General features: G+C 40.7%; 2 protein-coding genes across 5 annotated transcripts; one reads left to right on the forward strand and one right to left on the reverse strand.

The window, feature by feature from the left end:
* Positions 1 to 4,387: 4,387 nt before the first annotated feature.
* On the reverse strand, positions 4,388 to 63,061 carry wdr3 (WD repeat domain 3). Of its 3 annotated transcripts, none has more exons than XM_072260352.1 (27): positions 62,972 to 63,061; positions 62,120 to 62,328; positions 60,796 to 61,005; positions 60,487 to 60,605; positions 59,746 to 59,824; positions 53,151 to 53,246; positions 48,614 to 48,709; positions 48,082 to 48,183; positions 46,515 to 46,612; positions 34,267 to 34,377; positions 32,647 to 32,880; positions 29,539 to 29,632; positions 27,270 to 27,371; positions 25,970 to 26,055; positions 23,090 to 23,225; positions 18,689 to 18,745; positions 17,724 to 17,824; positions 16,690 to 16,801; positions 15,791 to 15,925; positions 12,510 to 12,560; positions 11,887 to 11,952; positions 11,691 to 11,783; positions 9,567 to 9,614; positions 8,539 to 8,582; positions 7,685 to 7,813; positions 6,857 to 6,950; positions 4,388 to 4,743 (listed from the first exon to the last, which is right to left on the reverse strand). In XM_072260352.1, exons 2-27 carry the CDS (start codon positions 62,288 to 62,290, stop codon positions 4,588 to 4,590), a joined length of 2,820 nt encoding a protein of 939 aa, XP_072116453.1. In that variant the 5' UTR covers positions 62,291 to 62,328; positions 62,972 to 63,061; the 3' UTR covers positions 4,388 to 4,587. The 3 variants fall into 3 exon arrangements, with proteins under 3 accessions (XP_072116453.1, XP_072116452.1, XP_072116454.1); XM_072260351.1 differs by having other exon boundaries at positions 62,966 to 63,032; XM_072260353.1 differs by lacking the exon at positions 62,972 to 63,061 and adding an exon at positions 62,428 to 62,810.
* Positions 63,062 to 64,016: 955 nt separating this feature from the next.
* gdap2 (ganglioside induced differentiation associated protein 2) lies at positions 64,017 to 117,222 on the forward strand. 2 transcript variants are annotated; one of them, XM_072260355.1, is made up of 13 exons: positions 64,017 to 64,768; positions 76,698 to 76,837; positions 77,938 to 78,091; positions 80,107 to 80,195; positions 87,973 to 88,049; positions 89,150 to 89,309; positions 91,312 to 91,462; positions 100,174 to 100,250; positions 101,487 to 101,563; positions 106,201 to 106,340; positions 107,629 to 107,683; positions 111,318 to 111,461; positions 113,256 to 117,222. In XM_072260355.1, the coding sequence occupies exons 1-13, from the start codon at positions 64,599 to 64,601 to the stop codon at positions 113,301 to 113,303; spliced, it is 1,482 nt and encodes a 493-aa protein (XP_072116456.1). In that variant the 5' UTR covers positions 64,017 to 64,598; the 3' UTR covers positions 113,304 to 117,222. The 2 variants fall into 2 exon arrangements, with proteins under 2 accessions (XP_072116456.1, XP_072116457.1); XM_072260356.1 differs by lacking the exon at positions 64,017 to 64,768 and adding an exon at positions 73,002 to 73,840.
* Positions 117,223 to 124,064: the final 6,842 nt, after the last annotated feature.

Below are 124,064 nucleotides of genomic sequence, written 5' to 3' on the forward strand. Positions count from 1 at the left end.
TGAAGGGAAGTAGCTTCATTTCAGTAAGCAATGAAGCTAATTACTTGCATCTTGAAAGGAAACCTAACCACTTGACTCTACAAGATCAGCCCCTAATAAATAATCAATGCTCTGCTTTAATTAGAATGTCTGACACACTACCAATTCCACGAACTGCCATAAACTATCACTGCAATTCGTTAGTGACACAAAACTGCACTCAGTCATAGCTTGCTGAACTTTGTGAAAGTTTTCTCACCATCATGTAGAAGACTTTACCTTCTCCATCTTTAAGTGTCATGTCAGATGTTTACACGAATAAGCATTTAAAGACATTTGAAACCTTCATTTGGAAATATTCTCTTTCTGTGATCTAACTCCCCTAATGTTGCAGCTGACTCCAGGCAATATGTGTTTCCTCAGCACAAGGACCACAATAGATTTGATTGTGTATCCTCACAACTCAAATGGAAAACATGATACACTAACAAACACTGACCAAAACGTGTTGGTCAATACCCAAAGGGCTAATGAATGAAGATGGATACTATAGTGATAGTATAGATACATAGCATATTTTAAAGGAGGTGCAAATGTAAAGGACAAAGATTTTTAAAAATTAGATGCTGAAATCTGAAATAAATGAGAAAAAAGGGCTTTTGGGTTTTCCGGTGACACAATTGGATTGAAAGAGGAGACTTTCACTGTTTTGGGTGAGAGATTTAAAAGGGAGGGGCTTTCTGGTTATTCCAATGGTCCAATCAAATTGTAATTTATTAGCAAGGGCAAATAAAAATAAGGTAGGGAGAACTAGAGTGGCCATAGTTGAAAGTGGACCAGTGTTAGAGTAGGGAGGATTTGGCTCAACAGGGTTGGGTCAAGTAAGTTTTTGGTAAGTTTCTTCTGCATTCTTCGTCAGTTAGTGCAGTGAAAATGGCTCCAGGGACTGTATTGTGTTCTTTCTGTGGGATGTAGGAATTCTGGGAGATCTTCAGCCTCTGGGATAGCCACATCTGCACCAGAATGTGTTACGGAATGGAGCTGCAGTGTAATGACCTTCAGCTCAGACAGGAAAATGAGGTGGTGACAGATAGGCCAAAGTTGATTTCTTATTTTCATTTGATTAAAAAAATGACAATGTGTTTACTTCGAAAATACTTATGTCTGGCAGTATGTGGGCATATTAAAGTTTGCACAAGCTTCAACACAAATCAAGCAGATGAATTAGGAGCTGGAATAGGCTACATGGCTCCTTTAGCCTATCCTTGTCATTGACAAGGATCTTGTTTATTCCTTTTACAACATCAGCTCCACACTGTCCTTGGTAACCCAGCCCCAGGACTAGTACAGTTGCACTGTGTTTAATGCAGTCACCCAGTTTCAATTCCAACCTCTGTTGGTGCTTGTGTAGGATTTGGATGTTTTTCCTGTAGGCTTCATGCAGGAATTGTTTCCTCTCAAAATCAAAAATATACTGGTTGTTAGATTAACCACTATATAAATTATTGAGTGCCAATAGGGAGGAGGGAGAATTTGGGGATGTTAATGGGTACATATGAGAGAATTGGGTACAGGGAATTAAGTGGGAGAATAAGATTCCTCTGACTGATTGCAAAAGCTAACGACGACAAAGGACCTCCTGTATGGTAACGGTCTATTAGGGAGTTGACAAAGAAGCAAAGTGTCACCAGAGGGCCAGGCTTCGTGTGGTCTGGTTTTGGCTCAAGAGGTTTTATGTGAGAAAGAGCGAGGCATCTAAGTAAGCTTCTAGTGAGATTTTTTTTCTTTTTTTATGGAATAATACGTAGCTATACTGGTGAGAATGGGCCCAGGGTCAGTGGTATGAGATGTGGGAAATTTGGGAGATCTCCTGTCTCCCTGTTAGCTACAGCTGCAAGAGGTGCATTGAGATGCAGCTCCTTAGAGGCCGTGTTAAGGAACTGGTGCTGCAGCTCAATTCCTTCAGCTCAAACAGGAAAATGAGGAAGAGATATTGGCAGGTAGCCACCCCTAAATTGCTGGAGGCAGGTGCCTGGGGGGCCTGTCAGGAGAAGGAAAGGGAATAGGCAGCCAGTGCAAGGGACCCCCATGGCCGTTCCCCTAAATAATATGCCCCTTTGGATACTGCCTAATTTCAGTGGTTGGGAACATGTTGTAATCCATTATTAAGGATGAGGTATTGGGGTATTTGGAGGCAATGGAAGTCCAAACAGGCTTGGGGTGCAGACTTTTCAAAAGCCATGGGCTTGTAAAGGCATTAATCACAAAGGCTAATTGAATTTTAGTTTTTACACCCATAGTATATAGGAATAAACTTTATTTCGACCAAGTTTGGTTAACAATAAAGGACGGTGGCCTGGTACAGCCTTAGAAACAAGACCATCCCTTTAGAACAGAGGAATTTCTTTAGCCAGAAGGTGGTAAATCTGTGGAATTCATTGCCAAAGATGACTGTGGAGGCCAAGTCATGGGTATATTTAAAGCTGAGGTTGATAGGCTCGATTAGTAATGGCATCAAAGGTTACAGGTAGAAGGTAGGGATTGGGTTTGAGAGGGATAATAAATCAGTTATGATAGAATGGCAGACTGGACTCAATAGGCTGAATGGCCTAATTCTGCTCCTTTGTCTTATAGTGTAAATATATGCGTTTTTTTCCCCTCTGTAGTTGGGTGAGATTAGAACTAGAGGTCACAGGTTAATGTTGAAAGGTGAAATTGAGATGGAATTTAGTCACTCAGATTGGTGTGAGTGCAGAATGAGCATCAGTGGAACTGATGGAGGCAGATTCATTTGCAACACTTAGAAATCTGGATAGCTATGTGGATGAGAGGGATATAGGGTTACGGTCCAGATGCAGGTCTAATCTGGGATTAGGCAGTAAAATAGGTGAATGGACTAGATGGGCCGAAGGGCCTGTAATCTGCAGTAAATTTCTATGTTCTATGTATGGAAATGCAACTTCTTGCTCCTTGCTTATCAAGATATTAGCTCATTCTGCCATTAAAATATTCATGGACTCTGCTTCCATTGTTATTCTAGCTGTATTTCATTAAGGCTAAGTGTTCAGAATTCTTGGGGCAGATATGGCTGAGCTGCCCTTGACAGGGGTAACAGTGATTATTCAATTTTGCAAGCAGGGTGAACAGTGAACAAATGGACTTTTAAAGATGCATGAAAGCTTCAGAAATACTGTTAACAGGAGGAACTTGCATTTTAGTTAGTATGATCCTTTGTGCTTTTTCCAATTGATTCCATGTCTGAACAACACACTGATCTTGTGTTAGAACCAAGAGGACATTTCAGACCACCAAACTGCCATCATCCATCTCAGCCTGTCATTATTCATTCCATAGCTTTAGTAAGATACGGTTAGATGGAGTTTAACAGCGCTTGCACTTTCACACTAATCACAATTAAACAAGGGCACCCTCTAGTGACAGGTCCAGAGTCAGCTAGTTTCAAGGAGGTCACCAGTTGATCCTAAAGCAGATGTACATATACTTTAGAAAGATGTAATGAGAGTTCTTTCAAATATTTTAATAATTTAAACACAATTACTTTCAGGTAAGTAGGATACGACAAATTTGTCCTTAGATAAGACAAAATCTGAGTCGTCAACAAATGGGTTCATAATACACAAACCAGCAAAATTTTTCTGTTCTTGTACTTCTTGAGTAATCTCGGCCAAGCCTGTTGATATTCAGTATTAACAGAACAAATGACCTCTTTTCTATTGGTGGTTAAAGAACAGGGAAGCTTAAAGCAGACCGACTTCCTGCTGTTTCCACACTTTCTTTTTACTGCTACAGAGTTTTGTGGCAGATGAGACTCTTGTAGGAGGCTGGCAGGAGTCGTACTAATAAGTATTAACTGGCAAAGTAGTTGAGACTGCTTGTAAACCTCACGGAAATCCTTATCTCTGCTGGTGAAGGACTCGTCTCAATCATCACACCTACGTATCCCTCAGCATCCTCTCTGCATTTACTGTATTGTTAGCAGACTTTCCTTGGCCATAGCAGACTGCTACCAGCCTCCCATCACCCTATCACCTATATTCTGCCCAAAATATTGTCTTATATATGGTTAGAAATTGCTGGAAGGGCCTTAGGATGTAGATGTCATGAGCAAAGCTGATACTTACAACAGTTAGTGACACTCAAGTCATTTACACTTAACATGATGCAAGAGTGGAGTCACACACAGAGATCACAGGTGAGACTCTAGCGAGACCAGAACTTAGTTACTAAAATAAGTGATATTTTTAAACAGCAATGGCCTTGTATAAATTATGATGTAATGAAAAGGTTTGGGAAATGTATGCAATATCCATTCTCTTGAATACCGTAATTCTTAGTAAGAGACCCTCAAAGTAGTGGCAGCTGACTATCAGACTTCAGCAAATGCACACAATTTGAAAAAGTAATCCTTTATTAAAGCCCATTTACACAGAGTGGCTGAGGAGCCATTTTCCAAATAAATCTACATTGAACAGACAAGGTGGCTCAGTGTGGGGATAAGCTGGATGAACTGGAATGCACTTTGACTGGGTCAGATACACATTTCTCTCGACTCTGCTTGTGCAATAGGAAATTACACTTGCGTGGATCTTAAGCAGTGGTGAGGACAGCTCTCTCTCTTATGTTTCTTTTCCTTTTCTTCTTGATGAACCTCTCAGTTGCATCAGCAAAAAAGGTCACATCCTCTTTCTCTTCCATCTCACGCTGCAAAAACTGTAGTCCAGCCATATTGAAACCAATGAGATCCTGTAAAAGCAGAACAGAAATAAAAAGTTACCAATGTATTCATACAAAATCCACACTACTCCCAATCGGCTTAACAGGATGCTACAGTGCTAAATTTCTGATTTCTTACTCTGCCTGGAGGCAAACAGCAACTCTAATGCTGTGTTATACAGTATATAGTAGGCCCAATGCAGGATCTACTGTTATGCCACTTAACATTTATTTTTACACTGCACATTACTTACCGATGAAAGAATCAGTTTTTCATATGGCCATGGTAAGGTTTGGATAGCTTAATTGAAGGATCTGATATTTTTAGCAGCTGTTAGGTCTACTCCCTGTGTTACCTATTTTTACAATTACGGTTCTTCCATTTAGTTTTTGCCTTGCTCAGATTTAAAGGGTCGTTAAATTTGTTCAACAAAAATGAATGTTCGCATTAAGTGCTTTTCTCAAAACATGTTGCATTACCAGCTGAGTATTTCCAGCACTAATTTTGTTTTTTAAAACAGTGATTACAATTATTCCATGCATTTCTACACAATTTGATAAATAAAAGCTTTTAAATCAGCTTTGTGCAAAATGTATAATTTATTTCTAACACATTCTAAATGAAGTAAGATTACTTCTCTGAAATAACTTCGAGTCGGGCATAATTACTAAGTGAAACAAAATCTTACCGGAATGCATACGCGATATTCTCTAAAGTAACCAACTACTCACTGTTGCTTATGAATAGAAAATGCTGATGAAACTCAACTGCATTACAATATGTTCTGTATGACTCCTAAATACAGTCTAATTGAAAAAAACTTCTTGACAAACCATCCCTTAATAATTTTGTTCCTGAATGTAGTTAGTATATTCATTCGGAAATGGTTATCTATTGTTAGTAACACACATCAAAGTTGCTGGTGAACGCAGCAGGCCAGGCAGCATCTCTAGGAAGAGGTACAGTCGACGTTTCGGGCCGAGACCCTTCGTCAGGACTAACTGAAAGAAGAGCTAGTAAGAGATTTGAAAGTGGCAGGGGGAGGGGGAGATCCAAAATGATAGGAGAAGACAGGAGGGGGAGGGATGGAGCCAAGAGCTGGACAGTTGATTGGCAAAAGGGATATGACAGGATCATGGGACAGGAGGCCTAGGGAGAAAGAAAAGGGGGAGGGGAGGAAACCCAGAGGATGGGCAAGGGGTATAGAGAGAAGGACAGAGGGAGAAAAAGGAGAGAGAGAAAAAGAATATGTGTATATAAATAAATAACGGATGGGGTACGAGGGGGAGGAGGGGCATTAATGGAAGTTTGAGAAGTCAATGTTCATGCCATCAGGTTGGAGGCTACCCAGATGGAATATAAGGTGTTGTTCCTCCAACTTGAGTGTGGCTTCATCTTTACAGTAGAGGAGGCCGTGGATAGACATATCAGAATGGGAATGGGATGTGGAATTAAAATGGGTGGCCACTGGGAGATCCTGCTTTCTCTGGCGGTCAGAGCATAGGTGTTCAGCAAAACGATCTCCCACTCTGCGTCGGGACTCGCCAGTGTATAGAAGGCCACATCGGGAGCACCGGACGCAGTATATCACCCCAGCTGACTCACAGGTGAAGTGTCACCTCACCTGGAAGGACTGTCTGGGGCCCTGAATGGTGGTAAGGGAGGAAGTGTAAGGGCATGTGTAGCACTTGTTCCGCTTACACGGATAAGTGCCAGGAGGGAGATTGGTGGGGAGGGATGGGGGGGACAAATGGACAAGGGAGTCACGTAGGGAGCAATCCCTGTGGAAAGCAGAGCGGGGGGAGGGAAAGATGTGCTTAGTGGTGGGATCCCATTGGAGGTGGCAGAAGTTACGGAGAATAATATGTTGGACCCGGAGGGTGGTGGGGTGGTAGGTAAGGACAAGGGGAACCCTATTCCTAGTGGGGTGGTGGGAGAATCTGTTGTTAACAATTGTTTGTTGCAACAGTTTTAATGTTTTATATACACTCTTGGTTTTAGTGTTAATGTATTTTAGAGGTATTATAGGTATTTTAGATTTTATTTCCTGCTCAACGCATCAGATGATAGTCTGTTACTCTAATCTTGTCTCTGTTTACGCCTATGATCTATTGGTTTGTTATGAAAGAACTGTGTCCATACCTTCATTTCATTGATCTTTCCTATTGTGTTTTTTCTCAAACTGTCAATAACTGTAAGAAGCATCTGATTACTTGTGATCTGTCCAAAATGAATTCTGATGGGAAAAATATTACATAAGCCATTAGTTAGTTTTATAATCTTGTACCAGAATAAGCAATCAGCTTGATCCCAAATATTGCAGAAACTCAAGAACACTCAACCCTCCTTTACTTCTGGAAAACAACAAAGGCCCCACTTTCAGCTTCTCCTCAATGGCATGGTTGAGATTCTGAATTTCCTGTGGGGAATTGTGGACAACTGCTGAAGTATGCCACTGCAGCCTAACCTAACAGTTCTTTAACCTTGGCCTAACAGTAACAATACAGACCAGTAATAACTTTTCAACATGTATATCACTCATTCATGCACCCCTCTTTGACCACAACAGCAAATTATTCAAATGTTCTGGTTAAGTTTCACACAATCAGCTTTGGGCTGTGATTGGTCAGAACGTACAGACATTAGAGACAAAATTTTCACATCATTGATATTCACTAAATCCAGCTCTAGTTCCACAAACAAGAGTATCTTTATTGGTTATGTGTATTCCTGCTATGCGTGATTTTTTCTGAAATTGCTCAGAGCACAGAAGAATTGGACTGAACAAAGCATATGCAATAGCCATGAGGAAGAAAATTGTAACTGCAACCACGCCTACTCATTGAAAGACAATCCACAAAAACAACAATTTATGCAAATTCATTTCCTTTTCTTTGCAAAAGAACAAAAGGGAACATATTTTGTGTGGAAGGTAAAGAAGAATCAAAATATTTTAGTCTAAGTACTTACTTAAGAAGAAAGAAAAGGCATCGGCAAATGAGTTCGACCTCTGAAGAATGTTGAATGTACTCATTAAATAGAGTTAGCAGATCAGGGCTGTAGGAAAATGGCAGCACAAGCAATGATTCCTCCAGTTCACTAGAAAAAAGCCAAGGTAAATATAAATGATCAAATGGTAAGCACAATTCAAATTGAAAGTGCTCATAACTTTAGATTTGTTTTTCTACATTTTTTTTAATGTTTCAAGACTGATGAATATTTATAAACATTAAAATCAGATTTTTCATTATTATTCTTTTCCACTAACTTCAAATTTTGTCCCACAGGCAAAATGTTATGATACCAGAATGCTTAACTTAGGGATTCAGTGGCACATTTCTTATGATAGTTTACAACAATTTCAATATCTGAAGTAATAGTCCAGATCAACCCTCATTCCTGCTGCATGGTCTCGACCTGAAAAGTTGACCTATACCTTTTGCCAGCACAGATCCTGTTTGAATCACTAAGATTTTCCAGCACTCTGTTTTTGCTCCAGGTTCCAGCATCTGCAGTCCCTTTTCTCTTTCCATGACTCTCTGAAATGGCTAAGTAAGCCACCTAGATCAACAGCATTTTGGGACAGGCAATGAAAGCTTAGCTTACCTGCGGCACCTGCACCTCACAGTTAATGAACAACTCAATGCATTAATTAGGAAAATTACACTACAAAATAAAATCTATATTTTAAACTGCTGTTCCTTTATCACTGTCCTAGAGTGACACTGAAGATTATGTGCTGAAATTGTTGATATGGGACTAGAACACGGAAGTAAAATCTGCAATGAGTTTGACACGAATAAAGGTGTTAAATTGTCACTCACCTTGACTTGACTTTTCGAATAACGTCCAAGACATAACGTGAAGGCTAACAAAAATGTAAAGATTAACATATGTAACAAGATAAAGAAAGATACTAAATTATTAAACATACTGCAAGTTAAAAACATAAATGCATCAAAAAATTTCCATTAGCACAGGTAAACAAATAACAAAATAGTTTGGAACCGGAAAATTTCTTTCATGCCTTTATTAGTACTATCTTAAAGCAAATCTTAAACTAGTACTGCACTCAAAATCAATTAGTTAGCTTTTTTCATAAGAATAGCATTATATTAAATGAGGAATAAATTTTAATCATTTGTAACTAAAACAATGTAGTACTTTCAAAAGAAAATATAAAGATGAATTAATTATGTGAGTTTAAATAAGTTCAAGACATTCACAATTTCACCTCTCTTCAGAGAACACCGCGCTACCTGCTACTGGTATGTCACAAATCGAGACAGGCTAGACTCAGTGTTGGCAAGGAGTGGAGTATATCTCACTTCACCCCTTGCCAACACTTTACCCCAGATTGATCCAAATGACACAAACTATGGTCATTCAAATGGAACATCACATTTGATGACATTTCCCTCACTTTTCCAATTTGACTGCTGGATGGACTACTGCATATTAGTTCCCACTTTGGAGATCTCATAGTTAAGGGGTCTCATGGTTCAAATGTGTATTCACTCTGCAGCATCCTAAAAATCTTAAAGGAAGAAATATCTTCAGCATGCTAGTTCATGCTCTCTGTCATACATCAGGCTCTTGACTCTAACTAAGGCACAGCAAAAGTCACAGAGCATGTTTCCATTAATAATCCTTTACCCTCCATTCCCTCAAACATCGGCCTTCCTAAAGGTGCCTGTCAGCCCAATAATCACAGTGCCTTTTACTGACTATTTCTCGATCCTGCATGAAAACACAGTCTACAACGTAACTCAAATCTAACCGGTAAACTGTCAAATAGAATATTTCATAATAACAAGAATAATAAAAGTACTGGGGAGGATTAACTACTCACAGAAATATTTCCAAATGCAGCCAGTATAGGGTTGGTAGGTAGTGGAAGCTGAGGTGAATAAAGACAATGCAAGTTACCTTCCACAACACGAACACAGTCAACACTGATGTGAAAATGAGACATGCAAGATTGCTAGGCTGGAGTTATTACATTGTTATTTACACAACATGAAAAGGGATTATTCTGTCAAATTCTGTCAAAATTCTGATGAAGGATCTCTGCATTATTATTTTGGGCAATGACATGAAACTAGTGTTGTTCACACTAATTGTTGTGCGATACGGATATCAGCTCACTTTAAAGCAGAATTCTCAGTTACTCTCAGTAATCTTGTTCAATTCTACAGGAAAGTAAAAAGAAAACAGCTGAACTTAAGTACAAGCTACTTACAAATAAACCCCATGACAAAATACCCTGAAATTCAGATCCTTTGTTGCAAAGTACAAGTTATTTTTCAAAGCGACACTAAGGCCTAATTATTGCTGAGCCAAAGCAATAGCATTAAAACCACTGATTGTATTGTGACTCACCAGCACATTTCAAGATAAAGGTTTTTAAATGAATTAAAATAGAACATGTTATATTAGAGTTTCTTGCTCAGCTGCACAATCCTTCTTTAATGTGAATGGCTGCTCAGCTTACTTGTTGACATCACAGCTGCTGTACACTAGGAACAGCTCCGCACTGACGCTTGATCGTGGATGTCAGAGAAGGAGAGTTATTTTGCTGTGATCACTGGATCTTTGTAAGCAGACACTTGGAAGGCAATGGCAAATTCTGACTGATCCTTTATCTTACTCTGCTGGCACTGTCGATCAATGCTTTGAAACAAACTAAGAGGCCAATGATATGCGGATATGGTTCCTTTTGTTAGCTTAAGGGTGACTCGCTTCCACTCCAGTTCTAGGGATTCTGAGGTGAATAATGAGACAAATACAGTAGTTGCAGATTCTGCCAAAAATGTGGCAGGAGACACTTTGCAGAACTGGAGAGTGTGTAACCTGGAGGGGATTACCTGGCTATAACAAAGCTAGGTATATCATGTGTATTTTGGGAGATTGGAATCAAAATCAGGTTTGATATCACTGGCATATGTCATGAAATTTGTTACCTTTGCAGCAGCAGTTCAATGCAATACATAATAATAGAAAGTAATCTTGAATTACATTAAGTATATATATTTTTAAATAGCTGAATTAAATAAGTAGTGCAAAAATAGAATAAAAAAGTAGCGAGGTAGTGCTCATGGGCTCAATGTCCATTCAGAAATCAGACGACAGGGGAGTAGAAGCTGTTCCTGAGTCACTGAGTGCGTACCTTCAGGCTTCTGTAGCTCCCTCCTGATGGGAGCAAAGAGAAGAGGGCATATCCTAGGTGGTGGGGGTCCTTAATGATGGGCGCTACCTTCTTGAGGCATCGCTCCTTGAAGATGTCCTGGATACTGTGGAGGCTAGTGTCCGTGACGGAGCTGACTAATTTTACAGCTGCCTGCAGCTTGCTTCAACCAAGCAAAAGAATGCAGTCATTGGATTCTAATTAGGGTTTTAACGATGAGAGTATTGGCCTAGGAGAAGATACTAGTATAGGTCTGGCTACCTTGCCACTGGATTTGGATGGTACTGTGGAAACAGTTTTGGTGCTGCCTCTTGGGGGCTTATTGTTAAGAGAAGGAGTTCCGATTGGAATAGATGGCATTCAGTTATTGAAACTGGACCTTGCCCAAACTTCCAGGATCAATTTTGGCTGAATCCCTCAAATCTCTCCACCTCGAATTCCATTGATTTCATGGTAAATGACAGCCAAAAATTTAGAATTCAAAGGGGATGAAAAGTTACTTTGAAAAATTACTTTAATTATTTACTTCACTAACTTACACACAATTAGAAACAAGATCTTTTAAACTAATTTTAAAATTAAGGTTGAGATTGAAAGCTGACTTAATCCTGTAAAATCATCACATGATAATAGGAAGAACAAGTGTTTTGAGATGTGACTAGTTGACAACATGTACAAATCTAAAATTTGTTGTTCTGCATTTGTATTGACTTGTCACATAGTTGGCCTCGCTGGCTATAGAATAGCACATTAATAAGGAGCTTTGAAAAAAATATGGAAAAACCTAACCTCTTTGCCTGCCACTATACAGGCTCTTCTGTGTTCCTCCAGTTTCCTGGTCTCTTCCCTATAAAGTTCAATTGCTTCCATGATCCGCTCAGCCTGCCAAGAACATGCAACAAATGAATTCACTGGGGCTCTCAGAGATCATGTACTAATCTATTCTATAAACTTTAGAAAATATTATTTAGTTTGATGTACTTACAGCTTTAACAGTTTCTATAGTCTTCTTCCCAGCTAACCCTGCTTCCCCTTCTTTCTCTCCAGGAATCTATAAAACAAAACTCCATCGTCATTTTCATGACAACTGTATACAAACTTCACAGCCAGGCCTATTGATAATGGACTGGAAATATTATAAATAGCAGGAATTCAGAAGGAGAAAGATTTTAATCTAGTACTTCTGATCAATAATCCTACTTAACATGCACAATATTACAGAAGGATTTCTATTCAACACCTAACACCATCTCAATAGTTATATAGTTCAGGCAGCTATTTTCAAGGATCAAATATTGAGAGAAACCTGGACATCCACTAAAGCTCTTCTGTATTCATGTCAAGAGGGTTAATAAGCTTCAGTGGAATATATAAAGAACCAAAATTTCCCATTTAGAAATAGTGCTACAAAACTAAGTCCTGATTGACCACCCATGATGTCGCATGAAAACAGATTAGAAGCAGGAGACAAAGAGATGGATTTTTTTTATACTCTGCAGATGAGAGAAGCTCAGTTTATCATTTGTAGCCTGACAATGCAATTGACCGATTCCCAAGGGACAATTATAAATAGTGCATTAAGATATACTGGATCAGTGAAAAACTCACCACTGGTTCATCTCCTTTTCCCACACTTTCTTCAAATTCTGCTTCTCTTTGCTGTGGGAAATTAACAATTAATTTGCAAAATGCAAACAATTCAGAAATATAACGACATCCACTTCTATACACAACTGTCAGTTCAATCCTTCTAAATGCTTCCAGTAAGATGCCGGTGCGTTTGGACACAGCGGCTTCTACAGGGCCAACCAAAGGTATTATTGCCTTTGTTTAATGTATTTTTTACGATCGCAACACTCAGCTGGGCATTAAGTCTACTCATCAGCAATTTCTTCATTGGCAGAGAAATTGAAGGAGCTGGACTTGGTGAAGATCGCGCAGCTGCCTGTGACAGAGAGGCATTGGAGGAGTCAGTGCGCAAAGGAGGTGTGCAATCTAACAGCAAGTGATCGTCTTAGTCGTTTTGTGATTGCAAGACCCTGCTGGACATTGTTAATGTGGAATGCTGCATGTCCGATTCACTGGTTTATTGGTGGACGGCGGGGGAGCTGCATGGCTTTAATCATAGTGAGGACCAGGCCTCAAGCTGTAATGTCGCCTGTCTGCAGCCGCCCAGGACAGCCACAAGCATCTCTGCAAGATGTATTGTGTTCAACTGCAGACTGCTGCAACATTCATGAACTCATGAATTTGAACAATATTTTTTTTGTGTGACTGTATTTCACTGCAGTCTTTTATGTGCTATATGTGCCTTGTGCTGTGTATGATCATAGGCAATGTGTTTTACATCTTGATCCTGGGCTCACACTGTGTTGTTTGGCTGTATGCATGCATATTTGTGTATAGTTGAATGAAAATTAAACTTGAAATGCTAGCAGAGAAATCATGAATGATCTGTTTTTAAAATAGTTCTTGTTCAGTAAAGATTTAATTTAAAGATATAGATTCCTCCAATGTCCCTACAAGATTGACTATATTTCTTCTATTTATTTTGACAAGATTTTGCAGCCCATTTCTCTGCTTTTTGTCCAAAACATGAGCCCAAACATTACCGGAAAAAAAAAAGCCAAGTTGACCGAGAAAAACATCTTCAATGGGTTGGGAATAAATGGAAGGAAAGTACAAAACATATTCCCCCTCAATCCAGATACTTAAAGATCTTTCCATCATTACAACATTGGTAATGCTGGTAACAGCTGAAAGCACTGAGCCCATTATATAAATTGTGCATAATTTAACTTTTTACGAAAGTTGAGCAAACACTATGGGTTCTTGAAGCCAATCGAAAAATGTTTTAATTTGTCTAGATTGATACCGTTTCTATCTGGAGACTCACAGACTGCAGATGCTAGAACCTGGAGCAACATACCAAATGCTGGAAGAGTTCCTGCCCGAGTCCTCAGTAACGTACTCTTGGTTTCCACCTATTTCTCAACAACCTGTTTGTCCTGAGCAACATTGTTAAAATGGGTTCCGCATACTATACATGTTGAGAACATCCATCTCTACCTCAATATTATTTCTCTCACCCCAACAAATCAGGGGTAGTGGATAATTTCAGATGGACCTTCGAAGTTAAAGGCAGCAAGGGTGTCCTCAGCATTTCTGTAGAGTCTTCTCAAGGGCAGTTAAAGATCGGCAACAAACAGCTGCACTGCTACTGATACATGATTCTGAAAAATCATTGAATCAAACACACTGCTTGTCCAAAATTCAGTGCTAGATAAACAGGAATTTCCTCCATCTAAATGCTACACAGATCTAGGCTAACCTTAAGTGTATTCTTCTCCTTATCCACTGTTTGTAATGAAGCAAGATCATTCATAAACTCTGCATTATACTTCATCTTTAGATAAATTTCTGATCTCTCTCCCTATCAACAAGGCCACCTGCTTCCATCTTCCTTACACTCCTTCCCTGTGCTCTATCCCAGTACATCTGATGCTGAAATTCTCACCTATCCCAGTTTTTGTCATGCCTAACTACTCTAGTGCTTTTCTGAGCATTTACTTTGCACCCAAGTTATTCTGCTCTATTACAGATTCATTCAAACTTGCACCATATCTCATTCAACTCCCATCTGTGTTAATGATACAAATTAACTCCTCACCATATTTTTCAATTCCTCCAACATTTTACTTCTCCATCATCTTTGTAATGCCAGTTCTCCAATATTTCTGTCCTTCTAATCATCATATCATGATATGCAACCATCTAAGCTCTGGAATTCTCTCCTTAAATCCCTAAGCGTCTCTACCAACCTTGCTCTTTAAATCCCACTCTGATAAAATTTTAGTCATTGTAACTCACTCGTGTCCAGTGCTCCTGCAGCCTCCTCTACTTTAGTGCAACCCATCGTAAATTGGGGACTGCTTCATCCAGACCTCCGCTCCATTCGCCAAAAGCAGAACTTCCCGTTGACCAAACACTTTAATTTCAATTCTCATTCCTGTTGCAACATGTCGGTCCATGGCCTACTTTTGTGCCAAGATGAGGCCACCCTTGGCTGGAGGAGCAACATCTATATTCCATCTGGGTAGCCACCAACCTGATGGCATGAATATTGATATCTCCTTCTGGTATAAAAGATTTCCCTCCCCTCTTCTCCTATATCCCATTCTGGCCTCTTACTCTCCTCACCTGCCTATCACGTCCCTCCTGGGTCTCCTGCTCCTTCCCTTTCTCCTACAGTCCACGCTTCTCTCCTATCAGATTCCTTCATCCCCAGCCCCTTATCTTCCCTCCCACCTGGCTGCACCTCTCACCTTTTAGCCCCACCTTTTATTCTGACATCCTCCCCCTTCCTTCTCAGTTCTGAAGAAGAGTCTCAGCCCGAACCGTCGACTGCTTATTCATTTCCATAGATAATGCTGGACCTGCTGAGTTCCTCCAAAATTTGTATGTGTTCCCTTGGAATTCCAGCATCTGCAGATATTCTCGTGTTTACTTGTTGTGATATTTGTTCAATGTCAAATCTTAGTTGACAATGCTCCCTCCTGCAAGTTGGGGAATTATTTTTACTAAAGTTTAACTATGATTTTCAAAGAAATTTATAAAACCTGAGTGGCCTCAGCACAGTTCCTCAAGAGCAACAGCTGTCAGCAAATAGACAGAGTTTGTTGGTGGAGAACACTGTGCCATGCTATTGTGCTCTACCATGACCTCACTCTGCCCAGTTTGCACACTGCGCCCTCAGCTCTATGCTTGCAGTCCAGATCCTAGCTCATGTTCTGCAGTAACGGCTGAGCCAGATCGCCAAACAATCAGGCCTATTTCATCTAAATCAATATAACTTATTTCCCCTTGAACAACAGAGAATGACACATCACCATTTCTCTCTCTTCCTCCAGAATAATTGGTTCTCTCGTTCGGTCCCACAGTCGTAGAGATTTATCGTGAGAGGACGAAACTATGTGATCTCCATTTGGGCTGATGGCCAGACACCAGACCTCCCCGTGATGTCCCTTTACAGAACGAAAAACAAACAATCATATTGGATCAACGAGGCTTACTGATCTATAGTGAAACTGGAAGTGGCCACATTTCATCAGCAGCTACCAGGAACAGGAACATTTAAAGAACAGGTTGTCTGTGCAACAGAGAAACTAGTTCCTGTGGAATACTAGTCTATAATTCCAATCATGATGCTGTTTTAGACTTAATTAATCATTTATAAAGCAGCCAAATCAAAACTCAAGTGTTCTATCTGCCCGTGGTGATCCATGCTCAACATTCCCAACACCTTTTGCTTCAAACCAGATTTACAAACCCGCTTCCGCTCCACATTGACAAATACAGTACTGTGCAAAGATCTGTGAGGCTTTAAAATACCTTTACTCAGAGTGCTGTGGAAGTGAGTCATGAATACATTCAAAGCTAAAATCAATAGATATTTATGGAGATTGGGTGACAAAGTGGATCTGAGACAGATGTTTAGTGATTATTTTATTGAGTGGTGAATTAGATTTAAGTGCTCACGTGAGTCATTTACTTCCACTTCTCATCATCATTTGTCTTAGTCCAGAGCAACAATTTTGCTACTGCTACTAATCAATACTGAGTACAAACTCAATGCAAGAATTCATTTCCATGTTGTAGTCAGAGCATCGAGTTTTTGTAATTATTACAATAAACAATAATTATAAATTCAAAAGCAGCCAATTAACTCCTTGAGGAACATCTTGAATGTTTAACTAGGTAATGCAACTTCCACTGAAGTTATACTTACTTCCAGAGTTTGAATATGCTCAAATTTGTCGGCATCCCACTGTTTGATTTTCCTGTCTTTCCCAGCAGTGAAGAAGAGATGAGTTTTTGCTACAAACTTCAAGGACATTACACTGCAGGGAAATAGTGAGGAAAAAAATGGCTTTTCTAAGTACTTAATCTTTTCTTCAGTTATATAGAATTTACCATTTTTTGTTGTGTAACCCTAAAATTGCTGGAAGTTGACTGCACAACAAATAATTATCACATGCAGTTGATTTATCTCTCCACAAAAATACATGATTCTGAAAAGCACCGTGTGAAATTTCCCTTTTTAAATCTGCATGGTGCTTTATTTTTAAACGTTTTTATTATCTTCCTCTCCAACCATTCCTGCTCCAATCTCTTGTAATCTTTATATTTTTATTGAATACTTTCAATTCAGATTCTTATTTTTACTCTAAGTGTTTATTTAGGTGCCTTTTATTATACATTTGTCAGTACTCATAAATTTAAAAGATATTCTTTTAAAAATTGCTTCAATTTTTTAAATCTTAAAGCACTTATTTTTCTAAACGTCAATTCCAACTTCTCATCCTCATTCCAACGTACAAAGCAAAAATGGAATGGCATAACTCATGAAGGCTAGCCCGAAGTGATACCTAATAAATGTATGTCTAAGCTCAGATTTCAAAAATCAACATAACAGTTCCCTTACTGTAAATAAACTGTGTATTACCATTCATAATACCCAAACAGCATGCAAAGTATATTCATTCATATGAGCAGTGCAGACCCTTGCCCATTGCTACAATTGTGTCTAATGCTGTAAACTATCATTTAGTTATTGCTGCCTTTATATACCAGTTCAGAGAGACCCTTGTGTGCAATTTCCCAGCACAGTTTAATACAACAACAATGGCTATCATTACTAAAACCATTCTTTGTGTTGAAGCAATGACCGACTGAAGCCTCAGGTGACTGCTCCTCCTGTAATCTTGATAAAGACATAAATCAGGAATAATGCACTCCTCTTTATTGTGAAACTATCCCTACCTGTCATCATGAGCAAACAGTGACCTGTGGCAGTCACCAAATTCCAGTCCCCAAATCTTCACGTTCCTGTCAGCTGAACCAGTTGCTATTAGAGAGCTATCCTAGAAATTATAAATGAAGAACGATACATAAATAAAATAAGGAAGGATATATAAATAGAAAATGCTCATTGGAGGTACCTTACCAATCCTCACAAAGCATTAAGTTAAACAACTACAACCCCTTTGTTCCAAACAGACCACACATGACTCATCACTGTGTGCTATCCTATTTCATTAGATTGTTCTTTATTCTAAGCAGCTCCGTTTATTACATGCCAATCCACTGTTCACTGCTTCGATCTATGCCATCCATTGTTTATCGTCTGCTCAGTCCATCTTTCACCATTCTTCACCTGCTCACTCACTCTAATCTGCGCCACCTACTGCAAAGTTCGCCTCATTTCACTGTCCAATCCAACATTCAGAGTGCTCTCCTCACTGCCGAACATATACTCATTGGTATTATGCAAAATGGAGTGGGAGGTTGCTTAACTTGAAGAAAACACATTGGTCTTACAGGAATAGAAAACCCTACATAAAGAAGATACTTCTTTTAAAATAAAAGTGTTAGTTAGAAAGCACATCATGGGCATGATGTCAATTATACTCTCCAATCTTGCAAATAATTGGATAGCAACGACTTTCAAATTCACAGTAGAAAATCTGATGGGTTAGAATGCAGGCTGGGGGCACAAAAATCTCCAGATTTGTCTAATATTAGTAGACGATAGGTAAATGGAGATGAATCATTGGTCAATTACAACTAAGCCTATTTTACTTTTACTTTATGAGAAATCTCATTTGTTTAGTTAGAGGTAACCAACAGAAAAAAACTATCCCGATATTTTATATCAATTTGCTCTCCTTTTATTCCACAACACACACTAATACTGAATAGAAACAAGCAATGGAGAACACACTTACGTGAGAGATATCCATACAAAGCACAGGTAGCTTGTGTCCATAAAGAGAGAGGAAAAACTGAAGGAATAAACACAAAGAAACATAGAAACTGACATTTTTCCCTTTCTGATCTTATTAATTACGATTTTATTTCTACTTGCAATATTAAAGATGTTAATTCAAAGGGGCTATTGTTAGCTACGTTTAAGATCTTTTGTATCAAGGAAGCATGTTCCAAGACTGCTGGTTTATGCAACACCTCTAGTTATATGCAAAGTACAGTCGTCCCTCAGTATCCGCGGGGGATTGGTTCCAGGACCCCCTACGGATACCAATATTCGCGGATGCTCAAGTCCCTTATATAAAATGGCGTAGTATTTACATATAATCTACACACATCCTCCCGTGTACTTTAAATCATCTCTAGATTACTTATAATACCTAATACAATGTAAATGCTATGTAAATACTTGTTATACTGTATTGTTTAGGGAATAATGACAAGAAAAAATAGTCTGTAGATGTTCAGTACAGACGCAACCATCGTAGCCGATGCCGATTCTCCTGTGATCTTTAAGTTCTTGAGGCTGTAGCGCTTTACATAGCTAGCCAACCATCCTTACTAGCCTTAAACTCCTTCCCCTCACTCACAGCACAAGTAGCGAACAAACAAGACGTGAGGCAAACAATGCTCAAACAACGAGTGCTGGAGAGAGACTGAGGATCTGTGAAATGGCAGGAGGCTACAGCAGGGTATGCCTACACATCATTTCATTTGCGTGGATTCAGCATAGTGCTCGGCGCGCAGCAAATTCAAGTTTTGCTTTTTGGAACTTTCTGGAACTTTTTTTCCCGAATATTTTTGATCTGCGGTTGGTTGAATCCGCGGATGCGGAACCCGCGGATACGGAGGGCCGACTGTAATTCAATGATTTCTCGTCCACCATGAAATCAACATACTCGTACCGTCCATTTACCTTCCTATGTCATGCCACTGTTTACCTTACCTACACTAGGTAGCTGCACAATCTAATTTTCCGACAACCACAGCATTAATGATCACTCATTCTTGGGAGTTTTGAAGAAATTAAGACCTTCTCTAAAGTGCGCATAATACAAAGATTTATATAGAGTACATCTACATTATAAGCCAGCATTGGTGCCAAGTGATCAACGGCTTTGCACAGACACTAAACTTCTAGATGAGTTTCAAAGCCCAAAATTAGTTTGAAGTGATAGGATGCTCTCTCCTCTGGAATCTTCTATTCTGTTGCTGCAGTATCAAGCCAGAACAGACTGTAATCTTCATAATACATTTGTTTGGAGGATGTGGGCATCTCCATTGGTGCCAACATTTATTGGCCAACCACAATTGCACTTGAAATGGTGGTGGTGAACTGCCTCCTTCAACTGGAATGATGGCATTAATAAGTGGTGACTCTGCATGCAGATCCGATGGGAATCATCAAATATTTTGGTTTAGGACTACAACAGCTGAAAACCAGTCACAGCCATATAAGCAACACTATTTTAAGACGTTTAAAAAAATCTATCAATCCTCAGAACCGGCAGACCCTAGATGTACTTCGCCTTTAAGAAAAAGTGGGCCGATCTGCAGATGTAATTGAAATGCAGAGCCCTTAGACACCCACTCCTGACTATCCTGCTAGTGAATGTACATTCTCTGGAAAATAAAACTGAAGACCTCAAAGCAAGATTGCCATACCAGATGGATATCAGGGACTGCTGTGTACTTTGTTTCACGGAAACTCCCTCCTGCCAGTTTGGATGCAGCGCTGCAGCTCGAGGGCTACACTATTCACTGCAATGACAGGACAGTTGAGTCTTTTAAAGGTGGAGTATGCTTCATGATTAACTCATTGTAGTGCAGAGAAATGGTGGTTCTGTCTCAATCCTGCTCACCAGACCTGGAACATCCAGCGGCCAAGCATCATCCATTTTATGTCAAGGGAGTGTTCCACTGAGCACCATGATCAGGAGGGGGAAAAAAAGATCAGCCATGATTGAATGGCTGAGTAGACTCGATGGACGAAATCGCCTAATTCTGCTCCTATGTCTTATGGTCTTATGATCAGCAATCATGAAACAAAGCACCCCGATGCCTTCCCTATCATTGCCAGGTATTCAAACAAGGTCAACTTAAAGAAGTCTCTGAACAACTACCACCAGCGTATCATCTGTGAACCAAAGGAGCCAACACAGTTCACCACTGTCATACCACCATCAAGAATGCTTACCATACAACTGGAAGATCTGATCACCTGGCTGTACTTCTACTTGCTGCGTACAGGCAGAGACTGAAGACCTCAGCATCAGGGGTGAGGACCAAGAAGGTATGGGCAAGGGAGGCGGAGAAACGCTCACAGGACTGCTTCAAGTCGGTGGACTGGACAATATTCAGGGACTCGACTTCAGATTGGAATGAATATGCCACAGAGGTCAATGACTTCATTAACACCTGTGTGGATGAAAGTGTGCCTTTAAGAACATACCGGACATATCCAGAACAAAAGCTGTGGATGAACCAGGAGACTCGTAGCTTGCTAAGAGCTAAGACCTGTGCTATTCAAGACCATGATCCAGAGCTATACAAGAAGTCCAGGTATGACTTACAGAAGGCTATTTAAAAAGAGAATAAACTCCAGTTGAGGTTAGAGACAGAATCAGATGTACATTAGTTCTGGTAGGGTTTGCAGGCTATTACTTCCTACAAGCTGAAACCAAACATCATGAGTGGTTGTGATGCATCACTCCCAGAATAACCCAACACCTTTTAAGCACGCTTTGAAAGAGAGAATAAACCTGCACCTGTGCGAATCCCTGAAGCATAAGCTGACCCTGTGATCTTTGTCTCAGAGGCCGATGACATTACACCTCTCAAGAGTGTGAACCCCTGCACAGTGCCAGGCCCTGATGGTATGTATATCTGGTAGGACACCGAAAGCCTGTGCCAACCAACTGGTGGGAGTGTTTAAGGACATCTTCAATCTCTCATTGCTGCTGTCAGAGGTCCCCACCTGCTTCAAAAGGGCAACAGTCATACCGGTACCCAGAAAGAGCAGGGTGGGCTGCCTCAACCACTAGCAGCCAATTGCAGTCACACCTACTGTGATAAAGTGCTTTGAGAGGTTGGTCGTGGCCAGAATCAACTCCTGCTTAAGCAGGGACCTGGACACACTGCAATTTGCCTATTACCATAATACTGTCGGTCTACAGTGGAGGCGATCTTATTGGTTCTCCACTCTGCCTTGAATCACCTGGACAAGAGCAACGCTACGGTCAGGCTGCAGGGTACTGATCGTAGCTCAGCATTCAACACCATCATCCCCTCAGTTCTAATCAACAAGCTCCAAACCCTGGGCCTCTGAAGCTCCCTCTGCAACTGAATCCTCTACTTTCTCTTCAGGAGACCACAGTTAGAGCACACCAGAAATAACATCGCTTCCTCGCTGACAATCAACACTGGTGCACCTCAAGTGTGTGCTTAGCCCATTGTGCTACTCTCTCACACTCATGACTGTGTGGCAAGGTGTAGCTCAAACACTATCTATAAATTTGCTGATGGCACAACTATTGTTAGCAGAATTTCAGAAGGCAATGTATAGGAGTGAGATACATCATCTGGTTGAGTGGTGTCACAACAACCACCTTGTACTCATCGTCAGCAAGACCAAGGAATTGAGCGTGGACTTCAGGAAGGGAGAAACCCAACAATTCTTACAAATTTCTACAAATGTACTGTGAAGTGCATTCTAACTGGTTGCACCACCGTTTAGAATGGAAAAAAGCTGCAGAAAGTTGCCAACTCAGCGAAGTCTATCATGGGCACTAGCCTCCCCAGCACCAAGGACATCTTCAAAAGGCGATGCCTCAAAAAAGCAGCATCCATCACTAAGGACCACCATCACCAAGGGCATGTCCTCTTCTCATTGCTACCATCAAGGAGGAGGTACAGGACCCTGAAGACACTCAACATTTTTAGGGAACAACTTCTTCCTCTCCACCATCGAATTTCTGAATGGACAATGACCCATGGACACTACCTCACTATTTTTTGTTCTTTTTTGTACTACTCATTTAGTTTGTTTTTATATATATTTATTTCTTATTGTAATTTACTTTTTATATTACATATTCCAATTTTGCTACTGCAAAACAACAAGTTTCACGGCATATACCAGTGATATTAAACCCGATTCTGATTCACATTCTGCAGTTCCCCTACTTGTACAGGTACCCTCACTACAGGTGCACCAGGGTAAAAGGATCAGGATTTTAGCCCATTGACAACAAAGGAACAATGATGTATTTGCAATTTGGTATGATGACCAATTTAACCCAGAAGTTGGAAGTTGTGGCACTCGATGTACCAGCAAGTGCAAGTTTTCATCAATCTTTTACCTTGAGTGTGTCCGTGTAGAATACTTTAACGGTACAATCAAGCAATGACACAGCCAGCAGCTTCTGATTAGGGCTGTAGCACACAGATAGTATATCTTCATCCAGCTGAAGTGTACGGGTGTGATTCAAAGACAGCCTGTAGTTGTGATAAAAGGAGGTTTGAGGTCAAAATCAGCCAGCTCATAAGTAATTAGAATTGAAGTATCACATCATTAGATGAAACATACCATTCAGTTAAAAAAAATCACCAGGAAGGAAATATTTGATACAACAAATGGGATAGAGAGCAAGTTTGTAACACCATTTCAAAGTAATCTATAGAATAAAACGAGGAAGTACAGATTAAAATTGCCAAAACAATTCAGGAATGGCGTCAAAGTTGCCCAACAATGAGGAAATAGGAGCACGAGCAGGCCACCTAGCTTTCAGTGAATACTGACTGCACTATCAGAAGCTCTCAGACTAGGTGTCAAGTTGCAGCTCCATCAGTTCTCTCTGAAGCACATAAAAGAAACTCAAAGCCCAAAAGAACTACAATTGGCATTCTCAACAAAATAAATCGTTCAGTCACCCATAAAGCTCTTTGGATAATGTCAAAGGAGCTGCTGCTTGTTTGACCAGTATGGGGAATTCTACATAAATACTTATCAGCTCTAAAGCACTTTGTCATGCATTTTTAGGAACTGGGAATGATTGATATGAAAGTAAGTCCTTCTTTAACAATTTACATCTTTATTTACTACATCTACCCTGGGTATTAATAAGAGTATGGCTTTGACCAGCCATTTGCCATAAGACACTTGTAATCAGTGATCTTTTCAGAAAATCCCTCACACTCATCTACAAAGCCACAATTCAAGTGAGATTTTCATTGACCAGCAGCTCTTAGCTGCATTTCTGATTCTTTGCTTTCAAGAACTGCGAATTTGAACACATTAGAGGCACAGTTGAAGTGGCATATGGACAGCCCTTTCAGATCAACCCCATTAAGACAATTTTTGATGCTATGTTTGATGCACTCTCAGAAAAATATGCAGCAGGCCTGTAGCAGGTAATGAAGGATTTTCTCACTGGAGCTTTTGCAGACTATCCATATGTGATTTGCTTGCTAAATGACGCTTTAAAAAGTCAAGTTTCCAAATATCACTCTACTTCTTCCCACTTGCAAATGCCCAATTTGAAAATTTGGCTGAGTGGTGCAGTCACAACAAACTCTCACTCAAAGGAACTGACTGTAAACTTCAGGAGAGGGAAACCAGAGGTCCATGGGTCAGCAATCATGGGCGAACCAGAGGTGGAGAGGGTCAGTGACTTTAAATTCCTGTATGTCACTACCCCAGAGGACCTGTCCTGGACCCATCATATAAATATTATGCAAAGAAAGTATAACTGTGCCTCTGTTTCCTCAGGGGTCTGCAGAGGTTTAACATGTCATCAGAAACATTGGCAAACTTCTATAGTTGGAAAGTGTGCTAGTACGGGATCTCCAATGCCTTTGAGCAGAAAATCCTATAGTAGTGAATGCAGCCCAGTACATCACAGGTAAAACCCTCCCAACCATTGAGCCTATCTACATGAAACATTGCTGTAGAAAAGCAGCATCAATCATCAAAGATCCTCACCACCCAGGCCATGCACTTTTCCTGCTTCTGCTATCAGGTAGAAGGTACAAGTGCCTCAGGACCCATCCCACCAGGTTCAAGAACAGTTACCACTCCCACAACCATCAGGCTCTTAAACAAAAGGGGTAACTACACTCATTCTTCTTCTGATGTTCCCACTTTTGAGATCTCGTTATCTTGTTATTTCATGCTATTTATTTATATTTGCATTTTCACAGTTTGTTGTCCATTGATCCCGTTTACAGTTACTGTTCTATAGATTTGTTAAGAATACCCATAGTAAAGGAATCTCAGGGTTATATATGGTGATGTGTATGTACTATGATAATAAATCTTACTTTGAACTTTGAAGAACCCCTGGCTGAAAAAAAGCATATCCTTGCTCATAATGTTTTTCCAAAGACTTTGTAAAGATGTGGAAGAAGTTCTTGTGGTCGGATGAGACTAAGGTGCAACTTTTTGGCGTCAACACTAAGCGATATGTGTGGCAGAAATCTAATACTTCACATCAGCCATGTTATATGCACTTCATTCTATGGGGATGCTTTTCAGTTGCAGGGACTGGAGATCTAGTCAGGCCTGATGGGAACATGAATATTGCTCAATACAGAGAGATCCTGGATAAAAACCTGCTAGCCTCTGCCAGAAAGCTTAAACTGGAGAGGAAGTCTGTCTTTCAGCAGGACACCAACGCAAAGCACACTGCCAGAGGAACCATGGAACAGTTTCAAATTAAGAAAATTGATGTCCTTGAGTGGCCCTATCAAAGTTCTGACATTAATCTGATCGAACCTCTCTGGCAAGACCTCTAGATTGCTGTCTGCTGCCGCTCCCCAACTAACCTGGCACAGCTTGAGCAATTTTGCAAGGAGAAATGGGCAAATGTTGCTCCATCAAATTGTGCAAAGCTAATAGAGACTTATCCAAAAAGACTACTGTCTGTAATAGCTGCAAGAGATGGTTCAAACTAAGCAAAGAGGGATGACTGCTGATTTCTCAGTTTTTTAATTTTTAGTTCTTCATCTTTTGCAAGTTTCCTTTTTTGGGGGCTCTACTGTGAAAATCAGAGCAAGTGATTCCCAAATACAAATTCTCAGTTAAATTGATCAAAACTCCTGGTTGTATTTATGTGAACAAAGGGTTGGGGACTGAATATGTTCAGAAGGAACTGTAACCAGGCCCCTTGATGAGCAGAGCAGGTAGCTATTCTTTGTGCATTAAATCAAAACCTTAATTTATTCTTCCTTTTATAGCTTACCTTGTCTGTGTGGAATCTTCATCCTTCACCAACTCAAATTCCCAAAATTTCACTGTCTTGTCAGCACTTCCAGAAACAAAACCACGCTAGAAAGAGGAATTTAAACATGATAATCAACATTCATAAAATAATTCTGAGGGAATTGCCAGTTCAATGCCCAATAACTTCTTTTCAGTTCAGATTTCAATGACAGTCTAACCCAAAAAATGACAGTTTCTTCTTTCTTCATTGAATGCTATTTCACATTTCCTGGTTAGCCTTTGACAACAGATAAGGTTCTACCCCCAGCTTTGCCTTCTGTAAGAGATTATCAGGACACTCTGGGACGGCATAACAATGGCCTACTTCTGAGTTCTGTCATTGTGATCCATTACAGCTTAATGCCCGACTCCCAGATCCATAGTGTCAATGAGCTCAACCCTCTGCATCTGGCACTGGTGTAGCAGAATGGAGGTTTTGGGCAGTGACCAGATCAATTTCACCTCATTTTTATTACCTATCAAGTGTCTTTGAGAAGGCAGCAGTCTTGAGCTGCTGCAGTCTATGTTGGGTAAGCACACCCAAAGTGGTGAACACCAGGAGTTTGGTTCTGTGATAATGAAAGAATGATTGCCTTTATAAAACTCAACCAGCATAATATGCGAAGTGGAGAGAGCTTGCAGATAGCTAGGATCCCCTGTGCCTATTCCCTTTGTCCACCTACTGTATCTTAGTATCTGCTGGACAAATGGTATCACACTCTTGGACCAGAATAGGCTCAGTGGACCACACAACTTTCCACTCTGCAAAAAAAAATCCCCAACACTACTTTTGGAATTAATCCATTGCTTTTTTTTTGTTTTATCAGCAGAGTCAAAGGTGTCATGTTACTTGACTCTGGCCATGGATTAAGGCTCATGCTACATGAAGAGAAATGGATTCTGGCACATAGTATTGTGGGTTTCAGCGCCATAGCTATCTTCCACAGATGTAATTAATTTATTCAGGTAGTGGATACATTTTGATTTTCCTTTCCAGGAGAATGTATTAAATTATTTATATGTACACTTTAAAGTTTCCTTAAGATAAATTTAGACATTTCCTGCATTTAATGTGCAGGAATGCAAAATAAGTGCAGGAACTTATTATTCCTTTATAAAATTTTCCACAACTAGCTAATATCTAAATGGTTACCATTCGTTAAATTCTGTCTGCATGCTTACTCACAGCTTTTGTGGTAAGAATAACAAAGACATAAGGTTAACACAACAGCAATTTTTAGAAACAAACTATAGGCCTAAAATTGTACGGAACACATTACCTGGTCTGGTGCCAGTGAAACAGACCACACTGCTCCATCATGGGCATCAAATGTCTCCAACATATTTCCTGAAGCTAAATCAAAGAGCTGTAGCTTTCCAAACTATATAAAACAAGAACAATGACACAAAATGTGACAACACTTTATATGTAATCTAAATCAGCTGTACGCTGATACTAAGCTGAACCTATATCAACTACTATCAATCAGCTGCTTTCATACTTTCCACATATGAACATCTGTTGATAGTTAATACATTTAGTATAAGAGCAGTAAGTTTATATTTTACATTGAACACCCAAATTGTTTCACTCTCAAATGCTTTCCACATTGATCAGATCCACATGCCTACTTTCATACATCTGAGTTTTCCTAATCCGACACGGTTACAGATTGCTTTGGAATAATGAGTTCCTACAGAATTCAGTGGAATCATTCAAGGCCAATTTGGAAATCAAATGAATTGACATTCCTTCCATAAATAAAAATGGCTAAGTTTATGAGAATATAGAGGCTAGTAGGTAAACTGTCCTCACTGGGGTTCAACAGCCCGCTCTGTAACTGGATCTTGGACTCCTTCACAGAACAACCCCAGTCAGTCCGAGTTGGCAGCAACATCTCAAGCTCCATCACGCTGAGCACCGGTGCCCCCCAGGGCAGTGTGCTCAGCTTGCTGCTGACTCACGACTGCACCGCCAGCTTCAGCTCCGATCGCATCATCGAGTTCGCTGATGACACTACAGTGGTTGCCCTCATCAGCAACAATGATGAGACGGCACACAGAGGGGAGGTTGAGAGGCTTGTCAAATGGTGCAAGAACAACAACCTCAGGCTCAACATAGACAAGGCAAAAGAGATGATTGTGGACTTCAGGGAGGTACAGATCAACCACTCTTCATTGCACATCAATGGCTCTGCAGTGGAGAGAGTGAAGAGCACAAAGTTCCTTGGTGTGCACAAACGGGCAATCTAACCTGGACCCACAACACCACCTCACTAGTCAAAAAGACACAGCAGCATCTACACTTTCTGAGGAGACAGGCGTGCAAGGCTCCTTGCCCCCATTTGTACAGGAGAACCATTAGCAGAGTCCTGTCTGGCTGCATCATTGTGTGGTACAGAGGCTGCAAGGTATCAGACCAGAAGCCCATACAGAGGATGATAAAAACTGCTGAGAGGATCACCAGGGTCTTCCTTCCCCCGAATCATGATATTTACCAGAAACATTGCTGACAAAAAGCTCAAAGCATTGTTGAGGATCCCCACCAACCATTCCACAATCTCTTTGACCCACTACCATCAGGAAAGGAGCTATACAGCATCAGGATTAGCACTGCCAGACTGGGTAACATCGTCTTCCCTCAAGCTGTGAGACTAATGAATAACCTGCCACCACTGAGGTCTTGTCAGTAGGTCAGCCTGCTGTTTACTGTACCGTTTACCTGTGCTGCATGGATATGGAATTATATTTTATTAACTTATTTATGGTGATATTTTGGTTTATGTGCTGTGCTGTGTTATATTTTTGTGGGTGCACCGTGGTCTGAAGGAACATTGTTTCATTTGCTTGTATCTGCACAGTCAGATGGCAATAAACTTGAACTTGATTACTATTGTTCCTAATTTGGATAAAACTTGAAGTGAAATTACAGAATTTGACTTCACCACGTTCTCTTCCTCTGAGAACAGGTATTAGTTTTCTTTTCTGAAAACTTTCAATAAGTTAAGATTTGCTTGCTTTTGAACCAGAAAATCAGATGTTAAACGGATTCTTAGTTTTTAAACTATTCGATGTTATGAACAACAAAAAAAAATTAGATTCCTTTTCAAAACAAAAGATGAGATCTGTTTAAAAGGTCAGACGGTGGAAATAGCAAAATAATCAGTTAAGTGATCTTGGTAATGTAATTAGAGAAAAGCTTGTTTTAATCAATAAGCACCAGGTAATTGTTAATTACATTGTTAAAGAATTTTGTTATGGAATCATCTGATGATTATCTCGGTAGGTGCACTGCTTAATGCTGGATCATGATACTTTTGGAGCTTTTGTCACAATGTATGCAGAGATCTACAGACGGTGAGTATATTATTGTAAAGAGCTTTTTAATAGCAAAGAAAGTCTGTTTTCAGTTTATTCCAATTCCCCACAACAGGAATTACAGTACTCAACTGCTGAGAAATGATATCATTATTTTATCAAAACAATTCAAATCAACAAACATTAAACTGTAAATGTTGAATAACTGTTGTAGATCAGCAGATCTCTTACCTTAGTTCCCAAAATAACTTGTCTATCTCCAGGAACAAATAGGGAACAGAGTGAGTATTCACAATCCATGGTTCTGATACACTGTAAACTAGACCTGAGGATTACAAAAGCATGGCTGTCAGGATCTGTTCAACACATTTTCTGTTTAACAAAATGGTTTAATGCTTCAAGCATGCACGTGGAAAATACTTTATAAGGCATTTTGTATGCATCAATAGTTTACCAATACTGTAACCAAAATTGATTGGCTACCAATTCAGTTGACCTTTGAATTATATTGGCTTGCATTTCCTTGGCTCATAGGTGTTCACAGATGGAGTCTATTTCGACATGTTTGTTTATGGAGTTATCAGAAGAGAACCACGCTTTTAAAAACTCTCATGCCTGCTTCACATTCGCCTGGGCCAGAACCTCTGCGGTGTCCCAGTTAAAGTACTGTCCTTCCCGGTCTTCGTGTACCGAGATCATCAACAGTAGCACGTGCCTCTGTACCACCAGTTTGTGTCTGTATCAGAACGGTGGTTCAGATAACACCGTAAACTGAAGGGGTAGCCAATCAGGACAGCGGCAAGCGAATGGGGGCACTTATAAACACAAGAACTCCCAAACAGGAACACCAACAACCGCACACTGAGATGTCACCCTGACTAGTGATCCAACATCTGCAAGCTAAACGCCAAGCTTGGCAAACACTGCCACCTCAAAAGCCTTAGCCCGTGCTACCAGTGTTCAACACCATCCTAAACTTTACTTGTAAGCATCTCTATATGGTTGCTCCTCATTCCGGGGAATAATGACCTAGCCTGGATAGCCTCTCCCTGTAATTCAAGCCCCCAATCCCTTCAACATCCTCGTAAATCTTTTCTGCACTCTTCCCAGTTTAACCACATCTTTTCCATAATAGGGATACCAAAACTGTACAGAGTACTCTAAGTACAGCCACACCATCAGCTTAAATCCTGCATCCCAAATCTTAAACTCAATACCCTGATTGACGAAGGTTAGCGTGCTAAATGCCCCTATCACCACCCTACCTGTGACACTGCTTTCAATGAGATAGGCACTTGTACTCCTTGGTCCCTCTGTTCCATTACACTCCCCAGAGTCCTATGATTCACAGCGTAAGTGCTATGCTAGTTTGTCTTTCCAAAATGCTTCAGTTCATACTTATTTGTACTGAAAGCCATTAGCTTTCTCTGCCCACTTTCCTAACTGATCAAAATTCCCCTGTAATGAAGTGTAGGAGATGCAACACTTGTCCCTGTACCTTCTACCTCACCATATCCAAGGACTCAAGCAGCTTTTCCATGAGGTGAAGATTCAGGTGTTGTAGAAAGGGGGGGGGGGGGCAGAGGTTGGTAGGTGACAGGTGGCACCATCTACAAGGGATTCCATCTACTCCATTCAGCACTTCTGACTGGCCTCATCTACATTGAGAAAAGACCACTGTTGACTAGCCAACTATTTTGCAAAGCACCGATGTTCTGTCTGAAACAATTACCTTGAGCTTCTTATTCTTAACTTGAGTTTAAGAGCCACGAGGTTGAGCTTAAGAGCCGAGAGGTAATGTTGCAGCTATATAGAACCCCGGTCAGACCCCACTTGGAGTACTGTGCTCAGTTCTGGTCACCTCACTACAGGGAGGATGTGGAAGCCATAGAAAGGGTGCAGAGGAGATTTACAAGGATGTTGCCTGGATTGGGGAGCACGACTTATGAGAATAGGTTGAGTGAACTCGGCCTTCTCTCCTTGGAGCGACAGAGGATGAGAGGTGACCTGATAGAGGTGTACAAGATAATGAGAGGCATTGATCGTGTGGACAGTCAGAGGCTTTTTCCCAGAGCTGAAATGGTTAGCATGAGAGGGCACAGTTTTAAGGTGCTTGGAAGTAGGTACAGAGGAGAGGGCGGGTAAGTTTTTTACGCAGAGAGTGGTAAGTGCGTGGAATGGGCTGCCGGCGGTTGTGGTGGAGGCTGAAACAATAGGGTCTTTTAGGAGACTGCTGGATGGCTACATGGAGCTTAGAAAAATAGAGGGCTACGGGTAAAGCCCTGGGTCGGCTGGTGGCATAGTGGCATCAGTGCTTGGACTGTGGGGCGGAGGTTCCCCGTTCGAACCCAGCCAGCACGCTTTCCATCCGTGCGGGGTTAAGAGCTGGTGATCCCTTTGAAAAAAAACTCACCCGGCAGAAGGCAATGGCAAACCACTGCTGTAACTTACCTGGTACGTGATTTCCCACTACGTCAGAGTGGCGTGCGAGGAAGCCGTCCGCTACCCGGAAAAATTCCAGATGCGACCTTCATTATTATTACGGGTAAAGCCTAGCTAGTTCTAAGGTAGGGACATGTTCGGCACAGCTTTGTGGGCTGAAGGGCCTGTATTGTGCTGTATGTCTTCTATGTTGCTATGTATGGCATCTCAACTCTCCTGCCTAATCCCACATTGACCTATCGTCAGCCTTTTCCATTGTCAGGGCGAGGTCCAAACAGAAGAACAGCATCTCAAATTTAACTTTCCATTTCCAGGTAACCCACTGCTCCTATATTCGTTTCCCATTCCCAGCTGTTCACCCAGTTCTTATATCAACTCCCATATCAAAATTCATCACCTTAACCCGACCTCCAACCTGATTCTATCTGCTCAATACCCACACACTGGTCTACCTGGGTTTCTTCTCCCTGCCTTTCATCTGTCCTTCTCACCTGGTTCCATCTGCCCATCATACCTCACAGCTGGTTCCACCTATCACCTACCAACCTGTTTCCCTCTCACTTCTACATACTGACCATCGTCCCTCTTAGTCCTGATGCAGGAACACAACCCAAAACATTAATCATCCCTTTAGCTTCCACAGGTGCCTGACTGTCCAGTTCTTTCAGCATTTTATTTTTTGTTCCACACTCCAGCATCTGCAGTGGCTTGTGTCCTCAACACTTTGTTTGGGTTCTCTAACTCAGTACAAGCAAATGAGAGGATTGAGAACCGTTTAAGAGGCTTTTCTCTTGGACTGCCTTATTTTGTTTCCTCTGTGTAAGTTTTCCCACACAGAATTTGGCATCAAATGTGGTTTTTAGAAAAAGTGATAACAGAAAGTCAAATGCCACAAACCTGTTCCATATTTTGACCGTCTCAGCCGAGGCAGAAAGTACTGCAATGTTGTCAGAACTGAAGGCAAGTGTTCTTGCATCTGTTCTATGGCCTGCAACAGTAATTCTGGCCAATTTTGTGCATTCTGATGGTTTCTCCATTGATATATTCAGATTGAATGCTTCCACTGTGTTGTTCTGCAACAGCACTACAATCTTTAGCCCCCCATTTGGCATATGAAGAACACTGAATGATCTACAGAAAACAAATCAGGGTCAAAAATTCAAAGCAGTAATAGGTTATATTCCAAGGCCAAAGACAGAAAGCTACATTTTGTTCACATTAGTTCTTCTTCTTAAGCGCATCACCCTCTACAAGAGTCCTCTATCCTGGGCCAGTCTTTCAATTTGACCCGAGGTGTAATGCATCTTCTTAATGTATCCTTCCTTTCCCAGGGATGAGGTCTTTGGAGCTTCTGTACCTTTGTGTTTTTAACAGGATGGGGTTGCCTCTTTTGCAGCCAGGCTTGGCGAAGCTTCACATTAGGTTGCATGGGCAAATTATAAATTAAGGTTATCCTCTGAAAATGGGGCATCAATGGATTGTTCAGCAAAATAAAAGAGCTAAACCTTCTTTCATTTCTGGTTTCAATACGATGCAGCTGTAGTGATGCCTACTAAGATTTTTTACCTTCATATAATGACAATATAGTTCCAAATTAGTAAGGTATCCAAATATATATTTAAAGGCTGAGATTAACTGAAAACACAACTTATCAACATGGCTTTAAGCATTTAACCAACTGGCAGCCTGGAATTCACCACTGGCTGAAGCACAACCTTCTACCTCCATTAAGTGCTGGGCCCACATTAGCTGAACTGTCATGGAGTCCACAGAATCATATAGTTCTTTTAACATTTGAATTAATTCAAGTGATTTCCATGTGCTTAATTAATTATAAATTTCTGTAGTTTATCTGATGTATTAACATTTTTTTAAAAAGGACATCATTTTTATAATACAATCTTCATTTTTAATTGTGCTTCTGTGTTTCAATATGTTTGTGAATGTCATAAACATTCAGTGAAGGCTGTGACTGTCAGTGAGCCTGTGTAAGGCTTTATTGCCATCAAAGGCATGCTTGAACTATGCCTTTGACAGCACTTGCTGATCAGCTGGGCATTAATTTCCCAATGAAAAATTGTCCTTGGGAGTCACATTACAATAAATGGTATAGTCCAAGTGCAGGCAAATAATAAGCTTGTGCAGCTCACTGACCAAGGAGGTTCAGCTCAAAATTATCTGTTACTTAGATAATATCATAACTTTACAGAGGATAATCCTATAGTTACACTGCACAGCAGAAAAGTGCAATGTATTAACCTCATCTGACCAATAAATAACGTATAGATCTGTACATACATTCCATATACAATTACGTTTCAGGTTTCCAGACTCATGTTCAGAAGAGAAACACATGGTCATTTCAATTTTAGCCAAAAATCTCAGGACTTTCTTTTTAAAAGTTGAAGCAATTATTTTTAAATATCTCAATGAGCTAGAACTCAAATTTTGGATTAAAAAAGAAATTACGTCACAGGTAAACCTTACTTTTGGGACAGTTGTACAACAAAGCCGTACCTGACTTTTGCTGAGGCTTTAATTTTGGTTACCTCCTGAATCTCATCTTTTAGGGTTCGTTCCACAACAGGATCCAAGTCAATGCCAGATTCCCCTGACTCAGCTCTTTTCCTATGGAATACCAAAATAAAGTTCATTTAAATAAATACAGTAAAATAAGGTAATTCCAAACAGAAAGTTTGCTATTTACTGTACTCAACACTGAAGACCTGAAATAGTTGACAATTCTTTTTGCCTCCCACCAGATTACAACTCACTGAATAGAAAATTATCTCTTCTTCCATTAGTAAATATCTTTAATTACATGAATAAAGTGTATAGCTCCACAATAGTTATGATAAAGATATAACAAATTTTTAGGGGCACATGGTTTAATTAGTCAATGTCAGCATGGGTGTGATTTCACACATCCTCCAAACAATAAACCTATAATCATAGGATGAGCATAAGTATACAAGTAACTGGAGCCACTGGAAAGAAAATACTTCCATTGAATGCTCTCATTGTGGTGATCAAATGACACCATATAACAGACAACAGAATGTCCAACTTCCTCTCGTTGAGAGGAAGCTACGAAACAGATCCAAGATTGTATCTTTCCAGATCTCTGTAGTTCCTTCTATCTCTGCTCTCCACTGGATACAGGAAGCAATGCACCGGTACATATTAATTCATTCATTTATAATAAATGGTGTCACTCGACCACTACAATGAGTGCAGGCAACAGAAATGTTTTCCTTACTTTTTAAAGCAGTTTTTGACGAGTGGATTTGCAGAAGAAATCAAACTGCAACAATCACCAGCCCACATTTCTTCCCATCATTCTTTTGAAAATGCAGAATATAAAGCCTGACGACTGCACAATGCAATTTTCTATATCCACATACCTCAGATAAATAAAATCAGATTCCTGTATATATTCTTAATGATGTAAATTTAATATTTACTGGCAATAGCTGGCCCAAGTTGCCAACAAAAATGCCACTCACAAAAACATAGCATTTTCTGTGGTGTGAGCTTTGTTTTTCTGATGTTAATTGGCACCTGACTGCAAATGGCTCCAGGAGCCCAGTGGCCCAATGACATAAGTGCCAATTATCTTCAAAATTCTCAATGTCAGTACTGCACACAAGAAGTAGAGAGTACATTTTGTTAGCAACTAAAGAGTACTTTGATGGTAACAGAAGCATTAGATTAAGGTAGAAACTGAAACATTATAAATCTCTCGAAGAAATTAAAAATCCAACGCTTAGGCTTTAAGCAATTAAGTGGACATGCTCGAGATCTTACATGCTTTCCACCTGAACAGGCCCAAGATTAATATCCTCAGAAGTAGGCTTATTTATGCTATTGAGAATTTAGTTGCCTGGCAAAGGGATTGAAAGCTGAGCATAGATTCTGTACTGAGAAAACCTGAGCTGGAAAAAGAAGGTAGAAAACTAGTGAAAGTAGATGCTAGGCTGAACAAACAAAGGTTGGAAAATAAACAATAAAAAAGTCTGGTTGAGCCAAGAGTACAGAAAATGAGTCATAATACCTTTCAGTTAATTGGTACAAAGACACATATGCTTCTTTGAATAACATTTCCCAATCTCACATAGAAAACTTGATAGATAACATCACTTCTTTCAATATTGTATCAGACTCAACTTGTCTACTCATTCAGTACACCTATAACCCAGTGAGACCTTTTTCACCATTTCTTCTTGTACTGTGTCATAAGCAACTTGGAAATTTTTTATTTGGTCCACTTAGCCATTCAATGAAAAGCATCAATCAATAGTTACAGCCTGCTGACCTGAAAGGGACCTATTAATTCCTATCCATTGCTTTGTGTTAACCAATTCCCAATCTGCACTGGTATATTATCTCCAATTCTGCATGCTCTATCCTTGTCTACCAATCTGGAAACACAAATACAGTGTCTTTAAAAGTATTTAGTCCCCAACCCTTTGTTCACGTGAGTATTAAAACCAGGGATTCTGATCAATTTAACTGAGAAGTGTTATTTGTGAATCACATGCTCCTTTTTTTTCCAGAGTAGAACTGAAAAAAACAGGGAAAATTGTAAAGCATGATAAACTAAAACTTCAAAAACTGAAACATCAGTAAGTACTCAGACCACTTTGCTCGATACTTAGTTGAACCACCTCCCATAGTTATGACAGTCAGTAGTTTTTGTTTGGCTATGTCTCTATAAGCTTTGCACAATGTGATAAGCATATTCGCCTATTCCTCCTTGCAAAATTGCTCAAACTGTGTCATGTTAGTTGGGGAGCAGCGATCCATAGCAATCTTGAGGTCTTGCCAGAGATGTTCAATTGGGTTAAGGTCAGGACTCTGACTGGGCCACTCAAGGACATCAATTTTCTTTATTTGAAGCCATTCCATGGTAGCTATGGCAGTGTGCTTTGGGTTATTGCCCTGCTGAAAGATCTACTTCCTCCCCAATTTAAGCTTTCTGCCAGAGGCTAGCAGGTTTTTATCCAGGATCTATCTGCATTTAGCAGCATCCATCTTCCCATCAGCCCTGTAAAAATTTCCAGTCCCTGCTGCTGAAAATCATCCTCAGAGCATGCTACCACCTCCACCATAGTTTACAGTAGGGATGCAGTTACCTGCCTGATACACAGTATTACATTTAGGCCACATGTACCACTTAGGTGTTAAGGCCAAAACGTTGCACTTTAGTCTCTTCTGACCACAAGACCCTCCTCCACATCGTTACAGTGTCTTCTAGGTGATGCTTTGTAAAGTCCTTACAGGCAAGGATATGCTTTTTTTTAAAGCCGAAACTTCTTTATTAACACTCTGCCATAAATACTGTATTTGTGCAAAGCCTTAGAGAATGTGGAGCCATGAACTTCATCTCCAGTTACAGCCACTGACTTCAGCAGCTCACTCGGAGTGACTGTTGGCATCACAGTGGCCTGTCTTATAAGTGCCATTCTTCTCCAGCAACCATGTTTAGAGGAGCAGCCTGACCTAGGCAGTGTGGTTGTGGTTTTTTTTAGATTAGATTATGAGGCCACGCAGTCCTCTTTTATTATCATTTAGTAATGCATGCGTTAAGAAATGATACAATGTTCCTCCAGTATGCTATCACAGAAACAGGAGACAAACCAAGACTAAAAAACTGACAAAAACTACATAATTATAACATATAGTTACAACAGTGCAGAGCAATACCATAATTTGATAAAGAACAGACCATGGGCACGGTAAAAAAAAAGTCTCAAAGTCTCTCGAAAATCCCATCATCTCACGCAGACGGTAGAAGGAAGAAAAACTCCCCCTGCCATGAATCTCCAGCGCCGCAAACTTGCCGATGCAGCACCCTGAAAGCACCCGACCACAGCCGACTCGAGTCTGTCCGAAAACTTCGAGCTTCCGACCAGCCCTCCGACACCGAGCACCATCTCTGCTGAGCACTTCGACCCCATCCCCGGCAACAGGCAATAGGCAAAGCCAAGGATTTGGGCCTTCCCCTCCAAAGATTCTCGATCACACAGTAGCAGCGGCAGCGAAGCAGGCATTTCAGAAGTTTCTCCAGATGTTCCTCCATGCTTCTCACATCTGTCTCCATCAAATCAGGATTGTGCACGGTACCTACTTAACAAATACCAATATCATTTTGGAGCGGCCGCGCACGCCGCCATCTTCTCCTCCCCTCATATTTTTTCCACTTTTTCATGATGGACTGCACTGAGCTCCGAGGTATGTTCAGTGACCTTGTGATGGTCTTGTGCCCTCCCCCAGATTTGTGCTTCTCTATTATCATTTCCCTGACTTGTCTTGAATGCTCTTTTGTCTTCATTTTGATTTGATCTGTTGAAAATTTACTGTACCATTGGATCTTACAGAAAGAGGGGGTATTTATTCTTGTGAATTCATTGAAAAGGGGTGATTCTCCAATTTTCTACATCAGCAAATTGGTTGGGTTTGTAAGATAATATACAGTATTTCACCTGAGGAAAGTTAACATAGTAATTACAACGGGGATGAATACTTTTTCAGCCTCACAATTTTGGTTTTTAATTTTTAGTAATGTTTTGGAATTTTTCTTTTGATTTGATATGATGCAAGTTTTATTTATTGACGTATAGTGCGGAACAGGCCCTTTGAGCAACGACACCCAGCAATCCACCAATGTAATCCTAGCCTAATCACAAGAAAATTTACAATAACCAATTAACCTACTAAACACTATGTCTCTGGGCTATGAGAGGAATCTGGAGCACCCAGAGGAAACCCAGTTACTGGAAGAACGTACAAACTCATTATAGGCAGCGGTGGGAATTGAAACCCGGTTGCCTGTACTGTAAAGCCTTGTGCTAACCATACTACCATGCGACTCCCGTTTGTAGATTAGCTCAAAAATCCTACTTCAATATATTTTTAATTTAGAAAATGTGAAAATAAATGTGGGGGCTGAATAATGTTTTTTAGGGCGCTGTATGCCACATTCACTCATTCTCCCTTCTAAATTTACTAAACACATCCTTAAAGTCGTCCACAAGATTAGTCAAACATGATTTCCTTTCTATAAATCCACATTGTTTCTCCTCAAATATTACCATTGATGTTAAGGTTAAAAGATAATTTTGTCATGGTCGTGCTTTTAGAAGTACAAGTTAATGACTTAGACAACTGTAGGGGCATGATAAAGAAGTTGGAAGATGAAAGAATAATTAGATTTGGGGTTGAAAATGAGGAACCAAGCTTTCAACTGCTTAGCTGGACTGAAAAGGACAAGATGCATTGAATGTAAAGTCATCAGAGGTAAGCAATTTAGATAGGTCAATAAGACAAGGAAATACAGAATAAATGACAGGAAACCATGTCATGTAGAGGAACGGGGGACTTTAGAATGTTGATTTACAGATCTTTAAGGATAGCAACATCTTAAAAAAGGTATAGTAAATGCATTTTTTTTAGCCAGTGCACAGAATAAAATAATAGAGATTATGCTAGAACAGTTCTTGACTTGAGTTAAGTCACAGTTGCAGTATAATTTTGACCACAATGACACAGGAAAGATGTGATTGTCTTGAAGAAGGTGCAGAGTGCAGAGGAGATTTACAAAGAAGTTGCAATCACTGTGAAGTGTTAGCTTTGTGGAAATATTAGACAGAACGTAAGACTATAGAACAGTATAGCACAGAAATAGGCCCATTAACCTATAATATCTGTAGCAAACACAATGCCAAATTAAACCAAATCCCTTCTGTCTGCACATAATCCACTCTCTGCATATTCATGTGTATATCAAGAAGCTTGTTTTAAGGCCACTATCATATCTATTTCTACCAGGACCCGGGCAGCCCATTCCAGGCACTTACTTCTCTGGGTTAAAAAATTTGCCTGCATCTTGCCCTTAAACCTTTCCTCTCTCACCTTAAATATACATCCTCTAGCATTTGATATTTTCTAATGCATTACTGGCACTGGATGGAGATATTGTATGAAACACACAAAGGAATGAGAGGCAATAGAGCAGGAGGAGAAGATGGCTGCAGCGGCCACTCCAGTGGTGATGTCTGTTATTTGTCAAGTAGGGTGCTATGCACAATCCTGATTTGATGGAGACGGACGTGACAGCACTGAGGAACAGAAGTTTCACCAGATGAAATGCCTGCTTCGCTGCTACTGCTACTGTGTGGTCCAGAAACTCCGGAGGAGAAGGCCCCGAGTCCTCAGCTTTGCTTGTTGCTCGGCGGCCGAGGCAGGGTCAAAGCGCTTGGCAGAGGGTGGTGCTCAGAGAGGCTGTGTCGGAGGGGCTGGTCAGAGGTTCGAAGTTTTCAGAAGAACTCAGAGTCCGCTGCGGTCGGGTGCTTCCAATGGTGCTGCATCAGCAAATTGGCAGCGCTTGGAGGTTCATGGAGCCTGCGTGAGATGTTGAGTCTACCGGGACTTTGAGACTTTTTTTTTACCGTGCCCATGGTCTGCTCTTTATCAAATTATGGTATTGCTTTGCACTGTTGTAACTATATGTTATAATTATGTGGTTGTCAGTTTTAGTCTTGGTTTGTCCTGTGTTTTCTTGTGATATCATTCTGGAGGAACGCTGTATCATTTTTTTAATGCATGCATTTCTAAGTGACAATAAACGAGGACTGAGTGTCCCTATAATCTAAATACTTCTCATCAGATATACAGGCTGTTTGTGTGACAGTGAAATTCCGAAGAAAATCAGGAGAAGCCTGAAGCAGGGGAGGCCTGAACATTCCTACCGGGGCAAGTGAAACAAAACTCCTCTGAAGTGACTTCTGGCGGATAAATAGTAACAGCTTTCCTGTTCCAAGAAGAGTTAAAATTGTAGTTGGCACTCGGTGGTGTCAGCAGATCCCAAGCTAATAAGGTCATCATGACAGCATCTTCCTTGAGGAGGGAGCACATCTATAAAATAGATTTGCAAATGAACCTTAGCCAAAGGAAGTTCTTCAGTGTCTGCCTGGTGTACCGTATATGACTGGCTCAGCAGATACAACTAGCAGAACAGTGGATCTAAACTGTACGTGTTTGGTGCCAACTGGCACATGTTCTCTGCTGAAGATGCAATGAAAGAAACCTTCAGTGTAATGAACTTCCATAAGGTTTAAGGAAACAGAAGCTCTTTACAAAATACATACAGACAATACTCTATCCAGTTACCGTCCTCAAGTCTTTAATCCGAAAGCTCCCCCCTTAAATCAGCATTAATCAGGAAGCAAACATTTTACGCAAGAAAATAAAATACTTTCAACTTATAAGAAGTGATTTTTTTGTCCAGCAAAATCACCTGGAATGTCAATCAGCTTCCTACGTTTGCAAATTTGCTGTTTTCCAAAAATACCCAAGAGAGTATTACAGGCATTTTTTGATTTTAATAGCACTTATCTAGTTCCTTGATAGGGAAAACCTTGAAGGATTGACCAAAAGTTACAATCAGCTAAGCCGCATGGGAAAAAATATAGAACAGCTTTACAATGTTATTTGCAAGACTGCCAAGTCCAGTGCTATAGCAGAACATGAGCCAAGAACAGAATGTTCCATAGCGCTGCACGTCTGAACACTACAGGTCACGTTATGAGGATCCTGTCACTCTCTTAAGTCTGCTGATATGTTGCAACTTAACTAACATTACCTCTATTTTCTAGTAATGCAATTTATTTATTAATTTATTCTCAGTTCTTGCCTGCCTGCTCAGAAACCAACAACTGAAAGAAAAAATATGCCCATGGAGAGAAGTAGTTCTTGAGCATTTGTCAATCTTCTTATAAAATGTTTTTCAGACCATCACAGCCAAACCTTACATTGCCAACTTTCTGCTCTAGCATTCTGTGAGATCAAGATAGCAATCAAAAGATTATTGACTAATCCTTCCTTTATCAAGTGAACAGCCACTGAAATCAAAAGTAGTTACTTTACTAGCAACCTGGTAGAAATTACCTAAATGAGCATTATATCAGGAATCAAACCTGTGCCCTTTGATTCTATACCATTTACTGCAGTCTACTTAATCAAAGGTAGTAGTCTGGAGCAGAACATCAAACTACTTTGCACTGTATGTCACCTTAAAACTTCAATTACAAGTGATGAATGATACGGTAGAAAATACTGAGGAAAATTGATTCTAATTCCATGCAACACACACAAAAATGCTGGAGAAACTCAGCAGGCCAGGCAGCATCTACGGAAAAGAGTACAGTCAAAATTTCAGGCTGAAACCTTTTGGCAGGATTGGAAAAAAATGCTGAGGAGTAGATATAAAAGGTGGAGGAAAGGTAGAGAGATGTACAAGGTGATGGGTGAAACCTGAAAGGGGATGGATGAAGTAAAGAGCTGGGAAGTTGATTGGTGAAAGAGATGGTAGGCCATGGAAGAAAGAAAAGGGGGAGGAACACCGGAGAGAGGCAATGGGCAGGCAAGGTGAGAGAGGGAAAAGGGGATGGGGAATGGTGAAGGGAGGAGGGTATTACCGGAAGTTTGAGAAATCAATGTTCATGCTAACAAGCTGGAGGCTACCCAAACGGAATATCAGGTGTTGCTCCTCCAACTTGAGTGTGGCCTCATCAAGACAGTAGAGGAGGCCATGGATAGACATATCGGAACGGAAATGGGAAGTAGAATTAAAATGAGTGGCCACTGGGAGATCCCACTTTTTTTGGCAGACAGAACGTAGGTGCTCGGTGAAGCGGTCTCCCAATCTAAGTCAACCCTCACCGATATACAGGAGGCCACATCAGGAGCACCAGACACAATAATATGACCCCAACAGACTCATAGGTGAAGAGTTGCCTCACCTGGAAGAAATGTTTAGGGCCCTGAATGGTAGTGAGGGAGGAGGTGTAGGGGCAGGTGTAGCATTTGCTCCGCTTGCAAGGATAAGTGCTGGGAGGGAGATCAGTGGGGAATGCCAAATGGACAAGGGAGTCGCTTAGGGAGTGATCCCTGCAGAAAGCAGAAAGTTGTGTGTGGGGGGCGGGAGGTGGAGATGTACTTGGTGATGGGGTCCCGTTGGAGATGGTGAAAGTTTCAGAGAATTACGTGCTGGACACGGAGGTTGGTGGAGTGGAAAGTGGAAACAAGAGGAAACCTATCCCTGGTAGGGTGGCGGAAGGATGGGGTAGCAGACGTGAATGAAATGGGAGAAATGCGGTTGACGGCAGCGTTGATAGTGGAGGAAGGGAAGCCCCTTTCTTTGAAAAAAAGAAGACATCTCTTTTGTTCTAGAATGAAAAGCTTTACAAGAGGCCATACCGGGAGCACCGGACATAGTATGATTGGGACACCACTTTGCCGAGCACCTACACTCTGACCACCTGAAAAAGCGGCATCTCCCAGTGGCCACTCATTTTAATTCCATTTCCCATTCCCATTCTGATATGTCTATCCATGGCCTCCTCTACTGTGGTGATGAGGCCAAACTTAGGTTGGAGGAACACCTGATGTTCCATTTGGGTAGCCTCCAACCTGAAGCCATGGTCACCAGTTTCTCCAACTTCCGATAATGCCCCCATCCCCCACCCCTTCACCATTACCCATCCCCTTTTCCCTCTCTCACCATATCTCCTTGCCCGCACATTGTCTTCCTACGGTGCTCCTCCTCCTTTTCTTTCTTGCGTGGCCTTCTGTCTCTTTCAGCAATCAACTTCCCAGCTCTTTACTTCATCCTTCCCCCTCCAGGTTTCACCTGTCACCTTGTGTTTTCCTCTTTCCCCTCCCCCACCTTTTAAATCTACTCCCCAGCATTTTTCCTCCAGTCCTACTGAAGGGTTTTGGCCCAAAACATTGACTGTACTCTTTTCCATAGATTTTACATTTTCCATAGATGCTGCCTGGCCTGCTGAGTTCCTCCAGCATTTTGTGGGTTTTGCCCGGATTTCCAGCATCTCTTGTTTTTGATTCTAATTCCTTTAGAGCAGGGGTCCTCAACCCTTTCTGCACCGAGGACCGGTTTAATATTGACAATATTCTTGTGGACCGGCCAACCGGGGGGGGGGGTGTTCAAGTAAGGTTAAACTCACCTCAACATGTCTTTTACAGTTAGGGGTGCCAACTTCTCACTCCCAAATAAGGGACAAAATTAGCAGTCAAATCCCCGGACACTTGCGTTTACCCCGAGGAAGACTACCGTGACCATGAAGCCTTGCGCAGGCACCTGTGTGCACATGCACGTACGTGCCAATTTTTTTCCACAAATCGGTTTTGGCTTAATCTTCCCAACTATACTGTACATACATTATTTCTACTTTATATAGGTTGTGTATTTATCATATCATTCCTGCTTTTACTATATGTTAGTGTTATTTTCAGTTTTATGTGTTATTTGGTATGATTTGGTAGGTTATTTTTTGGGTCTGGGAATGCTCAAAAATTTTTCCCATATAAATTAATGGTAATTGCTTCTTCACTTTACACCATTTTGGCACGAAAGGTTTCATAGGAACGCTCTACCTTAGCGGGGAAAATACGGGTTTGTAAGGGACAAACCAATTTAGCCCAATGTACAGGATGTCCTGGCAAATTCGGGACAGTTGGCAACCCTATGTTCAAGTTCAACAGTGCATGACGGGGAATGAGGAAAGGTGCAGCTGACTTATATCGTTTCCTCGCGGCCCAGTAGCACATGCTTTGTGGTCCAGTACCAGTCCACAGCCCGGTGCTTGGGGACCGCTGCTTTAGAGTTCAGGGCAGTAAAAGCTTTAATTCAGCAATACACATTGTATCAACTAAAGAGCAATGCAATTCCAAAGAACTTTACAGTCTGTCAATATATATGTCTGTGAAGATACTCCACATGTACAGTATTCTGAATCCATTCTATCTACATATGATGCTTTCAACTTAAAACAATTGTCAACGTGCATTTTATAACTTCTTTTTATTAGTTGCAACTTGCACTTCTGTTTTCTGTGATCATGATTTAGTTTTGTAAAATATTCCTGATTTTTTTTCTTTTCTGAACATGTCTTAAAAACTTATCTCTTCTTCAGAGTCACAGGTCCAGTTTTATGAATCTTTTATAATACTATGGGTCTATGACTTCTACCATAGCTCATAAGGTTGTCATCTGGGATATCCTCCTCTCTTCCATTGTGGATAGTGAGATTCCTATCCTGTCTAATATAATATAAATCTAACCAAAATATTACACTTAAATTCCAATTAACTCTAATGCTGCAAGAATGCATCAGAATCAGAATCAGGTTCATTATCACCGGCATGCGACGTGAAATTTGTTAACTTAGCAGCAGCAGTTCAATACAATACATAATCTAGCAGAAAGAGAGAAAAAAATAATAAAATAAAATAAAACATCATAATAAATAAACAAGTAAATCAATTATGTATTTTGAATAGATTTAAAAAATGTACAACAGAAATACTGTATATTAAAAGAAGTGAGATAGTGTCCAAAGCTTCAATGTCCATTTAGGAATCAGATGGCAGAGGGGAAGAAGCTGTTCCTGAATCGCTGGGTGTGTGTCTTCAGACTTCTGTATCTCCTACCTGATGGTAACAGTGAGAAAAGGGCATGCCCTGGGTGCTGGAGGTCCTTAATAATGGACGCTGCCTTTCTGAGACACCGCTCCTTGAAGATGTCCTGGGTACTTTGTAGGCTAGTACCCAAGATGGAGCTGACTAGACTTACAACCTTCTGAGCTTCCTTCGGTCCTGCGCAGGAGCCCCTCCATACCAGACAGTGATGCAGCCTGTCAGAATGCTCTCCACGGTACAACTATAGAAGTTATTGAGTGTATTCGTTAACATGCCAAATCTCTTCAAACTCCAAATAAGGTATAGCCACTATCTTGCCTTCTTTATAACTACATCAGTATATTGGGACCAGGTTAGATCGTCAGAGATCTTGACACGGAGGAACTTGAAGCTGCTCACTTTCTCCACTTCTGATCCCTCTATGAGCATTGGTATGTGTTCCTTGGTCTTACTCTTTCTGAAGTCCACAATCAGCTCTTTCGTCTTACTGATGTTGAGTGCCAGGTTGTTGCTGCAACACCACTCCACTAGTTGGCATATGTCACTGCTGTACGTCCTCTCGTCACCACCTGAGATTCTACCAACAATGGTTGTATTGTCAGCAAATTTACAGATGGTATTTGAGCTATGCCTAGCCACACAATCACGTGCATACAAAGAGTAGAGCAGTAGGCTAAGCACACACCTCTGAGGTGCGCCAGTGTTAATCGTCAGCGACGAGGATATGTTATCACCAATCTGCACAGGTTGTGGTCTTCTGGTTAGGAAGTCGAGGATCCAATTGCAGAGGAAGGTACGGACGCCCAGGTTCTGCAACTCCTTAATCAGGATTCAGAATAAGATGTTTTTGCTATTGAAAGCAGTAACTTATTTTATGTTTGCTAATGAGTTAACAAAAACAACTTTCATTTTACTGAGGTATTTGGTGATGAAGCAGTCTTCATCAAGTTGTGGCAACCCTGTGCTAAAGACAGTGCAATTATCTCCGAACTCCACCAATTCCAACCTCTGATACTGTTTGCTCTGTGGAGTTAGCATCTTCGCCTGGAGATGACATTGGATTCCTCTGGATGCTGACTTTTCTCCACATCTCAAAGATATGAGGAGATACAGGATGGTGCATTATCCGGTAACTGTAAATTTCTCTCTATTGGGGCTTGATAGTAGGGGAAATTGGATAAGTTAATGGGCTTGTGTAAGAGAATGAGTTGGAAGAATGGAACAGATAGAATTGCTCTAAGAGAATGCCATTGTACTTCACTTACTTTGCCTTTTTCTTGGCTTTCCTTTGTTTCTTTTCGATCTTTTTATTCACCTCCTCTTCACTTAGAATCTTAAAAACCTCAAGAACACTATCTGTGCCCTGTAAGAAATAGTACAATAATTAAAAGAGATAGTCGCAAGACTGGTTAGCCTTACTTATTCAATACAGCTCCATTAAAATTTGGAGCAACCAATTAAAAAATGTAATAATCATATGTTTAAATTGCACTTAATTTGTTCTATTCTACATAAAGAATAAATAGTTAAATTATAACATGAGAGGCAACTCGTTTCATAAGATCTTTGAATTAAGTTTGAAGAACATAACTACTGTGTGACAATTTGATTCTTGACTAAGGTAGAATATTAACATGTGGGAGTAATATTAAAACTCAAAGATAAATTTAGCTGTGCCTTGTTTAAGTTTCCTTATTAAATAACTATTTCTCTAAACTATATTAATATACTTAGCATCCCAAGCACAAGCAATTTCACAGGAAATCTGAGAGTAAAATTATCCCCATTTCATTGCACAACCTGTAGGTGTCATCAAAGCATGTTTTTGTTTCTAAAAATTAGAGTAATAATTTCCAATCCCTAATAAACATAATAAACAATCAAGAAACATGACTGCATTTTAAATAGAATTGGCTCATTTGTAAATTAAAATTTATACTTGAATTCCTCAAAGTTGCGTAAAGCCCTAAATCTCAATCTGATAAATTTGCTCTGAGTTCAATTTCAGAGCACACGCTGAGAAATTGGAGCATTCAGTATTCACAATGCCACTATAGGACAGCTACACTGAAGAATATCTCTCACCTCTCCCATGTTTACCCACATCAAACAATGGTTAAAAAAAACAAATTCAGGGTAAAATGTTCCTTTCAACTTTGTAAGAGTCGCGTTGAAGGAATAGGAAGAATACAAGTGAGACTGCATTCATTGCACATTTCTTTTCATTGGAAAACACCAGAACACTATTTTCAGTGGCTAAAATACCCTTGAGAAATGTGTAGAGACAAAGCCACCATGGGGCTTGGAGGCTGGGAGACAACTTGGGGAAGAGGGAGAGTCAAGGGAAGCTCTGTGTACAGCCTTCAAAACAAAAGAATGTTTAAAATGTTGAATTTCAACTGTTCGTCATTTGTTTGCAGGAACATTAATCAGTATTTGGCCACAATTACAAATCAAAAAGGAATAGAGATAAAAATAGAAAGGGGCAGACTCATTTTTTTAAGAACTAAAGGCAGCAAATGATAAAGGTGCTGGTGGGTTTAGTACTCATTACAAAAATTATTTTATCTGTTTTGTGGCAAGTTTGTGGACCTGAGTTCTACATACTTAAATCATTAGTGTCTCAAAGTAAAAACATGAAAGATACTAACCTCTGCACAACCAGCAACTGCAAGCTAAAGAGTGCACGTGTTAGCCTAATAACAGTATAAGTATAATACCAAACAAAGCTGCTACTTTTAATCAACATGTATTAAATCGCTGAATATTACAGAATTTGACTCCACTTGTTGGCTATCCAATTAACATATTTATGAACGCAGTGATACTTACATGACAGATGATAACTTCCTGACTGAGATCAGTTGCTAAGGAAACAACACGATTCCTGCCCGCCCTAAATACAGATCCAATCTTCTGACAAGATAGTAAACGCTGTAAAGACAAAAGAGGATTACAATAATTATTTAAAGCTTCATAGGATCCATAACAACATCTCACCTAAATCACTTAATATCAGAATTTATCCCTGCATAGTTCCACAAAACAAGCTTTTCACCAACCACATACACGTTGAACTGCATTTCCAATTAAATGTATTTGGAATAACTATTATTTTATTTATAATTTCCATGTTTTTACTTTCTGAAAGCAAAGTTTAGTTTGTATACAGCTTCATCAGTTTTTTTTAATCCATGATTGCTTACAAATTCAGAAGGTTGAGAGGAGTTAACTCAAATTATTTCTTCCATTCTAACTTATGAATTTCAATGCCACCTGTAATTTAGGAAAAGAAGTGATTTTGTTCAGTTGGCGTTACCTAGGATGAAATTACAGTATAAGTCTACAATTACAGAAGTTTCACCTCCTCAGGATCTTCATTCAATTCCTCTCCAATTAGTTCAGTATTTCCCAAGGAATTTTTTGTCTTTTTTGCATCTGGTTCTCCAGCTTCTTTTGCCTGAAAAGTAATCCACAATGTATATTGTACATGAAATAAATATCTACTTTCTTTAACTAGTTGTAGACACGTTACGAGAAATGATGCACAGATGTACTGCCTTGCCAAATGCTTTATGTCGAAGTTATTAAATGAAAAGTTACTTTTTTTTACATTAATTGATGAGATACACAGTACAGTATATTCCAGTTAATTGGGTCATTGGTTACTCAGGGCAGCCACTTATTTGGGACAACTCTTAAAGAACAAAAACAAATAGCTGGGTTTCCCTTTATTTATTTGGGACAATACAATGCTTAATTGGGACAGGAGACAGTTGCCGATCAGTTTCTAACTAACATCAGTCACGTACTCAACGTGTGGCTATTAGTCATTACATTGTGCTTAGAGTGAACTGCTTTTAACTATCAGTTGTGCGTGTTTGTGTTCTACAAGCAGTGATTTTTATCACTGATAGCTGGTGAGATATAAGCAGTAAAACAATTCAGTTTTGCTCACTGCAGTTTCAAGTATTCAGATTTGGAGATGCCAGAAACGGCCGGGAGCGAAAATGAAATGATCACTATTTCAAAAAGTTAGATACTATGAAGAATTTGAAGCTATCAAAAATCATATTGAATGTTACCTTTGTCCCCAGTGGACACTCAGCTCTTACCTGTGGGTTCAAGTACCTGTTTGCATGCGACAGCAGACACACACTAGTACACCACTCTGACAGGCCGACTAAACCAGGTGAGAGTAGCTGGTGGGTCTCACACTCCAGTGAGACAGGGACATGTCTGTCCTAATATTTGAAGTCAGCTCCTGTGGACTGGGTGAACGGGATCTAGTGAGATCCAATGGCCTGGAAGGCGATTCTGCAATGCTACATGGAGAACGAAGAGCATACTGAGGCACAGAAGACATGGTCATCCACTGCAACCAGGGAAGACACCAGTTGTGATGTCTACTTGTCTCACTGGACCAAGATTTCCGAGGTCAAGAGAGTGGAACTGCCCCAGAGCAACAGCTTTTCCACTTAAAAAAAACTCTCCCTCACAGGTTTCCTGTCATTGTCAGGAAACAACAGTCAACCACCAGTAATATTGGTAGTGTTGTAATTTTTCTGTAGTTCATTCAAATTTATACTCGGTTAAATGGTAGTTTGTTTTTAACTTTTTAACTATTTCTATGAAGCTTTGACTAATTGGGACAGCTGCTTAATTGGGCCAAAATGTACCAGCCCTGATGTGTTCCAATTAATCAGAATCCAATGTATTGGAATTTTTCAAGTGCTTTGAACTGCCTGGTTTAGGTAATCCAAGTCTCAGAAACTTATGGGAAAGCATGAATCATTGCTACTAGTAGAACATGACTTTATGCAAGGTCTGCAGTCTTGACCTTCAAATCCACTTTTCTTCAATGACCAAAGACAGTGCTGGCACACTTACATTCAGTGGCGAGTTTCATCACTGATATCTGTCTTCTCTAACAGGTGTCTCCAAAGACCTGTGAAGAGGTCCATGCATTCAACATCTCATTGTGAATTTTTATCATCAGAGAGCAATATTGTACAGCAGGGAGGAATAAAAGAGGACCTTCATATTGTGGACATTGAATGCAAGGCCAGTTCTCTATGTTTTAATGAAAACATCGATGATGGCTTGGAGCTTAGTCCAACTACCTTTTTTTGGATCCAACTACCTTTTTTTGGTTTTCTCAGACGATATTATGCTTGAATTTGGAGAAAATTAGAAGCAATCTCTATGATTCCTCACTTAAGTTTGAACAGATCTGGAGATCTTTTATTCAATATTTTCATTTAATGTAATTTTTTTTTCTTCTCTTTTTTGCTCCATATTTATATTCCCTTCTTGTTTTTTTTTTACTGTTTTTAATGGAGGTCGGGTTTGAGGACGTGATTTTAAGTTCTTTAACTCTACTTGGTTCCAAGTTAGCCCATTGCTTTGCTTTGCTTTTAGTTTAGTTGCACGGTGGGTTTTTTTCGGGTTTTTTTTTTCCTTTTCTCTATTGATATATATATATAAAAATTAGTATACTAATATGTTACCTTATTATGTTATGTTTAAATTACATTGTTTGTATCATTTTTTTATCTGTATTAATATCTCCTGTAATTTTATTATATTCTAACAGTGTATTAGTGCCTATATGGCTTAACTTTTTGTATACTTATTCAATAAAAAGATTTAAAAAGAAAGAAGAAAGGAGCTTAGGCTCTGGACAAACGAAACGCAAATGTCAATGTCATCTGTATACTGCAGATCATCAACTGAGGTTTGGCTAACCTCTGAGTGGAGTCATGTGCAAAGACTCCTCATTTTGAACTACAATGGACCTGAAGTTAATGAGCAAAGAAAACAATTGTAAAGTAAAAAAAAAAATTGCCAAATATTTTGTAAAACCACAACTTCAGAACTGGGTCTATGCCTGGACACTAAAACATTGGAGAGACATTTGAGTGTTCTGATCTAATTGATGCACAGCATTCGGGAACTATGTTATGAACTGGTGAAAACATACGTTGAAAGGAGATAAAGAGATGAACCTAGATATAAAATACCTTTGAAAAGGTAAACTTGTACATTCCCAAGAATAGATTACAAGAACATATGTTCAAACAAATAAAAGGCTTATTGAGGGCTGCTCCCAGAGGTTTTTCACACAAGCATTATCAACTCACTGCTTTAAAAATAACAGCTTCTGAGTCTTGTTATTCCATGTAGAACACAAAGACTGTGGGTGTAGTGGACAGTGAGGAAGGCTATCAAAGCTCCCAGCAGGATCTGGACCAGATGGAAAAATGGGCTGAAAAGCAGCAGAAGAAATTTATAGTCAAAGTTGAGGTGTTGCACTTCGGGAGGACAAACCAGGGTAGGATTTATATAGTGAATGGTAGGGTACAGAGGTATGGAGTAGAAGAGGGATCTGTGAATAAACATCCATAATTCCTTGAAAGTGGGGTCAAGGGTAGGTAGGGTTGTAAAGAAAGCTTTTGGCACACTGACCTTTGGCACAGGAAGAGCTTCTTCCCTGAGGTTGTGACCCTGCTGAACCTCACATCACAGCGCTAAGCAGTATTGCACCCATACTGTACTGTCTCAGTACTTTTATATTTGTGTGCTGTAGCACTTAACTTTTTATTTGCAGTTATTTTTGCATTTCTGGTTAGATGCTAACTGCATTTCATTGACTTTGTATCTGTACTTGGCACAATGACAATAAAGCTGAATCTAATCTAATAAATCTAAGTACTAGGTACAGGATTTAGTATATTAAGCTGAAGATGTACAAGATGTTGGTGAGCCCTAATTTGGAGTACAATGTGCAGTTTTGGTCACCTAACTACAGGAAAGATATCAGAAGGATTTAAAGATGAAGAAAATTTACAAAGTTATTGCTGGGACTTGAGGACCTGAGTTCAAGAGAAAGGTCGAATAGGTGAGGACTTTATTCCCTGGAGTGCTGGAAAATGAGGGAAGATTGAATGGAGGCGTACAAAATTATCAGGGGTATAGATAGGGTAAACGCAAGCAGACTTTTTCCACTGAGGGTTAGTGACACTAAAACTAGAGGTCAGAGGTTAAGGGTGAAAGGTAAAATATTTAAGGGGATCTTCTTTACTCAGAGGAGCATGCAAGTGTGGAACAAGCTGCCAGTAGAAGTGATGGACGTGGGTTCGTTTTCAATACTTAAGAGAAATTTGTTTAAACACATGGATGGCAGGGGTATGAAGGGCTATGAACCAGTTGCATATTGAGAGGACCTGACAGAATAACAGTTCAGCTCAGATTAGATGAACCAAAGGGCCTGTTGCTACACTGCAGATCTCTATGACTATGACTCTATCTGTACTGCAATATAACAACAATACAATACCACGAAGAATGAGGCACTCCTGGATTGTCAACAATACCACATCACCTTCCAACAAGCCTTTGGGGGACACTTGGAGCTTGACAGATAAATAGTACTACATCGTATGGTAGTACAGGTCGACCTTCACGAATCCGACTACCTGTTATCCGGTTCCTTCAATAATCCAGCGCTGATTATGCTTAACGTGATCCTTCTGTAATTTGGCATTTTCACTAATCCGGCACTCCTTGGGTCCCAATGGTGCCGGATTAGTGAAGGTTGGCCTGTATCACTAAAGTATTGAATAATGTAAACTATATAATTTTTGTGTCATTCAAGTGATTTATTGTCATCAGCCAAACTTTGTAGGTCAGGTAGGCCAAAAAAAACCCAGATTCAATGGGGCAAAAAATTGAGAAAGTGCAGGACTTTAGTCAAAGTGCACATTATGATGGGTTGTTCCAACATCTAAATTATACCTGTAAATTCATAACAAATTTAAAACTAAGTAAACTATAATACAAAGAAATAAGTCCAAACTAATTAACAATTATCGCCACGTGTCCTCACTCATGAACTTTACCTCATCTAGATACTGGATGTCCCACACCCTCAGTTCACTGTCAGATGATCCAGTCATTATTCGCTTTTCATCTGAAAGTAACACAAAATTCCATACCTGGAGCAGGAGATAAAACCAGAGTAACAATACTAAACAGTTTGTTTTTTTAATCATGATTCACACAATTTGCACATTGTACCAAACCGCAGATGAACTAAGGAAACAAGTTAGATACTTGCTTACTAAAACAAACATCTGATGTATTAAATAGTGTAGATGACCCCAGTGTTACTGCTCAGGTGACTGAGAAGACAAAAGAGAGGCACAAAGCTACTTCAAAGAATGATAGGAATTGTGTACATGGATATTGTGCTTAATGCTACCCCACAGAGTGTACTTTCATTGTACTGATCTTGGGAAGTAAGTAAATGAAAAGGACAAGCAACACACATCAAAGTTGCTGGTGAACACAGCAGGCCAGGCAGCATCTGTAGGAAGAGGTGCAGTCGACGTTTCAGGCTGAGACCCTTCCTCAGGACTAACTGAAGGAAGAGTGAGTAAGGGATATGAAAGTTGGAGGGGGAGGGGGAGATCCAAAATGATAGGAGAAGACAGGAGGGGGAGGGATAGAGCCAAGAGCTGGACAGGTGATTGGCAAAAGGGGATACGAGAGGATCGTGGGACAGGAGGTCCGGGAAGAAAGACGGGGGGGGGGACCCAGAGGATGGGCAAGAGGTATATTCAGAGGGACAGAGGGAGAAAAAGGAGAGTGAGAGAAAGAATGTGTGCATAAAAATAAGTAACAGATGGGGTACGAGGGGGAGGTGGGGCCTAGCAGGAGGGGGAGGGATGGAGCCAAGAGCTGGACAGTTGATTGGCAAAAGAATTATGACAGGATCATGGGACAGGAGGCCTAGGGAGAAAGAAAAGGGGGAGGGGAGGAAACCCAGAGGATGGGCAAGGGGTATAGAGAGAAGGACAGAGGGAGAAAAAGGAGAGAGAGAAAAAGAATATGTGTATTTAAATAAATAACGGATGGGGTACGAGGGGGAGGTGGGGCATTAGTGGAAGTTTGAGAAGTCAATGTTCATGCCATCAGGTTGGAGGCTACCCAGACGGAATATAAGGTGTTGTTCCTCCAACCTGAGTGTGGCTTCATCTTTACAGTAGAGGAGGCCGTGGATAGACATGTCAGGATGGGAATGGGATGTGGAATTAAAATGTGTGGCCACTGGGAGATCCTGCTTTCTCTGGCGGACAGAGCGTAGATGTTCAGCAAAGCAGTCTCCCAGTCTGCGTCGGGTCTCGCCAATATATAAAAGGCCACATCGGGAGCATCGGACGCAGTATATCACCCCAGTCGACTCACAGGTGAAGTGTTGCCTCACCTGGAAGGACTGTTTGGGGCCCTGAATGGTGGTAAGGGAGGAAGTGTAAGGGCATGTGTAGCACTTGTTCCGCTTACACGGATAAGTGCCAGGAGGGAGATCAGTGGGGAGGGATGGGGGGGACGGATGGACAAGGGAGTTGTGTAGGGAGCGATCCCTGCGGAATGCAGAGAGAGTGGGGGAGGGAAAGATGTGCTTAGTGGTGGGATCCCGTTGGAGGTGGCGGAAGTTACGGAGAATAATATGTTGGACCCGGAGGCTGGTGGGGTGGTAGGTGAGGACCAGGGGAACCCTATTCCTAGTGGGGTGGCGGGAGGATGGAGTGAGAGCAGATGTACGTGAAATGGGGGAGATGCGTTTAAGAGCAGAGTTGATAGTGGAGGAAGGGAAGCCCCTTTCTTTAAAAAATGAAAAAGACACTTGCTTGGGCTAAAAAAAATGCTGCGCCAGGAACCTGATGCTGAAGCAATAATGAAACTCTCTGTTGGACATCTTGGTACTAATGACAGAGGAAGGAAAAGCAAAGAGGGCCTGAAAAGAGAATTTAGAGAGCTAGGTAGAAAGCCGAGAAGCAGGACCTCCAGGGTAGTAATTTCTGGATTGCTGCCTGTGTCACGCGCCAGTGAGGGTAGAAACAGGGTGATTTGGTAAATTAATGATGAGAAGCTGGTGCAGGGGTCAGGGTTTCAGGTTCTTAGATCATTGGCATCTCTTCTGGGGGAGGTATGACCTGCTGAAAAGTGACGGATTGCACCTGACCCGAGGGGAATCAATATTTTCGTGGGCAGGTTTGTTGGAACTGTGGGGAGGGTTGGAATTGTTGGGGAGGGTTTAAACTAATTTGGCAGGGGGATGGGAACCAGAGTGAAGGGACTCAGGATAGAACGGATAGTACAAAAGCAAAAATAGCATGCAGTCAGAATGTCAGGAAGGGTAGGCGGATGATAGGACAAAATTGCAGCCAGCAGGGTGAGTGTCAGCGCATTAGGAATGCACAATCAAAAAGGGTAGCAGATACAGTACTCAAAGTGTTATGTCTCAGTACACGGAGTATAAGAAATAAGGTGGATGATCTTGTGGCACTATTACAGATTGTCAGATGCAATGTGGCCATCACTGAATTGTGGCTGAAGGATGGCTGTAGTTGGGAGCTGAATGTCCCAGTTTACACATTGTATCAGAGGGATACGAAGGTAGGCAGAGGGGATAGTGTGACTCTGCTTGTAAAGAATGGCATCAAATCAGTAGAAAGAGGTGACATAGGATCGGAAGATGTTGAATCCTTGTGGGTTGAGTAAAGAAACTGCAAGGGTAAGAGGACCCTGATGGCAGTTATATACAGGCCTCCCAACAGTGGACGACAGATTACAACAGGAAATCGAAAAGGCATGTCAAAACGACGAGTTTATGATAGTCATGGGAGATTACAACATGCAGGTCAATTGGGAAAATCAGGTTGGAAATGGATCTCAAGAGAGTGAGTTTGTCGAATGCCTACATGATAGCTTTTTAGAGCAGTTTGTCGTTGAGCCTACTAGGAGATCAGGTATACTGAATTAGTTGTTAAGTAATGAAGAGGAGGTGATTAGGAAACTGCAAGTAAAAGAACCCTTAGGAGGCAGTGATCGCAAAATGATTGAGCTCAACTCAATCACAACAGAGCAGTAATGGCGTGAGTTTCTGGGAAAAATGAGGATAGCTGTATTCCAAAAACAAAGGAATACTCAAAAAGGCAAAATAGTACAACTGTGGCTGACAGAGGATTAGGAAGCTTTTAAAACCCAACAGAGAACAACTAAGAGTCATTAGAAGGGAAAAGATGAAATATGAAAGCAAGCTAGCAAACAGTATCAAACTGAATAGTAAAAGCTTTTCCAAGTATGTAAAAAATAAAAGAGAGATGGGAGTGGATATATGACCACTAGAAAATGGGGCCAGATAAATAATAATGGGCCAAGGAGATGGCAGGTGAACTAAATGAGTATTTTTCCTTAGTCTTCACTGTGGAAGACACTAGCAGTGTGCCAGACGTTGAAGGGTGTGAGGGAAGAGAAGTGAGTGCAGTTACTATTACAAGGGAGAAGGCACACAAAAAGCTGAAAGATCTAAGGATACATTAGTCACCTGTAACATATGAACTGCACCCTAGGGTTCTGAAAGAGGTAGTAGAGATTGTGCAGACATTAGTAATGATCTTTCAAAAATCACTGGATTCTGGCATGGTGCCAGACGACTGGAAAATTGCAAATATCACTCTTTAAGAAAGGAAGAAGGCAACAGAAAGGAAATTATAGACCAGTTAGCTTGACCTCAGTGGTTGGGAAGATGTTAGAGTCAATTTTTAAGGATGAGGTGATGGAGTACTTGGTGACACAGGACAAGATGGTACAAAGTCAGCATGGTTTCCTTCAAGGAAAATCCGGCCTGATGAACCTTTTGGAATTCTTTGAGGAGATTACAAGTAGGATAGATAAAGGGGATGCAGCGAATGTTGTATATTTGTACTTTCAGAAGGCCTTTGACAAGGTGCCACACTTGAGGCTGCTTACCAAGTTAAGAGCCCATGGTATTACAGGAAAGATACTAACATGGTTAGAGCATTGGCTGATTGGTAGGAGGCAGCGAGTGGAAATAAAAGGATTCTTTTGTGGTTGGCTGCCAGCAACTAGTAGTGTTCCGCAGGAGTCGGGAGTTGGGACCACATCTTTTTATGCTGTAGATAAAGGATTTAGATGATGGAATAGACAGCTTTGTTACCAAGTTTGCAGATGATACAAAGATTGGTGGAGGGGCACGTACTGTTGAGGAAACAGGTAAGCTGCAGAAGGACTTAGATTAGGAGAATGGCAAATAAAATGCAATGTAGGAAAATGCATGGTCATGCACTTTGGTAGCGGAAATAAATGAGGAGAAAATCCAAAAATCTAAGGTGCAAGGGGACTCGGGAGCTCTTGTGCAGAACACCCTAAAGCAGGGGTTCCCAACCTTTTTTGCACTGCGGATCGGTTTATTATTGACAATATTCTTGAGGAGCTGCCGACCCGGGGGTGGGGGGGGAGGGGGTAGGTGTAGGGTTGCCAACGGACAAGAGTAGCAGTCAAATACATTGTGTTTACCCCGAGAAAGACTACAATGACCATGAAGCCATGCGCGGGCACTAGTGCGCATGCGTGTACACGCCAATTTTTTTCCCTATAAATCGTTCTTGGTGATTCTGTTCGGTGGGGGGGGGTGTTAATCACGACCGGAATATAGGTGATAAGTGGCTAATACATTCAATTTCATTTCTAAAAGGGTTTATCTAACGAATTTAATATTAAACACACAGCGCATATTTTCCTCGCATTAATATACTGATAAGTCAATTATCAGGGGAGCTTGAAGTAAGTGTTAAATGAACTTCCAGTAGAAGTTGTAGAGGCAGGTTCGATATTATCATTTAAAGAAAAATTGGATAGCTATATGGACAGGAAAGGAATGGAGGGTTATGGGCTGAGTGCAGGTCAGTGGGACTAGGTGAGAGTAGCATTCAGCACGGACTAGAAGGGCAGAGATGGCCCATTTCCGTACTGTAATTGTTATATGGTTATATAAGTTACTTATAAGTCAGTAACATCATAACATTTTAAGTAACGTTTGGATATTAAACACGCAGCACATATTTTCCCCGTATGAACATATAAAATCATTGCAACACAGCAATATCGCTGAATCAGTGGGAGCCCTGGGCTGAATACTTGCTTCCCTGCAACAAGACAGTGCATCGAAGGGTGACGGAAGACAGCGATACTCCAAGGGGGTTCCTTATGTCCAGTCTATTCCACAATTTAGTTTTCATTGCATTCATTGCAGTGATATGTTGGAAATGGAAGCAACATTTTCAGTCCTTTCATGGCTATCTCAGGATATTTAGCCTTGACTTTGATCCAGAGTGCCGGTAGAGATGTTACATCAAACATACTTTTCATCCCGCCATCATTTGCAAGCTGGAGGAGTTGACCACCTTCCTGCGCTGACATGGATGATGCGCGGGTAATGACCTTGTGTGCGTTCAAGCTCAATGGTGTGCGTGACAGAGAATGAGGAAGGGGCAGCTGACTCATATCGCCAAATCATATCGTTTCCTCTCGGCCCGGTAGCACATGCTTTGCGGCCCGGTGGTTGGGGACCACTGCCCTAAAGGTTAACTTGCAGATAGAGTCAGTAATGAGGAAGGCAAATGCAACGTTAGCATTCACTTCAAGAGGTCTAGAATACAAGAGCAGGGATGTGATGCTGAGGCTTTATAAGGCACTGGTGAGGCCTCACCTTGAGTATTGTGAACAGTTCTGGGCTCCTCATCTAAGAAAAGATGTTCTGGCATTGGAGAAGGTTCAGAAGAGGCTCACAAGGATGATTCCAGGAATGAAAAGGTTATCATATGAGGAACGTTTGATAGCTCTGGGTCTGTACTCGCTGGAACTTAGAAGGATGGGGGAGGGATCTCATTGAAACCTTTCGAATGTTGAAAGGCCTAGGCAGAGTAGATGCGGAAAGGATGTTTCCCATGGTGGGGGAGTCTGGGACAAGAGGGCATAGCCTCAGGATAGAGGGGCGCCCATTTAAAACAGAAATGTGGAGAAATTTCTTTAGCCAGAGGGTGGTAAATTTGTGCAATTTATTACCACAAGCAACTGTGGAGGCCAGGTTGTTAGGGGTATTTAAGGCAGAGCTTGATAGGTTCTTGATTGGACACAGCATCAAACGTTACTGCGAGAAGGCCAGGGAGTGGGGCTGAGGAGGGGAAAAGAGGATCAGCCATGATTGAATGGCTGAGCCAAATGGCCTAATTCTGCTCCTATGTCTTATGGTCTTAGGATATAATGGGAGCTATGCTGACATCCTTCTCTTTGCTTGGCCATACAACACTCCCCAGCCAAAGATTTCTGCTGTAATGACATAAAAAGCCAGTGACCACCATAAAACTTATTATGAGCTTATTACCATAGAGATATCTTTAGGCAGAAGTATTGCCGGAGGACTGATCCTTCAGTTTGTTTCCAGGCACAATAGCAAGAAGGGGTAGAGCTGTAACCAGACTACTGGTGCATTAACACTGCAGTAACATCATTGCATACATGCCCGCATTTAGCATTGACCCTTTCAGTCCTGGGAACCCATCCTGAACACAAATAGAGGCATTTAACTGTTTATTGGATGAGATGCTAGACCAGCACAACGTGACTAACCTCACTCCGATGACCAACCAAAGTCTTGAAGCAATGCTGTGTATCCAAGTCCCACCATTTAACTAATGTGTCCTTCGAGCTAAAAGACAAGTAAAAATACCCATGAAAAATCAGGATATATGTGGGCATCAAATATTTATAAATAGAAAACTCACAGAGCAAAAGCCTGGTAGAATAATTAAATAAACACTCTGTTGAACATCCGCACCAATAGTACCAAGCTGTACTGCTCCGCCATAACTGATATTAACACACTGCCATTGGAATTTTCTCCACCTCAGCCCACTGATGTTGTTGAATGGCAGAGCATAGTTGCGTGGAAATTGGCTATTCTTGCTTTCAGTTCTTCTGTTCTTGAGTTTTATGATTTGTCAAACCCTCTGCTGGCTATTGTGTCATGGAACTAGCTGGAAGGTAGAGGAATCCTCACCTACTGTCAGTTGTTAATTCCTACATTAATTACTGCACCTCTATTATAACTACAATCAGCCATTGTATATTTTCTAGTTTCCATTTTAACAATATTGTTACCATAGCTAAAGATCTTGTGAGATGTTTAAATTAAGAGAATTATCATGTCTTAAATTAAGATCTCAAAGTTCCAAAATTCCACACCTTTCTCTCTACAGTTTCTTGTTACCAGCTGCAGGTCTTTTAAAAACACAAGAATGGCTTCATCAATAACTTGATCTTGTATCCTATGTTCCATTTTGCGCTTTTCAACTCTTGATGTTTTCTTACCTTGAAATCAGAAAATTCCTGCCCTTCAGAAATTTGGCCTGTGTAATAGCATCTTTATGTCCTTTCAACCTGTATAGTCCGCTCTCATTGATAACATCCCAGACGATGATTTCTGTGTCCTATAGAATATTAAAACAAGAGACTTGTTTTCAAACAGGTCATATTCAATGATTTGATTTTCGCTAATACGTTCAGCTGACAAAACATTCCAGGAAGGTCAAAGATTTAAAATCCAACTAGCCTGCAAGATGTTTGCATGAATACTGGGAGAGGCATGCTCCTTCATTCGGTGCAAATGATCTAATTTACCTTTGATCCTGAAACCAGTCGTGCTCCAAGGCTGTCATAGCTGAGAGTTGTCACTGCTGCTTTGTGCCCATTAAAGATGACATTGCTCTCTCCAGTTATGATATTGAATATGCGTATTGAGCCATCTTCATATCCAACTGCCAGGTGTTGGCCATCAGGAGCAGAGCACAAATAAGTTACATCATGCTTAATGCCCTTAAAAATCCACACCTGTAATTACAACAGACCACAAAGATTGCACTTCAGCTCCTCTCCGGGGGAATTTTACATTAACAGAATATGTTCAGATACTTAAGTGACATTGCTTGCTTTATCTGAACAGTAGGTCGGTATAAGAAATGAATGATGTTTTCATTAAGATTCCGAAATTGAGAAAATTTCTTCGCTACAGGTTGCAAGTCTTTAAAATTGTTCCCGCCAGATAATCACAGTTGCTCAGCCATTGAATATTCAAGACTAATATTAACAGATTTCCAAAATTGGAGACAAGAATATTTGGCATGGACAGTGGACATAGGGTACAGAATGAGTTGTGCTCTTAATTAGTGACACAGCAGGCTTAAATAGGTTAGGGTTTGGGTGGATATATTCCTTCCTGCTTGTCCTTTTCTTAAGCAATCTCAGAATTTCCTCATTTAATGGTCAAATTCCTCAGGAGTCTCCGGAGATTCGGCATGTCATCAAAAGCCTTGGCAAACTCCTATAGATGTGTGGTGGAAAGTGTGCTGACTGGCTGCATTGCAGCAGGGTATGGGAACACCACTGGCTTTGAGCGGAAAATCCTAACAAAAAAAGGTGTGGATTCGGCCAAGTATATCACTGGTAAAACCCTCCCAACCATTGAGCACATCTACATGAAACACTGCCGTCGAAAAGCAGCATCCATCATCAAAGATCCTCACCACCCAGGCCATGCTCTTTTCTCACTGCTGCCATCAGGTAGAAGGTACAAGAGCCTCAGGACTCGCACCACCAGGTTCAAGATCAGTTACTACCCCTCAACCATCAGGCTCTTGAACAAAAGGGGTAAATACACTCATTCTACTTCTGGTGTTCCCACAACCAACAGTCTCACTTTTAGGGCTCTACATTGTTATTTTTGCTTGTTATTTATGGCTATTTACTTATATTTGCACAGTTTGGTGTCCATTGATGCTGTTCACAGTTACTGTTCTAGTGATTTGCTAAATATGCCCACAGTAAAAGAATCTCAGGGTTGTATGTGGGAACATGTGTGTACTCTGACAATAATTTTTACTTTCAACTTTGATTTACAGGCAAAAACGCAGCAAATTAACCGACCAGTGCCCAGAGCATTGCTAACCTTTTCTCCTTTTCGGATATCCCAAATAAACACGTGCTCACAGGCCGCAACTGCCACGTATCGACCTTTCTCTCCACGTAGTTGTACAAAAACAATATTTGCCTTCGGACTTGCAATTACTCCAAACACTGCACTGGCAGCGTAGCGTAGATATTGCTTTGTCAGTCCCATGATCAAGGGCTAAGCTTGGTAGAACATTTAAATAAAATCTGATGAAAACAAAGAACAAGCAGTGAATTACTGAAACTCATATTTTATATTACTTGTGTTTTCTAATGAAAAAAGGGTAATTTTGTGAACTACATAACTGAAAAATAAAACTGGGTTATTGTAGCTTCTCAGCCTCTCTTCCAAGACTTCACTCGTTTCTACCTATCAATCATCCCCCAAGCATTTGCTCTGAACCTCATCAGTTCATCGATTTCAACAAATATTGCATCAATTCAACTTCATCGATTACTTCTCATCTGCGATTGTACTCCATCACACAAATTATTCACTCCATCCCCCTTGCTCATCTTCCCTCAATATGCTTCAACGCCTCACCCCCTTCAGAATCTTCAGCTCCTTCCCAACCCGTCGCTCCCTTCCTCAACTTTCTGCCTTCTACTCTTGTTTGCCGCACTCCCCTGGCTTTTCTTCCTCTAACGTCCCCTGCTTAATCCCCGCACACCCTTTCACTGCCTCTTCTATTCCTCAATCCCCATCTTCACCTCAACACACTGCTCAACATCTCTCCCCTCCTTCCCTTCAACTTCCCCTTCCTTCCTCCGTTAATCCCTAACCCCACGCCCGTGCCTTCCCCTTCCCCACCCTCCTTCCCCTTCCCCTTCCCCACATCCTCACTCTCACGTTGCTGCTCCACTCCAGACCATCCGGAGGTTCCGCGGAAAGGCTTCTCTCAGACTCAATCACACGATAATCGAGTCGCTGAACAGGAGACTCGCGGTTCCCAAACCACAGACGCTGGAAACTATAGAGGAACACACGCACACAAAATGCAGCGGGTCAGGCAGCATCCATACAGGGGAGTAAACAACCTGCGTTTAGTCATCTCCTGCTGAATTACCTGGGGTTTACCTTTGAAACCAAGCTGAGCACTTTCTATTCTAATATTGCATAAATTTCATACATACCCAGTGTCCAAAACACTGTAATATGGAAAACACAAGTGAGATAAAACAGTTGACATTTGTATTAGCAACATGTGCCTATATTGATTGGAATCTGAAATGTGAAGTGCTTTCAGAATTTTCTTCATCTATTGATCACTGTCGAATCAATTTAATGAGTGAGCTGCCTTAGCTTTCTGGTACAAGGAATCCAAAGTATTCACTGCCCTCTATATGAAGAAATGTCTCTGTCCTAAATGATTCCATTTTTTAAAATAGTGACTCTGAGAATAGTGACTCTGATTCTAATTTCCTCGTCCAGCAGAAATTTTCTCGAGCCCTTACTAAATTTGGAATGTTGAAATGAAATCTCTCGGACTTATAAAATTGTCAGTGTAAGTTTCAGTCCCATCTATAAATAAACCTGTGGCGCAATATAATTTATTCTTTTGAGATTTGGAAAGGATTAATGATTAAGCACAGGTCATAGAAACTGATAAAATCTCGTGGGAGGGGGGGTCGCCGACAATAAAACAAGATACTCAGAAGACGATTTTATACCATGTTCTCATAACTGCTAGTTGGGTCATTCGACTTTTGTAAAAATGCAGAGATAATGGAATAAGCGAAACATTTGATATCTGATATTATAGAAGCCTTACAATGAAAACCGATTTCACAGTTCAGTCCTCAGCATTTGAAGTTGCACAGAAGCAAGCGGGACATCGATCTGCGCTGGCTCGACTGGTCGAGCTTGCTTGGCGAGGGGAAGTGACGATGAGGGTTGCTCGGGGTCACGGTCGTCCTGTGCGATGGGCTGTGGAGCTTGGGCTGTTCGGCGATACTGTGACTGCGCAGCGACTCCGGCCGCACCACTACCACCAGTACTAGCACTAGCACTAGCACTCTGCGGGGAAGGGCGGTGAGAGGCCGTGGGCCCCAGTGGTGGAGAAGGCAGGCCATCCGCAGGGGGAGGCAGGGCAGCAGGCGGCGAGAGGAGATTGACCAGTGGCCCCACACCCCTATCTCCGTCCCTGGCTGCCCTTCCCTCTGCCTTCCCCTTCTAAGCTCACTAGCCCTTGCACCACCACCCCCTCCCCCGTTCCCCACCCATCGCTGGGGCATTCATACGCACGCCCCACACTCACAAACACGCTGTCTTGTACATTCATGCACCCTCCTCCAACACACAAAACACACTTGTGCATCCTCCCCTAACAGCACACACCCGCCACCTTCCAATACTCAGCAGCGAGAGTGATCGCCTTATCGATAGGGTCGGAGAACTAAAGGCACGGTTCGGTGCGAAGACCGAACTTGGGACAGTTACCGATTGAAGAGTTGATCGTTTTCTTGGTCGAAGGAACATGGATCCCTTAGGGGCCCGCTCTCCCATTGTGGACATTCAAACTCTGTCTTGCTGGGCCAACAGTTCAGATAAACTTGACACTGAATCGGATGGACTCAGTAGAGAAGACTCTTCCATCTCTTCCCCTTTCCCTTACAGGAAAGATATTAATAACAAAGTAATTCTTTGGTAAGTATTAGGGATTTGTTTCCCTCTTTATTCAAATTGGCTCGCAAGACGTTTAACTGATTCCTGTAAAAGCATAGTAATTTTATGTTTATAATGACCCTTGCTAGATTTGTAATCCAAATTGATCATACTTGCAGTTTTTGCTAACTTTTGAATCGTGAATTTTAAAACAACCCTGCAAGTCTTTGCTCAGTTGACTGAGATAACTGGGTAAACCATTGTCCTTCGGCTCGAAATGTCGACTGTACTTTTTACCCTAGATGCTGCCTGGCTTGCTGAGTTCCTCCAGCATGTTGTGTGTGTTGCCTGGATTTCCAGCATCTGCAGATTTTCTCTTGTTTGTGAATAGCCATTGTCTTCCTGCAACTTTTATCTATGGAGGTTGGAGCTGGTATCATGCTGAGGTCACTGTGCAGCTGATAACTTGGATCGTACATGAAAATTAACAATTGCAGATGACAAAAATCAGAAAGAAAAAGAGAAAATACTAGAAAAATCTTAGCAGATCAGACAGTATCCACAGGAAAAAACATGGTTGAGTTGCTGAGTTTTCGTTTTGCAGCATTTTCTGTTTTTTATTCTTGGACAACACATTTAGGGAGGCGAACCTTAAGTACCAGCAAGAGCAGGTAGAGTGGGCATGACTGACGGTCAAAGAGACAAAGTGGAGTAGAATCTTATAAACTGATTCATTTTCTAACAGATTTTCCCTTTTGGACATTGTTCAGGATGGTGGTTTCTGAGAGAAGTGCAGCCACGGCTAGGAGCCATACACAGAAACAGTTCATTTAGAGTGCTGAATTGCTGGGTGAACAATTGCTATTCTACATGAATCCTATCTCTTTCTTCCCCAAGTCAATTTTACTGTATGCTGGGGGAAGTTTACATTGATGAATTAAACTACACCTTGGGACGTGGGAGAAAACTGGAACAGCTAGGGGAAACCCATGCAGAGACTGGGTAAACTGCGTACAATATTAGAAGTCGGGATTGAGCATGAGTCACTGAAGCTGTGGGGTAACGGCTGAACTGGAAAGAGCCAGGGAGATTGACAAGGAGAAAGAAGAGTTAAACACACACAAAATGCTGGAGGAACTCAGCAGGTCGAGTCAGGTTTATTGTCATTTAATTATATCCATGCATACCATCAAATGAGACAATGTTTTTCTGAACCAGGGTATGAAGAGTAGTAGTACACATAACACACAATAACTCATGAAAGTAAGGATAAAGTCTATAGATGAACATCAAATAAATAAACTAAAATGCATAAATTAAACATTGTAAGGAACAGAACAGATTAACCAGTGACACTTTGAATACGATGTGGCAGGGAGGTCAGAATCCTGAAGGAAGAAACTGTTTCCCATCCTGATCGTTCTTGTTTTTATGCATTGGTCTCCTGCCTGATGGTAGAATGTCAAAGAGGATGCTGCATGGATGGGTGGGACTCTTAATAATACTGAGGTTCCTGTGTACACTGCACTCCTGATCAATGTTCCCGATGGATGGTAGGGAGATCTGCTCAGCTGTTCTCACAGTTCTTTGTAGAAACATCCAGTCTGATGCTCGGCTGCTCCCGTACCAGATGGAAATGCAGCTTGTCGGGATGCTGTCAATGGTGCAGCTATAACATGTAGCTCAGATGGTGGGGGAGGAGCCTCACTTTCCTCAAGTAGTGGAGACACTGCTGTGTTCAGGGAGGTGATATTAGGGACCAGCTGAGGTTGTCCGTGATGCGAACTCCCAGGAACTTGGTGTACTTAACTCTCTCTCTAAGGGGGAGCCATGTATTCGCAGAGGGGGTGGTTCATCTCTACCTTCCTGAAGTCCACAAAGATTTCTTTGGTTTTTTCCACATTCACTTAGATTGTTCTTCTCACACCAATCCACCAGGTCAGGCAGCATCTATGAAAATGAATAAGCAGTCAATGTTTCAGGCTGAGACCCTTTTTCAGGACAGAAAAGGAGGGAGGGAAGTGGGGGGAGGGGAACGAGGCTATCTAGAAGGTGATAGATGAAGCCAGGTGGGTGGGAAAAGTCAAGGGCTGGGGAAGAAGGAATCTGATAGGAGAGGAGAGTGGACCATGGGAGAAGGAGACCCAGGTGGAAGTGATAGGCAGGCGAGGAGAGGTAAAAGGCTGGAATGGGGAATAGAAGAAGAGGGGTGGGGGAGGGGAAATATTTTACTGGAAGGAAAAATCTATATTTATGCCATCAGGTTGGAGGCTACCCAGATGAAATATAATGTGCTGCTCCTCCACCCTGAGGGTGGCTCATCTTAGAACAAAAGGCCATGGACCAACATGTCGGAATAGGAATGGGAGTTAAAATGTTTGACCACCGGGAAGTTAGAGTGCTATTGTTCTGCCATCATATAGCACTGTAAACGCTTAATTACACTGGAGGGGAGGAAAGAGAATGAAAAAAAAAAGCATCAATATTCAAGGGGATAGATGAGCATTTCTGTAACTGTGTGAATGTGTGAACTGTGTGAATCCTCGTTCGTACGTGGATACAGAGCATTGTGAAAAGAAGGGTAAAGCACCAGAGGTAGTTTTTGAAATAATATCAGTGACAGGAAAGTGTATGAGGTTCTGCAGGCAGAGTTAGGTTGCTAGAAAAGAAGTTGAAAAGCAGGATCTCAAACATTGTAATTTCTGGATTACCATGTCCTAATAAGAACAAAAATAAGAGGATGGAGCAGGTGAATGTGTGGCTGGAGAGGTGGAGAGTTGTAAATTTCTAATGCACTGGAATCATTTCTGGGATAGGAAGAACCAATACAAATTGCCTCAGCAGTACCATGAGCAATGTCCTTTCTGGATCTGCCAGTGTTATTGAGAAGGGTTTAAGATGGTTTGGCAGGAGGAATTTCAAAAGGGAAATGGGGTTAATTAGTAAATCAGAACGACAAATAAATAGCAAAAAAAATCGTTCAGTAAAAGGGTCGAAGTGCAGGAAAATATTGATGATAAAATTAAAACTACTTTATCTGAACGCTCGAAGCATTTTCAAGAAGTAAGAGGAACTATTGGCACAAAGTAAACAGATATGATTTTAATTATATTGGAGAAATGTGACCATTTGGTGATCAAAGCTGGGAGCTAAATATTCTAGGGTATTTGACATTTAGGAAAGACTCGAGAAAAGGAAAAGGGAGTGGTATTACCTTATTAATAAGAGAGATCAGTGTAGTAGTGAAAATGATCTTGATAGATGATCATGTAGAACACGTCTATTTTAGACAAGCCAAGGATAGCAAAAATCAGAAAATGTTGATGGGGAATTATTTGTCTGGCAGTAAACATTTACAATAGTAGCTAGATCATGTCAGCAAATTGGAGTTGCTTGTTTTATCTAATACAGTAATCATAGAAGGCCTTAACTAATAATTCAAAACTGACATGATAAGGTGTTAAATAAATTCATGGAAGTATATAAAATGCTTTTCTAGAGGAGCCAACCATTGGAAAAAATAATTCAGTTCTTTTCTGCATCAAGAAATGGTTAATTGATAACATTGTTGTCAAGGGACCTACAGGGGAGAGTGACCTTTAATCCAGAGTTTAGAAGGCAGTATAGTTCCATGTGTGACCTGAATTTTAAATGTAAACAAAGGACACTGAAATATGAATGAAGAATTGCCTGTGGTTAGTTGGGAAAATACATTACATGATATGATGGTGGACAGACAATGATTAGCATTTAAAGACAAATGCATGAGTTGCAAGATGCATATTCCTTTAAAGCACAGAACCCAACCAGTAGAGTGTTTATCCATATCAGGCAAGAGAAATTAATGGAAGAGTTAAATCAAGAGAAAAGCTTTTAAAGTTGCCATAAATAGTTGTAGGCTAAATGGTTAAGAACATTTTTGAACTCAGCAATGGAAAGTCAAGAAATTAACAAAGAAAGGCAAGACTGACTGTGAATATAGACCAGCAAGAAACATAAAGTGGGCTTTGAGAGATTTTATAGGTATGTGCTGAGACTAATGAGGGCAAATATAGGCCCCTTAAAGAAAACTGGGAGAATTTATGATTGGGAATAAGGAAATGGTGGACAAGTAAACAACTAGTTTGCATCTGCAGATGCTCTGGTTATCATCTTCGAAAGTTCTAAAAATTTGGTGCTTTAAATGTGTGCTAAATGCTAGAATCTGTAATATGTGATGCACCTGAGAAAAATTATAGGATTGAGCAGAGCCAACATGGATTATAAACGGCAGGTCATCTATTGATGTAATCTTTTGGAATTCTTTAAGGATGTATTTGTGACTGGTCAAGTGGATAAATGGGGACTAACTAGTAGATGTCCTATTTCTTGTATCTTTAGAAGTCTTTTCAACAAGGTCCCACATAGAAGGTTGATAAAACAAAGTTATAACATGTGAAATTGAGGATAATGTACTAATATTGATTTAGAATAAGTTATCAGACAGAAAGCAAAGATTGGGAATAAATGAATTGTTCCAAGGTTGTGACTAGCAGGTTATCACAGGAATTGATATTTGGCTGCTAGTTGTTTTATAGTCAATATCAGTGATTTGCCTGAGGGAATCAAGTGTCTTATTTCTAAACTTGCTGACACTGGTGAAATTGTTGGGATCATGAGCACTGAAGAGGCTTCAAAGGGATATGAATAAATTGGATGATGGCAGATGGAATATAATGTTGAAAAATGTGAAGTAATCCACTTGAATGCACATAACCAAAAATTAAGTTTTTTTTGTTATATGGCAGTTGAGTAGTATTGATACTAAACAACGAAGTATTGTGCTTGTACACAATTTGCTGAAGTCAAACACGCAGGTGTAGCAAGCAAAGAAGCAGACAAATGGTATGAGAGGATTTGAATAAAGAGTAAGGAAATCTTAGTGTAGATGGATTGGGCCTTGGTGATAAATATTGAGGAATATTATGTGTGACTTTGGTTCTGTACTTAAAAACAGATCTAGTTTACATGGATTGGATTTTTTTGGACTGCCTGCAGAGATGGTGGAATTCCCATATGGGGAGAGATTAAATAGCCTATGGTTCTATGCTCTGGAGTCTAGAAAAGCTAGAGGAGATCTCACTGAAACATATCGAGCTCTTAATGGAGGATATGGAAGATAGGGTGATATAGCAACTGTTTTGTGTGTGAACACAGATCAGCACATTATGGAAACCAGCCTTATCCCCATGGACTCAACCTGTACTTTCTGCTGCCCTAGTAAAGCCTCTAGCATAATCAAAGACCCCACCCAGCCCAGACATTCTCTCTCCTCCCCTTTCCCATCATGCAGAAGATAAGAAAAACCTGAAAGCACAGACCACAAGGCTCGAGGACAGCTTCTAACCCCCGTTATCAGGCTTTTGAATGGACCTCTTGTACGATGAGGTGGTCTCTTGACCTCACAATCTATTTTCCTATCATCGTGCGCTGTACTTTCTCAGCAGCCGTTACACTTTATTCTGCATTGTCATTGTTTTACGTCAATGTGCTGTGTAATGATTTGCATGAACAGTATGCAGGACAAGCTTTTCACTGTATCTTGGTGTATATATCCTCTATGTGAAGTCCAAGACCTGAGAACACAATTTGAGAATATAAAGGCTAGAGCATTCACATCTGAGAGGAGAAACCTTTTCATTCAGAGAGTGGTGAACCTTCAGAAAACAGCAAGAAAAATAGAAAGAGTTTGGCATTGATAAGAGCCAAGTTTGGCACAGGTTTTCACTGAGATTGTCTCATGATGGACCTGCGGATTATTATTGTAGTTTGTATCATCTTACAAATATCAATCCAATCAGGCATCCTCTGCCATGTCTCTGTAAGTCTGTGGCCCCCACACTGTCTTCATTAGTTACTGGGTTCAGAACGCAAGGTTCTGTTGAAGTTTGGTCACTTAGTATGTTTGAAAAGAATCAGCTGTTTTTCTTTCCTCCACAGAGCTAGTGATATGATCATGGCATTTTAAGGATATTGATTGGGAAATAGCAATAGTTCTGCTGTTCATGGACGGAATGCCATGTCACCTTTCCCATCTATCAGATAGAATGCTCTGTTTAACACTAATGCTGTCCTCCTTCTGAAGTATCAACTTGAACTTTGTACTTATCCTCAAAGGCAAGATATAAACAAACAATCTCACTCGACCAAGACTATTATATGATCTAGTGAAGGAATCAGTGATAAAAGATGGCACCAATATAATTAGTAGCAGTTGGTTATCCTAGTACACGTGAGTTAATATTAGTATTAAGGGCAATGGTTATTAACATTAAGACAAATGCACGGTAGATTTCTCTTGATCCCTGTCGAAAAGAGGATGAGTGGTGTTTAATATGGAATTTTGTAATTATAGGTATTTGCTGATGAGGTGTGCAATTGCACCTTGTTGGGATACACCTCTAAAATTGTAACTGCAATAACTACAGTAAAACTTCATGTTTATTCAGACAAAATTTTAAAATTTGCATTAATAAGTAAGAAGCATATTTTCTACTCAGACTGATCGGCAAATCTGAACATTGCTTTATGGTAGTTTTCTCATTGGCTTTGCAAAATATCTCATGCAGCTCATAATCTACTGACAGTGTAAGTACTTTGCCTTTTGGCTCAGGAGCAGCATTGTCCTTCTGCATTGTTCTGGCTTTTTACAATTGTATCTTGGTGCATTGTGGCATCTCCATTTTACTGGTGCACCCTATCCTCGTTGTCTGTGTCTTCAGACAATGCAGATTCACAGTTATGCAAGGAACCTATTTCTACCAACGTCTCGTTATATGCACCCAAAACTGACAGTTATGCAAGGAGCACCGCTTTCCCGCCAATACAAGTCATGTGGGCGCACCTCACAATCTCTCTCCCGCCACTCTCGCATTGGTTTTGGCAAGGTGTGGATGCGCGATCTTAAACTTCTATTGGTTTTACCTACGGTGCAGTGATTTTGCACTTGAAATATTTAACTATGCCTCCTAAGCGTCCGATGTCATATCCTGGGCCGTCAGCTGAGTAGCAGAGAACCGCTTTAACACTTGGGAAAAAAAGTTGGAAATTATAAGCAGCACAGCATCAGCTGAAGGTAACACAACTCTGGGATGCTACTGCCGGGAACAGAATCTTGCCTTTAAAGTTCTTTTGTTGCTTGATAATGTGCCAGCCCATCCTAAGCATTTGGACAGCATTCATCCTAACATAACAGTGCGTTTCCCGAGTTGGGCACGTGGCCAAGAGGTTAAGGCATTCGTCTAGTGATCTCAAGGTCGCTAGTTGGAGCCTCAGCTGTGGCGGCATGTTTGTGCCCTTGAGCAAGGCATTGTCTACGCCCACCTGGACAAGCCAGCGAGCACTGTGAGGGTCATGTTTTTTGACTTCTCCAGTGCGTTCAACACCATCCGCCCTGCTCTGCTGGAGGAGGAGCTGACAGCGATGCAGATGGATGCTTCCCTGGTGTCATGGATTCTTGATTACCTGACTGGCAGACCACAGTACGTGTGCTTGCAGCATTATGTGTCTGACAGAGTGATCAGCAGCATTGGGGCTCCACAGGGGACTGTCTTGTCTCCCTTTCTCTTTACCATTTACACCTCGGACTTCAACTACCGCACAGAGTCCTGTCATCTTCAGAAGTTCTCGGATGACTCTGCCATAGTTGGATGCATCAGCAAGGGAGACGAGGCTGAGTACAGGGCTACGGTAGGGAACTTTGTCACATGGTGTGAGCAGAATTATCTGCAGCTTAATGTGAAAAAGGCAAAGGAGCTGGTGGTAGACCTGAGGAGAGCTATGGTACCAGTGAACCCTGTTTCCATCCAGGGGGTCAGTGTGGACATGGTGGAGGATTACAAATACCTGGGGATACGAATTGACAATAAACTGGACTGGTCAAAGAACACTGAGGCTGTCTACAAGGGACAGAGCCGTCTCTATTTCCTGAGGAGACTGAGGTCCTTTAACATCTGCCGGACGATGCTGAGGATCTTCTACGAGTCTGTGGTGGCCAGTGCTATCATGTTTGCTGTTGTGTGCTGGGGCAGCAGGCTGAGGGTAGCAGACACCAACAGAATCAACAAACTCATTTGTAAGGCCAGTGATGTTGTGGGGATGGAACTGGACTCTCTCACGGTGGTGTCTGAAAAGAGGATGCTGTCTAAGTTGCATGCCATCTTGGTCAATGTCTCCCATCCACTACATAATGTACTGGTTGGGCACAGGAGTACATTCAGCCAGAGACTCATTCCACCGAGATGCAACACAGAGCATCTTTGGAAGTCATTCCTGCCTGTGGCCATCAAACTTTACAACTCCTCCCTTGGAGGGTCAGACACCCTGAGCCGATATGCTGGTCCTGGACTTATTTCATAATTTACTGGCATAACTTACATATTACTATTTAACTATTTATGGTTCTATTGCTATTTATTATTTATGGTGCAACTGTAACGAAAACCAATTTCCCCCGGGATCAATAAAGTATGACTATGACTAACCACACATTGCTCTAGTCTGTGCTAGGAGTGGCGCCCCACACAGACTTCCAATCTGCGCCTTGTAAGGCACAAAAATGCCCGACGCAGGCCTCTCATGGTCTGAGTCGACGTTCCCTCCCTCCCCTCCTGCCGCTTAATACAACATCACTGATTCAACCACTCGACCAAGGTGTGATCCACATTCAAGGTGTGCGTATTTTTTTTACCGCGAACTATCTCTCAGATGCTACAAGCAACAGACGATTTTGGAAATCCTGGGTGAGGGATTGGTGGAAGTCGGAACACTTGGCACAAATGGCAATGGACATGGACCCACGTTTAGAACGAAGTCAGCATTTCAGTCGTTCCCTGCCGTCAACCCTTCTTCCCTACAAGCAAATTTAAAACAAAATGCTGCCAAGCAAACAACCCTCACCACTTTATTCAAATCCGTGAAACCTTCTGCTGCCAGCAGTTCTAAGAGTTCTATGCGTCTTCCTTTTCACCCCTTGCTATGATCCTGACAACCACAACCAACCACCTTATCTATGTAAAGCTGCCCAACACCACAACAACCACTCATCTCCAGGAGCGAACACACCTGCCACTGTTGGTGAGTACTGTACACCCTCGGATGTTCACTTTCTATGATTTATTACATTGAATATTACCTTAAATTGATGAAATATAATGCAAATGTTGTCTTGTAGTACTGCTTTTGTGTCGTATTGGTATGAAAATGTGGATAAATTACAGATAAAACATATTTAGGAAGCCCTCTGGAACACATCTCTATTTTCTCCATTTAAATAATTATTCACATTATGCGATTTCACATTATGCGTCAACTTCGAGGAATGTATCCCCCGCATATAACGAGGATAGGGTGTACTGCATTTCATCTTGCATTTATGTTCTTACAGACATGTATGTTGTTACAATGCTATCAACTGAGCTTAAACAGATTAGCTTTCTTTGCTGACATAAATAAGCAGGTGCTTACATGGTGTTAATGTGATGCTATAGGAATCACAGATGGAAATTGCCACTGTCTGTTTCCTTTCCTGATCCCACCACCTTTACTTTCTGCAGAACTGAGGTGGGTTTTGAATTGAGTGTATCATTTCTGTTGCAAGTCATGGAGTAATAAGAGACAATGTAATACTAACCATTTCCCTTTCTCTAACCTACCTCTTCTGCTTTCTTCTGTTCCTCTGTTCTCCCTAATAGCTGAGTGCCATCCAGAACTTTGACTTCATGTACAACCAAAATTTGGTTGTTACGAAAGATTCTGTTTCATTGACTGAGGAGTGGATGTGAATTTTGATCTGATATTTAAGAATACCTGGTTTTAGAAGCTTCAATGACACTGATTTTATAAATGGACTGATCGACACAGGCATTGCTTTTGTACCTCTGGAAGTTCATCCACCATCCTTTCAATTTGTCTTTCACTCACCATAGTAGGATTACAGCTCATGCAATCTCACTGCTTCTCCACTCAGCCTGACCAATAGCAATACTTAGGTCAGGCTGTGTTTATTGTCTGCAGCTCAGCATTCAACACAGTCATACCCTTAGTTCTATTCAACAAGCTCCAGAACCTGGGCTTGTGTACTTCCTTCTGCAACTGGATGCTGGACTTCCTCACTGGGAGACCGCAATCTGCGGATCAGAAATATCATTTCCTCACTGACAGTCAGCACTAGTGCACCTCAAGGACGTGTGCTTAGCCCATTGTTCTACTCTCCCTATACCCACGATTGTGTGGTTAGGCACAGCTCCAACACCATCTATAAATTTTTAGACAATCAAATTAATGTTGGCAGAACTTCAGATGGTGATGGATCTGATGGTACAGGAGCAAGATAGTGGTGTTGGAGCAACAACCTTGCACTCACTGTCAGTAAATCCAAGGAATTGATTATGGACTTCAGGGAAGGTAAGTCGAGGGTTCAGAAGTGAAAAGAGTGAGCAGTTTCAAGTTGCTGGGTGTCAACATCTCTCAGGATCTATCCTGGGCCCGACACATCGATGCAATTACAATGAAGGCATGACAACGGCTATTTCATTAAGAGTTTGAGGAGAATTAGAATGTCATCAAAGACACTGGAAGATTTCTACTGATGTACTGTGGAGAGCATTCTAACTGGTTGCATCACCGTTTGATATGGAGGCGAGGGGCCACTGCACAAGATCGGAAAAAGCTACAAGATGTTGTAAACTCTGCCAACTCTGGGCACTAGCCTCCCTGGCACCAGGGCACCTTCAAAAGGTGATGCTTCAGAAAGGTGCATCCATCATTAGGGATCTCCATCACCCAGGGCATGCCCCCTTCTCATTGCTACCACTAAGTTGGTGGTATAGGAGCCTGAAGAGAGACACTCAAACTTTCAAGAACAGCTTCTTCCCGCTTTGCCATCAGATTTCTGAATGGACAATGAACCCATGGACACCACCTCAGTATTTTTTTCCTCTTTTTCAACTATTAATTTAATTTTCTTTTTTGTATACACTTATTGTAATGTATAATTTTTATTATTATGTGTTGCAATGTACTGCTGCCGCAAAACAACAATTTCACGACATCTGCCAATGATATTAAACCTGATTCTGATTCAGATTGAAGTACTTTGGAGATGGTAGCATCCAATGTATTGCTATTTCCCTACCTAGTAGTCATGTACTCAGCAGCTCTCTTTGAATCTTTGGAGCTGGTTTTCCATTCCACACACGGGGCTTTAAAAAAAGTGATCATAGTGCATAATCATTGTTGATGGACTTTTGATAACTATTAACGAGGACATTTGTGACAATATTTCTAATTAGGCAACACATTGTTACTTAGTGGACTGGCAGAGGGGATTTGTGCCCTAGGTGTGGTTTGGTGGTACTTTAATATATTAAGTGAGCTTGAACATATTCTGGGCTTTTATTTATATCTGTCTCCAAAAACTGTCCTAATGAAGGGTCTCAGCCCGAAACGTTGACTGTTTGCTCTTTTCCATAGATGCTACCTATTCTGCTGAGTTCCCCAGCATTTTGTGTATGTTGCTAATTAACAGGAAGGGTGGCATTTAATAAGGGGAAGTTTTGAGACATAAACAGAGCCTTTAGCTTCTTGTTCTTGCTCTAGAGTTACATTTCTTAGTCTTTCTATCCCTCTTCCTAAAAGTTTTATCAAAGCATTTCTTTTCAGGATGTAGTTTGTTCATTTTTAATTACTTACTGGGTTAGCAGTTGTTTCCTTGAGAGGATCTGTGTAGTGTGCTGAGATATTTTTCACATAGAAGGTTCCAAATTGTTTGCAAACTTGTGGTCTACGTTGATGATACCACTGAGTGATGGGCTCTCAACTTGTTTGTTATAATTACCTATGTTGGTATTCTTTGCTTTTATTAAATGATAAATGTAACAAATTCAAATGGGCATCAAGTGTTCAAATGTTAACAGGGTGCTTCTTCTTTTAGGAAAGGCGATGTAGTCTTGCTGAGGTGCACAGCCATTGTGAATACAACTAATGAATCTCTATTTGACAAGAATCCTATAAGTGAAAGTATCCACTTGCATGCAGGACCCGAACTCAGGGACGAGTTACAGAAATTGAAAGGTGAGATCCGTCCTGTAAATCCAAAATGGTTCAAACAGGGAAGTAAACATTCTCCATTTCATCTTGGTTTGGATGTATTTAGCTAGCAAAGAAGTGTGTCTCACTTTTATAGAAAAGCTCAGTTGTCTTTGGACATTTTTTAAAGAAAAAAAATTTTCTACTATATTTTGAATAGAAATTGTAATGGTAGATTTAATGAGATGATATTCTATGTGATACGTTCGCCAAAGGCTCTTCCGCTCCATTACCCAAATCACCATCATATTTATAACCACCTCTGGTTGTGTTTTCTGTTGCAGTTAGTTCTAACTACTCTGGTTCCATTTCTGATTTTGCTATTGGGAATTTTCATGCTGGATTGAGTTAGGTCTGACCACTTTCTGCACACTGTCCGTCCTTCTCTTGATATTTTATGTTGCTACATCCAATGAATATTGTAAGCATGTCTTTGAGACGTGGGACAAATCTGGAGCACCCTAAAAATACCACATAGTCCGAATGGGAGATTACGTACACAATATGGGTTTTCCTATTCTTGAAGCTAGCTTTTCTGTGTATTGCTTCCAGAAGTAGCTCCACCCAAACTGGTTGTGTTAATATGGTCACGTCAACTCCTTGTACCATCTTCTACATCTCCTTCTGCCCCAGGCCATTAAAATTCTGATTTCTACAGTCTCACTCAATAAGCTATAATGAGATCACTTTGGAATATCATATTTTCCCACCATCATCCTCCCAAATGGCTGCTGTCAAGGATTTTTCTCCAGCTGCTTTAATTGTTCTATAATGCGCCCCAAATATTCTGCCATATAATCCCTATTAATCTCATTAATTTTTCAGCTTGCATTCTTGTTTACGGCGATACTGTTTTTGACTACTATTTTGAGTTCCTTACGACTTTTGTACCCCTTCAGCACCAGCATGAAGTGGATCTTAGAATAAGTGGCTGTTCTTTATCACCTGAGTTAAGAATTTACATTAAAATATGTTGTCATTTAGAGGAATAAAATCTACTCTGCTGAATTAAATAGCTATGTCGTGTTACGAGCAACAGCAAATTCTTCTGTGATGTGAAATGTGAAATAACTTCTGTTTTTAAGGTTGCCGCACAGGGGAGGCGAAAATGACCAAAGGGTTTAATTTGGCTGCGAGGTTTATTATCCATACTGTGGGGCCGCGATATAATGCTAAATACAGAACAGCTGCTGAAAGTTCCTTGTACAGCTGCTACAGGAGTGTACTTCTGTTAGCCAGGTAAGCATTCTGGAGTTTTATAGTTACAAAAGTAGAGGAAGAAGAGATTTAGTGTCGTTCTTATGTGTAATCCTGATTTCCATTCCCATTGTTAGTAGGCAACACATGGGCAAGGGTTGAATTATATTTTTATTTTTGAAACTTATCATGCCTACTAGAATTTTCTATTTTACTGGAATTCCAATTTCCATTTTAGCTGAAAAAGCAATAGCATTGGTCCAGTTGATCTTCCAGAGCAGTACTTTGTTGCATTATTTTGGTATCAAAGTGACTTGCTTTCCATTTTTGGATTTAAGCTTTTGCTTGAGCCCTTTTGTGAGAAGAGGTGGCCACTTGGTCTATACCAAGTTTGAGCACATTTCCTCGGAGTCCTGTTCCCATATTTCAGGGGTCCCCAACCTTTTTTGCACCGCGGACCGGTTTAATATTGATAGTATTCTTGCAGACCGGCCAACCGGGGGGGGGAGTTTCAAATATGGGACACTTGTGTTTTCCCCGAGAAAGACTACCGTGACAATGAAGCCTTGCGCGGGCACCTGTGTGCGCATGCATGACATACGCATACGTGCACATGCCAATTTTTTTCCCACAAATCGGTTTTGGCTTAATCTTCCTGACTATACTGTACATATGTTATTTCTACTTTATATAGGCTGTGTATTTATCATATCATTCCTGCTTTTACTATATGTTAGTGTTATTTTAGGTTTTATGTGTTATTTGGTATGACTTGGTTGGTTACTTTTTGGGTCTGGGCACGCTCAAAAATTTTTCCTGTTTAAATTAATGGTAATTGCTTCTTCGCTTTACGCCACTTCGGCACAAAAGGTTTCATAGGAACGCTCTACCTTAGCGGAAGAAATACGGGACAAAGGTGGTCCTGTACGGGACAAACCAATTTAGCCCGATATACGGGATGTCCTGGCAAATACGGGACAGTTGGCAACCCAATGTTCAAGTTCAACAGTGCGTGACAGGGATTGAGGAAAGGTGCAGCTGACTCATATCGTTTCCTTGCGGCCCGGTAGCACATGCTTTGCGACCCGGTACCAGTCTGCGGCCCGGTGGTTGAGGACCGCTGCCATACTTAACAAGACAAAGGAGCAGAATGAGGCCATTTGGCCCATCAAGTCTGCTCTGCCACTGCACCATGAGCTATACTATCCTCCCATCTAGTTCCAATTTCCGGCTTTTTTCCCATATCCCTTGATACCCTGACTAATTAGATACCTATCAATCTCCCTAAGCACCCTCAATGATTGGGCCTCCATAGCCTATTTTATCCATAGCCTACTTGGTTCTGTATAGCCTATTTTATCTTCCATTCTCATCAACTCCTTGTTTCTTCCCCCTTTGATCCTGCTACCCATATACACTAAGAGCAATTTCAACAGACAATTTATAGTATCAGCTTACCTTTGGGAATACAGGAGGAAAACTGGATTAATTGTGAAACCTACACATTTTAAGGGAGAACATGCAAACTCCACATGGAAGTGACTGGAGATCAAGACCAAAGTTTGATCACTGAATTTGAGGCTAACTGCTTGCCATTATGCTGTTCTAGAGCCATGGTATACTGTATAAAGGGTACTCTGATTTTTAGCTTTTATTCTCCTGGTCAGTAGAATCATAATTTAACAAGCGCAGAAGTACTGCAAAAGATGACTATTAAATAAAATCATTGCTTTGAAATACCCAACTGAGCATGGAAAAGGATTCTCAGTAAAATCACACATGTGATCTGGAATGTACTAGAGCAAAAAAAAACAGGCTCATTACCTTAAGAATCATTCTGATTTTTTTTTAAATGCAATTTTGTACACTGGCATAGAGCACAATTATTCTCCTTTAAACTCTACTGTACATCGAGATTCTAACAGTATTTTTCAATTTTTAGCACGTTGCTTTCTGTTGTCATTTTAGATGTCAGTTCAGATGTGTGCACCAAAAGTGAAGTTGACTCTTAGCATTCTGTTAGACCATCCTGATCTGTTTCTTTTGACCTCTTCCAGGGAGCATTCAATGTCTTCATTGGGATTATCTGTCATCAATACACCAAAAAGGGGCTACCCTTTGGAGGATGCTACCAACATAGCTCTGAGTACGTGTTGCTCCAGTTAACTTCATGAAAGCCGAAGCAGGATACTTTTGCTGCTTTAATCAAAACTGGCTAATGTCTTTTATCATCTGTACATCTGTTAAGTTTCATATTCTAGGCCCTGGTTGTGAGTCACAGGAACTGTATTGTTGTAATATAGACTACTTTCAGTCAAGAGTCCAGTTTTGTTATTTCATTGACTTATGATTTCTTTACAAATGATCAACTTCATTATTTGCTGTTTGCACATTTTTTAATTGCCACTCACTGTAAAATTCATCCTTTTCACCATTCCCTGTTTCCAAAAGGTATTCATAGAAAATGCAGAGCTACTAAATTTATTGGAGAAAAAATTAAGAGCTGTTCCTCAAGTTTGTTGCATTGTTGAAAAAACATTGTTATTTACAGGAAGGCATGAAGAATGGCTTTGGATTGGAGACAGGAAGATTACTGGTAGCAAGGAAGTCTACTTATGAGGGAAAATTGTTGATTGGATTTGCTTTTCCTTCTACAGAGCTGCTTAAGGGATAACATATTCAAAATTGTGATGGGATTTGATCGAGCAAATAGTGAAAATTTGTTCTATCTGGCAAATGGATTGGTCACCAGGGGTAATAGAATAAAGGGAATGACAAAGCAGCTCGAGAGAAATGAGTTTCAGAGCATCGTCGGGATTTGGAATGTGTTTCTGGAAGTGTGCTGGAAACGGACTCAGCAGGAACGTTGAAAGGGTAGTTTCATTTAAAAGGTGACTAATTTGCAAGGTTATAGTGAGGACAGCTGGGTTGTAGGAGAACATTTCTAAAAAGTGGAAAACAAGATGAGTCAAATCACAACATAGCAGTTAGCGATCCAGGTTCAATTAGCACTGCTGCCTGTAAGGAGATTGTACGCTCCCCCCCACCACCATCACCGCGTGTTTTTCGGGTGCTGCGGTTTCCTCCTATATCCAAAAGACACAAGGGTTAATGGGTTAATTGGTCACATTAGTGTAATTGGGCAGCACAGGCCTATTGGGCCAGAGGGGCCTGTTACTGTGCCGTATCATTAAATGAATATATATTTTTTTAATGGTCAAGAAGATTGAGAGCTTCAAGTTCCTAGGAAAGACTATCATCAATAGCTCTGTTCTGGTCCAACCACAAGGAAAGTTCACCTGTGCCTCTACTTCCTCAGGAGTCTTCCTCTGGTTGTATCCTAGCCTGGTATGGAAACGCCGGTGCCCCTGAATGAAAAATCTTATAAAAGGTAGCGGATACGGTCCAATCCATCATGAGTAAAGCCCTCCCAACCTTTGAGCACATCTGCACGGAGTGCTGTCGCAGGAAAGTAGGATCCATCATCAAGGCCCCCCACCACTCAAGCCATGTTCTCTTCTTGCTGCTTCCATCAGGAAGGTTCAGGAACAGTTATTAACCCTCAACCATCGGGCTCTTGAACCAGTGGGGATAACTTCACTTGCCCCCTCACTGAAGTGTTCCCATAATCTATGGGCACACTTTCACTCATGTTCTCTACTTATTGTTTGTTTGTTTGTTTGTTTTGTGTATTTGCTCAGCTTGTTGCCTTTTGCACATTGGTTGTCTGTCCTGTTGAGTGCGGGCTGTCATTGATTCTATAGTGTTTCTTGGACTTACTGTGAACACCTAGGGTTGTATATGGTGACATATATGTACTTTGGTAATAAATTTGCTTTGAACTTTAAAGAAATGTTGCATGTCCCCTTTGATTCTCTATAGAAAGTATACTACACCACGCTTGGTATGGCAGCTTCTCTACCTTTGACATCAAGAAACTGCAGTGTTGTGGACACAGTTCAGCCCATAATGGAAATGTTGTGGCCGTTACAGAGGCTTGACTGCCACAAGGGTAGGAAGGGATACTGGACATTCTGGAAGCGTAAACTGGGAGCAGATGTTCTTGGGGAGGAGGGAACATAGTCAGGAGGAAGAAGGAAGAATACTTAAGGTTTCGGAAGTAAGGATCATACAGGGCTCCAGAGAGTGTCAAAGTAGCCAGGAAGGAGCTTAAGAATGGATTTAGGAGAGATATATAGGAACATGAGAAGGTATCAGCGAGTAGGAGTAAGGAAAATCCTAACATGTATAGAACAGGAGGATGGGCATAGTGAGGATAGGACTGATCAGGGATAGTAGAAGAAGTGGGGACGTCCTTAGTGAATACTTTGCTTCAGTATTTACCAGTGAGAGGGACCTTGACAATTGTGAGGACTGTGTAAAACAGGCTGATATGTTTGAACATGCCCAGATAAAGAACTAAAAACATCGGTACATCAGAGATTTCCTTCTTTTTCAAAGATAGTTTCCTTTCTCCACTATTGATGCTGTCCTCTTCCACATTTCCTGCACATCCGCCCTCTATCCATCTTCACACCACATTAACAGGGAGAGAGTTCCTCTTGTTGTCATCTACAACCCCTTGAGATTCCATATCTGGCTCATCATTCTCCTCAACTTCAGCCATCTTCAATGGGAGCCTACCACCAATCACATCCTTTGTTTCACCCCTCCCCCCCCCACTCTCCACTTCCTGCAGGGATTGCTTCCTCTGTGTTTCCCTTATCCATTCATCCCTCCCCACTAATCTCCCTCCTGGCACTTATTTTTGAATGAGAAAGAAGTGCTGCGCCTACCCATTCACTTCCTCCCTCGCCACCATTCAGGGCTGAAAAGCACTTCACCTGCGAAGCTGTTGGTGTCATCTATGAAGCAGACTTGATGGGCTGAATGGCCTACTTCTGCTCCTGTTGCTTTTGGTCTTATGTTACCCAACTCTCCCAACACAGCCTCTGCTTGGGCCAGACCCAATGGAGATTGGTAGACCGCTTTTTGAGCACCTTCCACAAAAAGCAGCTTTTCCTGGTGGCCATGGATTTTAACTCCAATCCCCACTCCCATTCTGACACATCTGTGGCCTCCTTTTCTGCTTCGATGAGGTTGGAGGAGCAACACCTCATTTTCTTTCTGGGCAGCCTCCAATCTGATAACAGGAACATCGACTTCTTTAACATCCATTAATTCTCCCCCCACCCCCATTCTTCAATTCCGCACTCTGGTCTCCCTCTTACCTCTTCTCTTCACCTTATCTGCCGGTCACTTCCCCCTGGTGCCCCTCCTCCTTCCCTTTCTCACATGGTGTCCACTCTCTTGTCCTATCAGATTCCTTCTTTCCAGCATTTTACCTTGTCCACCTATCACCTCCTAGCTTCTTACTTCATCCCCCATCCCCCACACACCTGGCTTCACCTATCACCTTTTAGTTTGTACTTCTTTCCCTCTGTCCACCCTTTTCTGGCTTCCCCCTTCCTTTCCAATCCTGTGAAGGGTCTCAGCAGCCGAAACCTCCCCTCCATATGCTGACTGATCTTGCGAATTCCGCCACCATTTGTATGTGTTGCACGAGATCGATAAGTCCCTGTGGCAAGACGATATATACCCCAGGTTTCTACAGGAAACGAGAGAACAGATTGTTATGCCTTTGACTATGATCTTTGCATCCTCGTGGTCACAGGAGTAATGCCAGAATATTGAGAGGGTGGCAAATGTTATTCCTTCAGGAAAGGAAATAGGGATAATCCTGGGAATTCAGACCAATGACTCTTACATTAGTGGTGGGCTAACTATTGGGAGAGGATTCTTAGAGAAAGGATTTACAAGCACTTGAGCACGTACAGTCTGATTAGGGATAGTCAGCATGGTTTTGAGGGGCAAGTCTTGCCTCACAAGCCTGATTGAATACATCAAGGAAATGGCAAAACAAATTAATGCTGGTGGAGGATGTGGATTTTTGTAAGGCTCTGGTTTCCTCCCACAGTCCAAAGATATGCAGGGTAGGTTAATTAAGCACTGTAAATTGTCCCATAATTTGGTTAGGGTTAAATCAGGATTGTCAGAGGTTGCTGGGTGGTGTGGTTCGAAGGACCAAAGTTTCTATTCTGCGCTGTATCTCAAAATAAAATATTCTGCCTAGAGGTCTGTGAATAGTAGTGTTGTCCACAGATCTGTCTTGAGATCTCTTTGTAATTTTTACAATTAACTTAGTTGAGGAAGTGGAAGGGTGGGTTAGTAAGTTTGCAGATGACATATAAAGGTTTTTTAGTTTGTGATTGTCAAAGATTACAATGGGACATTGACCTGGGGTCTGAGAGGTTGCAGATGGAATTCAATCCCGAAAAGTGAAATGATACACTTTGGAAGGTTGAACTTCCAAAATTAATTTTTTTTTATATAGGCATCTGTTAGTCTCATGAGACCATGGATTTGCGCCTTGGAGGGTTTCCAGGGCGCAGGCCTGGGTAGGGTTGTATGAAAGACCGGCAGTTGCCCATGCTGCAAGTCGCCCCTCTCCACGCCACCGATGTTGTCCAAGGGAAGGGCATTAGGATCCATGCAGCTTGGCACTGGTGTCGTTGCAGAGCAATGTGTGGTTAAGTGCCTTGCTCAAGGACACAACACGCTGCCTCAGCCAAGGCTAGAGCTAGCAACCTTCAGATCATTAGACAAACACCTTAACCACTTGGCCACGTGCCAACACTTCCAAAATTAATAATACAAGGTTAATGGCAGAATTCTTAGCAGTATGGAGGAACAGAGGAATCTTGGGGTTCACATCCATAGATTATCATGTAGGTTGATAAGGTGGTTACGAAAGCATGTGGTGTGTTGGCCTTCGTTAGCCAGGTTGAGTTCAAGAGCCATGAGGTAACGTTGCAACTTTATTAAACTCTGGCCAGACCATAATTGGAGTATTGTGTTTGGCTCTGGTTGCCTTATTATAGGAAGGATGTGGAAGCTTTAGAAAGGGTGCAGAGAAAGATTTACCTGAATGCTGCTTGGATTAGAGAGCGCATTTATTTATTTTGGTAAGTAAATGTTGGTAAATGTGAGGTCATCCACTTTGGAAGAAATAAGTGAAAGAGCAGATTATCATTTAAATGGTAAAAAAAAATGAAGCATGCTGCTGTGCAGAGGGAATTGGAAATGCTTGTGCATGAATCACAAAAGGTTGGTTTGCAGGGGCAGCAAGCTATCAAGAAAGTAAGTGGAATGTTGGCCTTCATTGCTAGAGGGATTGAATTTAAGAGCAGGGAGTTTGTGCTGCAGCTGTACAGGGTACTGGTGAGGCTGCACCTGGAATACTGTATGCAGTTCTGGTCTCCTTACTGGAAGAAGGATATACTGGCTTTGGAGGCAATGCAGAGGATGTTCCCCAGGTTGATTCCAGTGATGGGGGGGGGGTTGGACTATGAGGAGAGATTGAGTCACCTGGGACTGTACTCGCTGGAATTCAGAAGAATAAGAGGAGATCTTATAGAAACATATAAAATTATGAAAGGGATAGATAAAATAGAGGCAGGAAAGATGTTTCCACTGGTCGGTGAGACTAGAACTGGGGACATAGCCTCAAGATTTGGTAGAGTAGATTTAGAATGGAGATGAGGAGGAACTGCTTTTCCCAGATTCTCTGTCCAATGAAGCAGTGAAGGCTACATCAGTAAATATATTTAAAACAAGGTTGGATAGATTTTTGCATAGTAGGGGAATTGAGGGTTATGGGAAAAAGGCAGGTAGGTGAAGATGAGTCCATGGCCAGATCAGTCAAGACATTATTGCCCTTCGTGCTGCGCAGCCCAGCAGCTCCCCCAGTTTAATCCTAGCCTAATCACGGGACAATTTATAATGACCAATAAACCTACCAAGTGGGAGGAAACCAGAGCACCCCGAGGAAACCCACACGGTCATGGGGAGAACGTACAAACTCCTTACAGGCTTATGATAAAGTGTTGAGTGAGCTTGGGCTTTTCTCTTTGTCGTGAAGGAGAATGAGAGGTGACTTGACAAAGGTCTGTAAGATGGTAAGATGCATTGATCGGGCAGACCACCAGTACCTTTTTCCTAGGACAGCAATAGCTAGTATGAGAGGGCATCAATTTAATATGATTGGAGGAAAGTATAGGGTGGTGTCAGAGATGGGTTCTTTCACACAAAAAGTGGTTAGTACATGATCGGGTAGAGTCTAATACCTTAGGGACATTTAAGAAACTCTTAGTAAATGGATGAAAGCAAAATAAAGGGCTGTACGTTAGATTGATCTTGAAATGCGTTAAAAAGTCAGCATAACATTGTTGGCCAAAGGTTCTGTACTGTTCTATGTTCTAAATTAGCCTTCCCTCCACGTGCTTAGACTATCATACCCGTTGCTTCATTAAGGCAGCGAGCACAATCAAGGACCCCATCTCAGACATTCTGTCTTCTCCCCTCTCCCATCAAGCAGAAGATACAAAGCACATGTCACTCGGCTCAAGAACAGCTTCTATACTGCTTTTAGCTGGTTTGCTAGATGGACTCTTGACCTCACAATCTGCCTTGTTATGACTTTGCACCTTACTGTCTGTCTGCCTGCACTTTCCCTGTAACTGTAACACTTCATTCTACACTCTGTTGTTGTTTTACCCTGTTCTACATCAATGCCCTGTTGTAATGAATTGACCTGCATGAATAGTATGCAGAACAAGTTTTTCACTGTAACAATAATAAACTAGTTTGTGTTGAGAGAGTGGTCACTGGTTCTAGAGGCACATTTAATCAGAATCAGGTTTATTATCAGCAGCATGTGTCATGAAGTTTGTTAACTTAGCAGCAGCAGTTCAATGCAATATATAATATAGAAGAAAGTAAAATAATAATAATAAATAAATCAATTACAGTATTCGGTATATTGAGTAGATTAAAAATGCAAAAAAAAACCCAGAAATAATATATTTTTAAAAAGTGATGTAGTGTTTACAGGATCAATGTCCATTTAGGAATTGGATGGCAGAGGGGAAGAAGCTGTTCCTGAATCGCTGGGCGTGTGTCTTCAGACTTCTGTATCTCCTACCTGATGGTAACAGTGAGAAAAGGGCGTGCCCTGGGTGCTGGAGGTCCTTAATAATAGACGCTGCCTTTCTGAGAGACCGCTCCTTGAAGATGTCCTGGGTACTTTGTAGGCTAGTACCCAAGATAGAGCTGACTAAGTTTGCAACCCTCTGCAGCCTCTTTTGGTCCTGTGCAGTAGCTCCCCCCCCCCCCCCCCATACCAGACAGTGATGCAGCATGTCAGAATGGTATCCACGGTCCATCTGTAGAAATCCTTGAGTGTATTTGTTGACGTACCAAATCTCTTCAAACTCCTAATGAAGTATAGTCTTGCCTTCTTTATAACTGCATCGATATAACTGAATCTTTCAAACCTCTTAAAAAATGTTGTTATGTTTCAAAGAAATCATCTCTTATTCTTCTAAACTTGGGTGTTTAAGCCTAGTATGCTTGATCTCACCGCATGGGACAAATCCTACATTCACAGAATCAGTTTGTGAATCATCATCGTAATTCTGTTGTTGAAATTATATTACTCCTTTGGTAGGGAGACCATATCTATGTGCAGTATTCTACTTCTGCTGGTGGCATTAACTCAGAATTAATCACTAATTCAATTTCAGTAATGTAATGCACATTTTGGTTTAATACTTCAAAACTGAGGTGAAAGCAACATTCTTTTAGTTCATTTCGTTGTAAGTATAGGTTATGATATATTTTAAATACATTTAAACATTTTTACACAGTGTTTATATAATTGTCTACACAAGTGAAATCTACTGCACACTGTTCTTTGATCATTAAGCTAGTGGAAGAACCAGTCATAATAAACACTTAGCTCTCTTTCTATCTAAGTTGGGGAGTGATTAATAGTTTTAATTTTTCTCCCTTTCAATTTTCAGGGACAGTTAGACGATTTTTGGAGAAACATGGAGACACCATTGAGACTGTTGTCTTTGCAGTTACAGATCTAGAAGAGGTAAAATATCAATTGTTTTGGTTGAGGGAGTGTTTAGAGTGACAGATTTCATTTACTCGTTAATCTTTGGAGAGAAACTCTTAATGATCATCTGATGTTACTGTCAAAGCAGCAAAGTGATGATTGGTTTTGGCAGAGCTAGGGTTGCCTATAAATGCAGACAATCCTTCCTTCTGCAGTCATTTACAGTTTTAAGCCTGTCTTTCTTGCTGCGATTCATTTATTTCAGCCCATACGCACCACTGAAGATGTTTTATTTCAACTGGCCTTTATGAAATGTTCCTAGCTACTGGTCAGCTACCCAAAAGTCAACAGACTTCATAATATGCTTCTGATTTTTTAATGCAAGTTCCAAAGTATTGGCTGTCATTGATTCATAGAGCTGTGCTGTGCTGTACAGAACTGGACCATTTGTCCCAATGTGTCTTTGCTGACCATGATGCCCATGCAGGATCTTAACTTTAACAAACATTTTCAAGTTTGTCAATACAGGAGAAATACTTATACATTTCAATAGCATTTTTTAAAGGCTGTTTTTTAAATGAGAAATGCTTATTCCTAAATGTATTCCTAACCGTTAATTCCTAACTTTAAAATAACAGTTGTCCTTGCCTCAATGTTAATATTGCTGAATAAAACAATAATTAACAAATTTGGAAAAAAAGCCATCATTGAGATTTGAAGGCTACAAGCAGATTTCTAACACACTACAACAATTTTCTCCCCTCTGTCCAAAATAAGTATTAAAAGTTCGTTAATGTTTGAGATAATTGAGTGGTCAGAAAGCTGCTTCCTTAAAGTAAGATTAGAAACACTACAAGGTTTAAGTAAGTGTAACATTAAATTTTAAGCCAATATTTTTACTTAAAGGAGATTTAAAAACTTCTCAAGACACATTGGAACCTATTGAAGTCAAAGCTCAAGATATTTTGATGGTATTAGTCTTTTTTAACTGCTTTTAAATTAAAGTTGTTTTTCAGGGCTTTTGCGGACTATTATCTTTTTGCAGTGTATTACATGAGTAGGAAATATTATTGCTAGAATATTTTTGTTGGTGAAAGGAAAGATGCAATATTAATATCAGATATACTTTCCCACAGGCTACATATTTGAAATTGATGCCTTTGTATTTTCCACGGTCTTTGGAAGAAGAAAGAAGGTGTTTGCCAATTCTTCCTGCTGATGTAGGAAATGCTGAAGGAGAACCAGTCATTGCAGAACGCCAGATTCGAATACTAGACAAACCAGGGATACTGCATTGTAAGTTCTGATGTATTAATAGTTTTGTTTTATTGCAAAGTATTTTAAGGAAGCATTTCCAGGACAATAAAAGTTTCATTTTTGGAATGAGTGCTCAGTTAATGTAATCTATCTAACTCAGTTATCTTTTGTGTTACACCTGCCCCTACACCTCCTCCCTCACTACCATTCAGGGCCCCAAACAGTCCTTCCAGGTTAGGTGACACTTCACCTGTGAGTCTTTTGGGTTCATCTGCCGTGTCTGGTGTTCCTGGTGTAGCCTCCTGTATATCGGTGAGACCTGACGCAGACTGGGAGACCGCTTCACTGAGTATCTATGCTCCATCCACCAGAAAAAGCGGGATCTCTCAGTGGCCACCCATTTTAGTTCCACTTCCCATTCCGACATGTCAGTTCGTGGCCTCCTCTACAGTCACAATGAGGTCACACTCAGTTTGGAGGAGCAACATCTTATATCCTGTCTGGGTAGCCTCTAACCTGATGGTGTGAACATTGATTTCTCAAATGTCTGATAATGCCCACCTCCCCCAGCATTCCCCATTTTGATTTCCCTCTCTCACCTTATCACTTTACCTGTCTGTCACCTCCCTCTAGTGCTCCTACCCCTTTTCTTTTTCCATGGCCTTCTGTCCTCTCCTATCAGATTTCCCCCTTCTCCAGCCCTGTATCTCTTTCACCAATCAAATTCCCAGTTCTTTACTTCACTCCTCCCCCCCATTTCACTTATCACCTTGTAGTTCTTCCTGTCCTCCCCCAACTTTCTTACTCCGACTTCTTATCTTTTTTTTCCAGTCCTGATGAAGGGTCTTGGCCTGAAACATCGTCTGTACTCTTTTCAATAGATGCTGCCTAGCCTGCTGAGTTCCTCAAGCATATTGTGTGTTTTGCTTGGATTTCCAGCATTTTCGCTTGTTTGTAACTTGGTTTTAAGATGCAATGTCTCATTTTAGTCAAGCTAGAAAGTTAATTTATCAAGCATTAATTTTGTTCTCAATTGGTCATTCTGTATAACTCTGCCTAGCAAAGTAATTGTGCATTCCCTTTTTTGTTGTAGTTCCTGTTTTATTTTTTTCCCTGCACCTGCCAAGGAAATTTTTTGTTGTGTCATCAGTCGTGTTGCATTGGTTATACACTGCTGGCTTTATTTCTGTATTTTATTTTAATTTGGTCAATAATTCAAGGAAGATTAACTCAGCAATTGGTAAAGGTTCCATAATGATTTTTTTTAAAAAAACAGAAGTTTTCTTTGGAACAAGTTCTTAAATATAGTTGGATAAGCAAGAAGTATAGAAAGCTTTGCATCGGATTTTATCTATACATCATCTATACTATAATTAATAGGATTTATGCTTTGAAGTAATTAATTATCTTGAGAGATTTCACTGCAGTATTACCAATCAAAATGGAAACTATCAGAACAAAGTGCTGCTGATACTGGTCATTTGAAGTAAAATAGTTGTAGAGAATATGCAGGCAGCTTCTGTGGAAAGAAAATTTCAGGTCAGTGAACTATCATTGACAAATTTATCACACCTTGCATAATCCACTTCAATTGCAAACTTGCCGGATGTGCCAAATGGGTGATTACAGATTTTATTGAAGGCAATAATTGCTCTTTTACTCCAATCTGTCTGCGAAATTTATGGTTAGCCATGATCTCATTCATTTGAGGGAATAACTGAACTTTTCCTGACCCCATGTTTTCTTCTAATTTCTTTCTCTTTTATTTATTATAATCTGGCCTGTCTTTGAGAGTATAGATTTGGAATTCAGCCATGTGTCTCAAATGCTCTTCTGCTGATTATTGCAGTTACGTAATGTTGCTCTGAAACTTTGGATGTGCTTAATGAGTTTTCCACTACATCTGTTTTCAGTGATGTGAACATCTGACAATGTGTTGTCAGATTTTATGGAGCAGTGTCACACAGCTCTGTGTGAAAACTCTGAATATTTGGGGTAGCATTTGGCTTAAGGAATACGGCTTCATTTATCGTTAATATAGCTGACTCTGAATCTGATGAGGAACATCTTGATCTAGAGGACATTGGGACACATGCATTTGCTAAGATGGAAGGAGATATAGATAAGCAGAGACGGCTGATTCTCCAAGGGCAGATGTCAGATGCAGCTGTTCAAAAAGCACATCAGAGGAAGTAAGTACAGATTATGCTTGTATACATATATAAATAAATAAAATATGAATACTTCTGTATCCTGCTGAATAATAAAAGGATCACTTCATAATTTTTTCTAATCTGGATTGAATTGAAATGCAACCAATTAGGAATATATTACTCAAGAAGAAGTAATGTAACACTCCTACGTAACAAAAACAAACTTTCATTGTTTTATTCAGGTTCCTATGCCAGAAAATGAGCTGCGGATAATGCTGGATATAAAATGAAATATTTAGCAACTTCAGTATGTTCTTCAATAAACTGTTAGTGATCATTTGTCAACCCAGATAAGTGTGAGGTGGTTCATTTTGGTAGGTCAAATATGATGGCAGAATATGGCATTAATGGCAAGACTCTTGGCAGTGTGAAGGATCAGAGGGATCTTGGGGTCCTAGTCCATAGAACACTCAAAAGCTGCTACGTAGGTTGACTCTGTGGTTAAGAAGGCATATGGTGCATTGGCCTTCATCAATCGTGGGATTGAGTTTAAGAGCCGAGAGGTAATGTTGCAGCTATATAGGACCCTGGTCAAATCTCACTTGGAGTACTGTGCTGAATTCTGTTCGTCTCACTGCAGGAATGATGTGGAAACCATAGAAAGGATGCAGAGGAGATTTACAAGGATGTTGCCTGGATTGGGGAGCATGCCTTATGAGAATAAGCTGAGTGAACTTGGCCTTTTGTCCTTGGAGTGACGGAGGATGAGAGGTGACCTGATAGAGGTATACAAGATAATGAGAGGCATTAATCGTGTGGATAGTCAGAGGCTTTTCCCCAGGGCTGAAATGGCTACTATGAGAGGGCATAGTTTTAAGGTGCTTGGAAGAAGGTACAGAGGAGATCTCAGGTGTAAGTTTTTTACGCAGAGAGTGGTGAGTGTGTGGAATGTGCTGCTGGCGGCAGTGGTGGAGGCGGAAACGATAGGGTCTTTTAAGAGACTCCTGGATGGCTATATGGAGCTTAGAAAACTAGAGGGCTATGGGTGAAGCCTAGGTAGTTCTAAGGTAGGGACATGTTTGGCACAGCATTGTGGGCCAAAGGGCCTGTATTGTGCTGTAGGTTTTGTATGTTTCTATGTTTTCCTATGTCATTTTCCAGTGGCTGCTTCTGTTTTCTCTCCACCCCCTCTGGTTGGATACCTTTTATGTTGTGGAGAAAAGTCAAGCCGGTCAGTTCCTGTGCTGAGATTTAGAGTACCACATAGGAAATTGAAAAGTTGAAACAACATATGCCTAAGCCACCGCATTTTTTTCTTAATATATGTGTCTTAATGATGCCATTTTCCTCCTGAAGAAGGGTTTCAGCCCAAAACGTCAACTGTTTACTCTTTTCTATTGATACTGCCTAACCTGCTGAGTTTCTCCAGAATTTTGTGCGTGTTACTCATCATTGGCATATTATAATTGTCCAACGCATCTGATACTTTGTTTATACTGCACTCTACAGCTTCCCAAAATTCTGAGATCCATGTTACAATCTTAATCAAATTTCTGGAGTTTACTGACATTTTGTACCTCTCACTTCGGCAGTCTGAGATACCCACCTGCTTCAAGCAGGCTTCAATGGTACCGGTGCCCAAAAAGAATGTGATAACCTACCTCAATGACTATCATCTAGTAGCACTTGCATCCACTGTGATCAAGTACTTTAAGAGGTTAGTCATGAAACTTACCAACTCCTGCCTGAGGAGTGACTTGGATCCACTCCAGTTTGTCACTATAGGTCAATAGCAGATGCTATTTCATTAGCTCGTCACTCAGCCCTGGAAAATTTGAACAGTGAAGATGCATACATCAGGGTGCTCTTCATTGACTATGGCTCAGCATTCAACGCTATCATCCCTTCGAAACTAATCAAATAAGCTCCAAGACCTAAGTCTTGATACCTCCTTGTGCAACTAGATTCTCAGTTTCCTCATTTGCAGACCCCAGTCAATTCAGATTGGCACAGGTGCACTGCAAAGCTGTGTGTTTAGCCCTCTGCTTTACTCGCTTTATACTTAATGACTGTGAGGCTAAGTACTGCTCCAATGCCATATTTAAGTTTGCTGATGACACCACTTTTGTTGGCTTGAATCATGGGAAGTGACGAATTGGCACGGGAGGGAGATTGAAAATCTGGTTGAATAGTGCTACAACCACCTCTCGCTCAGTGTCAGCAAAACCAAAGATGCTGATGATTGACTGCAGGAGGAACAAGCTGGAGATCCATGAGCCAGTCCTCATTAGAGGTTCAGAGGTGCAGAGGGTCGAGAGCTTTAAATTCCTTGGTGTTATCATTTCAGAGCATGTAATTACCATTACAAGGAAGGCATGACAACTCCTCTACACTCCTTGACGTTTTTGCAGATTCAGCATGTCATTGCAAACTTTGAGAACTTTTATAGATGCACAGTAAAGAGTAAACTGACTGGTTGTAACAAGGAATGGTGTGGAAATACCAGTGCCCGAAAACCCAAAGGCCACAAAATGTAGAAGGTGCAGCCCAGTCCATTACAGAAAAGTTCCCCTCCCCACCACCATCTACAGTGAGCCACAGGAAAGCAGCATCCATCATCAAGGACCCCCAGCATCCAGGCTATGCTCTCTTCTTGTTGCTGCCATCAGGAAGTAGGTCGAAGAGCCTTATGTCGCAAACCACCAGGTTCAGGAACAGTTATTACCCTTCAGCCATCAGGGTCTTGATCTAGAATGAATAACTTCACTTACCTCAACACTGAACTGATTCCATAACCTATGACTCACTTTCAAGACTCTACAACACATGTTCTCAATATCATTTGTTATTTATTTGTTTGTTTATTTATTAAATGTTTTTTTGTGTGACCCTCAGGCTCGGCCAGCATGTGTTTGTCTAGGGGAAGACAACTTCTGGCCCCACCAAACTGAGAAATCTCGTTTGTGTGGATGCTGCGTGAAGTGTTGCCTGATTACAAATCCGCACCGCAAAATATCTGACAGTACGCCATATGCAATTAACTGATTGAACTTTATAAATCTTAATCTGAATAGAGGGTTAGTTAAGAAAAAAAGAAAAAGTGCCCATTTTAAGAAAAAGTCAAAAGTGCACATTGGAGCTCACAAGTTTGGCCACTCGTCAACCATCGACCTCCTCCAAGTGTCGCCGACCTGTGGACCCTCGCTTCTGGTCCAGTCTGTCCGGTGGTCTTCCAGCTCTCTCCACACGCGTCTTCCTTCTTCTCCTCTCCCCGACCAAAGACTGCGAAAATCTCTCTTCCAGACTCACAAGAAAGAACAGCAGCATTCCAAACCCTGTTATCTCTAGTGATAAACCAAACATTGCTGCTACAGAGAAACCATTACATTATCAGTGAAACCTTACAGCATGTTACACTCTCCCCCCACCAAATTTAGTCATGTCCTCATGACGTTGAGATAATTCGCCAACCCTTCCTGCAAAACACAAAGTCCAATCCAGGTGTAACAGGCAGTGACATAGCTCCCCAACACAGTAGAGGTCACACTCTATTCCCCTGGTGGTACGTAGGCCAGCCTATCTGGTGGTTTCCTAATTCTCTGAGACCTCACACCCCATCATCCAACTTCAGGTTCCGACACTGCTGGGGATACTTCCGGTCTACGGGCGAGGGCTCCCCCGATCTATCACTGGTGCCCACCTGCAACTTGGAGCCCTCTGTCCCGTGATCAAACCCCGCTTCCTCCCCTGCAGAGTCCTGCTGCAACCCAGGCTGCCCACACTTCCTCCCCCCACTTCACTTCACCTGTCTCAATGGGAGAAGGGCCGGGGGCCTCTTCCTCAATCAATGGGGAGTTAGCGAAAGGCGACATATACCACACATCCAGGTCCTCATCGTCTGAATCAGTATCCCTCTCAGGGGTGGAGGCCAGCCTAACCTCGTCGGCTGTGGGCCCCACAGTCGCTCCACATTTCCACAGAGTCCTCCTACTAGGTGTAGGCTCCAAGTCGGGCTCTGGGTCCACCTGCACCTCTTGTACCGGGGCAGCAGGTGGTTCCGATGGAGAATCTTGACAGGCCCATTCCCATCCTCTGGTTTCACCCGGAAAACTGGTAGGTTTGGCATCTGACTTTCCACCATACGTAGCTCCCCAGCGGTCAGCCAACTTATGCTTTCCAGGTAGCCACAAATTTCTTATGAGGATTCTGTCTCCTGGCTGGAGTTAGGAGAACCTCACCTTTTGATCATATCTCCTCTTATTCCCTTGATTCTGCTTGGCAGCCGCAACCCCAGCTAATTCATAAGCCCTTTTCAGCTCTCTTCTCATGTCAGACACATACTTCAGATAAGTCTTTGGTGGCAAGTCACCCTCATCAGTCCCAAAACAAAGGTCAATGGGCAACCTCGCCTCATGCCCAAACAGCAGATTATATGGTGAGTACCCAGTAGCTTCATTTCATGTACAGTTGTAACTGTGAACCAGATGCCCAATATGTTGACTCCACTTGCTCTTCTTGCTGATCTCCAGGGTTCCAAGCATGTCTAGCAAGGTCTGATTAAACCTCTCTGGCTGGGGATCACCCTGCGGGTGATAGGGCGTGGTCCAAACATGCCCAGTTACTCACGGATGAGTCTGCTCTCGAAATCCCGTGCCTGATCACTATGCATATCTGGTGTAGTGGTCCGTGATGACTAAGACATTCACTGTGTTGCTGGCATCGGGTTCTATTGCCAGGAAATCCATACACACCAGGTCCAGAGGCCCCGTACTCTGCAGGTGGGACAAGTGTGCTGCCCGCGTAGGCAGTGTCTTCCGTCGTATGCATCAAATGCACGAGTTGCAGTATTCTTCAATCTCCGACTTCATTCGGGGCCAGTAGAAACGGTCTCTGAGCAATCCATAGGTCTTTTCCAACCCCAAATGTCCAGAATCATCATGAAGTGACTTCAACACAATCCTCCGATACTTCTCTGGCAGAACCAGCTGGCAACGCCGGAGTTGGTCTGGGGGTGACGTGACCCAGTATAAAATCTGGTTCTTCAACTCCAACCAAGGCCATTCTCGCAGTAATGGAGGTAGTGACGCACGTTTCGTCTTCTCCGCCTGAGCCCTATCTCCCTTTTTGACCGCCACCCAAATGGTACCAATGCCTGGATCATCTCGCTGAGCAGCTGTCACTTCCCCTGAACTCAATTCTGGCAGCTGATTGGTCTTCAGAGCAGACACGTTACAATACACTTGGAGGATGGCGTCATCAGAAGCCCCCAATTGGTCCACCACTCGATCCTGCCCCTCCTTTTCCTCTGTCTTCACGATGATGGCAAACTGACACATGGCATTCACCCCCAGGGCAGGAACGCTCTCCCACTCCTCGTCCCTGTCCAGTCCCTCATGTCCACATCAATGTTCCAGCTTCCTGGCCGGTACTTCAGGCTGAAATCATAGGCAGACAACGCCGCCAACCACCGATGGCTTGTGGCATCCAGTTTCGCCGAGGTCAGGATACAAGTGAAAGGATTGTTGTCTGTCCTCACCTCAAACTTGGCCCCGTAGAGGTAGTCGCTCAGCTTAACCACCACCGCCCATTTTAACGCCAGAAATTCCAACTTGTGCGTGGGGTAGTTTTTCTCGGAGGGCGACAGACTCCGACTGACAAACGCAACGGGTCTCAACCCGGTGCCCTGATCCTGATACAGGATGCCCCCAGCCCTCCTGGCTGGCATCCGTGTGCAGTACGTACGGCAATCGGGGGGTCTACAAAAGCCAGCACTGGCGCTTGGGTCAGCAGCTCCTTCAACGACTGAAAGGCCTCTTTACAGTTTACATCCCACCTCGGTCCAAAGGGCTCTGACGGGTTAAGATGCTCTCTACCCTCCTGACCCTTTTCCCCCTTCCTTTCTTCCCCAAGGGAGGGTAACCGCACAGAAGCTGATTCAACAGGTGACTCACTTTCATGTAGCCTTTCAGGAGCCTCCAATAGTAACCACAGAACCCAATGAATGAGAGCAGAGTGCTCACAGTCTGGGGTCTTGGCCAAGTGGAAACCATCTCTTAGCTGGATCTGTAGCTGCTCCATCCATGAGACTGTGTGCCCAACATAGCTAACAGACATCTTGCAGAACTAGCACTTGTCCAGGGAAAGTTTTGACCCTTCAGCTTTCAGGCGGCCCAGCACCTTCAGCAGCCTCGCTTCATGTTCTTCCAAGGTGGATCCAAATACTATGAGCACCCAGATACACCAATACCTCAAGTAAGTTCATATCCCCCACCGTCCTCTCCATGACTCGCTGGAAGGTTTCAGGAGCTCCTGAGATGCCCTGGGGCATCCTTTCGAACTGGAAGAATCCCAGGGGTAAATAAAGGCCATCTTCTCTTTGTCAGCCTCATTCATGGGGAACTGGTAATATCCGCTTCTCAAATCCAGTACACTGAACCACTTTGCACCACCCAGACAGGCCAGTGCGTCTTTGATCCTCGGGACCGTGTACTGGTCAGGGACGGTACACCTGTTCAGAGTCCTATAGTCCACACACATCCGTATCTTTCCATTCTTCTTCTGGGCCACTACTATTGGGGACGCAAAGGGACTTTGGGACTCAGTGATGATCCCAGCTTCCTTCAACTTACACAAATGCTGCTGCACGTCCTCCACGTCTGCAGGGGCCAGTTGCCGCGACCTCTCTCTAAACGGGGTGTCCTCGGTCACCTGGATAGCATGATGAGTGCTCTTGGAACAACCCACATCAAACTCATCAGTGGAAAAGACACCTTACAGCTTCAACATATTCCCTACCAACCTCCACACCGCAGGCACCAGCGAGTCCCCGAAGTTGAATGACTCCGCTGCAAAACCTCCCCCCCCCCCCCCCCGCTTCCAATAGTTTCTCCCCGGCTTGTTTCACAGGGACAGTGGACATTACTGTCACCAGGAACAGGTGCGCAAGGGGCATCTCCCACTTGAAGGTGAGCTCCCTCTTCGTAGTGTTCGTGACAATCACTGCAATCCTGCTCGCCTGTACAACCGAGGGCTTCTGCAGCTTGGGCCTCACCAGTACCCCAGCAGGAAATCCCGACTCCTCCTCGAGGTCTTCTGGAGCATCCACTAAGAGGGCCTCGCCTTTGGGCACTCCAGGAAATTTGGGGGCCCCCATCACTCTTGCTACTTCCCCGGGCTGGACCACCAGTGGCTTCGACTGGGTGAACCGCACAGTCCCTCGTTTAAATTCGGTATCTGACCCAATGCAGCCACACACTTCTTCAAAAGCAGCACGGAACACCGAGTGCACGGACAATGTCCCCAGAAATCTCTTGCCAGCCTTCTCCTTGCAGGCCCCCATGAGTCTCCTCACAAGAGGGGTGTTGGTTCCCAACAGAATTGAAACACCGCCCTTCTCAACCGGGTCCGGACAAATCAGCACTAAGGTATCAAGGACCTCAGACACTCCCACATCGGCCTCCGAGAACTCCAGCTTTGCTGACAAATAACAGTCGTACGAATAATCCTGGACAAGCCCCCACAATTGTGTCCCTCAGGCTCAGCCAGCACATGTTCATCTAGGGGAAGACAGCTTCTGGCCCCGCCAAACTGAGAAATCTTGTTTGTGTGGATGCTGCGTGAGGTGTTGCACGGTTACAAATCCACACCACAAAATATCTGACAGTACACCATATGCAATTAACTGATTGAACTTTATAAATCTTAATCCAAATATAGGGTTAGTAAAGAAAATAAAAAGAAAAGGGGCCCATTTTAAGAGAAAAGTCAAAAGTGCACGTTGGAGCTCACAAATACGGCCATTCATCAGCCATCAACCTCCGAGTGTCGCCGACCTTCGGACCCTCGCTCTCGGTCCACTCCATCCGGTGGTCTTCCAGCACTCTCCACATGCGTCTTCCTTCTTCTCCTCTCGCCGACCAAAGACGGCAAAAATCTCTCTTCCAGACTCACAAGAAAGAACAACAGCATTCCAAACACCGTTATCTCTAGTCATAACCCAAACATTGCCGCTACAGAGAAACCATTACATTATCAGTGAAACCTTACAGCCTGTTACATTTGTATTTGCCCAGTTTGTCTTTTTAGTTATTATTTATTTAGAGATACAGTATGGAATTGGCTCTTTTGCCTATTGAGCCCCATTGCCAAAACCCCCTGATTTAACTATAGCCTAATTACAAGATAATTTACAATGACCAATTAACCTACTAATCGATACATCTTTGGACTGTGGGAGGAAATCAGAGCACCCGGAGGAAGCACACACATTCCAAGGGAAGGATATACAAACTCTTTACAGAGGATGCCGAGATTGAAATTTGAACCCTGCCCAAAGCTGTAATAGTGTCGCGTTAACCACTATGCTACCATTGCACATTTGTTGTTTGCCAGTCTGTGTGTGTAGTTTTTCATTGATTCCATTGTACTTTGTTGTACTGTGAATGTCTGCAAGAAAATGAATCGCAAGGTAGTATATGGTGACATATACATACTTTGATAAGAAATTTACTTTGAACATTGTTTAGTAATTATGGGGATGCATTGTCTTTAATCTTCAATTTTAACTGCATGTGAGAAGAGTGGCTTTTTTGCTTCATTTCAGAGAAATTGAATGTGTGGTGGCAACCGCTGGTCATTGTTTTTACATGTAGTTAGAACTGGCAATGAAAGACTAATTTCACCTGTATGTATTCACCTTCTTTTCATGCTTGCTAAATACTATTCACTCACAGTTCTTTATTCTCCCTTAGCTATAACCGTTGGCTGTGTAGAGCAAGAGCAGCTGATCTCTCCGATGTTGCTTCATTAAAAGCTTTATACCAGACAGGTGAGTGACTTTTTGACTTCAAGCAAGAAAAAGCTATAATGTAGATCAAGCTGGTTCTTTCCAGCTGATCTATGATTCAAATGTTCAAGGGTCTATGCTGTCTGTACTTGGGATATTTGGCTTAGTGATTTACCATTTATGTTTATATTTGTGATCTCTTGCTGCTTTCAATTACAGCAGGAAATTAGATCAGGAGCTTAGATGAATGCTATTTTGATGCAATTGAAGTAGAAAAGATAGCAAAGAATAAAGTATAAATCTTTGCTAAAAGCCATAAGGCCACCATAAGTTGTCCTCTGGGCTTTGTCATCCTTAGTTCAGTATTTTTTCAATGGAGCACTAATCTTTGTAGCCAAAAACACAAAATTTTCTTCTTCAAAGTGGTCAATTATTTTTTCTTTATTTGCAGTCCTTAATAATATGATCCAAATGCACCTAAAACGAGTTTTCTATTGAGACTATAGAAAATCAGCATCTTTATGTATTTTTGTAATTGTTTCCAGATTTTCACTTTCTTCCAACTCTTATGAAGTTGAAAATGAGTTTCCCAATCCTTGGATGCTTTAAATGCTTAGCCAAGAATTATTTGTTTCTGTGCAGGCATGAAGATTAGGTGATGTAGATTTGGCTTGGGCAGCTAAGTCCAAATCTTGTTGTATTTCAGTTGTTAACCCAAGTGCATTTTTCAGCAGGTTTCACTAAGTTGTTTCAGGTGCTCAAACTCCAGCTGACAACCCCTTCTACCATTCATGCCTCTGCTGTTCTGTGTTCTGGGAAAATGGAGCAATATGAACTTGGTTGTGTGGTTCATCTTCTGCCCAAGTTTTATGATGTTACGGTAGTTGGGAATATGAAGTATAACAATGTAACTTGGTCTTTTAATGTGCTGATACGTCTTTTGTATTAAAAACAATCCAGTGACTTTTTGGAAGGATTATAAGCAATCACACTTTTTATGGCGCTTTTATATTTCAATATTGCTGGAAATACGCAAAGTAGAGGTTACAAAATGAAACAACACATATTGACTAAGTAAAGGTGCTTTGAGGAGTAGTTTTTCCACCCAAGTTATTAGTGATTTTCCTCAGGCATTGTTGAGCCTTCTAAAGAGCAATTGCTATTACTTCACATTTGTAAAATTTTAAATTGTATTTAAGTATTGTTCTGTAGGTAAATATTTCCTCTAAGCACCTGCTTCCCACTTAACATAATAGTTATCTTTTTAATTTGTTGCAGGATATGATAAAAGTGGCCATATTGTTGTGGTGATAGTAGGAAGAAATATTCCTGTAACACTAATAGACCCTGATAAGGTAAGATTCATTGAAAAGCTATTACTACATCTGTAATCTTTTAAAATAAAAAACAATTGTCTTGCTTTGCTGCTGTTTCAACACAGTTACATATCTTTCTCCATCAATAAATGTGAAGCTCTTGTTAATACCTCTGCAAAAAATGGTTTCAAAGATTTAAAAGTTTTGTTAATTCAATTCGAAACAGTGCTTTCGTAAATACTAATGCTATAAATTAGCATGTAGAAAGCTGTGTATATGTTTACTGTGTAAGGGAAGGCTTTAGTCAATGGTAATAAAAGCAAGGATGTAATATTGAGGTTTTATAAGGCATTGATCAGACCACATTTGTGAGCTGTCTTGGCCCCATATCTAATGAAGGATATACAGGTGTTGAAGAGGGTCCAGAGAAGGTTTTGCAAAAATGATTCCGGGAATGAATAGGTTAACATATGATGAACAGTTTTTGACTCTGGGCCTGTACTTGCTGGAGTTTAGACAAATGGGGGGGGGGGGGGGGCGGAATCTCATTGAAACCTACCGAATATTGAAAAGCCTGGATAGAGTGGACATGGAGAGGATGTTTCCACTAGCGGAGAGTCTAGATCCAGAGGGCATAGCCTCAAAATAGAAGTAAGTTTCTTTAGAACAGAGATGAGGAGGAATGCAGTTAGGGTTGAAGATTAAAGACAGTGTATCCCCATAATTACTAAACTATGTTCAGATTAAATTTAATATCAAGTAAACTTCTTTAGCCAGAGGGTGGTGGGTGAATCTATGGAATCTATTTTCATAGGCATATTTAAAGCTTGATAGGTGATTGATTAGTAAGGGCATCAAAGGTTATGGGGAGAAGGCAGGAATATGGGGTTGAGAGGGAATATAAATCAGCCATGATGGAATGGTGGAGCAGACATGATGGGTCAAATGGCTTAATTTTGCTCTATGTCTTATGGTCTTAATTTAAACCTCATTTGCGGGAGATTCCTAACAGTATTGATTATAGGGAATCAATTTGAGTTTTCAAAAAGAATTGCATAGATATTGAAAGGAAAATAATTTGCAGGGGGAAATTAAGGGAATGATTGGAATAGTGTAGAAAGAATCAATGTAGACTTGATGGGCAGAATAGTAGCTTCCTCTACCGTTATGGTTCTATGATGCTATATTAGAAACGTATATGGAGTTACAAAGTGTTTCCGCTTTGTTTGCATCTGTCTTACATGTTAGTGAAGTTAAAATTTTATTGACTTTTTTCTCTTGATCCCCACCTACCCAAGGGTGAAAAAAGCCATGTTTATTGCATACCATTATTAATTATTTCTAGTCTTGAGAAAATTGTTAGATAGTCTTGTTGATGCAGTTCGACATTTAGAAAGTGTTATGAAACATTAACTGGAAGTATGCAGAGGGTCATCTTCATTTTCCAAAGCGTGTGTCATTTCTAAAAATGCTGTTTCTTCAACACAAAAAAAAAGATATTTAACAGAAAAAGCAACCCATTGAAACTTAAATAAATTCAGAAAATATAGAGGTACAAATCTTCAAGATATTATTCTCATTGTAACTTTTGGCAATTTCTCATTCCAAGGATCTCTATTTGTAACTTCAAAACATTAAATTAATTGCAAGAAAAAGACGGAACAGAAATGCGAGTCTAACTTTGTGTTTACTTCGTGAGGTGTACACATATCTTGTGGTGGTGTACACGTATCTTTTGGTAGTGTACAGTATTACTCAAATATTACCGAAATATTAAATACACAACACTCCTCCCTGCTTACCTATAAACTCCAACTCAATATAGAACACATGTCAGCAATATGCACAATACACTATATAATACAACTACTATACAGGCATCCACAGCATAGTAAATTTTAAATTGTCCCATTCAGACTGGAAGATTTAATCGCTGTAGAGTTTTTCTTTCTTCTTTGGGATAATGTCTTTCCTGACAAAGGGATCACACTGCTTGGCAGGTGAGACTTGTGGTTGTGAAACAACCTCAGGTTCTGGGCGTCCTCTGTGGTGGTTGTAGGAGTTGATCCTGAGACTGCAGTAAGTGATTGTGAAGCTCTACACAACCTTTCTTCTTCTCTCGGCCTTTCTCTCTGGATCTGTTTCTTCTTTCTAGGATGTGTATCTTGATCTTGGGAAGATGCATTTAGTTCACTGGAGTATTCTCCTATTGCTCCTTTTATCATCTGATCTCTCCTCTTGGTTTCTTCATCTACAACATCATTTGCCGACTTCTCTGTTTCTGTATCTCCATTGACTCCTTTGTTTTTGGCCTTCCATTCATCCAGCTGGGCTTTGGTCTTTGCATCTACTTTTACAAGCAGCTTTTTGTCTCCCACTTGAAGTTCCTGCAATAACTTTAATGTACACAGTAGATTCTGGTTGGTTGTACTCACAAAAGTCGAATGCTTGCAACTTTCCTGAAGTTCCTTGAACTCTCTTTCAACTTAAAACCAAGCTATATTTCGCAAGCAACTGTTTGATTAACATTTAAAATCTTTCTCAGATATGTTGCCTACAAAAACTGTTGTAGTCCAACCATTGCTTTCGTCAGTGTCACAATTCCTCTGAGCAGCATGGTCTAACATGCTTTCCAGCTAGAGGCACAGAGGTTGGCACCAACATCCGTTTACCCTCTGCTGGACACTTATTCACTTGAGGCATAGTCCAATACCTTTCTTAATTTGGATTCAGTTGCAGGAGATCTGGCATGCAGCTGGTGGATGGATCTCCAATCAAGTTGCAGCTGTCTCAGCCACTGACATCTCCACAATGTTGGTCCTCCTGTTTATACCATGCACAAGCTCAATGTGGCTTGCTGGTTGTTGTATTTCACTGTCACGAATGTCCTTCCCACAGGAGTTACCTTTTCTCCAGTATAAGTTCTTAGTTGGATATTTGCAGGCTTCAGTTTAATATCTTTGAAATGCCATTCAAACTCATTTTGTGGAATGACTGATACAGCCAGGCCACGTCCAATTTCATTTTAATTAATTTGCCATTCACTTCTGGTATAAGCCATATTGCTTCTCTATTGTTAGTTTTCAAATTGTAAATCTCAAGGCTACTCAAGCCTGCGTCACTCCTCATTATCAGATTCTTTATCAACAAGATGCAGTTTAGTGCTTTTTGATACTGCAACTTTTTATCTTTTTCTCTTCCCTGTACAGTCCATTTATTTTTGACTGCTTGACATGCTCTTTGTATGTGTCTTACTTTGTTGGATTTTCTGCACGTTTCACCTTTAAACCTGAATTGATCTGGCATATGTGAGTCCCTGCCACAATGGTAACGCAATTTGTTCAGCTAGGCCTGTTTCTGTTTAGACATTGCAATTTTGTTCATACTCACTTTCATTCCTGACTGCAACCCAATTGTTTCTGTCTGCGGTTTCCATTGATGTAACAGTTTCAACTGCTCTTTTAAATGTAATCTGTGCTTTGGTTAGCATTTCTGAATGCTTTCTTGTAAGACTGCACAAACTAAATGTTTGCTCAGTGAATTATTAAGCCTGTTACCAAACTGACAATGCTCAAGATAGTCTCTTCAATTCAGTATGCTGAAATTGACTCCCCTTTTTGATCCCACTTATGAACCTAAAGCGTTCTGCAATCAACAGTGGTTTTGGTTCCAAATGTTCCTGTATCACTTTCACAATATCTGCAAAGCTCATTTCAGCTGGTTTGTTTGGAGCAGTCAAATTTTGTAGCAAACTGTATGCCTTTAAACTTAAAGCACTCGGCAAAATTGGTACTTCTCATTTGCTATTCCATTTACTTCAAGATACTGTTCAATGTTCAATTAGCTCAGTATACATGAGCCAGTTACCTGTTGAACAATTGAAAGTGTCAGTCTTCCCAATGTAGCTAGCCATTTCTGCTTTTTTTTATGATTTTTATCACCTGGCCCTCACTGTTTATGAACCCATGAATTTTTTACGTTTTCTGGTCTTTTTTTTTTTAACTTGATTGTCTCTGCACATGCTGCATTGTTTTTTTTAATCGACCGTTCCTTGCTGTGCCTTTTTTTAAAACTTGATTGCTTCACTGCACTTCAACAGGTTGGTAGCTGTCTTGGGTTTGTTTTTAAAAATAACTCATCACCACTGTTATGTTTTGTAACTTCAAAATATTAAATTAATTGCAAGAAAAAGACGGAGCTGGGAATGCAAGTCTAACATTGTGTTTACTTTAAGCAAGGTGCACACGTATAATATGGTAGCGTGATGACCTGCAATGAATTATTTCAATGAACAAGAATGCTTAATCAAACTACACACACACACTCAACTATTAAATACTCAACAATACATGCTACAACATTACACTTAAAACTGTGCTTTACCTACCAGCTTCCAGGTTGAATGTCTGAAATCAGTCATGGTCATGTATCAAATTATAAGTATGACTCCATTTTACCAGATATGTTGCTTAATTATTCTTCACCATTTGCTATATTACTGCTCAATTCAAGCACTTCACTTCCATGTCTTTTCATTTACCACTGATTACATTTTCAAATTGGCTACAAGGATTGGACAAAAAGGGACTGGTGTATATTGTTTCCAAAGAGCAACACATAATGAGAGTGCAGTTGAAACATAGACCATGGTTTATAATACTGTTTATTTTCTTTAGGCTCTGCTGTATTTTATTCACATTATGGACCACATTGCTGTAAGGGAGTTTGTCATGGTGTACTTTCATACTCTAACCAGCGACCACAATCATCCTGACTCAGAATTCCTCAAGAAGTTATACGACATAGTTGATGTAAAGTAAGTCTTGCCGATTTTGCAGATTTACTTAATTTACATAAGTGTTGCACCAATTTTTGTTCAGATGGGAATTAAGAATTGTCAGTAATGCAGGTATCATTATCTAATGTTCTCAACTAAGGAGAGAGTTTCCAGTTGATGACATTGCTGGGTCTGAAGTCAAATACAGGCCACACCAAGTAAGAAAGGTTGCTTTCTCTCATCTGAAGAACATTGGTTTACCTTATTTTATGTTTTCTGGAATTTTCATGACTTACTGAGACCAGCTGTTCTAAACATTCCAGATTTATGTAATTACTTTGTGACATTTGATCTTGTCTCTGGATCAATGGCCCAGAGCTTTGATTGGCAGCCATGTGTCTGTTCCAATTTTCTCCCCATTATGTCTTAAAAGTTTAGATTCTAATCTTTAGAGAAATATGGACCAAACACAGGAAAATGAGTTCAGCTTAGACAGAAATCTTGCTCAGTGTGTCATGGCACCTGTGAATCTGCTATTCCCATTTCTGATTTCTATTGAAAATTTAAAAGTTGAATAGCTATTGTTATCATCATTCGGAAGCCATAAGTGTCCATAGCACAAAATAAAGTTACACTTAGAACTCAAAACTGTGGATGGTGGAAATACAAAACAAAAGGTAATTGCTAGAAGAACTATGGTTGGGCAACATCATTTGGGGAGAGAAACAGAGTCAAGTTTCAGATCGGTGGCTATTCATCAGAAATGGAATAGTGAGAAAGCAAATGAGTTAAGTTGCAGCGAGAGATGACAGGATGCAAACCAAAGTTGACAAGATGTCGCAATAATTTTGTTTCAGTCTCACTTAAGTCCTGGTTAATCACCAAGCAAGAGGACATTGATTTCCCATGGATAATAAAAAGAAGTGTTTAAGAAGGCTGATGAGAATGACACTACACTAAAGCCGCAAGTGTAGTGTTCAATCGTTTGTAATTTAAAACATAAGTTTTAGCTTACTGGTTTCAGTTTCAGCTTGTTCATAAATCTCCTCACATTCCTGACCTCCTAGTGTTCTTCATCACTATCCCATGCCTGACCACACACCCAGCAGATCCACTGGACCACAGCTCCGGCCACAAATCTGCTCATATTTTAACCTCTCATTCATGAACCCAGTGTTGTGTGTACTTGGATCCTTAGATGGTGTGCTGGTAGATAATAAGGACTTAATTGTGGTATCATTTTTTGCCTCCAATTGCTTAGGAAAAAGGTGACATGATAATGGTAAAAATTTCTTAAAATTTTTTACTTTTTGTTTGCTTACTTCAGATACAAAAGAAATATGAAGGCGTTTTACTTTGTACATCCAACATTTCGGTCAAAGGTATGACTTTTATGTGATATAATTTACAGCATTAGTGATCAGCATACTGCTGGTAGCATTCAAAGCAAAGTTGCACAATGAGCAGGAACAAAGTATTATGCATTGAATTCATTTTAGCAAAACATAAATTTTGTATACTGCTGTGTACATACATCTATTGATGCTTCTGGACATATCTTCAGTGATGTTCCTGGAATCATCGGGTGTTTCAGGTCTTTCAACATCATACAACCTCCTCCAGGTGACCCAGCTGGGACTGATCAGACCGCAGCTTGTGTCCAGATGGCTAGCTACTTATGACTCCATGGCTCCCCTCTTTTGAGCCACAGCCATCTTGAGGCCCTCTCTGCCGCATCGGTGGTACTACGGACAATACATAAACAGCAAGTGCCTCAAATTGCATTCTTAGCTATTGAATGCCATTTTTTTTGGATGTGATGTTACTGATAGCATTTTTGTTCTTCTCAATCTGCATGATAAAAGATGGCCATGAGCCACCACATTGAACCAATATAGATGGTGAAGGAGCTCCCAAGATAATGCTGGGTGGGAAGTTCCAGGAATTACTCAGCGGTAATGGAATTCCAAGTCGAGATGATATATGACATGGAGGGGTATCCACAGTATATGCTGCTCTGATGTGCCTGTTGCCCACGCCTTACAGGTGGTGGAGGTTGTTTTTTTGGAAGGTGCTGTTATTTGTCGTTGTGTCGTGCATTTTGTAGAATAGTAATGCCACATTGTTGAGGAGACTGCTTACTTCTGGTAGAGTAACACAAAAAATGCTGGAGGAGCTCAGCAAGTCAGGCAGCATCTGGAGAGGAGAATAAATTGTTAACATTTTGGGCCAAGACCCATCAGGACTGGAAAGAAAAGGAGCAGGAGCCAAAATAAGAAGGTGGGGGGACGGGGAGGTGTATGAACTGGCAGGTAATGGGTGAGACCAGATGAAGAGGAAGGTGGGTGAGGCTGGATGAAGTAAGAAGCTAAATGGGGATAGGTGTTAGAGGTAAAGAGCTGCAGAAGAAGGGGAGACGGTGGACCATAGAGTAAAGGGAAAGAGGGGAACTAAAGGGGGGGGTGATGGGCAGGTAAGCAGAGAAGGATGAGAGCGTAACCAGAATGGAAACCGAGGGGGGGCGGCGGCGGGAGATTGAGTAATTACCAGGTTAGTGAAATTGAGGTTCACACCGTCAGGTTGGAGGCTAACCACACGTAATCTGAGGTATTGCTCCTCCAACGTGAGCTTACCTTGTTGTGACAGTAGACATGCACGGAGATGCCAGAATGGGAAGTCGAATTGAAATGAGTAGCCACTGGAAGCTGCTGCTTTTTGCAGTTCCTCCAACTTCTATTTGACCTCATCGTGGCAGTAAAGGAGGCCATGCTTGTCACACATCATATTCCATCTCAATCCTGATGGTATGAACATTGATTACACCAACTTCCAGTAATTGCTTCCACCTTCCCCTTCTCTCCTTTTTTATTCACCAGTCTGGTTACCCTCTCACCTTCTCCTCACTTGCCCATCACTGCCCTCCTTCCCTTTATTCCATGGTCCACTGTCCTCTCCTATTAGATTCTTCTTCAGTCCTTTACCTCTTCCACCTATCATCTGCTAGCCTGTAATCCTTTCCCCTCCCCCACCTTATTTTGGCTTCCTTTCCAATCCCGATAAAGGGTTTTGGCCTAAGTGGTCAATACTCATTCCCACTCTGTAGATGCTGCCTGACTTGTTGATATTCTAAAGCATTTTGTGTGTTTTGCTCAAGATTTACAGCATCTGCAGAGTCTCATGTGTCTAAACCAACAGGATGCTTTGTTCTGGGATGGTGTTAAATTTCTCGACTTTTATCAGAGTTGCACTCATCCAGATGATTGGAGAGTGTTCCATCATGCCCTTGATATCTACCTTGCAGGTGATGGGAAAGATTTGGAGTGTTAGGAAGTGAATCACTCACCACGGGAAACTAGCCTCTGACTTGCTCATGTAGTGAAGGTAACATACACAAATGCTGGAAGAACTCAGCAAGTTAAGCATCATCTATGGAGAGCAATAAATAGTTGATGTAAGTTTACTACCCTCCATAGGTGCTGCCTGACTTGATGAGTTTCTCCAGCATTTTGTGTGCGTTGCTGAAGATTTACAGCATCTATAGCATCTCTTGTGTTTACGAGTGAAGATACTTGGGTTATTTGACAGTTGTCTGGTTGAGACCCCAGGAAGTTAGTGTTTGGGAGGACTCATTGATGATAGTGTCATTAAATATCAAAATTAAGTGGTTAGACTCTCTTGTTGGAGATCGTCATCGCCCAACATTTGTCGCATGGATGTTATTTGCCACATAACAGTCGCCTGCATATTGAGGGATGTTGTAATACCAGTAAACTCATACTTGGAAAGTTCTGTAATGATTGAACCCATTACAGCTGTAGTATCTGCAGATTTTTAGCATCTACAAGAATATTCAATAACCAGAGAGTCTATAATTCTTGGTATGCATGCTTTTACTTAACATTGTTCCCAAGTACCTAATTAATATTAGATTATTTTATCTAACTAAAATAGTTGGCAGATTTAAGAGCAACAGTGGCCAATGCGGAGGGCAATCATATCGTAGATGTTCCAAAACTTCATTACACCCTGGATGATCAATTGTTACAAAAGTGTAGCATAGCTTTCCAGAAGCATGCAATGTACAAAAGAACACCACACCTGATGTCTGTGTAAATCAAAATATACTTCCATTCATCTTAGCTGTCTAATTTATCCAAATCTAAATTATATATATGCAACCTTAAGTCTTTGACTATTTGCAGCTACTAAATGTTTTTGCTCTTTAAAAACTTACTAGAAATCAGAAATATTCCTTCTATCATATTTTAGTTGAAATTCTGAATGCAAATTAAATTTAAGTTTGATTTCCCCTGGTCTCTTTTCTCTTTCTCTCAGTCTTCTGTTCTAGTTATATTTTTAACTTTTGAAATTGAATCCAACCTTTTTCCTTTTCTGAAAAATGTGGTTGACCTGTCTTTTTGTTTTTATGATGCATACGTAAGCTTCCAAAAACTTGGAATGACTCAAAAGCAATTAGCATAGCTAACATTTTAATCTAAAATAAAACACAGCATTGGAAAATCTCAGTAGATTAAGCAGTATCTTTTATGGAAGAAAAAGTTAATATTTCAGGTTGATGAGCCTGAAGTGTTTGCATCTGTTAGGAGAAAATTGTTCTTGCCTGACTTGCTGTGAGATTCCAACCTTTTCTGTTTTCTGCAATATTTTGCTTTGTACTAGCATTTCAGTCATTTGTTGTCTAGACATGAGTATTATACAGCTCGTCTAAAATGAGATCAGTGTTGCCATAAAAGTAATGGCAAAGCACCAAGATCTGCCGACAGCAAGTACACTTTATAAGTTACTTCAGAAGATTTTAAGGAGACATAATTAATTACTCATTTCCACCAGTAAACTGCATGCATTGTGTAGCAATTCAGCCTGAAGTTCCAGACTAAAGCAAGAGAGCATATTAAGAATGTCACTACCTAATTGCTTATCTAATTAAGATGTAAAAAATACATTTTGGAGCTTTCAAGCTCATGGTTTATTTTTGATTATGTTTCTGTTTACCAGATGATGACCTGGATGTTCACAACATTTTCTGTTTCGGGATTAAAGGACAAAGTGCATTATGTTGAGACCCTTCCTCAGTTGTTTACACTTATTTCTCCGGAGCAGATCGACATTCCTCCTTTTGTGCTGGAATATGATGCTAGGGTAAAACAATAAATCTCTTATCCTACTGCTTTGTTTAAAATTTCTTCTTGGAAAATGTCATACTTCTTATTTAAAATTTCATAATATTTATTTGTAATTGGATGTATTTTGCTGCAAATTAGGAATCTTATGTACTTCCTAAATCTTTAAGTCTAATCATTCTAAGTGAATAAGAGACTTATTTTGAACTATGCAAGACACTTGTCACAATGACATGGCTAAAGATAGTGAATAAAAAGTTTTTAATTCTAATAAGAAAACCTGAACAGGGTGATGTATCTACAATTACAGTAACTTGCTGGGTCTTCTTCCTTCATCTTCTTCCTGTTGTGGTTTATACCAGCTCCTTGCCATGCATCTTATCATCTTATAGCAGAGTAAAGCGACAAATGATCATGGCAGGGTACCTGAGAAATTTGGATAGTGAAATTATTTAACTGCTTGGACACATGAAATTTTAATACCTTTGGTAAGGGAAATAGTCTGGTCAAACGGTTGTCCCTATTTTAGTTTACATGCATGCAACACCGTAGGTGATAACAGCACGTCTTCTCTTCAGCCTGTCAGCTTTGACCTCCATAGAGAATAAATAATGAAGTGTGTCTAATGCATTGAATTTTGCTGTGCTTTGGTGATGTACCACTAAATAATGCCAGTTACAATGGAAATCTTGTGTAGTCAGTTCATCAGGTAGTGTAACTGGAATATTAATGATAGTCTTTCTGAATAAGAAGGAGCCATTGCACTAATGAAACATGAGTATTTTAGCAGGTTACATACAGTGATGGTACATCAAAGGGGAAAGGTTTAAGAGCATTGTTTTATCTTTTTAAGAAGTACTGGGTTGACAGGTGGAGGAAAACCTAAATGTTAGAGGAAACCAGAGAACACTGGAGATGGTCAGCCCATCAGGAAACATTTGTAAAAGGAACTGGAAGCTATTGTTTCAGGTCAATTACCTTTTGAAAGCTTTTTTTTAAGAAAAAAGTATACTTTCAGATGCTACCTGTCCTCTTTGACTACCATTTCCTGTTTTTATTTCAGGTTTGCAGTTCCGTAGTATTCTGCTATGGCAAAAATGCTAAACTGAAGGGAATGGAGGATAGGGAGATGAGTGTGGAGAGTACAAACGTGTTGGAATATTTTGAGATAAAGAATGACGTTGTGTTGGGTCTCTTAAAAAGAACATTTAGGTGGATGTCCCCAGGAGCTTATGAGATATAGCACATATTATTGAGAAGCGAGAAATGAATTTGCTGAGGCCTTGACCAAGATCTTTTCTCTGGACAAATGTGCCGTCTTGGAGGACTGGCTAATGTTGCTCTTCTATATTGGGCTGGGTAGCCCAAGTGTATTGTGGCGCTGGAGTGAGACATCACCTGGTATTTGGACAATAAGATTGAGAGGCATAGATAAGTTGACAGCAAGTATCTTTTCCCCAGGGTTTGAAATATCTAATACTAGAGGGCATGCATTTAAGGTGGAGCTGTTCAAAGGAACTGTGCAGAGCAAGTTTTTGTAGAGTGGTGAGTGCCTGGAATGCACTGCTAAGGGTGGTGGTAGAACCAAATAGCATAGCAGTGTTTAAGATAATCCTAAATAAACACATAAATGTTCAGGAGATGGACATTGTGTAGACAGAAGAGATTAGTTTAGTTAGGCATTTGATTACTAATTGAAATAGTTTGCCATAACAATGTGGGCCAAAAGGCCTGTCCTGTCCTTTGCTGTACTTACTGTTCTATGTTTCATGAAGGAAATTCCAATAACCACTTCTCTATATTTTGTTCACAGGTTAATGGACCTTACCAGTATTCATGCCCTTCCTCTCCAGACTTCTGAAGAATTAGCATGTGTTTCTATGTAAAACTGCAAATGAGAAACAATGTTCTGAATGAAATATGTTTATAGTAAAGAAATTTTATTTCCTCAGATTTTTTAAGATGTTTTGGAGCAGCAATCAAATAATTGTATTTGTCACAAATTGCAAAGGGACAGCAACATTTATTTTTAAGATTCAAGCTTTTACAGTATGTTTCTAGTTTAATTTAAAATTGATTTTAAGGTCATTTATTTCAAATCCTAATAGTTCCTGGATAACTGGTTATTAATATACTGCCTAAGGCTATAATTAACTTCGATTCAAAATTGAGGAAATTGCTGGAGGTGGAATGGGGGAAGATTAACTATAATGTCAAGGTTTCCTCCTAACAATACTTAGTGATGGAATATAAACTGTTCCAGATCCTGACATCAGAAATTGGAGAGTAACAATCACTTCTGGTATTACTACATTTATCTTTGAGTACAGCCTATAATATTTTCACAGTTCATTTGGGATGTGTTTTAATAGATTTGTTTTTAACAATGGTACATGTGTGCTAATATTTGTTGTTAAATTGTGTTACTAAATGAAGGTCAGCATTTCTCCGGCAATTCAGATTCAGTGCACTAAAGCAAACCTGCACATTCTACTCTTAATGATGACCAGTTTTACATGTGTCTTGCAATTAATTTATCTTATTCCAAAGACATTTATTAAAGTTTAGGAAATTTACTTTCACTTTAGGTAATGATGACACAAGGCATCCATCAAAGAGTATTTTATTTAGAGATACAGCATGGCAACAGCCCCCTCCAGCCCAAAGAGCCCAGACCCATACTGCCCAATTACTTATTTTCACATCTTTTATTCAGAGATACAGCACAGAATAGGTCTTTCCAGCCTTCAAGCTGCACCGCCCAGCAACTCCTGACAACCCCAATTTAATACTAACCTAATCACAGGACAATTTACAATGACCAATTAACCCACCTGGTACTTCTTTGGACTGTGGGAGGAAACCCACACATCCCATGGGGAGGACATACAGATACTCCTGACGGAGGACACCGGAGACTGAACTCCAAACTCTGATGCCCCGACCTGTAATAGCGTTGTGCTGACTGCTGCGCGATTACACGTTTGGGCATCGGACTTTGAAGTCCAAAAATCTTTTAAATATTGTAAATCTTCTCTGGCTTCTCACTGCTCACCACCCTTTGTATGGTAAAACTTACCACCAAGTTCTCCTTTAAATTTCTCCCCCTCTTCTGTTAAGCCTGTGCTGTCTATTTCTATATTCCCCTGCCTTGGGGTAAAAAAAATTCTGATATGCTTAGCTTAAGATGAATTCAGACTGCCTTTGGATATTTTTTCTTGACCAAACTGTGATTAAAATATGATCAACAGTTACCTCAATTAATGTGCTTAATTTTTGTGTTATGTATCTCTATGACGTTAGTTTACACAAGTTCTAGCTGATAATCACAAATTTCAGTGCCACTTTTTGGGGGGTGTTACCACCTACAGAGAATGCTGCACAAAATTAATTGTGAATTACTTTATACTATCACTCAGATAGCACTCTAGATGTCATGCTGGTACAAATGTTACTTTATATGAAATTGGAGTTATCTTGTGCCATATTTCATATTTTAGGTTTGATAAAACTATTAAAATTCAAAAATAGTCTTGAATATTTTAGGTCTTATTCTATTTTTTCTCAAGTGCAAAATCTATTCTCTGCATTTTTTTTGTTTATACCACAACTACAGTTGCAATTGTAAAGTCATTGCATCTTCATCAGTTTGGCGCTTTTTACTGCCTCTTGATTTGCTTTGTAGGTTGAATACTTAAACAGACATTTATTGTAATATTTTCATATTTTGGCCCTTCGAATCTATGCCAGAGCAATTCTGTCAATAGCATTCTATTACTATTTCTTTGCAACTTTTTTTCACACAGCACCCTGATTCACCTACTACCAACTTGCACTAAAGAGCATTTAAAGTGGGCAATTAATTTAGTAACCATCAAGCCTTTCGGATGTGAGGGGAAAGCGGGGCACTTGAAGGAAATCCCCAGTCTGACACAGAGTGTGTACAAAATCCATACAGACACCACCAGAGGTTTCTTTATACCCTAGGTTGCTGGGCTGTAAAATTCTGGCACTACATGCAGTACCATTGTGTCACTCTTAATTCTGTTAGTTTTTTTTAGTATACATTATTTGAACTTCAAACATAAATTGGATTTGTTTGGATGTGTAGTTTTAGTGAAATTGGGGGACCTTTTTCTTGAATCTAATAGTGGCTAATTCTCCTTTGGTGATGAATTATATATTTACACTTTGAACTTATGACTTATTTCATTCGTGGGAGAGCCACTAATATTTCAGAAACCAATCTGGCAAAATATTCAGTGGTTTTGCTTAATGGTAAATATTAGCTTTTCTGCTGAGTGAGCTTTTCCCTGCCTCCCTGGTGAAAAACCAAAGCAATGGATTTATTATCAGAGTACTGGTATTTGACTCTTCATGAATGTGATGCTAACATCTCAAAAGTTGTGCAATTTGACTAAAACCTTGTATAAGCCTTTAAAATGGTGTATATCTTTCTATTGAGTTATTATGTAATATTAGCAAGATTCTTGAAGCCTTTTTTCCAAATTACACACCAGCAGTTGAGGAGATTCAGGGTGCCTGATTTAGTTTTCTCAATTAGAAAAAAATTCTTTCCCTAGTTGGATTTTTGAGGTATATGTTTGTATTAGGGCAGAAAATCTAAAAGATTTATCGGTTCCTTGCTACATCACCTCATAAACAAAAAAAAAAATGCTATACTTCATTCGTCCTTGAATCTCTTGTATTACCAATCCTCATTCTAGTTAATTGCAGCCTTGTACATATTGCCTATATACATACATCAAATATTTCTCTTGCCTTACTAAGAGTTAATAACCAAAACTTCAAGATAGTAAGAACTTTGATATCTGAGAGCTTTCTAAAAGTTTCCAATGTCAAAAAATGTTGCCGTGTAATAACAGCTCTTTTGTGGGAAGAAAAAATTAGTAACTCCAATGGGAATAGTAATATAAGGGAGGAAATATCAGATTTTACAATGACACAATGAATTTGGTGGTATCACTGAAATATTTTTTCTCACTTAGGGACTTTAAATGCTATGCAAATAAAGTTGTAGCAAGCCATCAATAACATGCAGCTTAGATTAAAATAAAGCAGGGAACTGTTTGTTTAAACTGCAATTTTCTGACATAAAAATAGCTTAAGTTAACTTAAAACTGAAATGAAACAGCAAGAATCTCAGTGTTCACAATCAGGAAAATTATGCAAGAAAAAGGCAGTTTAAATTTTATATCTATTCAAATAGAAAATTCTTTATTAGTCTTAACAGAATTTAATCTTTAGATTTTTAGTATTGCTTTACACTGCTGGGTGTTCTCTTCATGCTCTCAGCAAAGCCAGGTCTGATGCCATTGTGCCATCGATTGTATTCGGAAGAATTGGGCTCACTTCATCTTTTTCAATGGGAGCCAGATACTATGATGTACAGCCATACAAAAATTCTCTGTCTGGACGCAGACAACATTGAACCTGTAAACCTAATGTGCTTGTGAATGAGATTGTAACCAGGTTATTTATTTCAGCAAAGGTATCTTTTACTTATTATTGTAGCTTATCTTTACACTAATCCAGCTCATGGCTGTTCACATGTTTATGTGTACATTATGTTGATTCTATTAGCATTTGTGTTTAAACTGATTTCACTTTATTTGTATATATTTTTTTCATTTGGGTACAAACCCCATGAGATTACTTCTGAAATCTATAAGAACTGCCAGATTTATGGCTTGGAAATTTTATTTTGTGTTAATAAAATTATCAATCAAATAAAACCTTGAATACATTAATGGGTTTGTTACTTGGTTTTCAGTTGCTTATGAAGTATCAAATCTTAATAGGGTCTTTCTACCCTTTTATTTCTTTACACACATTCAAATAAATCCAGATTTACCAAAAAAAAAGAAAATCTAAATTCAATGTGGATGTTGGCTGAATTTATAAGAATCCAGTTTCTTTTCTTTAAGTCAACCATGCAGTGCTGCTTTTCTGGTTGAATACAATGTTGACAGCATATCAGATCTCAGAGCTGGTGCTCTTTAAACTTATAAAAATAGAAGTTTCTTTTGTCCTGCCTTTCATTCTTTATTGCTATATTTTGCTGTGTAGATCTTAAGTCAAACCACGTATAGCCTTTTGTACTGCTATTTCTGAAGCACATTGTGAATGTGAATGGAAAACTTTCATCTGAGTGACCTCACTATTAAATTGCATTTTGTCTCAATGAAAGGAAGGCTAAGGAATTTGTTCTGAACTTGTTGAGAATGGCTGTGGTGACTGAGGATTTAAATTGGAATTTACATTTTTCACAGTAGTGAAAAAAGGAAGCATATTTTTTAAGAAGACTATGTGGAATCTGTCCAGAAGTTTTACAGAGGAAAACACTTGGTAAAAGTTGCTAGGGAAACCTAGCTGATGCAAAAATAAAAGTCAGATGCTTCTAGAGAAATATCAGATCTGAGGACAATACTAAATAGGGTCATAATAGGATATTAAGATCACTGGTCAACTTCAACTGAATGAATCCTAAAGTATTTCTGATTAAATTCATGATCTACGGTTATCATTTAATTATACTCAGATAATATTAACCACTTTCAAGGTCAAAACATGTTCTTGGAAATTTGTTAAATTCCAACCACATCATTAAATCAAGGAACCAACTTAATCCCCATAGCTACCTTTGTCTTCCTCAAGGATTCTTTTCCTGGTGGTAAGTCCCACTAGTTGACTGCTAGAGGAAGTGCACATGGGTTTGATCAGGTTATAGAATTTACATTTTTAAAAAGATAAATATTAGTATTCACACAACATTTTGCAATGAAGAGTAATAAAATACAAATATTACAGAAAGGAGACTTTAAATGAAAGGCCAGTGAGCATTTATAAACTTAACTGTTGTTACAACTCCAAACTGATCTGAAGTGCTCTATGGGACAATCAAGGTGCTTATAAGCAGGAGGAAATAAAACTTGTATTATTTTGGTCAAGAAATGTGATGTGACAATGGAATAGACTTTTTATTTGCTCTATTCCAGATTTCATGTAAGTGGGAAAGGAAACCTCAGCTTTCAAATTACTGACAGGATATTGAAAGTGTCTAATCTAACTTGCTATATGTTGCTTCTGCAGATTAAAAAAAATGAGGAGCTTGTGCAGATTACCATCCTTGTATTAGAAAAAAATAGATGTATTTATGTTGAACACTACTTACATGGCTTGATTTTTGAGATCTGCAATTTAACAACAAATAAAAAGCAATGAGAAGAGAAAAAGGTGAAATATGCAGGTAAGCTAGTTAATAATATAAGAGGATATTAAAAGTTTTCTTCAGCAATACATAACATTAAAGAAGAAAGAGTAGACATTGGGCAGCTGGAAAATTATGCTGGAGGGTTAGTAATGGGGGACAAACTGATTGTGTCAGTCTTCACTAGCAGTATACCAGAAGTTCAAGTGTTGGGACAGAAGTGAGTGTAGTCACTACTACTTAGGAGAAGGTGTGTGGGAAGCTGAAGATTCTGAAGGTAGGTAAGTCACCTGGACCTGATGGACTCCACCCCAGGATTCTGAAAAAGATAGCTGAAGAAATTGTGGAGGAATTAGTAATGATCTTTCAAGAATCACTAGATCTGAAATGGTTCTGGAGGATTAGAAAATTGCAATTGTTACTCTACTCTTTAAGAAAGAAGGAAGGCAAAAGACAGGAACTTAACTTACAGGATCTGGGTGATGGAATTGATAAATTTGTAGCCAAATATGCAGATGAGGAGGAGCAGGTAATGTTGAGGAAGTCGGGAGTCTGCAGAAGGGCATGGACAGATTGGGAGAATGGGCAAAGAAGTGGCAGATGGACTGTAGGGAAGCATATTGTCATACACTTTAATATAAGGAATAGACTACTTTCTAAACAAGGAGCAAAGTCAGAAATCATATTCGTAGTTATAGCCATAGTCATACTTTATTGATCCCGGGGGAAATTGGTTTTCTTTACAGTTGCACCATAAATAATTAAGTAGTAATATGGGAGATGCAAAGGGAATTGGGAATCCAAGTGTAGGATTTCCAAAATCTTAACTTGCAGGTTGAGTCAGTGGTAAGGAAAGCAAATGCAATGTTAGCATTAATTTCAAGAGGACTTGAATATGAAAGCAAGGATATATTGCTGAGGCTTTATAAGGCATTGGTCAGACCATATTTAGAGAATTGTGAGCAGTTTGCCCCCTAAGAAAGGATGCACTGACATTGGGGGGGTGGGGGGGGGCTTCAGAGGTTTACAAGAATTATCCCGAGAATAAAAGGGTTAATGTTGGGTGGTTCTGGGCTTGTGCTTGCTGGAATTTAGAAAACTGAGGTGGGTGGGGGGGGGGAATATCATTGAAACTTACCCAAATATTGGAAGGTTTAGATTGAATGGACTTGAGAGGATGTTTCCAATAGTAGGAGAGTCTAAGTCCAGAGGGCACAGTCTCAGAATAGGATGACTTCCCTTTAGAAAAGAGAGAGAAGAAATTTCTTGAGCCAGAGAATGGTGAATCTGTGGAGTCAAAGTCTTTGGATCTATTTAGAGTGGAGGTTGATCGGTTCTTGAATAGTAAAGGCAACAAGGGTTACAGGGAGAAGGCAGGAAAATGGGATGGAGAGGGAAAATAAATCAGCCATGATTGAATAGTGGAGAAGACTTAATGGGCCTGTTGGTCTAATTCTGCTCTTATGCCTTAAAAAAGTTATCTTTAATAGAAATATGAGGGGTGATTGTTCATGGTCTAAGGTAGGAGGAGTCAATTTTAGAAAACCTAGCACATTTATTTTTCAGCATAGTCCCCTCCTACATTTACGCACTTAGTTCAGCGGTCGTGGAGCATACGGATCTCTTCTTTGTAGAAGTTGGCGTCTTGGACCTCCAGAAAGTGGTCCACAGCAGGGGCGATTGATAAGGTAGAAGGAGATGAGTTATTAACTTCAAACCTTCTGCATTTTCACTCAAAGAGTTGTACTGCACGTGCATGTAACAAGAACTGTATAACTCATCTCCTTCTACCTTAGGCCACAAACTTATGAATCACCCCTGCTGCGGACCACTTTCTGGAGATCCAAGACGCCAACTTCTACAAAGAAGAGATCCGTATGCTCCACGACCGCTGGACTAAGTGTGTAAATGTAGGCGGGGACTATGTTGAAAAATAAATGTGCTAGGTTTTCTAAAATTGACTCCTTTACCTTAGGGCACAAACTTATCAATCACCCCTCGTAGTATTGTTCACAAAATATTCATTCAATTTTTAAAGTGAAGGTTACCTTGTTTTACAGTGTCTGAGTCTTAATGTGTTCCCAAATCATATACAGTGCATTCCAATTAATTGCGACACTATGCGACCAGTACATTTTGGCCTAATTAAGTGGCTGCCTCAATTAGCTGAAGTTTCATGGAAAACATTTATAAAATTAAAACTGCCATAACAAATTATGTGTTTAAATGAAATACAACTTAATACAGAGCACTACCAATATTACTACAGTACTATAAAACAGTGCATTGATCTCCAATATTTATCAATGGAGGAATTCATCCAGCATATGCTGCTGTGTTCTTTTGAGTGACTGCAAATGAATAAAATCAGCACAGACATCTAGTACAGATAATGGACTGCTTCAGTGGCTTCCTGCATGAAGTAGTGTCAAAATCACTGCTTTCTAATTCAGCATCAGTCAGCCCAAATGACTAACAATACAAGCATACACAACTGACATTATTTTTAAACTGTTTGCTCTATGCATGGTGTAGTGTCTAACAGCTACGGAAGTACATGTGACTGTCGCTAGTAAGAAACTGTTCAGTAAGTCTCCTATCCCAATTATGCGGCAGGTCCCAAATAAATGAAGGAAATTCTGGCTATTTTCTTCATTGGAAACATAGAAAACCTACAGCATAATACAGGCCCTTCGGCCCACAAAGCTGTGCTGAACATGGCCGTACCTTAGAAATTACATAGGGTTAACCATAGCCCCCTATTTTTCTGAGCTCCATGTATCTGTCCAGGAATCTCTTAAAAGACCCTATCGTATTCGCCTCCACCACCTTTGCCAGCAGCCCATCCCACACACTCACCACTCCCAGTGTAAAAAAAAACTTACCCCTGACATCTCCTCTGTACCTACTTCCAAGCGCCTTAAGACTGCCCTCTCATGCTAGCCATTTCAGCCCTGGGAAAAATACCTCTGACTATCTGCACGATCAATGCCTCTCATTAGTTTCTGTTCTTCAAGAGTTGTCCCAACTACAAAAATAAGTGGCTGTCCCAATTAACTGGAATCAAATTATATGACAATTATTACATTAAATTTTGAAATCTCTACAAAGATGAGGCAAACCCTGGGTATCAACAAGTTTTTGTTTATGTGAGTGTCAGCTCTGACTTTGCATGAGTGGACTCCACAAGAAGCATTGTACAAGTAGATTTGTGTGGCAGTGTTTCTGTAATGGGAGACTGCACATATGGGTAGATAACTTGTTTCTCAGTGTATGATGACACAGGAATAGTCACATTTACGGACAATCATAACTTGCCCAAACAGCTGTAGGACTAGGCACAATCAGCAAAGGCAGTTGTGTCACAAACAAGAGAAAATCTACAGATGCTGGAAATTCAAAAAACACACACAAAATACTGGAGCAACTCGGGAGGCCTGGCAGCATCTATAGGAAAGACTAAATAGTCGACCTTTCAGGCTGAGACCCTTCATCGGGCATTTTTGTATCTGTTGGAGTTTCCACCACAATTCTTGTGGTTAATTGCAAGAGAAAAATAGAAAGATAAATGGAATTTTAGCCTTTGTAATTAGAGGAACAGAACATGGGAGGAGGATATTTTCGGTTTTTACACAGCCTTGATTACATCACACCTGGAAGCATACAATTTGGTGTAATATACATTGGAAAGATCAGTATACTATGGGTTTGAAGGGCAGGGTGAACATAAGAAAGAATTAACTCTGCAGTGGAAATACTCAATACCCCTCACAAAGGTTTTGTATTTATTTTATTTCCTACATCCAAGGGAGTAAAAATCATTCTGTTGTGTTTTCATCGCAATATACAAGCAATAAAGTGGGGAAATGTGGGAGGATATTGCCCACACACTAAAATTGTATACATAATTGTTTTGTATATGTGCATGTATAGTCAGATCCGCAAGTCAGATCGACACACAGATTCACAGTCAGATCGACACAGTCAGGTTCACAATCAGATCGATGCACAGATTAGCAATCAGATCAACGCACAGTCAGATACACAATCAGATCGACGCACAGATTCGCAATCAGATCGATGCATAGATTCGCAATCAGAATGACACACAGATTCGCAATCAGATCAATGCACAGTCAGATAGGCAATCAGATCGATGCACAGTCTGATACGCAATCAGATTGACGCACAGTCAGATACGCAATCAGATTGACGCACAGTCAGATCGACGCACAGATTCGCAATCAGATTAATGCACAGTCAGATATCCAATCAGATCGATGCACAGATTCACAATCAGATCAACGCACAGTCAGATATGCAATCAGATCAACGCACAGTCAGATTCACAATCAGATCGATGCACACTCAGATATGCAATCAGATCGACACACAGTCAGATGTGCAATCAGATCAACGCACAGATTCACAATCAGATCGATGCACGATCTGATACGCAATCAGATCGATGCACAGTCAGATGCACAATAAGATCGACGCACAGTCAGATTCACAATCAGATCGACGCAAAGATTCGCAAACAGATCGAAACACAGTCAGATACACAATCAGATCGATGCAAAGATTCGCAAACAGATCGAAACACAGTCAAATTCGCGATCAGATCGATGCACAGTCAGATACACAATCAGATCGACGAACAGTCAGATACACAATCAGATCGACGCACAGATACGCAATCAGATCGATGCACAAATTCGCAATCAGATCGACACCCAGTCAGATTCGCAATCAGATTGACACACAGTCAGATGGATGTAAAGATTCGCAATCAGATCAATGCACAGTCAGATGTGCAATCAGATCGATCCACAGTCAGATTCTGAATCAGATTGACGCACAGATACTCAATCAGATCGATGCACAGTCAGATTCACAATCAGATCGACGCACAGTCAGATTCGCAATCAGATTGACGTACAGTCAGATTCACATTCAGATCGACGCACAGATTCACAATCAGATCAATGCACAGTCAGATACGCAATCAGATCTACGCACAGTCAGATACACAATCAGATCGATGCAAAGATTCGCAATCAGATCGATGCACAGATTTTCAATCAGATCGACGCACAGTCAGATTCGCAATCAGATCGACGCACAGTCAGAATCGCAATCAGATCGACGCACAGTCAGATACAGAATCAGATCGATGCACAGTCAGATTCGCAATCAGATTGACGCACAGTCAGATTCACAATCAGATTGACGCACAGTCAGATTCGCAATCAGATTGATGTACAGTCAGATTCACAATCAGATTGACGCACAGTCAGATACACAATCAGATTGATGCACAGATTCGCAATCAGGTCAAACCACAGTCAGATTCGCAATCAGATCGACACGTAGTCAGATTCGCAATCA

Source organism: Mobula birostris, chromosome 6 (assembly GCF_030028105.1).
Source record: "Mobula birostris isolate sMobBir1 chromosome 6, sMobBir1.hap1, whole genome shotgun sequence".
Classification (NCBI taxonomy): domain Eukaryota; kingdom Metazoa; phylum Chordata; class Chondrichthyes; order Myliobatiformes; family Myliobatidae; genus Mobula; species Mobula birostris.

Bases quoted from the DNA above. Each gene is read 5' to 3' on its own strand.
- wdr3 (XM_072260352.1), bottom strand. From the start codon at position 62,290: ATGGGACTGACAAAGCAATATCTACGCTACGCTGCCAGTGCAGTGTTT. The intron at 59,825-60,486 runs GTAAGAAAACAT...CTTGTCTTTTAG, and splicing joins AGGAATTTTCTGATTTCAAG to CTCGAAGGACACATTAGTTA. The intron at 12,561-15,790 runs GTGATGTGTCAT...AATTTCCCACAG, and splicing joins TGGAGGAAGAGAGAGAAATG to CAAAGAGAAGCAGAATTTGA.
- gdap2 (XM_072260355.1), top strand. From the start codon at position 64,599: ATGGATCCCTTAGGGGCCCGCTCTCCCATTGTGGACATTCAAACTCTG. The intron at 64,769-76,697 runs GTAAGTATTAGG...TTCTTCTTTTAG, and splicing joins AATAACAAAGTAATTCTTTG to GAAAGGCGATGTAGTCTTGC. The intron at 78,092-80,106 runs GTAAGCATTCTG...GACCTCTTCCAG, and splicing joins AGTGTACTTCTGTTAGCCAG to GGAGCATTCAATGTCTTCAT.